Genomic DNA, 114,007 nt, shown 5'->3' on the forward strand with positions numbered 1-114,007 from the left:
TATTCTGATCTGATTGCTAAAGATGAGCTTAGCATCAATCTAATTTGATCCTGAACTTGGAAAAAAAAATAAAATGGAGTCATTTCAGGACTCCAACATCTGCTTACAGATTCTTTCTTATATTGATGTTACCTGCTGTTCATCAGAAAACAAATTGCAATCTGGAACAAGGTGGATAACATCCTGAGAAAAATCTCATGGTTTATTTAATCTGGATTTCCACCCTCCTCTGCTCCTCGCTCAATCTACTAAGAAGGATCATTTGGGAGGAGGGGCAGAAATACACCAAAATGAAAAGCTGGGATTTGGTGGTGCACAGGAAACCTTCTTGTTTTTCCTTATTTTATAGTCTTGGAGGGTTCTCCTGTCTCATTTCCCATTAATTTTTGGAAGGTGCAGGGATATTCATAGCCAAAAAACTACCTTATGGATGTAGAAAGAACTTTTATTTATCAGTACATTGTTGTCAGGTTGATTGCTGTGTCCATTGCTCAAAAGAAGGAAGGAGGGAGGGAGGGAAGGGAGGGAGGGAGGGAAGGAAGGAAGGATAAAAAGGAGATATTCACTAGTAGAATATCTGTGCTATGGGTTTAAGTTCACCCAAGTGTTAGCCATCATTATGCTATTGTTAGGTGATCATTTATGCACCGTTTCCAATGCTCAGAAGAACAGAAGGCAGGCAGGCAGGCAGGCAGGCAGGAAGGAAGGACGGAAAAATAGGTGAAATCAGCTTGTAAACAACTGTGCACACTAATGCATGTTCGACAATTCAGTTGGGATCAATTTTATAAATCTTATCATCAGAAATATTCATAAAAAAATAAAGCAAACTTGGAGCGGAATATCTAAAAACAACAATCTAGAGGCAATGCCTTTATCCTAACAATACTGCTAAGAAAGTTGTTATTGTTCCGCTCATTGATCAAAAGCTGCCAAAAGCTGTGCATTGCTTCATACAGTAAATGGGGAATGGAAAGCACATAAGATTAGTTTGATGTTTAGGTTCCTCAATTCACAAAAGAATGCCAATTTTACAAGTCTTTTTATCTTTTTGGTCGAGATTTTTGACTGCTGGTATTCTACAAGGTTACGGTTGAAACCCAATCTATTCACTAATCCTTGTGTGGCTAAACGAGGATCAATTTTTTTTCCCCTGACAGTCTCTCAACATTGTTTTCTTTCTAATCTCATATTCTCTAGATTCTTATACATCTTTTCTATTTATACAATAAAGCAACATTGTGGTTTAAACTCTTGATTAACAACTTGGCTACTTTGAGCTCTTTGTTAGCCAATAGAAGACATCAGGATATTGGCTTCTGGCTGTTTATTACCCATTTGTGTCTTTATCCAATTGCTGTGGTCTTAAAACTTTTGATTTTATTACACATTGCATATATTAATGCTAACATAATTATAGGAACTTGGCCTTCCCTTCCTGGAACTTGCTTAGCGATGCCTTCAAAATGTAAATAACTAAAACCAGAAATATTTGTATTAAGTTGTTTACTCTTACGGTGCTCTACGATTGTAACACAGATTCTTATTGCCAGACGCACAAATATCTCATGGTTCCTGTGTTCTCCTTTGCTTTTTACACCAAGATTATTTTTTTCTCAGTTGACGGAGCTTCAAACGATAACTGCTTGGGGAAGAGGTGAATTAAAATTAAGTTGAAAATAGCCCCAAACTTCAGCATACTCTGAACACCAATGCTCATTTCATTAAATTATAACTTGAACAGTGCAGAATTTGGAGCAGGTGCATGAAATCTAGAGGAGTTTGAATAAAATATCCAAAGCCACAAATTCATGCTACTCAAAAATATTAAGCAGTGCAAGAGTTTTACATTCTCTTGCATTTTCAAACCAGTGTTTATTATATCTCCATTTGCTTTGGTGATAATGGAAGAATCCATAAATCTGTGGGTTTCCTACCAAGATCCTTTCTCAGCTTAGAAAAATGTACTACAAGCTGTTCGGCAACACCGTATGTCCACAAAACTAGAAGGAAGAGAAAAAGAATAGAATCAAGTGATGACTATAAGGACATCCCTATGGGAAAGAAAGAGCAGATACATACAGGTTGGCTAGCCAGGAAATAAAATAAAATAAAAAGTCACTTCAGATTTATTTATTTCAGCTTTCCATTGCTTTCCATGGCCTCTCTGAAGATCCATAGAAAATTTCTTTGGGGAACTCTGTTCACCTCCAACTTCTGCTTCTGTTTGGATTCTTGGCCAATTTATTTGTCTCTTTCTGGGATGTTAGTAAGGGAGTTGGGGCTGTGAGACTTTCAAGCTTTAAAATATACAAGAGGATGTGAAGGGAAAAGATATTTTTTTTGGCTATGTGCCCTTGTTAAAACAAATAATTAGAGCCTGACAAAAGGAAAGGGCTCTTCGACTGTTTTCCTCGTTTCTCTCTCTCTGCTTGGTGCCTGCATTTCTTAGCACCAGTCTGGCTTCAGTATCCAAGTTCAGACATTCAGTCACTCAGAAAGTTCTGGTTCTTACAAATGAGCTTGTGTAAGAGATGAGCATCGACCACACAATTTCTTACCCACCCATAGAATTTCCAAGTTGAGTCTTCTGCGGGAAATCCAACCTCCCTTTATTATTATTTTTTAAGTCTGTTCCTGAATTATAAAGACATACGCAGAGATTGCAATTAAGGAAATTGCATCTAAGGTAGTTTGCAGCAAAACTTCATCCAGAAAGGGATTAAAGTTGAGCAGAAAAAATCAACCAGGATCCTGGGGGACACAAAGCTGACTTTGCGATGTGTGTCGTACCTGCCATCAAAAAGTCAAATGTAGTATTATGGCATAAAATCCAGACATGACAGGAATAAATGTTGGGTATAAAAATTAACTTTATACTAGAGACGTTCCTATTAGAAATAATAAAAGAGAATTTTAGTAAAGCAGATATTTACCTAATTATTCATGTTACTACAGCAGCAAAACTATTGCTTGCTCAAACTTGGAAGTCCCAAATGACAAGGCAATAATAGACAAGATTTTTCAGTGCACTGAACTAGAATCTGACATTAGAATTGAAAGAACGAGACGTATCAGAATATTATAAAGTATGAAACAATTTCTATGTATGGAGGGATATGAAAGGAAGTCTATAAAATGTAAGTTAGAATCTAAGATGTAATTGAAATGCAACACAATGATTAAGATTTAAATTGACACAAAGATCAAATGTATGTATGTATGTATGTATGTATGTATGTATGTATGTATGGTATTCAGCTTTGTTTGGGTATTTTCCCACGCCATTATAGTTGTGCTTTTAAAGTTGTAGCAACATTTCGGCAGAATCTCATCTGCCATCATCAGGCTTCTGTATTGTGTTCGTCCGTGAGTCAGACTTTCACAGCCATTTCTATTTTAAATTTGGTGCTAGCCTACACTTTGCCAGGATGGTTTTCTTCTTCATCCTGATTGGTTGGGATTCTGCCAAATGCCAGGAGTTCGATTCTAACAGATAATCAGAATTGGAAGGGACCTTATAGGTCATCTAGTCCAACCCCCCGCCCAAGCAAGAGACCCTGCACTATTTCTGACAAATGGCAGTCCAGTCTCTTCTTGAAAGTCTCAAATGATGTGCTCCCACAACTTCCAAAGGCAACTTCTGTTCCATTGGTTGATTGTTCTCACTGTCAGAAAGTTTCTCCTTATTTCCAGGTTGAATCTCTCCTTGTTCAGTTTCCATCCATTGTTCCTTGTCTGGCCTTCTGGTGCTTTAGAAAATAACCTGACCCCCTTTTCTCTGTGGCAGCCCCTCAAATATTGGAAGACTGCTATCACGTCTCCCCGGTCCTTCTCTTCACTAGACTAGACACTAGCCTAGCCCAGTTCCTTTAACTGTTCTTCATATGTTTTAGTCTCCAGTCCCCTAATCATCCTGGTTGCTCTTCTCTGTACTTTTTCTAGAGTCTCAACATCTTTTTTATAATGTGGTCAGCAAAAGTGGAGGCAGTATTCTAGGTGTGATCTTACTAAGGCTTTATAGAGTGGTATTAGTATCTCCCTTGATCTTGATTGTATCCCTCTGTTAATGCTCGCACGCTCAAGGCTGACTCAGCCTTCCATCTTTCCAAGGTGGGTAAAATGAGGACCCAGATTCTTGGGGGCAAGAGGCTGACTCTGGGAATCACTTAGAGAGGGCTGTAAAGCACTGTGAAGCAGTAAATAAGTCTAAGTGCTGATGCTATGCTAAAACATCCATTGATATGAAATTATAAGAGATTTATGCCCGAAATGTGTCCATCTCCATCCCTCTTTCACTGTAACCAGCAAAATTACCCTACTTTTGTAAGTGTCTCTTTGTGACTAACATATGCAAAACCACAACATTCTAGCCCATCCCCATTTTAATCTTGGCTTTCTTTAAAGATTTCTTGTTTGGAAACAGGCGGAAATTTGGCTGTCGGTCAAACCTACTATGGAGTGTCTACCAAGATCTTTTCTAAGATCAGTTGGAGAAGGATGGAGAGACTTACATTGTTAAAATATAACGGCTTTATCATAGTCATTTCATGTTAAATAGACTACAGAGGGACTTTATTGCAAGAATGAAATAGGATCATAATAGGAGCTTTGGGAGAATTTTCACCAGAAGGCTTCTGATGTTGTTAACAATGCAGCTATGCCATGTCCAGGCGTCTCCTTGATACAACAGCCATTAAACAAACTGTTTAATAACTCATTAGTTAATCTGGCTGGCAAATAAGTCTGAGAAATGAAGACTGGAAGCAAAACACAGTGCGTCGGGCATGTGACACCCGCTTTTGAAGCTCTTTCCATGTAGCATTAGAACAAAAGTAGCATGCTAATATGACATTTACAAATAATTCCTAACCACAGCCTAATTAACTTATTGTGTGTGCTCTAAAGCAGCAGACTACATTACATTAGAAGACAGGACGGTGAAAGGGAAGAGCATTGTTGGTTCCCTTGCAAGGAAACTTAATATATTTGCTTATTTAACCAATTTATTTTGGAATGAAAATGACTTTTTTTTAAAAAAACAAAAAACAAACCTGAAACACAGAAACCATTTGCTGCAGTGTTTCTCAACCTTAGTGACTTGAAGATGTCTGGACTTCAACTCACAGAAGTCCAGGTTTCTATGCCATACTTCCAGAAGTCCAGATTTCCAGTTATGCTGGCTGGGGAATTCTGGGAGTTGAAGTCCAGACATCTTCAAGTCACCAAAGTTGGGAAACACTGCTTTACTGCATAATCAACTGTAAAACATTGGTCTATAGACACTGTACTGTTTTCCTCTTAGTTTGTGTTAAGGATGCTAAATGTTTGGATCCATCTCTTCATCCTAAACTGTGAAAGCAGTGCCCAGTTGAACACCCAGTCAGGCAGGCAGGGAAGGTATATTCTGGACACCATCAGTTAAGTGGCTTATACTACATTGGTGAGGCCATACTTGGAAGATGGCATCCAATTCTGGTCACCACAATACAAAATAGTTGCTGAGACCCTAGAAAGAGTGCAGAGAAGAGCAATAAAAATGAGAAGAGCTCTGTAGTACAAGGAATGGTTAAAGGAACTAGATATCCTGCAGAGATCTCTTACCTGAGCTTGGTTGTTTTCTTGCAGACAATTTCATGACCCAAACTACTGTAGGTAACATTTGCTAGTCTAATGAATGTTACCTAGCTTGAAAATTGAAAATTTTTCCCTACTGGCTGTATGGGCGTGGCTATGGCCATGGCTTGGTATGATAGTAATAGCAACTAGGAGCAACCGCGGCAAATTTTTTTACCAATTCAAATCGTCCCTACCATCTGTCCTGAGGTGGGCCAAGGTGGTTGAATTTCACCCTGCCCTACAAATATTCTCTGATTGAGATCCCTTTTCAACTCAATCGCTCTTTTCTGCCCTCTTTCTAGATCCAAATGTTTAATGGCCACTCCAAAAACTAAGAGGAACAAGAAGGAGCAACCAGCGAACTAAGTAAGTAAGGGCTCTGATCTGTAGATACTTACAACCAGTAGCAATTATTGTTGTTGTTATTGTTATTACATATGACTGACTCTCTCTCTCTCTCTCTCTCTCTCTCTCTCTCTCTCATTTTACTCCTTGCAGGAAAATGTCTTTATCTATTTTGATTATCAAAGAAAACCAGTAGATCCTCAGAGGTATGGAGCTCAAGAGAAGAGTCCTACCTTCTTCCTTTTATTTTGCTCTTCTGAATATTTCACAGAAATAGGGTTGACCATCCTTCCTTCCAAATGTCCAGGTTTATGTTTTAAGTATTCCGGCAGAAGAGAGAATAAAGATATATTTTTTCATTTGAAGTTGTTCACTGTTGAATCAAGCCAAGAGCAGCCCTTATAGGGAAGATGAAGAAGGCTTAAAAACTACTTGTAATGAAAAGGTCATCCTAGAGGCATCCAATTCACTATCCATCATGTCTAAAGCAAATTCTGAAATGTGAAAATGGTCAGCTTTTAATTTGATAGGCCGAGTAATCATTGCCTGTATTCTTCTGGAGTTGTAACGTGTATTGAGGCAGGTGAGATAAGGAGGAAATATGATAAACAACGATTTGGAAAATAATTTTGGGATCTAGGTATTTCCCCCCCCTTCCAAACACCAATCTCTCTTCTTGAAGACAACATATCCCTCCTCCTCCTCCCCTTCCTGAAAGACCTCTGAAGCATCTGCTCTGCATCTTTCTGTATATTTATTCCTCAATTTGCTTACTCAGTTCTGTTTCTTTGTGGTTTCCTGGAATCCTTGTGACAAAGCCACAGCTTTGGTTCCTGTCCTTTAACAGTGCTGCAGGGCCCTGCCCGACACACAAAATTTGTTTCTAATTTTACATCTGCCAAAACACATTCCAGAGGTTGACAAATACACGCCAACAAAAATTGGTTGGCAATTCCCGCAAGTCAAGCCCAGCCAAAAGGAAATCAAATAGAACCAAAACTGCAGCATAAATATTTTCACACTTCTTTTAGGCTGGGGAAATCGTTCTACCCAAGCAAGAAAGTCTGTTGGTTGGTTTTCACTGTAGATATTTCTCTTTTCTGGAAAATTCTAGGGTTTGGGGTTTTCACACACACACACACATACACACACACAGAGAGAGAGAGAGAGAGAGAGAGAGAGAGAGAGAATGAGAGAGAGACTTATTGCCAATATGGGTCCACCAAAAGAACAAACGGAAATCTAAGCATCGTCAATGGAGCTTATTGGGGTGTATTTCTTTTTCCTGCCTGCTTTCACTCTGTTTGAGTTAACCAGGTTTGCTCTGACAGCGTTCAAAGGAAAAGAGGATCAGGGAGAAAGTCTCAGGGGTGGAATGTGCTGTTTTTGTGCTTTTTCAGTGACTCAGTGTCTTGGGGTTAGGTTAGTGTTTTTTGTCTCCCGGGATCTAATTCTCTTGCACAATTTTCAGTTTCTTTGCTTTCCCGGAATTCTGTTAGATCCTAAGGAGTTCTGTTTGGAGGTGATAGGTAGGTAGGTAGGTAGGTAGATGGATAGATAGATAGATAGATAGATAGATAGATAGATAGATAGATAGATGATAGATAAGTAGATACTGTAGATAGATAGATGATAGACAGATGATAGATAGATAGCTGACAGATAAATAGATAGGTGATAGAGAGAGAGAGAGAGAGAGAGAGAGAGAGAGATACTGTAGATAGACAGATGATAGATAGAAACAGAGAGAGGTGGATAACATACATTGATGACAGATAGAGGGGGAAAGAAGAATAGGGGGATGGATAGATAGAGAGATAAAGAGATTTATAGTCAGACAGACAGACAAACAGACAGGCAGACAGGCAGACAGACAGACAATAGATATAAGGGATGGAGGGTTCCTTCCCAACTATTTAATCCCTCACTTGCAAACTGGAGTACCTCTCAATTAAGTCTCCTGAATTTCAAACATTAGGAAATTGACTAATGAGTCATTGGATGTCAGGGTTGCACCCCTCCACACACCAAATGTGAACCCATGATTAACCAAAAGTAATGTATAGAATTAAACCCTTTTCTTGGGTTTGTGCAGAACGCTGAGGATGGGTACAGAGTAGCTCCCCACATCTTGGCCTCGCCTAGAAAGCCATGTGACAATAAGAGCCGTGGCGAAGTTGTAGTTACAAACAGGAAGTCCTCTAACCTCATATAATTGAATCAGCAATCAATTACTTTTTGGCAGAGCTGTGATCTATAACTTTGTCCGACTAAGGGGAAGGCAGAGAAGCTCTTCTTTCGAGGAAAGTAGCAAGGGGATTGCAATGAACTGCAGAGAAGCCAAGTTGCAAAAATGGGGCGGTTGAAGAATATTTTTGCGGTAGCCCTTTGACCTTTTCTCTTATGAGTCCTGTAAAGCTTAGAGTGTTTACAAAGGAATGAGATTTTAAAAAATGAAAGCTTTCTTGTTGCAACATGCTGCAAAGACTGCCGGTCCGCGCCAGGTCTGAAATGCTTGTGTCAGTCTGCTCCCTAGCGTTAGGACTGGGATGCAGCAGCTCAGTTGGGTTAAAATAAACTTTGTATACAGCCGAGGATAGAAAAAGTCAGAGAGAACATAATTTCTCATCTCACCCAATGTATATTTGTACAATTCATGAATCCAGAACCATCTTTTACGGAATTAACCTAGCCACATTTCAGCCAGTGAAATCAATTCGCAGCAAATAATGCTCAATACATTGGAGCATTGAGATTCTCAATCCTCCAGGTCATGGTTGTCCCAAAGGTGCTGTTTTTTTTCAAGAGGCAACTCGACTTTCTTGGTTTTTCTTTGAAGACGTTTCGCTTCTCATCCAAGAAGCTTCTTCAGTTCTGGTGGGAAAGTTTTGGATGAGAAGCCAAATCTCTTCAAAGGAAAAACAAAAAGGAGGACCTGCTGCCTCTTGAAAAAAAATACCTTTGGGAGCACTGAATATTGTTCCAATAGTTGAGGGGCTCTGACAAAGGTGAAAGGGGGGTGGTGTTTCAAACTATTTTCCAAAGCACCAAAAGGCAAGATGAGAAACAATGGATGGAAATTAAGCTAGGAGAAAAGCAACCTAGGATGAAGGAGAAATTTCTTAATGGTGAGAGCAATCAACTTCAATTCTGGAGCCAAGTGGACGTCCGGTTCCCCCACCATAGAGTCTCCTTCTAGCACGGCGTCCTTTTTCCGTTTACCAACTGGAGACAGGGAGCCACAGAAGTGGGATGAAAGAGCCGCATGCAGCTCTAGAGCCACGAGTTGCCAACCCCTGGCCTAGGGAAGAGGCCCATTCTGAATCTGGTGTACCAGTAAAAGAAAAAAAAAAGATGATCATGGGAAAATAATGCAGAATGTTATCATCTCTATCCTCCTATGCAAGTTCAGCTTTGAAGTAGTTAGTTTTTAGTTATATTTTAGTTATATTTAGTTGTATTCATCAGTCATATTCAATTTCTGAATTTGAATCCAGGCTTTCTTTAAAAAAAAAGCAAAAAAAAAAACATGTAGAACTTCCCATTAATTTTCTCTGCATGTGTACAATGATTATTAAAAGGCTACTAATTATTACAAGCATAACTTCACCAAAAGTTAGCCGAATTGCAGATGAATTTTCCATTCCATTAAATGTTGGCATAGCAATCACAGGAACAGGAAATAAACAGCCTGGTGATTTTATGCCTCTGATTTACAATTTCAAATCGCTGTTGTATTTTTTTTTTTTTTTAGCAAATCTGAACTTTGGATTAGTGCCACAGTAAAAAGCAGAAGTAATCCATTAGTACAATATTAAAATTACATTTTAATATCAAGTACCTGAGACCAAAAAAAAAAAAACCCTATTAACCCTCAAGCCAATGACTATTCATTAGCTAAGTCAATTTTGAATCCCATCAGGGTTCACATTGTACAAATTCGCACTGAAATTGATTTACTAAACCAGGGGCTTTGATGGTTCTGAAATTAAAAGGAGTAAAGAAAGGATGCTACTAATTGAAGAACATAATTTGATTGCCTGTACAGGGTGTGGAACCTAATGACGATGGGATGGCAGTTTTAATTAAAGATAGTGGGCAGATTCACAAGGGTGTAACACTCAAGATTGAAAATGCATTTGTATGATGGCCACTTCTCTGGAGTCCGTTCCTTCCAAAGCTGAGATCCACTGTTGATAAGATGAAAACGGTGCGGATCAGTGGTCCCCAAATCTAGGAATTAGGATTACAGGTTCCACTGGGTGGGATTAGAGTCCTGAAAGATCAGGTTCACGGTATATGTGAAAGAATGTACTAAGGAGGTAGATTCTCAGAAGGGAGAAGTTGCATTCCAGAGAGGTAAGGGGCAACTCAGTCTGGATGTTACAGGTGAGAGAAAGAGGCTGAAGACAGCTCCTCCTTCATATTTTACAGAATAGGTTGTAAATGCAGATTGTAGAGTCCTTAGTCTGGCAGGATTCCATCTGTAGATGTGAAAACAATAAAGAACTCTGCTTGGAAGAATTACAAAATTTCAATATTTAGTTTTGGGCCTGACAGTAGATGCTCTTAAATCCATGATTGTCTTTGGACACAACAAGAAAGCTTCCCCGAAGAAGCACAGTTGAATGTAACAACTCTCTTTTGTTCATTTTTCCTGATCGACGTGGATCCTAGTTCCCATGTGAACTATCATTCTCTCCTATATCAGAATATTTCCCACTCCTTTCTTATTGAGGAGAACAATGGTCAGCCAGCTAGTCCACAACCCAACCGATCACAAATGATCAGCTGGATCCTCTTTTTGCTTGAGAGAGACCTAGTGATATCCAACAGGCAATTTGATGGATCAGAATGATTTCTGGGTCACAGATCTCTCTAGAAAACCCCCTAACGAGGTTGAGAAAGATTTTGCAAGAGAGATGTAGAGCAGTCTAAGAATGAATACGAAGGAGAAACTGCATTCTTGGACTTGATCGATGGCTGACCTCTGCATTTTATTCCTGAAAACAAAACAAAAAGCAAAAAAAAAACAACAACTTGCATATATTTAGTCTCATACAACTTCAATGTACCGAATTGGGGTTATTTTTTTCCCCACCTCCCCTCTTTGTCAGTGATTTGGAGGTGCTTGGCATTCAGAAAGATTTGTTATGTAAATGATCTCATTGTATGCTTCCATATTTTAACATCAAATGGTATGATTGACTACAGAATTCAAACTGTCTACAGGTTGGGGTGGATCAATTATCATCTGAATTATCACACTGCCACACAAGAATAGCATAGCTGTGGAGTGTGTCATACTTTTATCTCTATGCATTTCAATGAAGTCAGGCTGGTACATAAAAAGGTTATCACCTAGGAAACATATTTTCCTAAGCAGAAGTTAAACATGCAAGCGAGATCTGCATAGATATTCAATTTAGCCAGTCAACCCGAACCTATTAATATTTTAACAAAATCCAGTGAGGATAATTTTTTTCTTCTTTGATCCCATTTCATTCAGCCGGCCTGGGAAAAGGGAAGGGGAAAAAAAAAAAAACCAAAATAGTCAAGCATACAGAATGAGGTTATGTATTAAGTGGGCTATTTAATGTTTCTGGCATTTCACAGCCCTAAGGGAAGTGTGGATGGATTTAACAATCAAGATCGGTGTTTCTCTGGGACCCACAAAGTTCGAGGAACATAAAATAATCTATACTTCCAGCTTGACAAATTGTAGCTGACATTCTGCTTCATCTCGCCAGGACTCTTTAGATCAACGTTAATCATCTGTTACAGGGCGTAAGAAGAAAAGTAAATCACACTTAGTTGTTAAAGTGAGATGGGAGGTATTCGGCAGAGGTTTTAATCAATAACGCCCAGGATAATAACCAGCAGCTATTGTTCAAATCCTCAGATATTAAAAAGGGAAAGAGGCCAGATACAAAACAATCAGATGAAGTTGAATGGAAATTTCAGGGAGTGGAAAAGACCAAAGCTTGGAATACTGCATTCAGTTTGGGTCACCACGTTACAAAAAAATAATAATAATACTCTGAGGCTCTGAAAAGTGTGCAGTGTGTAACTGCAATCCAAAATAAGTTGCGAATTCTTGGTTTACAGCCTTAGATGAAAGGTACCACGGGTAGAGAAAGGGATAACAGAAAGGGATAACGGAGAGACAGAATCAAGATCATGTAACATTCTAGTACTGTTTTACAAATCCTTAGTAAGACTACACCTCTGCATCCAGTTCTGGCCACCACAATACAAAAAAGATGTTAAGACTCTGAAAAGAGTGCAACTAAGATGATTAAAGGCCTGGAGAATAAAACATATAAAGAACAGTTTCAGGAATTGGATTTGGCCAGTCTAGAGAAAAGAAGGAATATTTGAGGGGCTGTCACAAAGAAGATGGGGTCAACTTATTTTCCAAAGCATCAGACGGCGAGACAAGAAACAATTGTAGTTAGTTGCGAAGTCATGTCCGATCCATTGCGACCCCATGGACAATGGATAGAAACAATGGATGGAAACTAATCAAGGAGAGAAGCAACCTGGAATTAAGGGGAAGCTTCCAAACAGTAGGACAATTAACCAGTGGAAGGGCTTGCCTTCAGAAGCTGTGGTGCTCCATAACCAGCGCCATCTTAATGGCATTATGGCCCCTGGGCAAAGCAGTGTACTGGGGCTCCTATTGCAACTACTCCCACGAATAGAAAGGAATGGTATGAATGGCTGACATTGCACCTGTGTTGAACCAAACAGCCAAGCTCAGAAATGACCAAGGACATCATAGTTCAACCCTAAGATACTGTCATGCTCCTGTTAGAATCTGACTCTGAGGGAGAGGAGGAACAGCTGACAGGGAGTGGGAGTGTAGTTCCAGAGGTTGGGGAGGAATTGGGAAGGGCACAGGCCAGCTGGGCATTCAGAGGAAGACGCAGGCCCATCCCCTCTTCATCCTAGGGCACACAGGGAGGAGCAGATAAGGGAGAAATGTAAATGGCATGGTCTATGGGGAGGAAAGAGCCTTGATCCCCTTCATGGGTTGCAGCTGTAAGGACTGTTTAAAAGGACAAACTGCGCATGGCCCCGTGCTGGAAGCAAAATGTGAAATAATTCTAGTCTTTCAGTTCTTATCTGAGTTCTGGCATCCTTCCCAGTGTGTTTAGTTTGATATCTGTAGACATCTTCAAGCCCTTATCCTGCCTTGTCTTATTAATTGTTCAAGTGTCGTTTGTGTTGTTGTTTTTTACTATTTATAATTTATATGTATTTTGAGTTTGAACAAAAGTTCTTCCTTTTAATAACTGCATGTGGGGGAGTTTTTTCTCCAGTCAGTGATAATTGGACCTTTGAAGCCAAGTTGAAGGAATTAAAGGGACTTCACCTGTTTTTGTGACTTTGTTGCTCTTGTATCCCACCCTGGGTCATCACAGACACATATATTCTTTTCTGTTGGAATATTATGCATTATCTGTCTTGCTTCACCCAGACGGCTAAGCCAAAATCAAATAGACCATATGATTTGCTTGCTTTATATGCCAAACCCAACTGTGTCTGCTTAATTACAGTTCTTAATAAATCACAATTCCAGGTTGCAGACTAAGATATAAACCTTGGTTTACAAACTACCATGGTTGGATAAGATACCCTAAACCTAGCAGAACGAATATAACGGTTTATTAGATTGTATGAATTGAGTCATTACAATATACTTTTTTTTTAAAAAAAATAGTCTATTCACATATTGAGCATTTCAACACATTCAATAATATTCAACAAGTTTTAATAATCCATGCTGTAGAGCTGAAACAGTCTACCCGTAAGTAAGACTTGATCTTTAAGAAAAGGGCAGTAATATGTTTATGGAAAAAGACAGCAAGAAAGTAGAATTTTGCGCTGTTGCTGACCTTGTCACAAGTGATACTTTGGGTTACATGGGAAAACGTCAAAACCATGAAGCATCATACATGAAACAGATTTGGGTCCAACCTGAAAGAATTCTAAATATAAAAATACAGAAGAGAAAATATGCCAAGCTGGATTGTTCCTCAGAATGCTTGAAGAGATGAATAAACATTCTTAAATTAAGTATTGACCAGAAGAAGATGAAAGGAATCTAAGCATGTAATCTTATCTTGGCTTATTGGGAGTAATCACAATGCAAATCAGGGATGCTTTAAGTACAAGCTTTGATTTAAGTTTCAGTCCCTGAAAATCTACTTTTCTCTCCATGTTTGTTTCACTGAGGATCTATCAAGCTGAGGATCTAAGCGTTCATCCAACTTTTTCAGTCTTAGTGATTATATTTTAGGCTTTATATATCATTGTAGTTTTTTTTATAATTGTTGGATGTGGGGGAGAGGGAGGGGAGAGTGAAAGAGGGAGATGGAAGGGAAAAGGGGGAGAGAAGGGGGAGAGAGAGAGAGATGGAAGGAGATGGAGATGGAAGGAGAGGAAAGAGGAGAGAAAAGGAGAGAGGGAGAGACAGTGGGAAGGGGAAAGGAAGAGGGAGAGAGGGAGGAGAGAGAAAAAGAGAGAGAGTCAGAGAGAGGGAGGGGAGAGGGAAAGAGTGGGAGGAGAAAGAGAGTGAAGGAGATGAAGGGGAGAGAAAGGGGAAGAGAGAAATAGGAGAGATAGAGGGAGGGAGGGAGAGAGGGAGAGAGAGATGGGGAAGATGAAGAGAGGGAAGGAGAGGAAGGAGGAGAGAAAGGGAGAGAGGGAGAGACAGAGGGAGAGGGAAAGAGATAGGGGAGAGAGAGAGGGAAGAAGGGAGAAAAAGAGAGAGGGAGAAAGAGGAATGGGGAGAGGGAGAGAGAGGGAGGAGAAAGAGGGAGGGAAGGAGGGGGAGAGAAAGGGGGAGAGAAAGGGGGAGAGGGAGGCAGAGAGAGGCTACCTTAATATACCTATCATACCCTAATATACCTATCATATCCTACCTTAACCTACCCTACCCTATCCTATCCTACCCTACCCTATACTATCCTATCCAACATGAAATGAAACCAAGGATTGAATGTACTGATTCATAAAGTAAAGGTAAAAATTCCCCTCACACATATACGCTAGTTATTTCTGGCTCTAGGGGGCAGTGCTCATCTCCGTGACAAAGCCAAAGAGCCAGCACTGTCCGAAGACGTCTCCGTGGTCATGTGGCTGGCAGGACTAAATGCTGAAGGTGCACAGGGCTGTTACCTTCCCACCAAAGTGGTCCCTATATTCCTACTTGCATTTTTACCTGCTTTTGAACTGCTAGGTTGGCAGAAGCTCGGACAAGTAACAGGAGCGTATTCCGTCACGCAGCGCTAGTGATTTGAACCGCTGAACCGCTGACCTTTCTGATTGACAAGCTCAGCATCTTAGCCACTGAGCCACCTGTTGTGGTTAGCCGGCAGCAGGTGCAGGTGGCTGAGGAGAGCAAGGACTCTGATGAAGGGCCAGGACCATCAGGAAGTGGACAGCTGCCTTCAGGGATTGTGGGAGCTGGCACCAGTGATGAGGAGGTTCCCGAGGAGCCTGTGCCAAGTGCATGTGCACGAAGGATTGCTCGGAGGAAAGAACAATTACAGCAGCACAGGCAACTCGGGAGTAGGGCTGCAAAGTAATGGCCCCTCCCGCAAGAGGATAAAAGCCAGGTTTGGAAAAGCATTCTTTGCAGACAGCAAAGAAGCTCTGAAACTCAACTGGTGGACATCTTAGTTCGTGTTTGGAGAATTTTGTAAATTAGTTCTTATCTCTGGGTTTTTGGCAGCCTTGACGAACAACTTGGCAAGGGTCTTTCTTGTCAGAGCTAATTAGTGGAAAGCAGCCTTCAGAACAGAATTCGTTATTCAACCTTAAAAGGTGGGGGCTGCTGCCTTGGTCTGTGTTTGTTCTTTGGGAACCCAGTTGGGTCAGAACACCACAGTGTCCCTTTTTACTGATTCAGAGTTATTGGACCTTTCACTATTCTTAACTACATTGGGCTCTTCTTAACTATATTGGGCTCTTACTGGGTCTGCAAAAGAAACTGACTAATCAACTAACTTTGGTGGTGGTGGGGAACCCTTAGAAGATGTTCAAGATGTTGAACACAATTACTTCACTCTTGACAGAATAAACCTGAATAAGAATTCAAACCCATCTCTTCTCTGAACCATCATGTTTTGAATGATAAGCTAAAAGCAAAGAAACCCATGTCAGGTTGAGCACCAGTAAGTATATTGCTGGGTGGTATACAACTACCTCTACCTCACCTCTTCTTCCTCCTGGTTGTCTCTACGTAACCCCTCAGAGGATAACCAGGAAAAAGACAATGGAAAGAAAAATGAAAGTTTTCAAAGGAATCAGGTTCTGTGATTAGTAGTAGACTTTTGACTTAGCCAATTTATTTGGATTCGAAACATATTGGATTAGGAAGCCTATATAACGTGCAACCCTTTCTCAATTACATAGAAAGCTTGCTTGGCTTTTAGAAAACATGGCCTTTTACATGAATCCTGAGGCTTAAAAACCTCTTACAACTGGATGGGGAATTGTGTCTTCTTGTTGTTGTTGTTGTCGTTGTTATTACTATTATTATTATTATTATTATTATTATTATTATTATTATTATTATTACAGCTGCAGCAGCTGTTGCGGAAAGTGCCTTGTCTCTTTTCCTGAGAAAGAATAATTCATTTCATAGATATTCTCCTCAGCTATTAATCTTTCAGGGTGTAGTTAGTGTTCTGATATTTTTCAGATATTGTTTTATAGAGGGATTTAGAAGTAGATCTCTCCTGGCAAGCTGAAAGATTATTCAGTGATTATAAGTAACTCAATACTGTATGACAGCATTTTCATGCAAGGGACTTACAATCATGTTTCATTAATTCAGCTTGAGCGAAACCTCATTTTGGGCCTTCAGGAGCTTAAGATTTATGTGAAATTAATAACATAACAGATGTCTTCACAATTTGGTTCCTCTAGAAAACACACACACACACACACACACACACACACACACACGAAAAGACCCTGATTACTTTGAAAACTTCATTGCTTTACAACGTGACCGAGGGAGTTGTCCTTCTCCAGTAAAAGCACTCTTTGTTTTTCTCATCCATCTTTCTGAAGTCAGTAGAATTTAAAAATCAGCTTTAAGTTAAAGCATCCAAATTGTCATTGCTGGGTATAATAAACCAAAAGCCCTCCCTTCTCAAAAGGGTGCTCTTATTTCTGGTAATAAGAAACATAGGACAGTTAAAGTAAAAAAATAAAGATTTTTTTTTAAAGAAGCCTAAACTGTTCAACAGTAAGAAAGCTTACAACATTCAAGAAATCGGTTGGTGTGGATTGCTCTTCTTCCTTCCTTCCTTCCTTCCTTCCTTCCTTCCTTCCTTCCTTCCTTCCTTCCTTCCTTCCTCTCTTCCTTCCTTCCTTGCTTCCTTTCTCCCTCCCACCCTCCCTCTCTTCCTTCCTTCCTTCCTTCCTTCCTTCCTTCCTTCCTTCCTCTCTTCCTTCCTTCCTTGCTTCCTTTCTCCCTCCCTCCCTCCCCTCTGACTTTCTCTCCATTTCATTTCCTTCCTACCTTCTTTCCCTCTGTTTTCCTTTACTCGCCTCCTTCTTTCCTCCCCACTCGCTCCCCCCTTCATAGTTTAGTCATCTTTTCCTCTCCAAAAAATAAAACAGATCTGGACTGGCATAAAAAGTTCCCTTCTCTCAAGAGCTGAAATTGTCTCTTGCAGAAGTCTCTGTCTAAAACCAAAAGCCTTATTTGTTTTATATTATTTTTATAGGACTCTTTAAACAAGGGATGTGGTTTGGCCTTAGACTGCAAGGCAATAAAACAAAGCAGTGGGTTTCTGCCATCCTTCCCACAAGCGAATTCTATTATCTGGATTCAGGAAAGCAGAACATCCTGTAAAGTTGGGTTTTAATATGTCTACAGTATATGCTTGCAGTGATTTTAGAAGAAACGTTCTATGAGTTTAGCCCCCTGAGTTTAAATTGTAACAAGAATTGAAATGGGAAGATAGGTGATCAATTTGCTTTCAAGGGAGGAAGAGAGGAAGATCCTGGAAGAGATGGATGGATGGATGGATGGATGGATGGATGGATGGATAGAAGGAGAGCTGGAGAGATAAATGGATGGACATATGAATAGATGAGAGGAAAGGTGGAAGAGAGGAAGGAATGAAGTAAGAAAGGAAAGAGAAGAGGGGCAGGGGAGAAGAAGGAAGTCCACAAGATGTGTTCAAAAAAGTCAAAGGAAGGAACAGAAAGAAGGAAGGAGGGAAGGAAGGAAGGCCCAATGCATCTTGGGTTAGACAATTTAGAAAGACCATAGTTATCAGCATTAATTTGGAAGCTACCACCTTTGAAAGTTGCTAGTGGCACATGATAGCAGGCCTCCTCATTTTTGGGGTGAAAGAAAATGCACTGAATGTCATGGAAAGGAAATGAATCCTTTGTCTATGTCTACATCGGAGTTACAGTAGTGGGTTTATATGCCCTAGGTCAGGAAGCCAACTTCAGAGTCCCATTTGGTCTCCTCTTTCGCTCGAGGCCTTCAGGGCAAGTGAGAAAACTTGAGTCGGCCTATTCTGAAGTGCAAAATCAATATGGAATAGATGCCTTATATAATCTCCTTATGCAGAAATCCACTGAGCAAAATTATAATTTGATATGGCTCAGCTTGGCCAATAGAAACTCATAAAATGTCTTAACATCATAATACATTGTACAAAAGAATCACTAAGTACCATAAACCATATGGGAATATGGGTCGGTGTGGCTCTATTACGTTCTGCCAGTGCCGCATATTAAAATGATTTCTATTTAAGTGCAACGTTCCCTGAGGAATATTCCGGTCTTAATTAAAATGTCAGTAATAGAAGCGGGGGAGGGGGAAGGCAGAGGTCCACCAGAGACTCCTTCATTTAAAAAAAAAAAGGAGAAGAACTCTTTCAGACAGCTCTTTCTTAACTCATTCATTCCACTTCCAGTTTGGGGGACATTTATAAAAAAAGAATAATCCATGTAATTATCCTCTTTGTTTTGGCATCGGATGGGGATATAACAGTGAAAGTAAATAATGGATGATATCTGTGTAAGATTGAAGTAACTGACATCTCCACTAATATGATGAGATACAATATGGTCTCTCAAACTTACATCACCATCCTTGTAAGGTATGTTGTCCTTGGATGAGTAGGAAACAAACATAATTTGAGAGTTATGTCCTGAAGATGGGGGTCAGGGAGAGAGAGAGAGAAAGAAAGAAACATATTTCATATACTGTGTTTTCCTTTAAATTTTCAAGGAATTTAATAATTGTGCACACCTCTTTTTAGAAGAAAGTATGATTAAATGAGTCCCCTTATGCATAGAGTTTCATTTCAAGGCTGCTATCTATCTATCTATCTATCTATCTATCTATCTATCTATCTATCTATCTATCTATCTATCTATCTATCTCTATATCACTATCTCTCTCTCCCTCTATCTATTTATCTCTATCTATCTATCTCTATCTATCTATTTCTTTCTCTATATCTCTATCTATTTCTATCTATATCTCTATATCTATCTATCATCTATCTATCTATCTATCTATCTATCTATCTATCTATCTATCTATCTATCTATCATCTATCATTGATTTTAGATGGACCTTGGATTAGGCGTATGTGTGATTCAAAGAGAGTATGTGAATGTGTTGTAAAGACAGTTCACCCAGCCATGCATAGAGTAAATTTTTTCCTGAAGGCCACCTGGATTCAGAGAGTCCATGCACCCTCTAGAGGGAAATAGATGCCACCGTCGGGCAGTAGAAGAACAGTGGATATCATAAAAGAGATGCAGAGCTGAGATGGTTCTTGGCTTGATCCAAAACTCTCTTCAAGAGATCAGTTCACATGGCTGTCAACATGGATTTATTTTTGGCAGTCAGAAGGGAAAGATAAAACCATTTTTAAGACTCTTAGAAGCAGGGAAAGAATAAAAGAGTAGAGTTTTCTCAGCCTTGTTATAGCTCTGTTTTCAACCTCTGTTGAGGAGAGGACAAGAAATAAGGGGTAGAAGGTTATCAAAGGGAGAGCCAGGCTAGAATTAAGAAGAAATCTCCTGGCGGTGAGAACAAATAATCAGTGGAACAATTTGCCTATAGAAGTTGTTGAGTGCTCCATTCCTGGAAGTTTTGAAGAAGAGACTGGACAACCATACCTAGAGTCCTGCATCCAGTTTTGGTCACCACATTATAAAAAAGATATTGAGACTCTAGAAAGAGGGCAGAGAAGAGCAACCAGGATGATGAGGGGGACTGGAGACTAAAACATATGAAGAACGGTTGCAGGAACTGGGCCTGGCTAGTCTAGGGAAGAGAAGGACCAGGGGAGACATGATAGCAGTCTTCCAATATTTGAGGGGCTGCCCCAGAGAGGAGGAAGGGGTCAAGCTATATTTTAAAGTGCCTATAGGCCAGACAAGGAATAATGGATGGAAACTGAACAAGGAGAGATTCAACCTGGAAATAAGGAGAAACTTTCTGACAGTGAGAACAATCAATCAACGGAACAGAAGTTGCCTTCGGAAGTTGTGGGAGCGTCATCGCTTGAGACTTTCAAGAAGAGGACTGCCACTTGTCAGAAATGGTGTAGGGTCCCTCCTGCTTGTGCAGGGGAGGGGGCTTGGATTAGAAGACCCCCAAGGCCCCTACAGACTCTTATGTCTTTCAGTTGTACCCTCCAATTGACATGGGCAAGAAACAAAAGCTAGCTGTTTCTCAAACATGGAAATTTTAAGACCTGTGGATTTTAAGTCCCAGAATCTCCCAGAACTGAATTAGATTGTCACTCTATTTACACAACTGATTGATGCAAAAAAAAAAAGGAAGGAAGGAATCATTGGATCCATGAAACCAAAGCAAGTTTCCTTCCTGTTAGATAGCGGGTGGAATGAAGGACAGGACACGGTAGCAGTTGTTTAGTTCTTTTATTCAGCTCCAGAAAGAACAAGGAAGAAAATGCGCCTCAGTACTCCTTTTAAAAGGGAATTGTTCGTGACTTCAGCCACTGACACTCATTCATTTTTCCCGCTTGGAAAAATGGACCAATGAGTGAGTCTGACGTCACCATATTGCATATTCAACACTTCCTTCCTTCCTTTCTTTCTTTCTTTCTCTCTCTTTTTCTTTCTTCTTTCTTTCTTTCGACTCAGTTGTATAGCTCCTATGCATAACTTGGAATTAAGAATTTTTTAAAAAACTGATGACAGAGCAAGTTCATACAAGTAAATAGACTTGTTTCCACGACTTTCAGGGATTATTTTTTTTGCTTGAAAGAGTTTGCAATTTAATCACTTGTTACATTCTTAGCAAGTCCATTTCAAAGATCTTTGTCACACTGGCTATAATTTAACATTTTTGATACTCTTTGAAGAGGTGTGAAAGCTTTTCAGAGCCTGCCTTTATTCAAAAAAATCCATCATTTCTGCCTGTAATTGAGTTCAGACTGGTTTTGTAAGTCTTCATAGGGAAAAACTGTATACATTTTTGTTCTTATCTAACTTCCCAGCATTTCATCAACAGTGGCTTGTGAAGGTACATTCAAGGACTCCCCAAATTTATTCAACAGATTAAACATTAATTTCACTATTAGAACATAATATGAACAGATAATCCATAGAAATACATCAGAAATTTTTTGAAACTGAATTTAATTATAACCGGTAATGTGTGTCTGAGAATTATAATTATGAAGAGTCATGTTCTGTAAATCTGAAATGACAGATTATATTTCAAAGCCTTATTGCAAAGGAATTACAGCAGTAATTTATTAGTTGTAAATGTCTGATTATTGTGGCTTTACTTTTTTGAAAAATAAATATGATTATAGTGTATTCTTACTGGATTTAACAAGTTTAATCCTCCTGACATAAAAAGAGAGAGATTTGTGTGGAAAGTGACACTGTGTTGATTTGTGTACCTTTGTTTAGTACAGCCCATATTTGTTTCAGATCTCCCAAATCTATTTTCTAGACATAGAAATATATTTTATTCAACTTATATTTAGTTTCTCCTGCAAAACAGCTAAGAAAGATACACGAGTCTCATAAATATCAAGCTGTCACTTAGTATTTTTAATGTTGTTTCCTGTTTCTTGTCTTTCCTTACTTAACAATAACTTATGGAACAAAGGCAGATTTCATTGAACTGACCATGAATTTTCTCCTATGATGGTAAAACTGGGAAAGTATCAGAGATACTTTGCCATTTATCAATTTTAGGCTGAAGGAACCAGGCCAGAAATTATGAACGAAGCTAATGAAATGAAGTCTTTATGCTCAATTTAGATAAACATAAAAAAATATATCTTGTGACTAAGTCTGTTCTTTCCTTTTCTAATCATGGCCCTTGGCCCATGGTCCTTAACATTTTAATTTTTATTTCATTTATTTATTTTATTTTTATTTTATTTATTTAGTTTGTCAAGCATGTATGAGGAAACAAGTATAAGTATGGACTTAACATATAAACATATAAGTATAAACAGATATAAGTATAGACATAATAGATGAGTACGAATAAATGGGAACAGTAGGACAGTGATGGTAGGCACACTGGTGCGCTTATGCACGAAAGCCCCGGGCAAACTTACCTCACTGCGCCTGCGCGCACCTCCCTAAGGGAAGACTCTGCAGCTTTTGGAGGCCGAAAAACAGGCCCGTTTCATCACTTCCTGTATTTCCGGAAATACCAGAAGTTATGAAATGGACCCATTTTTTGGCCGCCAAATGCTGCAGAGGCTTCCCTCAAATCTCTGGGAGGCCAAAAATCACCTTGGAGGCACGCATATGCACAGTGCAGGTAATGAGGGGGTGGGGTGGGGGCATTCATTGCCTTCAGGTTGCTGGCCTGTGGGCGAGTGAGGATTGTCTGCGAGGTTGTATTCACCCAGTTTGTATTTTGTGTTCTGATTTTTGTTGCCAATGTGTAAGGCAGAGCAGTTGTTTGATTACAAACACCACTGAGCCCAAAAGTTCCGTTGGTAAGTGAGACATTGCTACATGAGTTTTGCCCCATTTTATAACCTTTCTTGTCACTTTTGTTAAGTGAATCACCGCAGCTGTTGAGTTAGTCACAACGGTCGTAAGTGAATCCGGCTTCCATGTCGACTTTGCTGGTCAGAAGGTCGCAAAAGGGACTCACATAACCCTACAACGGTTGTAAGTGTGAAAAACGGTCTTACATCCCCTTTCTGCGGTGTCGTTGTAACTTCCCAAAGGTCATTAAAAGAACCGTTGTAAGTTGAGCTGTTGTATATCCATCCAATAGGCACTGGGTTTGGCTTGATCATGTATGCTCTTGATGCGACACCTTACAAAACAGCAAAAAAAACCACCCAGGAGTAATTGATCATTACAGCAAGCAATTTATTTGCTTTTCACCTATAGCACCTTCACAGATGAGATATGCTCTTCACCTTTTTTCTGGAGCCCACAGGTGTGCGTGCCGTAAACAACCGGTGCTCTGCCCCAGGTGTCCAAATTGCTACTGACCATCCTATGCTAACTCTGTATTGATGATGATAATAGAATGATTAATTTGCAAATAGCTCACCTTTCTTCCCCCAAAACAGGTATCATCTGCCCACCAGGAACCAAAGTGACGTTGATTGGTTGGTACATTGCAAATTATCCCCGAAGAACCTTTGACACCGCACATCCGTGGACACTTTAAAATTAAAACTAAATTCAATTTAAGAGAGGAGGATTAAAAGCACACACACACACACACACACACACACACACACACACACACACACATTCTTCTGGCAAACCATTTCCTTTCCTCCCTCCCTTAAATTAATCTTCAATGAACTTGCCATTTTGGCCCTTCTGAATGGAGATAATAAATCTTGACGCGGGGAGAGGAGACGGGAATTAAAAGCCAGAGAGACTGAAAGAGGACACACATACCCCCCCTCACACACAAAAAGTGATACAATTGGTATTTGATGAGGAACAATTAAGCTAATACTCAATTAGTTGCTATCCCCACCGCAAAGTTGACAGATAAGAAAACAAAGAACATGGCCTGCGACAAGGTGTTCATTTTGTAACAAATGGGAAAGACGAAGAATCATTTATTGGTGTTTTGGCCTCGGTAAGAGACTTGGGGTGACCCGCCCCCCCACAAAGCACCGGGCGATGGTGTTGGCTGAATGCCAACATTAACTGTACTTATTACACTCATCCCATGCATAACGCATCCATCTCTGGCTCACCTCGACATCCCATTTATTCGAAGATCCATTTGTCATGTCTGCAATCACCAAAATGAATGGAAACTTCCTGGCATGATGGATAGCGCTCCTAATTAGGACTAAAGACAAGATCTACACTCAGGTGAAGCTCTTTCTCTTCTCCTCTTCTCTCTTTTTTTTTCTCTGTCTCTTTCTCTCTTTCTCTGTTTCTCTGTCTCTCTGTTTCTCTCTCTCTTTCTCTCTGTCTCTCTCTCTCTGTGTCTCTGTGTCTCTCTCTTTTATTTCCACATATAAAGATTGCCCAACTGAGCTTGTAACTCATGTCCTTCTGGAGTACTTGTCCACTGTAGGTCAACTGACCATGAAAGAATGAGTGTCCTCAGGCAAAGGCTAAAATTTCTCCTCATTTCTTGAACATTTCCTTCTTCAACAAGTTTGTAGTTATGATGTCATTGTCCAGACTGGGATGGGACAATTCATCATGGCCAACTCATCATGGCCAACACACTGTAGGACAATTTGCTGTGAGACAATTCAACCATTTCAAAATAGTTTATTGTTTTTTATCACATTTCATTTTGTCCCTCCTTTTGCATCCTTTTTTTAAGGATTCTATTCCACCATTTCTTTGATATTAGTGCAACTCTTGTCCCATGGTGAGTTGGCCATGGCAAGATGTCATAGACACTCCCTCGCCCTTTCTCAGGGAGCTGTCAAACTTATTTCTCTCACCAATCTCTTCAGGTTTTACATCTATGGGTATTACATTATTTTATACAGGTACAAAGGTATCTTCTGAAGACTTAATCTGTTGGTTGGTTCAGGTTTCAGCATATTATGAGAATCTAGAAACTACCGCAGGTAGATAGATAAATGATAAATAGATGGATAAATGGGTGGATGGATCATGGATGGATGGATGGATGGACAGGATGAAGGGGTGGGTGGGTGGATAAGTAGATAGGTAGTTAGATAAATAGGTAGGTAGGTACATAGATAGGTAGATAGAGATAGATAGATAGATAGATAGATAGATAGATAGATAGATAGATAGATAGATCAAAGTGGTTTCACTAAAACCTTTGCTTCAAATTGCTATATCTTGCACTCCATTTTGATTTCAACCTAGCTTGTAATTCCATCAAATTCTTGAGAATGCATATCATGGGTGGTGTTGCTTCTTGAGAAACAACCTCGTTGTCTTCTTGGAAACCTTCAGAATTTTGGAAAGAGACTTCAAGGATAAGCATAATGGAGCCTTTTTTTTTTTTTTTTTTGCTTTCCAATATAGAGGAAAACTGAGATCTGTAAGTACATTTTCCAAGCAGCCTTGCTGCTTCTACGAAAATAGATAATTTAATCTCTGTCATTGGCCTGTCTCTGTCAAAGAGAACAATGGATAGTCTATTCACAATGAATAACTATATGGAAATTAATATTAGTAAAAGGTGTCCATTTAGTGTCTCACCTTTAGTGCTAAAGGTGACAAAGATGATGGATGTCTCCCAGACAATGGATTTATCTTTAAAATGGGGTAATTACACACTGGATGCATGGGTGACATAATGACATTGTGGTTTTATATTAATAAAAAGAAGCAATGTCCCTCCTCGTAGCTGAAAAAGTGGTCAACCAGGACATAGCAGTTTTGATTCCGATTTCTGCTAACCACAGTAAAACAGCAACAGCCGCGAGTCACGAGCCAAAGAATGTGTTAAAGAGATTGGCTTTAATGGTGTCATCACCGAAGTCCTTACCATTAGGTCATTTCAACAGTGGGATGGACCTTGAGTCTTTTAGTTTGTTGTTTACAAAATTGTAGAAAGCGTGGGTGGAATTGGTGCGTAGAAGGAAACATTGATCTTGGAGTACTCATCTCTAATGATCTAAGTGCTAGAGCCCATTGTAACTACATAGCCAAAAAGGCATTAAGAAAATATTGAACAGAAAGAGAGGGGTTTTTTTGAGAATTATAGCAGTTATAGCATTTGCCATTTAGAACTAATATTTTTGGTCTGCATGAGAGTGGATTTCCCCCCCCAAATTTTTTTATCTTCTAACAATCTTTCTTAGGGTTAGTAAGAAGGCAGATCTTTTCATCATTAACAAAGAAGCTTAAAGTTGGCGGTTGAAACAACAGATCCCTGAATTTCTATCAATCTGAGAATCAACTATTACCATTGAGTGGCAGAACACATGTTTTGCAAGAAAAATCCCCTGGCTTTAGTATTAGTATCCCCTATTAAAATAGGATTTGGTTATGGCTTGTATATATTCACAAGAACCCAGGGCAGTTTGCCATAAATTTGAAAGCTGTTTTGTTTCTTAGGGATTCTTGTAAGATTATTTTCTGACATCAGAAAAGATTGTTGATAGCTTATGAAAAAGATCACAGATTGTAGCATTTTCTAGAAAGTCATTGTCAGAACATGATTTATTTTAAAAAGAAGAAGAACCTAAATCCCTGACCATTAAGAAATCTTTAAACAGAAAATGACATCAAGTATCAATAATGTCCCAGAAAATTAGAAACCAATAAAGCAAATCTATACTGAAAATATTAAACAATGGGTTGGTACAAGTTTAAGATGCTTAGGCCATCAGTCAGAAACAGCCATAAGCTCAGATCTTATTCGCCACTTTTCAAAAGTGTGAGATGCTTTTTCACACTCCTGAAAATAAATCTAAAATGAAGATCACCCCAAAGGCATGTTTACAAAAGGCAGCTGGGTTTTCTTTCTTTTTCCTTGGAGATGTTTCACTTCTCATCCAAGAAGCTTCGTCGGTTCTTCCTTCAGAGCTGAAGAAGCCTCTTGGAAAAGAAGCGAAACGTCTTCAAGGAAAAACAAAGAAAGTCCAAGTTGCCTTTTGAAAAAGCACCTTGAAAAAGCACCATGATAGATGATGACTGAGAATCTCTATAGACATCTCAAATGAATTTAACTGATAGTAATGCTAAATTTGAGGAACTTTGGCCTTGGTTCTGACTGAAGTGATATGGACTGCAAAATGGATTGTCTTCAACAGAAGTTCTAACAATATTGCATGGAGTTTGGTTTGTGCGGAGGAAAGAAGAAACAAAAAAGAGATGACTAGAGAAAAAGTTTAATCCATTATATTAATCGAAGAGAAAAATTTAAAAGAACCCATTTAATTTAAGAGAACCTAGACAAAATAAAGTGCACCATTGCTGGAGGTTTTCAAGAAGAGATGAGACAGCCTCTGCCTGGAATGATACAGGGTCTCCTACTTGAGTAGGGAGTTGGGCTAGAACAGTGGTCACCAGCCAGTCGGCCAGGAACCACTGGTGGTCCATGAGAAAATTTTGGTGGTCCACAGAGAAATGTCACCCCCCCAAAGCAATTAATCCAGGTTGCATGGGAACACAAGGCTGCACCGCCCACATGGCCTGCGGAAACACAAGGCTTGCGTTGCTTGCATTGCAAACATCATGAGATAGTGAGGGGAGGGGGGAAAGGGTGGAGTGAGGGACTTGCCCCACTCACCCCACCCGCCTGGCCTGGCCACCAGGCTGCTCCTTTACGCTTCTTCCTTCTTCTGCTTTTGGCTGCATGAAAGGAAAGTAGCAAAAGTCTTTCTTTCTCTCTCCCAAACTCCACCAGAATAATCTTTGGGACCCTGCAAGGCCTCCTGCCCCAAGAGGCTGCACTGGTGCAACAAGTTACACAAAGACTCATTTCTGGCAGAGTTTGGGGGAGAGAAAGAAAGATTTATGCTGCTTCTGCTGCTTTCCTTGCATGAAGACAAAAGTCTCTCTCTCTCTCTCTCTCTCTCCCTCCCTCCTTGAGAACAGAACTGGAGACGGTATCCTGCAATCCCAAATAAAGAATGATCGATCGGTAGGAAAATGGGGTGGGGGATGTTCCTGCAGACTTTTGGGGGGGATTTTCCCAGGGTCTCTGGTCGGTTGGATTTAAAATGATGAGTTTGGTGGTCCCTGAGGTCCAAAAGGTTGGCAATTCCTGGACTAGAAGACCTCTAAGGTCCCACCCAACCTTATTATTCTATGTTCTATAATCTAATAAACTCTTTTTATTCTGTTGTTTATTCTGTTATATTCTATATTCTGTTTTATGCTTTTTATTATGCTCCAGATACATAAGCCTAAAACTGAAGCACAAGAAGGACTTAAAGGAAACTGCCTAGACAGGCCATGAACTCAGCTTGTCTTCTGTTTGGGTGAGGTAAGATTGTGGGAATAATAACACAGACTTCATGTCAACTGATGCTGACACACAACAGGAAGACTCCTAGGCAACTGGTGGAATAGCAGTGTGACGCTTCCGGGTACAAAACTCTAGAAATTCTTATAATACATGTTGATGTTTATCATGCATCATTGACCATGCTCATTACAACGCAAGGGTAGCTTGGAGAGAGAAAAAAAAGGGGGATTTCTTTTTTGAAATTTCATGGAACAAAAAAGGCAAAAAAAATAATAATCCCCCAACTTGCAATAGGAAGATATAAAGAACCTAATTCAACGGATTGCTCTAAAAGTAGCAACACTTTGCCATATGACCATTGCCCATAAATGGTTGCTAATGGATCTTGCTGTTGTGAGATATGTTGTGTGTTATTCATTTTACTGTTTGTGTTTGTATTGGTCAATGGGTAAAATAAAGCTGTCCCTGACTTGCAATTAATTAAAAAATTTTAAAGGGTTTATCGGGTACATTAGTTTGGTGAACATGGCTTATTCTTAGTTCTTTTGGGGGGAAGAAGGCAAATTGATAGGATTCTAGTTGGTAATCATGAATGGTTTCTTGTCTGACTTTTGCACTTGCATTGATGTTTTTAGTGGCAGTACATAGAGCATGGTATTCCTTCATTCATTCATGGGTGCATTATTACATTATTATCAGTCTTGTCTTATTAAGACTCTATTCAACTCCTGTTAGTTGGTAACAGGAGATGAATAGAGTCTTAGTAAGACAAGCCCATTTCCTTCTCCCCTTTCCCATTTCCTTCCCTCTCTCTCTCTCTCAACTACGGAAATAACCCACCACAGGACTCCATGCTCATTGGCAACCTGGAGGCCAACAGAGTGCAAATTTTATGCAAAAGGCAAAACATCTGGCATTCTCATTTACCCAGAACTGGGAGTTCAAATCTATCTCCATATGTGGAAAAAGCAAAATGTCCCAACATCCTGTTCTTCTTTGTACATTGCAACAGAGGACAAAGAGGCATATTTATATAGGTACTCAACTTCCTTTCATTCATCAGTTCCCGCAGAGAACTGTGGGGTGATGGATACCCATTCACTTTCTTTTAGACTCTGAATATAATAAGACTAAGGGAAAGTTACTCAGTTGAAAAGGGAAATTATTACCTTAACTCACTTCTCTATCCAACTCACTGGGTTGAATTTTTTTTTTTTGAAGATTACATCAGTTATATGCACCTTTATACTTTTCATGAGTTGCATGGAAACTTTGAACCCAATGTAATGGCTTCTTGAATTCTGATCTATGGCCCTAGGGAATTCTAGGGTTTCAGTCTCAGCATCTTTGGAAGTCATCAGACTAAAGAACATTGGGTGTTCCACTTGGCAAGAATGTGTGAACAAACTATGTAGAGATGAAGTCTATAGAACCATAGCTGGGGAGAGTCACCGAATCCAACTTTATGGCTAGCACAGTTCATACTTGAGGGATGATGGACAATTTAACCAAGAAGACCTCTCAAAAGGGTGTAGCTTTCATGGTTAATTTGTGGTTGGAATTGGGTCACGTTACCGAATTCAGAGATGACTTCTAAAGATTCAAGTATTTATTGGCAAGCGTGCTAGTGTGCATAAGATCTATTAGATCATTGGAAAAACAATTGCTGTATTCTTGTTACTGGAGGGAAGAATCTGGGTCAAAAGATACATTTTGGATATGTACCAATTCTTCAATGATTAAGGACTCTGTGCTGAAAATAAAAAAAATAAATAAATGGAAGAGTGAAAGAGTGAAAGAGGAAAATAAATCTCAGGGACAAGAACGCCCTTCATTCAGTGTCTCCTTTCATCTGGCTGCTTACAGCCTCCATCTTTGCCATTGTTATATATTACAAAACACGTCTCCTGTAAACTAAAAAGGGATTCTGTTAAATTGTTATAATGTACTGCTCTGGATTATAACTTGATACAAAATTCAAGTTATTTATATGTATTTTCAGCTGAAAACATCCTGTCTGGATTTCCAATATGATAAGATTAAATCTTGCTAAGACATAATAGTACAGATGGTCAGGCCGGAAAAATTAGGCAAATATGAAAGAAAAGAATATTATATTCTTTTTGTGCGATGAAAAAAATATGATTTATCTTCCAAGGAGATTATAACCAGAGTTATTAGAACCAAGAAAATCTGATCTTGCAGGAGCAATCATTATTTTAACTCAAATTTTTGTTTAGCCTTCAAAGCACGTGCCTCACTTAGCTAAAGGTTGAACAAGAAGCCTCAACCCAGGGAAAGATGTGTGACCATCACCTCCACTAAAGTTTAAAGTTTTATTCATTGATTCAGTTGTGGGGGCAAACACATTATTATCTCTGTAACCTCCTGCAAGATTAATATAATACTCAGTAGACTGAGATATCCCTAAGAGCAAAAGATTTGTTTTGAATGAATTAACCAACAATCCATATGGATCAACATGGCCTTCTATTAAGATATGTTCAGTATCTTTAGAGGTCATAAGCAATATATGGTAGTAACAGACCCTTGCTAACACTTGACAATACATTCAATATAAAGGTTTTGGATTCTGATACCCTGTTTAAAAGGATTTGTTGAATTGGCTTTTAAGCCGACTGTGTCCATGATATGTCTTGTATTTTGAAGCATGAAGCAACAGTGCTGCTATGTTTTGAAACTTCAAAATGTTTCCTTCTGAAGTTCATTACCAGTTATTATTCCATATTCTGTATTTCACCCTAAGTCATCAGTGGGCACATCTGCTGGTCCATGTTCTACTTAAAATATAGTATGTTGCCCATAAGAAGATATGTATTTTATTGTTAATTCCAAAATCTTAGTAAAAGTCAATATCCCAAGTTTATCTGGATTCTGAACTCATAATCCATATAAGTTTTTAAATCAAAAACTTATTTAGCTTTTTTCTGTTTTACTTCAAATTCTTTCAAGTTCTTAAGCTTATAATTAATTGGGTTTTTTTTTTGTTCAGAGTGAAAGATAAAACTCACCCAATGAGTTTTCAAAGTTATCATTCCAAAAGTCTCTAATAACTTTAGGGTGCTTAATAGGCATTTCCTGATAGTGAGATTTTTGGATTTAGGATCCTTTAAAAGTCTCCGTTGCAGTTGTGACCAACATGGTTAATCTCAATGTCCCTTGGTGCTCAAACCCATGGAAAACCACTGTCCTGCAATCTCCTTGTGAGGACCAGCCATTTGGACCATATGTGGGCAATCTCTTATCCTTTCCTTATTCAGAGAGATTCCAAGGAAGTGGTCTATTAATAGGTTTCTTGGTCTTTGCTGAAGTTATTAGCTCCACTTGATTTTTGACCTTCTGCATGTAGGTCTCTGATAGTAGAGACAAGAATCAGAATTGTGCAACATGGAAGCCAACAATGATTACACCTGGAGACATGACAAATAGGAGAGATGTCTTCAGAACAGGATAAATGAAAATCATTCAGGATTTCCTCTAGTGGGAACAATGAAGAATAATGTGGCTCAAAGGAGCCATCTCCACAATAGGATAAGAGAGAGAAATGCATCCATCGTGGCATTTTTCAGGGCTGTGATAAATGAGAGATAGGTGGCTCCATACATATTGGAAAGTTGCCACTGCTGCAATCATCAAGTCCCCAAATATTGATGGGTCCAAAACCAAGAATTTAGTACTTCAATGCAAATTTGCATTCAGTTACACCATTTTGGAAGAAGTTGGAATAGTTTGTCTTCAGAAGTTGTGCGTGTTCCATCACTGGAAATTTTTAAGAAGAGATTGGACAGCAATTTGTCCAAAGTGGTATAGGGTATCCTGTTTGGGTAGAAGACCTCCAAGGTTCCTTCCAATCTGATATTCTGTATCTGACTAAACAAACATTTGAATTCATGACATTATCATCATGAACTAAGAAGAAATAAAGGCACTGAATAAAATTAAGCTCTGGGTGCTTAGTAGATGTTGTCTTTCAGTTTGCGGGATGGAGGAAGATTGCCATTTGTTGACAACTCTTTGCAAGTGCTTTGGGGACCAGCATCCCAGCTGTATAGGCCAACCTTGATTTTTAAACTCTTCAGGGAAAGGATAGCATGAGATAGTGGTAGAAGTGTAGTGAGTCTAATTAACTGAAACCAACCAGCATCCCAATTTCCCAAGAGGCTAAACGACATTCAAAAACCACATTCATTTTCCAGAAAGATTAACCCCACCAGAGTCTGTTAGAATGGTATTTATCAACCATGCACTTTGATTTCAAAAGAGAATTGTGTTTGTGTGTGTTTGTCGAAAAGTGTGGGGGAGGGAGGAGGGAAAGAGTCACTCCCCTTTGGGTTGGGGAAACACCCCCCACCACATCTTTTGAGTTTATCCTCCAAGGCTTTCTGCAATGTCACATTTATATAACAAGGATGAATCCCAATTTAATTAAACTGCCCAGGGACTAAGTATCTGTGTTCAATATAATATTTGAAGAAGAGTGGAAAGGAGGGGCTCCATTTACATGGAAGGGGGACTGTCATTCTGCCAAGCATCTGCCTCCATCGTCTCATCTGATTCGTAGGAACGAGCGACAATTTTTGCATTTTTGGAATTCGGCAAAGATCACCCAGCTGCCAGTGTACTTTTCAGAGCTTAAAGACCAAATCAGGGTTTGAATTGCCTCCAACTTCCTTTTTGTCACCCTTATTGTTACTGACAATGGAGTCAGAGTCACAAAGGCAGCCGGATTGCAAATGTAACCATGCGCCAGGCCTTTGAACATCCTCAGCAGCTGTTGTAACAGGAGTTCTTCAAACAAACAAACAAACAAACAAACAAACAAAAAATGAGAACAGTCACATACAGAGAGTATCGTTCCAAGCAACGCATGCAAAATCTGACCCATTTCAGAGTCGGTGAATGCAATTTTTTTTTTTTTTTCGTATTTCTTCATGGCTAATGTGAAATTTGTATCCTGATGGGCTCTCAGAATCTAGGAAAAGAATTTGAATGTTTAGGCATAAAATGCTTCTGTACCTTATCTCTTGGGAGAAGAAGGAGCACAAGTAAAGGGGTAATTGTGCTGCAGGATTATTTTCCATAGTTTTGGAAACAAGAGATGGCTATGTATTTATTTTGAAATCCCTGGGGCACTAAATGAAGTCCTCGGTTATCATACTGTCTAACGAGCACATTGGTGCTCTCTGAACTTGCAGAATTTCACTAGATATCATAGTGCAAGTGAGCGTGAGGTAATCTCGTCGATAATTCCTCCATTCGGGTATTGTTTTCTGCTTGATGGTTTGTCCGGTGTTAATCCTTGCTTATCTGGGAGCTGATAAAGATATGTTCTGATCTTGTTGGTTCCTTCGCCGCTTTTTTAATTGTCTCTTTTGAACAGTAGGTTAGTACGGTTTATATCTACCCACGGTGATTTTATTGGTACACAGAACTCAAAGAACATTTTTTTCTGAATTATAATTTTTAACACGATAAGATCTTTTAAATACTTTGAATTTCGCAAAGGATGGTTTGGAATCTGCAACTCTTTAAACCAGCTTCAGCTTCTGCAGGGGAATTGCACAGACCTATTAAAGAGGTCACTCAAAGGGAAAGCATACTGATGACAATTCATTCAAATTAAAGAAAGGAAAAGAAATTCAGTTCATTCTTGTACACTGGCCAGAGTCACGTTCATTCTTGTGCACTTTTCGACAGATGGGCAGTTATACAAATTTGATCGATCAATCAATTTATCTATTTAAATCTACTTACATGACACTTTTATCTCACACATTGATCCTAGGAGGATGATAGCAACCAGATCAGTTCTGTATTTGATTATTTTTTGATAATTTTTTCCCCATTCAGTATTTTGGGTAACCACAAGCATCCTCATCAAAGGGTAAATTATGTCCTTTATAACTAAACCTTTTTTTAAAAAAATAAAATAAAATCAGAATCCCAATAACCAGTAAATAATAAGTATCTACAATGGCGTATTCATTCACCAATAAAATACATTTATCATTACTAACTGTGTGTCCTCCTGTCCTTGGAGCAAGGGACTAAATTCTGTTTACACACACACACACACACACACACACTATTATAACCAGCAGCCTCCTGCCAACTATCAAAATCAATCTCACTTTAGGTTCACCCTCTAGGGAAAACATCACCATCGTTTCTTGGCCTTTGGGCTAAGATCAAGTGTGGCGTAAACATTATTTTTCCTGGTATGTTAAACAAATAAATACATACATAGAAGCTCGTGTACCTTATGGCCTGCCATTGCTTTCCATCTGTAGACCATGTCATCTAGGAGAGGTCATCCTGGTTTTCAAAAGAAGATCTATTTTGTCTCTGAAGCTATCCTCTCCAAATAAACTTGGGTTCTATACTTCAAGGCTATGACTTTGGTGGATTTTCTACTTACCTACCAGATTTTTCTTTCCCCTTCTTAAAGAGGTTCTTTCTTCTTCAGTTTAGGGGCAGTTTGCATCATTTTTCAATCAGAGGTGAGAATTTAGTCCCGTATCTCAAAACAAGATGAGGACAAACACAATTTCCAGGATCAGTCAAGGATTTTTTAGGTTTTTTTATTTAATAATTAGATATATTATGTATATCAATATTAAATCAAGAGTAGAGAATTAGTATTAATATAATGAATAAGGCCATAAACTGTAATTGTTATCGCACAAGATATTTATGTACCCAGACAACACACCGTTTAATGGAAGATGGATTGTTTGTATTAAAAATTAAATTAAAAATTAAATTAAAAAGGGTTTTTTTATGTAAGAATTGTAAGGAAAAGTACAAAATGTACTTCAGGGTACCTAATTAGCCCACCTTAAATATAGATACACTATATGGAGCCAGAGGAAAGCATTTAAAATAAAATAACAAGGATACAACATAAAAATGTACGGCATAGAAATAACTTTTTGTTTGCTTCCTTGTTTCTGAAAGTAACCCAGCACATTTGCCTATTTAACTGGGAATATATCTAAATCCAGAAGAAGTTTTCAAACATTAGTACTTGGCCCTAGACATCAGAGAACCCCACATTATGGATTGACATGTATAGTCTCCATTTCTGGCTGAGATGTTCTTCTGTATTGTCAGCGAGCCACAGACCTGAGCCAGGTTGCGTCTAAGGGATGATGGTTGGTTTGACTTTAAGAAGATCCCTTCCATGGCAGCCAATTCAGAGCAGGCTGATACCTCCTAGGCCTTTTCCATAGAGTGCTTATCCCCTTCAAACAGATGGTGCCTTAGCTCTATCAGCTTACCCACATCTTGCCTCCCAACAGGCATCCTGCCTTAATAATTTCCATGCCAGAGCACTGAACATCTTGTACTATTACAAAGGACATCGCCAAAGCGAGAGCTCAGCCCTTCCAGAGATGACACCAATCCAGTTCCTCCATTGTTTGCACGATTTGGCTAATCCAACGGCATTCTCTCCCTCATGTTCTTCTTGCCATCAGGGAAGAAAGATAGAAGCTTGACTAGAGGCTTCTACCACCTCACTGGTGGAGACAAACGTTCCTAAGTCAGAAGTCACTCTGGGCCCAGTTTGGGTTTGAGGAGCCCAGGAAAGGAAGCTGTGCAAAAGAGCTTCCGTAAAATACTTCCGAAACGGAGCCCCCAAGAAAATGAGATCAAAGCTTGGAAAACAAGAGATGTGTTTCAAAACAGGAAGAAGAGTCTGGACTTTGAACATGGCAGCAGCTATCGTCGTTCAAAAGATCTCAGATCTTCCAAGGTTTTTCTGGTCTAATTACAAACTCAAAGTAAACCTAGTTTGTCTAACTGCAAACTCCAAGTAAACCACTCCAAACTCGATTGCAGAAAATACGACTTCAGCAACAGAGTGGTCAATGCCTGGAACTCACTTCCTGACTCTATTGCTACATCCTCAAACCCCCCAAGACTTCTAAGCTTAGACTGTGTACCGTGGACCTCACTCCATTCCTAAGAGGTCCGTAAGGGGGCGTGCATAAGCGCACCAGCCTGCCTACCGTTCTACTGTTCCCATTTATTTGTACTCATTTATTATGTATATACTTATACCTGTTTATACTTATATGTTTATATGTTATGTTCATACTTATACTTGTTTTCTCATACATGCTTGACAAACAAATAAAATAAATACAAATAAATAAATAAACTAACTAAAGTTTTGACATTGTCTTCTTCCCCTCAAAACCAGAAGGGCTGGTTTAGAAAAGAAGATAGAATAGATAGAATTCTTTATTGGCCAAGTGTGATTGGACACACAAGGAATTTGTCTTGGTGCAAATGCTCTCAGTGTACATAAAAGAAAAGATACATCCGTCAAGAGTCAAGAATAATAAGGTACAACACTTAATAATAGCCATAGGGTTCAATAAGCCATCAAATCATACTAGGAAACAGTCAATATAGATCATAAGGATACAAGCGACAAAGTTACAGTCATACACTCACAGTGGGAGGGGATGGGTGATAAGGAGTGATGAGAAGATTAATAGTAATAATAGTGCAGACTTTGTAAATAGTTTGACAGTGTTGAGGAATTATTGATTTAGCAGAGTGATGGTGTTCGGGAAAACCTGTCCTTGTGTCTAGTTGTTCCATAGCATTGTTTTGAGGGAAGGAGTTGAAACAGTTTATGTTCAGGATGTGAGATATTTTCCCAGCCCTCTTTTTGACTCGTGCAGTATGCAGGTGCTCGATGGAAGGCAGGTTGGTAGTAATTGTTTTTTCTGCAGTCCTAATTACCCTCTGAAGTCTCTAGGATCTGCAGAACTATTGCTTAGAATAGAGCCTTCTCTGCCTTTTTAATTCAGTGCTCACTTAAAAAGGAATTCTGAAATCCCTACAGGGAAAATCAGTTGGATGGGATCAAATGAAAGTAAACTTGGATTACAACTTCTGTCCACCAGATGGAGATATAGAATCATCTTCTACTTCTTGTAAAATGAACTCTTAAACACTTGCTGGCACAAACACACATAACTCAAATGGCCTTGGAAATTTGGAGCATTCCCCAAAGGCAAAGGCTTGTAAATGGCCTAATTGAGCTGTTTCCTTTTTGAGCCTTCCAAAAATCACTTTTCTTGCAACATGCAAGAGTTGCAAAAGTGATAGGAGTTTAGGAACACCAGAGAGAACATCTAACTCAGCTAATGTGGAGATAATAATGAAATAATTAAGCCAGTCACCCTAAACCCCCCCAAAAAATCTCAATTATTCTTGTGATCGGCCAGTTCGTTTTTCCTGCAACTAAAATAGTGGATTTTGCAGTAAGAACTGCAAACTTATTGGATGACATACCGAAATATATTTTGCAATATTTTTTGAACTACAAAATCCATCAGGGTTATAGGCTATCCAGAATTTTAACTTCAGCTTGGAAAGAAAAGATTCACGCAGGTTTTTGTGCATTCATTTTAGATGTGCTTCTGTGCAAGTTCCCACTTGTTTTCACAATCTCCGTCACTAAGCTATCCTTGTCCGAAATGCACAGTGTAATCACACCCAACACACAAAAACAGTGATGTTTCAAATTGGAAAGAAAGTAAGGCCACTTTTCCTTGTGTTTTCCTCTAGACTAAACGTAAGTCCGGAATCTAGACCTTATTTATGCTTTTTTTAAAAATGTGAAATTAATGTTTTTAACACACAAATAAGATGAGGAAAAAAAGGGACGCATTGGCTCAGTGGCTAAGACGATGAGCTTGTCGATCAGAAAGGTTGGCAGTTCGGCGGTTCAAATCCTTAGCACCGCGTAATGGAATGAGCTTCCATTACTTGTCCCACCTTCTGCCAACCTAGCAGTTCGAAAACATGCAGAAAATGCAAGTGGAAAAATAGAGACCATTTTGGTGGGAAGGTAACAGCGTTCAGTGCCCCTTCGGTGTTTAGTCATGCCGGCCACATGACCACAGAGACATCTTTGGACAGCGCTGGCTTTGTAATGGAGATAAGCATCACCCCCAAACGGAAACGACTAGCATGTATGTGCAAGGGAAACCTTTACTTTTACTTTACCTAAGATGAGAAGAGATAAATAATCAGTGTGAAATAGTTTATAAAACAGGATCTTTAACGTGGCAAATTCACATTGCAGTAACTGTCCTTAGGGCTCAGCACATGTGATCTGCAGCCCTTCCAGAACTAATTTTTGGATCCAAATGTTGCTTAAGAAGATCTACCAATATCAGTAGGACTTCAAGAAGGACTAATTTAAGCTAGGCATGTGGGATAGTGTGTGCTTTTTTCCTTTCTGGTACTTACTTGATTTCCCTCCACTATGCTCCTGAATACCTGGAGAAGTCATCCCACCTGGGACCATCCAAGACCCCAATCTTTTCAGATGGACAGTCAGGTTTTACAAATACTTTGGCCAATGAGGTTTATGAAAATTAGGAAAGTTTTGTTCCTTTATTTCCATTTCATCAGAACACTGGTTGACCAAGCCAAGCAGGAAACATGATGCACTTCTAATACACAATAATGGAAATTTCTTCTGGCACTTGTGCAAGGACATGAACAAAAATAAAGCAAGGAGTTAGCCCATTTCCAGGAAAAAGTCTCTTGGAAGTATTTTTGAGCTTGCCAAACAGGTTTCTAGAAACTAACTTTTTTGGACAAGTAAAGAACTATATAATGGTCAAAATCTGAGGCTCAGTTTGATTTGCTCTTGAAGAAGAAGGAAGATACCCAATAGTCAAGGTCTTCAAACTTGGCAAGTTTAAGACTTCTGGACTTCAACTCCCATAATTCCTGAGCTAACATGACTGGAGGAAGAATTCTGGGAGTTGAAGTCCACAAGTCTTAAAGCTGTCAAGTTTGAAGACCCCTGCAATAGATCGTTTCAAGATTCCCTTGAATTCAGCATCTAGCTTAATCAAGGATGAGTTTTCCTGATACTTTGACTTCAGAAGAAATTGTCAAGTAATCTCTGCGGATTTCTTCTGCCTAGTTGCACGATTGTTTATTTAACAATATTGGCATGCCCTCCTATATTTTAAATATTTAATAACTGTTGCCCTAATAAACACTGAGAGTGTATCACTGCGAATGGAACTAGCTCAATTCTACAACAGCAAACAAATTTCTCAGCTCCCACCAGATGGCGCTTCCTATTTCAAATTAATTCTAGAAAGTGAAAGAAGGAATCAGATCGCTGAATCTGACTTTTCCAAACAATTTTTGAAGAAAACCCCCCCCCACCAGATGGGAAAAACATGATTTGAAAAGAGAAGCAATAACAAAGCTTGTCTCTTCCGTCAACTTTCACAATAATGTTTATTACAGCTGGGATAGCAGTGAATCTAATTCAATTTCTAGCCAAAGTTGCTGCTATTCTCCTCCTCCTCCTCCTCCTCCTCCCCTCCTCCTCCTCCTCCTCCCCTCCCTCCTCCTCCTCCTCCTCCTCCTCCTCCTCCTCCTCTTCTTCCTCCTCCTCCTCCCTCAAATCATTTACATTGATTATATAAGGTTGGTAAAGATTATATTGATTTCACTTTAATCTCTTTTTTTCCTAGCTGTTTCACCGTAAAGGCAAATCAAATGGTTAAAACCGCTGAAGTAATGGTTGATCTGTCTCCAAAGACTTGACTAAATTAAACTAAAGTGCTAAATTAACTGCAAAAAAACCAACCAAAGTACAAAGCCCACACAGAGCTTCAAGGATTAATCTGAACAGAGCAAATGGCTTTGCTTCCTGCAAAGGTTTCTCTACCTTTGCACTTCCTTTATGCCTTAGGGGAGGGGCAATCATCTCCAAATCTTACTCCCGAATCCCCCCTTTAGTCTCAGCTGCTCTTTCCTTCTAGCAGCTCTGCACACACATGCACTGGGAACAGGCTCCCGCTGTTCCTCTGCCTCACTGCTGCCAGACTCTGAAGGCTCCAGAGTCAGCACACAACTCCCAGATGGTCCTGGCCCCATCTCTGCATTGGATGCAGGACCCTCATCCTCTCCAGGCTCCCGGACTGGTCCCCGTTCTTCCCCACTGTCCAATTCTGCTGCCGTCTGCACAGGCTGCTGGCGAACCACAACGACAAGAAAATTTGTGTCTGGATTCCTACAGAGTTGCTACCAGGGTGGACACCCCCAAGACAGAGGAAAGAATGAACAGCTTTAGATGCTCAAAGTGGCTCCGTTTCCCAGAATCGTCTCTTAATTGCCTATTCCTTCAAAACTTTTTTTTTTTAACATGATCAGCAGACTTATCCTTTCCTCCAATCAAAATTTTGACCTCCAAGTTTTGGGAATGTAGCAAAACCTATCTAACTTCTCTGAGCCTTTCTCACTCCTTCACTTTTTCCTTGAAGTTCATAATAGGTTTCCTTCAAGCAGCAAAAAGGTGCTAAACAGCTACGTCTGACATAGGATTACATGCAACCTAAGCGCTTGAATTTCACTGCTGTGTTGTAGGATATCTGCTTGGTAAGGAACAGGCTGCTTTTTTTGTTGTTGTTTAATTAAAATCAGATGTCCAAGTTCAAGCAGAGGAGAGAAGAGTCAGGAGGAAGATCTGGCTGTGTGCTGTTTTCCATATTTAACCAGTTTTGCTTAGGAAAGCGGTTGGCTGTATTAGCCAGCTTACCATAAACATAGAGAAGAGAACACGTAGATCATGTTTTTGAAACCGATTTCCTGGCTACTGAATTTAAAGGCTATTTCTCCTGTTTCCAGATTCTTTCTGGTACAAACATGTGAGAGTTTGAACCCAAACAATTCCCTCTTCCTCGGACATAAGGATGTTGTTTGATGTGCCTGATCAATGAGATTTGTTCATCTAAATTTGCTATCAGTATTCAGGATGTTGGGAAAAAAAGAGTAAAAAAAGAGGTGGGTGGAACTTCACTGTTCTTTGTTCTGGAAAAAAGTTTTCATCAGTTTTGGATTTCTACCACTCTTTGCCAGATGCTGACTAAACTTTTCAAAAGCCTGAAAAAGTTGCCTGTGCTGGCTTCTCTCCCAGGCAAATATATCTAAGGACTTATTTAACCAAATCACAGACAATATACCACTGGTCAAAAAATAAATAAATAGAGAACAGCTAATTTTCTGAACTATTGAGTGCTCTACATCCCATGATTGAACAAGATAGGTTTGAGGGTCCATGTGTGTGTGTGTGTGTGTGTGTGGAGGGGTTGTAACTCAAAAGCAATAAAAGAAAATCAAGGTGAAGCACCAGTGAAAAACTAGCTCTGGGCTTCATGAAGTGTTGTAGAGAAGACAAAATATAACTTTCTATGTATATAATTCTTGTACATGCAGCTGTTAAGGTTGGACATCAAGATCATTGTCCAAGACTCACAGCCTGAAGGACATAGATCCAAGACCTACCGGTAAGAAGTTGTAGATGATAAGAGGAGCAGTAAACTAGCCTGTTCCAGTTCTTGATCTGATGACATGAACTATCGTCCATGAGTGCAGCTGGTCATTATCTCTTCCTCTTCTTCTTCCTCCTCTTTCTTATTTTCCTCTTCTATTAATTCCATATTAATCCATAAATACAAAACTTATGTCCCTAGCTATTGGTGCCCACACAAGCAGGAAGTGGGACAAATGAAAATCTTGGATGCTGGTCCTTGGAAAGAGTCCTTCCCTTCAAAATTTGCTCTTGGTTTTAATCAACTTCTATTGCCAAAAAGAAAAAAAAAATGTTATGTAATTATCTTTCAACTGGATTGGGTAAATATCATGCTCTCACCCAAATATGGTGCCAAGGGAGTCCTGGAAAAACCCTCTTTGTTGGCCTTTGCATTTGAGCTTGTTACCATTGTGACTCATTCTGAAAAGCCATCAAGTGTCTGTTCATTTCACAGGAGCTTTGTGTTGAGTTTTATGTACACAACTAGGGACAATTCCTTCTTTCCTGTTCACTGATGCATCATTTAGATAGACTAGAACTCTGTCAATTTAGACTTGATCCATCAGAGAATTTCCTTGTCTTCCTCCTTCCTTCCTTCCTTCCTTCCTTCCTTCCTTCCTTCCTTCCTTCCTTCCTTCCTTCCTTCCTTCCTTCCTTCTTTCCTTCCTGATTTGTCCTTTTGTTCAAATTCACAAAAATTCAGATTGTCACATGACCACTGTTGGGACCATATTTGGGGATGGAGAAGCATTGTACATAATGGCACTCACATGCTTTCGAAACTTCCAGTCAAAATCCAACTAAACAATCAATACATATGTTCCAGGACCGATTCCTGTTGCTTCCCACTTTTGTGAAGTAAGCAGAGCTGAGGTTCACAGGTGCTACATTTCAGTGGACATATACCTGTTCTCTGCAACAACTTCCCTTTAGAGACCTAACTTGTCTTACATTGCTGCCCTTCCAAAAATGTTTAAAACCAGAACTGTTTCAGACGTGGCATGGAAAGTGAGGTGATGCTACATCTACTTGGTTATCTATGCATACCTGTACATGGTCATATGTAGGGGCTGCCGCCAAGAAGAGGGGGTCAAGCTATTCCCCAAAATACCTAAAGGCAGGACAAGAAGCAATGGATGGAAAATAACCAAGGAGAGAAGCAGCCTAGAACTAAGGAGACATTTCCTGACCATGAAAACAATCAACCAGTGGAAGGACTTGTCTCCAGAAGTTGTGAATGCTTCAACACTCAAAGTTTTTAAGACGAGACTGGACAACCATCTGTCTGAAGTGGTGTAGGGTTTCCTGCCTGAGCAGGGGGTTGGACTAGAAAACCTCCCAGGACCCTCCCAACTCTGTCCTTCTGCACAAAGTCACCAAGATATGAGTAGACATAATCTGTTGATGAGGTGTTCAAATATTATTTAGGGAGAGGACTTTAACCATGATGAGCTAGCAATGAACTGCAGCAACCATTGCTTTAATTTCCCAGAATCCTCAGGTGCACCGCATGGTTGGAAGCATTGCAGGAAATGAAAAGATAGTTTTGAGTCCTCCAGTTGCTTTCTTCCCCAAATGACAGTGGTATGTTATTTCAAGATAATATGTCCTGATAGTAGACTACTACATCCATTATGCATCACAATTTGTTGTTGATTTAAGCAGATGTGGTCATCTGGGGAATGTAAAGCATTTAGACTAACTGCAAAGTGACCTTGGGTATTTGGTGGCCTTTAAATCCAGATCTCAACTCTTGGGAATAAAAACTATTTTCTGTCACTGATACAATCTTTGACCTCCTTGCTTCCTAACTGTGTTGATAAGCTCTAGGGCATGTCCTTTATAAATAGTGAAACAATAATTAAAAAGGAAAAGCTCAAGAAGCAAAATATATAATAGTTTTATCCGCCTTTTTTTTCTCTCTCTCTAGAGAAGTCTACTCTATAGAGAGTTTAAGTTCTGCTTTATTAATGCTGTGATCAGAAACAGAACTCTGTGAAGGTCAGGAAGTTTTCAGATAGTCCAGTGAAAATCAGATGGTGATCTGGATAGTTTCTTGGGGAAAAGACACATAACAGATAATTAAATGCTGACCTGGTCAGCTCACTTGCCAAAGCCAGATAGCATAACTCAATGATAAGGTGGTGAACTGAATCTACAAGCTGTGAGGATGGCTTGACTTTGTAAATTAAGTAGCAGAATTGTAAGAGGTTGGAAAAAGAAAAAGGAAAGGAAGGAAAGGAAAGGAAGAAAGAGAGAAAGAGAAAGAAGAAGGAAGGAAGGAAGGAAGGAAGGAAGGAAGGAAGGAAGGAAGGAAGGAAGGAAGGAAGGAAGGAAGGAAAGAAGGAAAGGGAGGGGGCAATGGTCATCTTTGTTTTTTAGCCGGCATTGTCTGAGGATGCTATGCACTGCAAGGTGCATAGAACATTGTTATCTTCCCACAAAAAATGTGTGATGACCCGAGGCATGGCACAAGGGCAACACAGTCAGATAAGCAATAAGAGTCCCTTTATTATCTCCAACTTTGCCCCCAATGTCCAGGTTACCTTCAGGCTAGAGAAAAGCTCTCCCAGGAACAGACTTTGACTGCAGAAAATCAAGTCCAAAACAAGGTACACACAAACTAACTTAAAATCTAAACAAATCAAACTGAAGTAATTACTTTGGCAGGGCAAGAGAAGGAATTTCAGACTTGAAACCATGGCAAAACTCACACGGTTGGGAAGATGCCAGGAACACAGATAAGCCACGACGAGACAAGATAAAGTCATGTTTGCTCCCAGTAGCTGCCACACTCAGCATGCATTTCTTATCAACTGTCTTCCCAGCTGTGGCTAATGAAGGGAATCAGGATCCTTTCCTCCCCCATAAGCCATGCAACCCACGTTGCTCCCTTCTCTGTTCCTCCTTGTGTGCCCTAGGATGAAGAGGGGCCTGGGTCTTCCTCTGAACTCCCTCTTCCTAGGTCTATCTCTTCCCTGCTCTGGCCAGCTGGACTTTTCCCTTCCCCAGCCTCCTCCATAGCCAACTGAGCCACACTCCCACACCCTGTCAGCTTCTTCCTCAGATTCAGACTCCAACAGGGGCATGACAAAGGGTACCTATTTATCTCCTCGCAATCACTTCCTGTGTCTGGAGGCAAATTGTTCCATTGATTAATTGTTCTAATTGTCAGGAAATATCTCCTTACTTCTAAATTGCTTCTCTCCTTGATTAGTTTCCACCCATTGCTTCTTGTCCTGCCTTCAGGTGCTTTGGGGAATAGCTTGACTCCCTCTTCTTTGTGGCAACCACTAAGATATTGGAACACTCCTATCATGTCTCCCCTAGTCCTTATTTTCATTAAACTAGACTTCTTTTTATTAAACTACTTTGTGTAGTTTCTAAGAACTGCAATGGAAAGATTCCTTGAGGCGTAGGCCCAGCCTACTTATTTAATTTCTCATTTCAGAAGTAGAGCAAAAAATTTTCCCCCTGACATTCATTCATTCTAGGTTAATTTTAATTAATGCCCTTCTGGTCTCTCCTGGCTTTTCTTTAAGATAACAGTCTTGCTCAAGCTACCTTAAAAAGTTTTTTTTTTTAAAAAAAAAATAAAAATATCCAGCCTGACTAAGTCCACATCTGGTTTTTTTCTTTCCTTCAGACTTCCTCTGGCAGCCGCTTAGGAGCCTGCGCATCTGGAGATGTTTGAAAGCATACAAAGGAATTGCTGGAGCAAGCAGAAGTGAAAAAAAAAAAAACCTCTCAAGAAGAAAGTGAAGATGTGCTCCTAAAAAGAAAAGGAGAAAACGGAACAAAGACGTTTTACAACTTAAATCTCTCTCTCTCCCCCCCGGCACCCTCCCTCCCTCGAGATATCTTGGACCGAGCAGGACTACAAGGAGAGAAGAGAAACTGCAGAAGATGAAGGCAAATGTTTCTTTCAGGATTGTGGACTGCGTTTTCAAAATCCTCCTGCCGCTGCTCTCCATTTTAAATCCAGCTTCTGCACCTCCACCTCCCACCTTCAGGCTCTCGGAAGAGGTAGAGGGCAGGGACCTCATCCCATCACCCATCATTAAGTTTCCTGGTGATGTTTCCCCCAAAACAGACAAAGAACTGGCGTTCGTAAGTTGAGCTTCTTCTTGTTGTTGTTGTTGAAACAGTCTTGCAATGTTTGTGCAAAATCTGAGTCCATATCTTCAAAACATTGTTGGCAGATCGACTGTCTTCCTGGTCGTAGAAAAACTTTCTTTCTTTCTTTTTTCTTTCTTTCTTTCTTTCTCCCTCCCTCCCTCTTCTTTCTTTCTTTCTCCCTCACTCCTTCTCCCACCTTTCTTTATCCCTCCCTCTTCTTTCTCTCTCTCTCTCTTTCTCTCCTTCTTGCTTTCTTTTTCCCTCACTCCCTCTTCTCTCCCCTCTTTCTTTCTCCCTCCCTCTTCATTCTTTTCCTTTTTTCCTTCTTTCTTTCCTTCTTTCTCCCTCCCTTCCTTCTTTTTCCCTTCCTTCTTTCCTCCTTTCTCTTTCTTTTTTTTCTTTCTTTCTCCCTCACTCCTTCTCCCCTCTTTCTTTATCCCTCCCTCTTCTTTCTCTCTCTCTCTCTTTCTCTCCTTCTTGCTTTTTTTCCCTCCCTTCCTTTCCTCTCCCCTCTTTCTTTCTCCCTCCCTCTTCATTCTTTTCCTTCTTTCCTTCTTTCTCCCTTCCTTCTTTCCTCCTTTCTCTTTCTTTCTTTCTTTCTTTCTTTCTTTCTTTCTTTCTTTCTTTCTTTCTTTCTTTCTTTCTTTCTATCTTTCTTTCCTTCCTTCCTTCCTTCCTTCCTTCCTTCCTTCCTTCCTTCCTTCCTTCCTTCCTTCCTTCCTTCCTTCCTTCCCGAGACATCCTCAGGTTTCTGAGGCTTGAATAAACAAATCTGAAGCAAACCCTACAGGTTCATTTCAGGATGACCTGCAATTTCCTTGTTTTTTCTTTTATGTGTCTATAAAATATAAGTTTTAAGAGTTGGGGTTTCCATCTGGACCATTTTCTTACTCTGTTTTTTTTTTTTTTAATGTATGACTTATGCGTAGTCAGAGAGGCCCCCTTACTATTTAAAGCTTAATTTTTCAGCCAACTTCCTAACAAGCCTCAACTCTCATCTTGAAAGGCAGTAATTGCTCCTCAGGGCTCTGCCAGGGTTATGTTTGTAGCAAATCTGTTGGAAAGGGGGAGTTATAAAATGTTACTTATTATAATTACGATTCATCATCAGCCTGTTCAGTGATTCTTTAAAAGTTGACTGTCTAGAAAACATGTTCCAGTGACTTGCACAGTAGTAGCTAAGAGTTATTTACTTATTTATTATTTATAATTATTTATGTATGTAGAAGATTAATATGGTTGCCCAATCACTCTGTGATTCTGGGTCAGCTTCCAAACAAATAAAAAAACCCAATATAAAAAAAAAGAATAAAAAGAATAATCCCCAACAAAGAATGATTTATTACTTTGTTGTATAAATTCCTCTTTTTTCTCTTGAGCTTTATCATGATATAACACGGCAACCAAGCTGCAGAATTCAAATCCTAGTATCAATAAGGGAGAATATTTGTAGCTCGGGGTTGAAATGAGAGGTCCTTGGTGCTCTCTGAATTTGGTTGTTTTTCAGATGTTTCATTATCCAAACTAGGTAATATACTAGCAGTAATGATGTTACCTAGTTTGGGCAATGAAACATCTTCAAGAAAACAACCAAGTTCAAAGAGCACCAAGAACCCAACAGTCTCCTCCTCCTCCCCTTCCTCTTCCAACCTCACACCCTTCTAGCACTGATGATGTTACCTAGTTGGGTAATGAAAAGTCTGCAAGAAAATATGCTCAGAAGGCACCTAGGACCCCACAGTCGTCTCCTCCTCCTCCTCCTCCTCCTCCTCCTCCTCCTCCTCCTCCTCCTCCTCCTCCTCCTCCTCCTCCTCCTCCTTCCTTCTAGCACTGATCATGTTAGCTAGTTGGGTCATGAAATCTCTACAAGTAAACAACCAAGCTCAGAGAGCACCAAGGAGCCCTCAAATCACGAGGGATAAAAGACTAACTCAAGGCATGGTTGATGCGAGCTTCTGTCCTGTTCCTTCTGTCCTTGTTCTCCAGGTACAGATTCAAAGCCTTTGACCCAGCTGTTATTCCAACCATAGATTAAGTGGTTAATTGTACCATATTGTTACACGAAGCAAAAGTTGCATTGCCCATCCTAGTTTTGATATTGACGTCAGCTTCAGAGATGGACAAATGATGATTAATTTAACCTGAAACATGTTGATCATTTCCGACTTGATTTTCATTCAGCCAGTTAAGCCCAAGTAAAGGCAGTATTAGGCAACCACAGGGCTGATCTTTGCTTTGGAGGCCATCATTTAAAAATGTTGTCTTTTGTTTGCTTTTTTTTCCAATAAGAGAGATAGAGAGGTAGACTTAGATTTAGATCCATTTCTTTCTTTCCATATTCACTGCTCCTTTTTTTTTTCTTTTCTCCAAAAGCAATACCTCAACAAGTATTACGGATGTCCCAAAGATAATTGCAACCTACTCGTCCTGAAGGACACTTTGAAGAACATGCAGAAGTTCTTTGGGCTCCCTCAGACTGGAGAACTGGACCAAAACACTATAGAAACCATGAAAAAACCCAGATGTGGCAACCCAGATGTGGCCAATTATAATTTCTTCCCCAGGAAACCAAAATGGGAGAAAAACCTTATCACATACAGGTAGGTACCAAGTGGCACAGTGTCTTCTGAAAATGACTACCCTAAGAAGGAAAACATGGAACTTCTAGTTGTTTCAGCCACACGGAGGAGAAAGAGCATTCAGCTTCTAGAGGACCTTCCATCTCCAAATGTAGTTATTTATGGCTTGGTTGAGGTTGAAAGGACTTCTTGAAAATCCAGCATTTGTTTCCTTCACTGGTCATGCTTGGTTGATTGCCCAGGAGGAAAGGAGTAGAAAATTAAAGGATCCTACTCCATCGTTCTCTCTTCTCAAAGTTTTTAGAGGAAGACAGCATCACTTATAGAATTAAGATTGATTTGACAGTCCATAAATCTATAGCTCAATGTGGACTCTATGCAAGGGGTTGGCAGAAATTTTTTGCAGTTTCCCTGGCAGAAAGTAATTTGTCATTGGCTTTTTTTTCATAGGGAAGAGAGAAAGTAACTGGCCCAGCACAGTGGGCTTCATACTGAGGCAGGGCTAGAATTCACAGTCTCCTGGTTTCGAGCCATTACACTACAAACTGGCTCTCTCTTTAACCGGTGGATAGAACTGGATAACCAAAATGCGGTCAAAGAGAAATACATGCCATTTTTCTAGAGGACTCAATTTTACCCATCTTTGACTACATCCAAACCAAAATAAGCTGCTTACAGAATTATGGGTGGAAACTAATCAAGGAAGAAATAACCTAGAACTAAGGAGAAATTTCCCGACAGTTAGAACAATTAATCAGTGGAACAACTTGCCTCCAAAAGTTGTAAACGTTCCAACACTGGAAGTTTTTAAGAAGAGATTAGACAACCATTTTTCTGAAATGGTATAGAGTTTCCCGCCTGAGCAGGGGGTTGGACTAGCAGACCTCCAAGGTCCCTTCCAACTCTGTTATTCTATTATATAGGCTTAGATGAAACACGGCATACGTAGGGAGAGGGATAATAGAGGGATAGAATCAAGATCACATGAAGGTCTAGTAACACTTTACAAAGCCTTAGTAAGACCACACTTGGAGTACTCCATCCAGTTCTGGTCAACACAATACAAAAAAAAATATATGTTGAGACTCTGGAAAGAGTGCAGAGAAGACCAACAAAAATGATTAAGGGGTTGGAGGCTAAAACGTATGAAGAATGGTTAAAGGAATTAGATATGCCTGGTCTAATGAAACAGACTGGGGGGGATGTGATAGCACTGTTCCTATATTTGAGGGGCTCTTATAAAGATGAGGGGGTCAAGTTATTTTCCAAAGCACTAATAGGCAAGACCAGAAACAATGGTTGGAAACTAACCAAGGAGAGAAGCCACCTAGAACTAAAGAGAGATTTCCTAATGGGAAGAGTAATTAAAGTTTGGAAAGTTTGCTTTTAGAAGTTGTGGTTGCTCCATCATTGAAAGCTTTCAAAAAGAGGCTGGACAATGTGTCTGAAAAGATATAGAGTTACAGTCACAGGAACAGAGCAGGGGGTTCGACTAGAAGACCTCTGAGGTCCCCTCCAACTCTCTTATTCTATGTTCTGTAGGCTGTGTAGGCCTTTCCACAAACTCTAGTGGAGTCAAGGGGTCCTCCATGCTACATCTCTTCCTCCCACCAACTGTTCTTTAAGAAAAGAGCCGTCTTCCTATTTGAAAGCTTGCAACATCCTTCCAGAACAGTCGCTTTTAAGAGTAGAATGTCTCTCTCTTATTTTCTTAAAGAAAAAAAAAATACAACAGCCCTAAAACTTGCATTCCATTGAACTCCATGGAACAACACACCACAGGCTCCTGTATGTCTGCCTTTCTCTTCTCAGAACTTTTGATTTGGCACTTTGAGCTGGAGATGATATTAATCCCACAGCCGTGTTGTGTCTGCAGCAGCAAAGCTGAGCAGAAATTACAGGGTGACTAGGACAGGAATTATTTGAAATGGCTCTTCATAGTCCGTGGGTTGCACAACTTTCAGGCAGAAGAAATATTCTTCTTTTTTTTTTTAATCCATCTCTGCTTCAGTCAGAGATTAATGTTTACAAGCGTTCTCCTTTTCTGCACCTCATTCAGATGACTTGGCTGGCCAGGAATTAGCTGTGGAACAAAAGCAAATTGGCTAGCGGATTTGGGAGTAAGTCCAATGAAACAGAGTTTTGTACATAACACATGCCCATCGAGGGTTGGCTTTGCAAAGGATTTTTCTCGTGTTTGCTTGAAAAGAGGGTTAAATTTTAGGATGCATAGCATTATGCCAAGCTGACTTGTCAAGATTTGCAGATCCCAGTCAGTTCAGGATGATTCAGCAGATAAATTTGCAACCACAGGTATTCCAGGGTTAGAGAGTTGCAAAAATGCAAATTCCTCCTCCCCTCCTCCCCTCCACTAAAAGAAAGAGTGGGAAATGATTCCATTCACCATCATAAGTTTTTTTTATAAATAGAACAGAAGGAAGAGGGGGGGAGGGAGAAGGAGGAGGAGGAGAAAAGAGAAGGAAGGAGAAAGGGGGTAAAGGAAAGAGATGAAGAAAGAGAGAAGGAGAAGAAAGGGAAGGGAGAGCAAGAGAATGAGAAGAAGAAAGGGGAATGGAGAAAGGAGATAGGAGGAGGAGAAAGGAAGGAAGGAAAGAAGGAAGGAAGGAAGGAAGGAAGGAAGGAAGGAAGGAAGGAAGGAAGGAAGAAGAGGGAAAAGGGAAAGGAGATGGAGACAAGGAGAAGAAGAAGGAAAGGGAATGGAGGAGGAGAAGGGAGATGGGGAAAGGAAGATGAAAAGTGGAGGGAAAGGAGATGGAGAGAAGAAGAAGAAGGAAGGAAAGTGGAGACAGGAAGGAGGAGAGTAAAAGGAAGGAAGATGAAAATAAAGAGAAGGAATGGCTTTGGAAATTATTTCCCTTTCTGCTGGTGCTATCTGCTAACTCTGGCCCAGAAAAAATTGCACCATTAAATGAACGGGTCTGTGTGCAAGATTAAGTGTGAGAGGTCTATCACAAAGACAGAGAACCTGAGGACCTCGCCATGTGTTAAACTACTATTCTCAGCCTTTCTCCTGTCTGGCTATGTTAGGGAGAGTTATTGAGAACTATAATTCTGCAGTTACAAACTGGGTTTCCTTCAGCGTTCAAACCCAAGAGGAAAGATGAAATCATCTAGTGGCTCTCCAGCTTTTGTGCAGCCCAGATGAGATGGACTTGAGTCAGAGCTCTGTATCTTTGAACGGATGAATCATCATCAATTGTCATCATTATTTTTGTCTTCAAGAATTTTAGGCTATACCCCAGATCTGGATTCCGAAACGGTTGATGATGCGTTTGCCCGAGCCTTCAAAGTCTGGAGCGATGTAACCCCGCTGGAATTCTCCCGAATTCATGATGGAGAGGCAGATATCATGATCAACTTTGGACGATGGGGTATGCACATCACGATACGGCGGGTTGGTTCCTACTCTGGTTTCTTGGTTGAGTTGAGTTGGTTTGTCAGAGTGTTTGCAATGTGACTACTATTGTGAGACAACCCGGGAGCACAACCCAACACACGGAGGCTTTGTCTTTTAACACTGGTTTATGTCCAAGACTGCTATCTACATACATGTACGTGGTAGGCACATACCAGGCAAGCAATCAGTCTTCATTACTCTGTATGGAGAACTACAGTGGAGATAGAACAGGAGGATATTGCTGACCCATGACCTTTTGTGGTAGTAAGCTTGAATTTTATTCATCCCTCACTCCGATGTAAGCCTCGGGTTTCACCCAACAGCAAAAACAATGCTTAAATTGGCACTTCTACCCCAAAGATGTCTAGGTACCAGGGTCTGACATTCTTTTGTTCCTTCTTCTGCAGAACATGGCGATGGGTATCCTTTCGATGGTAAAGATGGTCTCCTGGCTCACGCTTTTGCTCCTGGACCAGGAGTTGGCGGTGATTCCCATTTTGACGATGACGAATTTTGGACTTTGGGTGAAGGCCAAGGTAAGACAGTGGTTTCTGCTTCAGAACTTACACAGGTGTCATTGGCTGCCATCGTTGTTCTTCTTCTGCTGATGGATCCTCTGTCCTCTCTTTCCAAGTGGTCAGGGTGAAATACGGCAATGCGGATGGAGAATACTGCAAATTCCCCTTCCTATTTGGTGAGAAGGAATACAACAGCTGCACTGATGCAGGGCGAAGCGACGGGTTCCTGTGGTGCTCAACCACCTACAACTTTGATACGGATGGCAAATATGGATTCTGCCCCCATGAATGTAAGTTGAAGGATGTCTGTGGGGCCTTAAGAAGGCTGCTTTAATTGGGTATTGGCTTGTGGTCTTATGACAGGGTAGAGGCGAATGATTGAATAGCTTCTCAATAGCACTCAGACTTATATACCACTTCATAATGCTTTGCAGTCCTGTCTAAGCAGTTTACAGAGTCAGCCCATGGCTCCCAACAATCTGGGTCCTCATTTTAGTGACCTCAGAAGGATGGAAGGCTGAGTCAACATTGAGCCTGCAGAAGTAGCCTGCAATACTGTACTCTAACCACTGCACCACTGCGGCTTCATGTGTGCTAGTTTCCATAAGTTCATTCGATCTCTTAAGGGACAAGGTCTCGCCATTTGTCAAAGGTGATTAAAATAAAGAGCCAGCCTGGTGAGGAGGAGTTGTAAAACACCACTGAATTCAAAAGCTCAGGGAAATTATGATGTGATGCCATAGTGCCTTCATTGCAACAGAGAGGCTGACAAAGCCAATGAGTCACGAGTGGGCAGGAAACAAGAATTCCTGCCAAGTGAGAACCATCCAATTCCAAATACTTGTTTTATTACTGCAGCAATTTCTCCCTACTGGGCATTTATCTGATGCTCAGCTGCCACCAAAGAGAAACAACAGTAAGCAAACGTCCATTTCCCATGAATGAAGAGAAATATATGTGTCCCAGGATAATGTGGCAGTGTGATAATAATCAACCATTCAGCTATCAAGACAACTGGAGACATGTGAACAATATGTAAGAGCTTTATTATGAAGCTTTTGCAAAAGGGAATTCTTCTCATGGGCAGAAGACATGCTTGCCAGGAAGGCTGGGGTTTATCTACAGGTTCAAATATACAGTCTCTGCTCCTTTCCGGGTTCACAATCTATCCAGCTACATATCTCCCTATGCAACACCCTATTATTATTGTAGCATAACATTAGTTACATCTCTGGTTCGGGTACCTGGCCTAGATTGGATCCTGCCTGTGATATGTAGAATTATACCTGTGAAAATATAAATCCAATCTAGGTCAGATACCAGAACCAGAGATGTAGTCTTCTGAACTTTTGGATTCATGCTGGACACCATCCTCAGGGAACTTCTCTCTCAGCAGAATGGAGAGAGAAAGAGAGGGAGGGAGGGAGGGAGGGAGGGAGGGAGGGAGAGAGAGAGAGAGAGAGAGAGAGAGAGAGAGAGAGATGGGGATAGACTTCAATACAAGACCAAAAGCTCAGAAGACCTGATCTTGGTGACCAACCCAGATTGGATCCTGTAAATGGCCATTTGAGTGCCATATCTGGACTGGCACACATTGACTGTGGGAATGTCCACTGAGATTCAGCCTTGTCTACCACACAGAGATTGACTGATTGATTGATGTTCATTTGGTTGAACTTATATGCCAGCCATCTTGCCTTGTAAACTTTAGGCAGCTTACAATCAGTAAAAACAACACGAGAAAACATGAAAACCAACAAAATATTAACTCCAAGGATACTGTACACCAGGGAAAAATCACAAGAACAATTTTCTATTAAAAATAGAAAAAAACGGAGGGTTTCCCCTTGTTACTGGGAACCAGGATTGTGGTTTTTTTTTTTTTTTGCAACAAGTGTATAAAATTAGAAGATTGCTTGGCAGTTATTTGGCATTTAACGAAGAAACACCAGGGCTGGGATTTTGTAGGCAGATCGAGGGCTTTTGTGAGTGATACATTTTTTTTTTTGTCAGAATCATTGAATAACAACAAACTCACAGATGGTCCTTGTTTGATAAATGGTGGCATTGTTCATATTATTATTCCAAAACATTGTTTTCTAAGGGCTTGCTTCATAAATGCAGATGCTACTAGAGCAGACAAGAGTAAGTCTCCTAAATGTCAACGTGTTAGAGTTCATCTTACTCAAAGGTCCCTAATCACCACTGCATACTGTGTCTCTTCTCCAAGGTTGTATGGATTTGATGAAGACACAAAGCCCAAAACTACCTTAGGAAATGCTCTTTTATGTGAAGCCTTCCTTCTTTCTTTCCTTCCTTCCTTCCTTCCTTCCTTCCTTCCTTCCTTCCTTCCTTCCTTCCTTCCTTCCTTCCTTCCTTCCTCCCTCCCTCCCTTTCCCTCCCTCTATTCTCCTCCCTCCCTCCTTCCCTTCTTTCTATTCTCCTCCCTCCCTCCCCCTCCCTCTCCTTCCTTCCTTCCTCCATCTAGTCTCCTTCCTCCCCCCTTCCCTTCCTTCTATTCTCCTCCCTCCCTCTATTCTCCTTCCTTCCTTCCCCTCCCTCCCTCTTTCCCTTCCTTCTATTATCATCCCTCCCTCTCCCTCCCTCTATTCTCCTTCCTTCCTCCCCTCCCCCTCTCTCTGTCTTTCCCTACCCCTACTCTACCCTACCCTTCTTCACTAATCCCTTCCCTTCTTCATAAATTTCCTTTTTAAGAAATATCGCCAGTAAAGGTAACAATAAATCAGTCCTCAATCTGAATTTTTTTTTTTTTTGTACCACAACACTCATCAGTCCCAGCTACCATGGCTAATTCCCAGGGATGGTGGCACAGTTATCACTCCTCATGTATTATTGATTACGGTTCTAGTGTCTCAGCTTTTACTCTTTGATTTGCGTTCGATGGGAAGGCAGGATTTAAAGGACCATCAGACCATACATAAAAACAAATCCGTGTGTCCCAATATTTCCCCAACCTCCCTCTGGCTTTTGACGTAACTCTTGAGAAGTGGATATAATGAAAGCCATGGAAACTGCAGCCGGGCTGAATGTAAAAGTTTTGATGTTATTGGCAGAAAGAAAAAACAAATCCTATCTCTCTATAAATCTTAGAAATACATCCTTGAGAAAGTGTTGGTCTTGAAGTTCACCAGGAAGGAAGGACTCTTCCTTAATCCATACAGTTCTTTGCTTGCTTATTTTGTTTCACGTCTTGTAGCTGTGCGATGACCTGCCTTTTGCGTGCATTACTTTAGAACTATACTTGGAAATGCTTGTTAAGCAGGGAAAGAAGAAAGTTAGAAGACTTTCCTTTCTTGGATCAATATTGTAGGGAGCCTCCTAAAACCTCGCTGCTCAGGGAAATTCTGCGGAGAAGCTTCTGTCCTTTGGGAGTTGGGATCCTGCCTTTCAGCATTTCCCCCCGTTGAATGGGTTTAGATTCTCTTTTTAATTATTGTTATTCCAGTGCTAAAGTTGTCTCTGCTATCAAAGTTACAGAAGTTGCTAAAGAGAATCGTGGAAAAAAACAGAATTTGGAAACTTTTGGTGGTTACCAAACAGAAAAAAAAGACTTCTTTGGACACGGAGGCAATGATTATTTCCAGCAACACTACATTAAGTTTCCATACTTTTTCCCCCTCTTAAATTGTTGGTGGTTAAGCTAATAAGATAGGTTATTAAGAGGCCAACCCTGGCTGAGTTTATAGCCCAAAGTTGCTTCCCTAGCAAATGAATATGTCTCGCTAAGCAGCCTCTGTTCCCCTTTCATTCTCCAAAGGAAAGCTGCTTTTTTTTTAAAAAAAAATTGGAACTCCAGTGCTGGCTACATTCAGACATGCATTTTAACTAGCGTTGCTGGAATAGTCCTCAGGAAATGTGGCTGGAAGGCTGAGGAAACCCATTCTTAAATCAGTAGCAATCGAAAAATCAATAAGTGACACCCATTGCAACCTAACCAGCCACAACACCTTATGGTGGGTGGATGTAACACAATTAGCTTCAAATTTTTGAAAAAACGACGACAACAACAGCCTGGTAAAGGTACAGGCTGGATATTGACTGGAGTTGTGTTTCTCAACATTGGGAATTTTAAGACAGGTGGACTTCAGTTCCCCAAATTCCCCCAATAGTTTTCATGAGTTCTTCCTACTGTCCTTCCTACTGCCGTTGAAACTTTCAAAAGCTTTCAAAAATTCTGTATCTAGAGAGAGCAAAATGATAGGGGGGAAAACCCCATCGTCAACTTGTTTGCATGTAAATCATATGTTAATTTACAACTATTTACAAAGTCTGCACTACTATTACTATTAATCTTCTCATCCCTCCTTATCACCCATCCCCTCCCACTTGTGATTGTCGGACTGTAACTTTGTGGCTTATATCCTTATGATCTATATTGACTGTTTCCTAGTATGATTTGATGGCTTATTGTACCCTATGACTATCATTAAGTGTTGCACTTTGTGATTCTTGATGCTTGACGAATGTATCTTTTCTTTTATGTATACTGAGAGGATTTGCACCCAAGACAAATTCCTTGTGTGTCCAATCACATTTGGCCAATAAAGAATTCTGTTCTGTTCTGTTCTATTCTATTCTTGATTCTATTCTATTCTTGATTCTACTCTATTCTTGATTCTATTCTATTCTTGATTCTACTCTACTCTATTCTTTATTCCACTCTATTCTTGATTCTATTCTATTCTTGATTCTACTCTATTCTATTCTTGATTCTATTCTATTCTTGATTCTATTCTATTCTATTCTATTCTATTCTATTCTATTCTATTCTTGATTCTATTCTATTCTATTCTATTAATCATGGACTCTTCAGAATGAGATACAGGGAATCCTTGACTTGAGAATTGAGCCCCACATTTTTGTTGTTAAGCGAGACACGTGACTTTTGCCACATTTTACTATCTTTCTTGCCTCAATTGTTAAGTGAATCGCTGCAGAGTAAGTGATTGGCTAAGGGAATTCTAGCTTCCCCATTGACTTTGCTGCTCAAAAGGTTGCAAACGGGAAATTGCATGACTCCGGGACATTGCAGCCATCATAACTGTGAACCAAGCACTTGAATTTTGATCACGTGACCATGGCAATGCTGCAAAGGTCGTAAGTGTGAAAAGTGGCCGTAAGTCACTTTTCTCGGTGCCGTGGTAATGTTGCATGATCACTAAATGAACTGTTGTGTGTCAAGAACTACCGGTATATGTCACACAATGTCTCATCTCTAGTATCCGGTTACCAACTTGGAAACGAATCGCCAAAGTTTTAATGGCACACTTCTTGTCCTACAGCTCTTTTCACCATGGGTGGAAACTCTGATGGGCAACCGTGCAAATTCCCCTTCCTGTTTGAGGGAAGATCCTTTGACAGCTGCACCACAGAAGGAAGACAAGATGGGTATAGATGGTGCGGCACTACCGAAAATTATGACCAGGATAAGAAATTTGGCTTTTGTCCAGAGACAGGTAAGAAGATCTTTCCTACAATTGCCATGAGTTTGTTCGGAGGGGAAAAAAAAGCCCATCTCCCACCCTTTTCTTCAGTGTCATCAGACCCAAATTACAGGCTTCCAGAAATCAAAGCAATAATTCATAATAATTACAACAAAACTTCTAAATGACAAAGCAAGAATTTGATAGTATAGTATTAACCATTCCTGCTTTTATTGATTAATTTTTTTTAAAATGCAGCAATGTCTACCGTGGGTGGAAACTCTGAAGGACAGCCCTGTGTTTTTCCTTTTATATTCCTTGGGAATAAATATGATTCTTGTACTACTTCGGGACGGCAAGATGGGAAGATGTGGTGTTCTACATCTAGTAACTATGACGAAGATCGCAAATGGGGATTTTGTCCGGATCAAGGTAGAGATTTTTCTCCTCCTCTACCTCCTCCTTGTAAATGTTACTGCATTTCTTCCAGTTCTCCAAGATATCCAAAAACAAGGAATGCACCACAGTTGTGATGGACCAAAATAAAGGTTAAAGAATCAAAAAAACATAGTTCTTACGAAACATCTCACTCTTGCATCATTTTTTGTTATGGTTCAAAGCTAGCAAAATAGGCTAAAGTTTTAGATTGCATCTCAAGATGTCCTTAGTGAATCAAAACAATTCGCTTACAGGCTTCCCTCATTCTCAGAAATATAACTGAGATCATCAAATGTCCAGAAACAATTGCAACCCTCCAAAAAATTAAAAAAAACATCCTAAGAAACTCACAAATGAGTCAACTGTGAAGTCAATTGTAAATCATTCCTTCTCACAAAATTTCCCAACAGCTGGATCAGGGATGTTTGAACGTGGCTGAAAAGTAGAGTTTAGATACCACATACCTTTTGTTTTTGTAGTTCATTTGGATTTTACAGTGCTCAGTATATTTTATTAGCCCAGTTTTAGATAGTCTTGGTTTATGACTTCGTACAAGTGACACCAACTATGGCTTGTCGGCGAAACATGGCTTAACATGAAAAACATACAAGCTGTTTGGTGGTTACGCTATTTTTTTTTTTTAGTGGTTTAGGTGGGCTTGGTTGAAAATTAACCAGGGAGGAAAGTATTTGGTCGGGGTGACAATCCCAAGGATCTGGTATTCAGCCAAAGATTGGAACAAATTCTACAAATGTGCAACCGTACATATATACAATGCTTTGTCCAAGGTTGTATGCAAGAATAGTCTTTAAGTTTCTCCAGTACCTTCCTATCTATCAAGTGACAAAAAGGCTGAAATGTTAGAAATAGTAAACTGAAAATTTGATATTGATCATAGGTCTTTCTCTGTTAGATTCATTTACACCATTAGAATATAACCAAATATCGTGCATTCGGTCCTATAACTCTGAGCAGATAAATTATATAGAAATGAGCGACATCATCCAAACATCATGGACCATCAGTCAGAGAAATGGTTACATCTTCTGTCTCGGATGTCTTCAAGGCCCCTGAAACTGCTTTTGGACAATGGGTAGATTGACTTCACACAAAGAGATATGTATGGACAATACCATCGAGCAGCCATAAAAAGCTGGTTTATTTTCTTCCAGGGTACAGTCTTTTCTTGGTGGCTGCTCATGAATTTGGCCATGCAATGGGACTTGAACATTCTGAAGATCCTGGTGCACTCATGGCCCCCATCTACACCTATACCAAGCACTTCCGTCTTTCTCAAGATGACGTTCAAGGAATCCAACAACTTTATGGTAAAGTTTCCAGTTGGTTCAAACCTATCCGAAACGTTGGAGTCTATATCATTATTAATCTTGGTGTTCAAGCTTCTCCAGGAGAACCTAAAATGGTAGAATAATCTGGTGAACCATTAGAAGGAAGCCAGATGCCCCGTTCTTTTTCTTTCCATCTTTTATATTATCTAACACTATTATTATTTTTTTGCATTACGAGGGAAAAAAAGCAGAATAAAGAATTCCTGATATTACTTCCCTTTCTGATTTCTAAGCTTAAAAGAATGTCCAGATTATTGTTGACTTTTTCTTGATTTTCAGGGGGTTCTACTGATGTTGGGCCAGGACCAAAGCCGACCCTTGGACCTGTCACTCCTGAACTGTGTGGCCAAGATCTTGTCTTTGATGCCGTGGCTCAAATGAGGGGTGAGATCTTTTTCTTCAAAGACAGGTGAGTGGGGAGGTCAGTGTCATGGCCCTGTTGGAATCTGACTCAGAAGAGGAAGCCGAACAGTTGACAGGGAGTGGGAGTGTGTCTCCATTGGCTGTGGAAGAAACTGGGGAAGGGCAAAGTCCAGCTGGGCAGAGCGGGGAAGAGATAGGACAAGGGAGAGGGATTTCAGAGGAGGACCCAGGCCAACCCCCTCTTCATCCTAGGGCACGCAGGGAGGAATGGAGAAGAGAGCAACATGGGTTGCATGGCTTATGGGGGAGGAGAGGGCCCTGATTCCCTTTATTAGCTGCAGGTGGGAACACAGTGTATAAAAAACGCAAGCTGTATGTAGCTGGCTGTTGGGAGCAAACGTGACTTTATCTTGTATCGTCGTGGCTTATCTGGGTTCCTGATGTCTTCCCAACCGTGTGAGTTTTGCCATGCTTTCAAGTCTGAAATTCCTGCTCCTGTCCTGCCAAACTAATTACTTCAGTTTGGTTTGTTTGGATTTTAAGTTCAGTTTGTATTGACCATGTTTTGGACTGAATTGTCTCCAGTCAAAGGCTGTTTCTGGGAGAGTTTTTCTCCGGCCGAAGGTAACCTGGACACTGGGGGCAAAGTTGGAGATAATAAAGGGACTCTTATTGCTTATCTGACTGTGTTGTCTTTGTGCCATGCCCCTTTGGGTCATCACAGTCAGAAAAGGGGTCTATTTGGTATTTATCTCTTCCTTTCCTCTCCAGAAAATTAGGGAGGGTTCCCTTCTTTTTCTCACACTTTTCTGTGGCCGGAGGCAAGTTTTACATGCTGGTTGTCCGGTCTATAGCTTTTCTTCCTGTCTCACAAGGCCATCCCTACATACCATTACAGGTAGTCCTACCATTCCCTTATTGACTGTCCAAAGTTACAACAGCACTGAAAAAAAAGTGACCTAGGACAGTTTTTCACACTTACATCAGTCGCAGCCTCTCCATCTAAATTAAGACGCTTGGCCATTGGCTCATATTTATGACGATTGACAGTGTCCCAGGGGCACGACATCCTCTTTTGCAACTATCTGACAAGGCAACGGGGAAGCCAGATTCACTGAACAACCATGTTGCTAACTTAACAACTGGGGAGATTCACTTAACAATGGTGGGAAGAAATGTCATAAAATAGAGCAAAGCTCACTTAACAACTGTCTCACTAAGCAACAGAAATTTTGGGCTGCGTTGTAATCATAAGTTGAGGTGTACCTGCGCAAGGAGCCACACTTTGTGTGGTAATAGTGGGTCTAAACCATGTTCTATTCTCTAATGAGAGCCACAACCGTTGTGTTTGTGGAACCAGCTAAGCTTTGGTTATTTGGGAGAACAGTTTAGGGAGTGGTGTGGCCTAGTGGTGGAGTTCTCGCCTCACAATCAGGAGGCATTGAGTTCGATCCTGGGTAGGGGCAGATATTTCTCTCTCTGGGTCCACACGGAGAATATATCTGCTGAACAAAACTCTGCACTGGCAACAGGAAGGGCACCCAGCCATTAAAACACTCTGCTAGCTCCATTCAGTTGTCCCGACTCCAGCCTGCAAGGGATTATGGGGCTCTTAAATGAAGATGATGAGTTTAGTTTTGGATTCAAGACAGTATAATAATACGCACAATGAAAAAGTGCTTCCAGGGAACAACCAAGTTTAACATGTGAATCGGAGCGACGTGTTGAAAATGACACCTGGGCTCGTGCCTCTATTACGAGCTATAAAGCTACGTTTTATTCCCCCTCACACAACTCGAAGAGCCAGCTCTCATTTAAAAACAGGAAAAAAAAGAAAGAAAGAAAGAAAGAAAATGCAACTAAAAAGCCTAATCTGACAAGCCATTTGCTCAACATCTATCAAATGGCAGCCTTGTCTGACTTATTATACAGCGTTTCCAGACTCTGGAGTTCTTTAAACAAAATGAACTGCTCATCAGAGACGGAGGGAGGGGTAAAAAAAGATTACACAATAACGTTTTTATTAACATCCTGTCCCATAATTTCCTACATACTGCTGCTGAAATCAAACCAGAGTTAAGGGTTTTTTATTTTTTATTTTGCAATGTTCATAAATCGAAAGAGGATATCAGCTCAACAGCTTCCAAATTGCTCTTTTCATTCTTCTGATGAACAGTTAATGTTCCCGGGTTTCATTTACAGCCAAGCTGTTTGATTGATGATTATTAGATTTGATCTTTTTTAGTTGCTACGATCATAATCTTCCAGAGTAATGGAATACTATACAAAGGTTGGCTTTTGCCAAACGCGTATCCATCTGTTCAGCGTACAGCGCAGGAGAAGGCAGAAAGAGTTTTAAGTGCCTTGTAAATGAATTTATTTGCTAGGATAATTGAAGCACCCACTATTCCGTCATTCTTTCTTGGTTTATTTTTGTTGTTGTTGTTGTTCTTTGCTAAGGATTAATGTGAGTGCTGGAGAAAATTGTTATAAATGGCAAACATCTGGGCACAACACATTTTTAAAAATTCATGGGATAAGCCCCACCAATAAAAGATTGATGCACTGAATAATAACAAAGCTCCCTTATAATTTAATGTTTATGTTACTAGTAGAATGTAAGCATTGGTGTGTGTGTGTGTGTGTGTGTGTGTGTGTGTGTGTGTGTACATGAATGCACTTTGCTCTATTTGCTTAAAAAGCACATTGGCCGATAAAGTTTCTTGTCATTTTTTGGCTAGATTCTTCTGGAGAACAGCTAATGAACGGAGCCGACCAACAGGACCTTTGCTCATTGCTGTTTTTTGGACTGACCTTCCAGAAAAAATTGACGCTGTCTACGAAGCCCCTCAGGAAGAGAAGTCAGTATTTTTTTCAGGTAGGATTTGGGCTAAAATCATCTAAACACACATACACAAAAACGCACACGGACTTCTGTCAAGCCAACGGCTCCAGCTAGATGTTCTTCAGAAGATTTGGCCTCCAAGTTCCAGAATTTAGAACCAGGAAGATGTTCTAATGTCACATCGTTGCTTTGTCCATGTTTCTTTTATGTTAGGAAGAAGGAAGCAATTATATTTCTTTAGAATTGCCCCATGTTTGAAGGTGCTGGAATGGATTTCCTGCAGAAGTTGTGAGTGATCCATCATTGGAGGTTTTCAAGAAGAGATTGGACAGACATTTGTCTGGAATAGTATAGGGTTTCGTGCTTGAGCAGGGGGTTGGACTAGATGACTTCCAAGGTCCCTTCCAACTCTGTTATTCTGTATCCTGGTTTGAGCAAAACATGGTTATTTTTCAAAATTTTCCCTGCTTTGAATTTTGCAAGGCTGAGTTTCGGTTAGAAACACTCCAACCTTCCCCCATTTCCATATTTCAGAGAAAAATCTTTGCAAAGGAATGGAAAGGTTTTGTATAATAAACTATACAGTGGTTTTTTTTTTTTTTTTAAAGGATGTTGTTGAAACTGGCACAAAATTGCATTCATGTTTGAGTGCAAAGTGTTTTTATATGAAAATAGACTTTTTGTATATGTTGGAATGTTATGACATGCGATGAACCAAATGTTCAACCACTCCAAAACGAGAAATGGAATCGAAATGAAACTTCATCTCTTTGCAGACGATTTATTTTCATGTAGCCATGCCAGTTGATCTGGGAAAATGGTTTTCAGTGGTTGCCTCAACCAAACAAAAATGAATAGCAAATTCTTTTTTGGCACTGATTACTACACAACAACCCACGATCAACACAAGAGAGTGAAGGGAAACAAAACAAGTGGTTGTGCAGTTAAATTTATTTAAAGGAGTGGCGGGGTGGGAATCTTGCAAAGTGAATTTTTGATAGCTGAACAGCATTTTAATCATTATTTTGTATTTCATATTCCATGATAACTGGGTATAGCCTAAACATTTTATAAGCCCATCCTTTATAGTCTCATGTCCTAAGGGTTTTAGAAGGAAGGAAGATCTATCTACTATTTATTTATTACTTATTAAATGTATTGGCTAACTAAATTTGGATAGTTGGGGGCAGTGTTTCTCCACCTTGGCAGCTTGAAGAATACTACATCCAGGTTTGGTCACCTGATTATAACAAAAGAGGTTGAGACTTTGGCAAGAGTGCAGAGAAGAGCAAGTAATATGATTAAAGGCCTGGAGACAAAACATATGAAAAATGGTTGCAAGAGTTGGGTATGGCTAATCTAGAGACAAGAAGGATTAGTGGGGACATGATAGCAATGCTCCAGTATCTAAGGGGCTGCCACAAAGAAGACAGGGTCAGCCTATTGCCCAGAGGACCAGAAGATAAACTAAGAAATAATGGATGGAGACTAATCAAGGAAAGAAGCAACCTAGAACTAAGGAGTAACTTCCTAATAGTGAGGACCATTAACCAACGGGAAAGAGTAGCCTCTTCCTTGTGACAGTTCCTCAAATATTGGAACACTGCTATCATGTCGCCCTTAGTTCTTCTTTTCATTTGATGAGTTTGACACACACACACACACACACACACACACACACACACACACAAGCTCAGCTTGGCCACCTCTTACAGCCCAATCTGAACAAGGCTTCATGTCATCTCCTAGTCAGACCCACAGCCTCTAATTGCACAAAACAGGCAACAACAAAAAGGAACAAACCCAGCAGGAGAACGCTTTCATATATAATGCACAATTTTGTTACATGTAGAGACAATGTTAAAGGGTGGGGGGTTAATTTTGAAATGGAGTGTTTGGCCTGTCCTAATTTTCCTCCCTAATTTATTTAATGTAGCTTTGCTGCCTGAAATCCAAGACCCCTTGATTGAGAAAACCCCTTTTTCTCCTTCTCCTTAATCTCCGTGACACTTGATTTTCCTAGGGAATGAATACTGGGTTTATACAGCCAGCACCTTGGAAAGAGGCTATCCAAAGAGACTTACCAGCCTCGGGCTTCCTCCTGACGTGCAACGTGTCAATGCTGCATTTAACTGGAGCAAAAACAAGAAGACATACATCTTTGCAGGGGACAAATTTTGGAGGTAAGGAATCCTGCAACCCCAACGCCGGGATATCACAGCGCTAGGAAGTTAGGAACATCACACAGATTCACGCACACTCTTAACACCTATTTCCAATGTCCAAGTAAGTTCAGAAGGTAGAATGTAGAATTCTTTATTGGCCAAGGCTGATTGGACCCCCCAAGGAATTTGTCACCTCTGGTGCATAAGCTCTCAGTGTACATACAAGCAACAAGCGATAAATCATGATCCCCATCATAAAATACAATCATCATATATCATAAGATCCAATAGTGGGTGATAGTCGTAGGGCACTAAAAAAGCAATCAACATCCATCATAAAAGGATACTAAATAAAGCCAGTCAACATAAATCATGTGATACAAACCACAAAGATGGTCATTAGAAGCTAAGGGAATAGGTAATAGGAAAGATGAGAAGATGAGAAGGATAATAGGTGAGGAAGGAACATGTGTTTTTTTGTTCCTGCGTATTTTACAGATACAATGAAGTGAAGAAGAAAATGGATCCTGGCTTCCCTAAATTAATTGCAGATGCCTGGAATGGCGTCCCAGATAATTTAGATGCTGCCCTGGAAGTGAGCGGAAGTGGTAAGCTGCTATTTGTTTTCTAAGATATTATATATATATATATAATCTGGAAGCGGGGAGATTGATTACAGTACTTCAGCTTGCTCCTGCATTATTTTTGGAGGCACTGTCTGCTGCCCTGTTCCCTGAATAGGACGACAACTTTGGCAATCTGCCGGCCGCCACAGTAAATTTCTCTCTTCGGTGAAAATCTCCCACCGCTGTAAGGAAATTTAGGAAGGGTGACCTTTGCTAAACTTTGCTGGGCTGTCTGAATACCTCGTCTCCAGCAGAGTAATCCTAACCCCCCTTTTTTAATGCAGCCCAGATTCTGATTAAAGAATCCTGCCTTTATTAGTAGACGAGGGGAAGAAAATCTCCTTTGAACTGAATCTCTTAAACGGCTGAGAACTTTTCACAGGGGTTGAGTTGGGTGGAAGCTCAGATTCAAGCTTTTAACTCTCTGTGCCCATTTTTTCCTTTTTTTTTTTTAAAAAAATGGCATGCTTAAAAAGAAGAAGGGGGAAAAAAATCCAGTAACATGATCCTTACTGGCCTTTTGAAAGAATAGCCTTCACTCGGTCAAGTTTTTTCAGTTCCAACAGACCAATTCTGCTAAGTCCTCATTTATGGATTATGGGTAGAGTTGGAGATGGCCTAGCCATCAATCCTAGCAAAAAATCTTCTACACCCACACCCCAGAGCACAGTAATAAAAAAGATGCAGCTTTTATACCTTTTGTGGCCTCTAATATCAATTTCCAGAATGGATCAGGAGAAAAACTTTCTTGGGGTGATGGTTAGAGGAACTGGGAGTGGTGGACAAAGTTTGATATTTTAAATCATGCAAGTTTTGCTGAACTTTATGCCCCAAATCGTCCTACTTGTAAAAGGTGACTTTCAACAAGCCACAAAAACAAGTTCTTTCAGCCGTGGTGGCACAGTAGTTAGAGTGCAGTACTGCAGGCTACTTCTGCTGACTGCTGACTGCCTGCAATTTGGTAGTTCAAATCTCACCAGGCTCAAAGTGGACTCAGCCTTCCATCCTTCCATGGTGAGTAAAATGAGGAGCCAAATTGTTGGGGACAATAGGCTGACTCTGTAAACCGCTTAGAGAGGGCTGTAAAAGCACTGTAAAGCGGTATATAAGTCTAAGTGCTATTGCTATTGGTGAGCATGGGCTCCAATACAAGCATACAAACCCAACATCATCTCACCTCCATCTGTGAATCGTAGCATCGTAATAAGCCAAACCATGGTTTATTTTTGGAGGACTATAAATACAACCGTAGCTTATCTGAGTTCCCTATGAGGTTGAAGGTTTGTTCTCTAAGCTTTCTGAATGTTTCATTATCAGCTCAAACTTCAGTGGAGTTTAGGGGGTGTCAGTGTCAGTGTTCTGCTTCTAAGAACTTCAGGTGTGAGTTATCAGTGAGTCTTGTAATGGGTCTTATGATGGAGAAGTTACATTGGGAGCAGTGGTGGGATTCAATTTTTTTTACCTCCAGGTCTGTGAGCGTGCCTTGGTGGGTGTGGTGTGGCTTGGTGGGCGTGGCAGGGGAAGGATACTGCAAAATCCCCATTCCCTCCCCACCCCACTAACCTGCTTTCCAGCTCAGTTCTCCTGTGCAGGGAAACGAAAAAAAGACCCAGCCAATCAGCTGGGACTTGGGAGGCGGAGAATAGATGGGGGCGGGTCCAGTCAGAGGTGGGATTTGCCAGTTCTCCGAACTATTCAAAATTTCCACTACCAGTTCTCCAGAAATGGTCAGAACCTGCTGAATACCACCTCTGATTGGGAGGTGAACTGCTGGGGGGGCTTGGTTGAGGGATGGTGCTATCTCTGGTTGGCTGTGTGGTTGATTATGATTCTGGGGGTTCGTAGGCTGGTTGCAGGTCAATATGTCTGTCGGTAGCATTGCTTGTGGAGTACCGTGCTTCGGGGAACACATGAGCATGGCCAATAGTTTTTTTGTGTTGCTCCAATCAAACCCACCACTGAGCTGACTCCCAGGTGATGTAGACACCTGTTCTAGTGAGTCCCACAACTGTGATTTTATGTATGTTTGTTAAGGGTTGTTTTCTCCTTGCAGGCCACAGCTACTTTTTCAAGGACTGGTACTACCTGAAACTGGAAGATCAAAGCTTAAAGATTGTGAAAGTCGGCAATGTGAAATCAGACTGGCTGGGTTGCTGAGCAAAGCACATCCCTTCCTAACCAACCATTTATATCTGTTTTGATGTGTAAGAGTCCTATGTCTTACCCCACCATTAGAAATAGAGCTATATCCTAATTCAGGGGCTTGTCTGGTACCAGCCCAACCTATTCAATACCACTACTTGATACAACGGTTTCAGATCTGAGAAAGCACAGTGACTTGGAAGCAAGTCCTATCACATCCTTCCTTCTCAAAACCTTTAGTACTCAGAATTCCTAGATCTGACATTTCTTCTCCCTTCGTGCCAAAATTTAAGCCACAATAGACCTGATATTATTGTTCAGTATTCCCTGCTAAGACACCATAACAACCATCTTGTTCCCATTTTTGAAAACATCATTAGCAAACCGTACGCGGAGATCAACATATACCCCTCAATGTAGATAGTTAGCATGCCAGGAAGTTGATGGCGTCAATGTTGACTCCCTACATGCCACTCTTCTAAATTTAGAGAGAAGAAAAATTGAGAGTTTAGGCTTTTTTTTTTTAAATTACAGCCTGGAAGAATCCAATCCAGCAATATACAGACCTTGTTCTTTCCTGTCAGGTTGGACATGAAATGAAATTATACCCGCATCCCAAATCGTGAAAAAGGTCCAATTACAGAAGCTTTGAAAAAGCCTCCAGGCCTTCCAACCTACCTGAAAGCCAACTATGGAAAGGAGAACTTTTACATTCTGAATTTGGCCTCTGTACTTTCCACATTTCCTTGGGGGGTCTTATCAGTTTAAGTTCAGATTTGCCCCAAAGGATCAGCTTTTTCCATGAAGAGCTTTAAATCCTGCCATTCCTTAGCAGTTCTCATTTGTGATTCCCGTTTCTTGACACGGCGTTGCAAAAAACAAAAAAAACCCAGCCGATGCAAGGCACAGGTTGCCTGCCTGGGGAGATTGTGTTAAGCACTGAAATGCAATGAAGTCATGGGGAAGAAGCTTGCTTTTAAAGTACAGTTATCCCTCGACTTATGACCAGAACTGAACCTCCAAATTTGCATGGCTAAGCAAGATGGTTGTTAAGTGAGCTTTGTCCCATTCTATGACCTTTCTTGCCACCGTTGTTACGGGAATCAGAGCAGTGGTTTGCAACATGATTGCTAAACCAACCTTCTATGCATGTCCAATTTCTTGAGTGAGTTGAGAGAGGCTTGCAAAGGATAGCGAACGTTCACCAAAGTGCTAGAATTATGTGCTAAGGGTACACATTTGGATGGCAAATAGAATAAACATGAAGGAGAAGAGGAAGACGGGGGTTAATTTTAGGAGAATTCTAGGCTAGTATTTTCCCTTGACTATGCTTATCAGGTCACAAAACACAATTGTGTGACCCTGGAACATTGCAATGGTCATAAATACATGCCAGTTGCCAAGCAGCCGAATTTTGATCAGGTGACCATGGGAAGGCTTGCAACGGCCGTGTGAAAAATGGCCATAATTCCTTTTTTTTCAGTGCCATTGTTAACTTCCAATGGCCACTAAACAAATGATTGTAAATCAAGGACTAAGTTCTTTTTAAAAGAAAGGCATATCTTTACTGAAAACCAACCATTTGCTTCATGCACTTTGCCATCTCCAGATCTTAAAAGAAACACAGGGGGAGTGACCGAGGCATTTGAAGTTGACATGTTATAAGAAAGACCAAGTTTGAATGCTTCATGTTTTATTCTTTTCCTCTTTGTTGTACCGAGATGGCTTCCTCTTCCGTCTTCTTTCTCATCCACTCATTTCTTCACGGTTAGATTTAAAGCATCAGGCAATGCAAACCTTCCACTGTAGACCCCAATGGAAGGATGATGTTCATAGAAAAAGATTTTTTTTTAAGAGAAAAAAAGAAAAGTGTACATACCAAACATCAGCGTTACCAATAAAGGAAGAAAACCAACCTTCTATGTGTGTCCAATTTCTTAAGTGAGTTGAGAGGGGCTTGCAAAGGATAGCGAATGTTCATTGAAGGGCTAGAATTATGTGTGAAGGGTACACATTTGGATTGCAGTCAGAATAAACATGAAGGAGAAGTGGAAGAAGGGGGTTAATTTTAGGAGAAGTCTAAGCTAGTATTTTCCTGTGTGGGGTTTAATTTTGCTTCGTAAAGTCTTACAATCCTTGCCAGGATTCTGATGGTTTTTTTCAATGGTGACTGCCTGGGTAAGTCCCTGCAGTTTTCTTGGCAGGGCTTTGGAAGTGGTTTGCCATTGCTTCCTTCCTAGGGCAAGGACAGAGTGCCTGGGCCAAGGTCAGCCAGCTGGCTTTTTGCCTAAGGCAGGACAAGAACTCACAGTTTCTCAGAATTTCCCAGCCAACATGGAATTCTGGGAGTTGAAGTCCCCAAGTCTTAAAGATAACAAATCTGGAGACCTCTGATCTAACCGAATGTAATTTTCCTGTCCTCAAGCCAAAATCCTTCCCCACTAATCCCCAATTCTTTCCCAATACCCTCCCTACCCTTTTCTTCATGCCAGCCAGAAGAAAGCATATCTAGGAGAGCAGGATGAAGAAGCCAACGATCAACTTTCCTACTACCCTTCTCCAAGAAGTCCAATAAAATGGGGCATTGCTTCCAGGATTTCTCCTAAAAGCTTCTCATTGTCCAATTCAATGCCTCAAAGATATGTTTCCAGAGGGAAGGAAAGCTAGCTCGTTCCAGACAATGACTAACCTGTTTGGCTACAAAGAGCCTATTGCTGGAGCCAACATAAACCTCAACTTTGAAAGAATAATTAATGGTAATAAAGCCCCAGCCAAGAATTTGGCAACGGGACAGACATCTTTCTAACTTACGTGGCTCCTTTCTTTAGCAATTTTAGATCTTCTGGGTTGTTGCAGTAGGTAAGTAGTTACATTTCAGATCGCCTAGTTTGTCCCACACAGAAATTAACAAGAGCAAAGGCCACAAATGCAATTAAACGTCACTGAATTGTGAGTCAAAAATCACCCATTTTGACACCTCTGGAGATTCTCAGTCATCCCAGGTCATAGTTGTCTCAAAGGTGTTTTTTTTCTTCTTCTTCTTCAAAAGCCAACTGGACTGTTTTTTCTTTGACCAGAAAACGTTTTGCTCCCCATCCAAGAAGCTTCATTAGTTCTGATGGATAGCCTTCCAATCTCTCCCCCCCCCTCCCACTGCTGCCATCATAATCGATGAAGCTTCTTGGATGAGGGGCAAACATCTTCTTCCTCCTCAAGTTAAAAAACAGTGCCTTTTTAATTTAAAAAAAAAAACCACCTTTGAGACACTCACTTTCACATCCTAGTTACATTTCATTTTGTACCCAGCTGTACAAGTATATAAAACTTAGTTTACCTTGCAAAGCTTAAACCTTGCACCTTGCACCTCTGGAATTGTGGGTTATTTTTCAGATACTTTCTGAAGTCTCCAAATGATCACCTCCAATCTCTTGGGGATGCTTGAATTTGGATTCCTGCTCTGAGCAACTGTCCCTATTATTTTTAAAAATTCTGCCATCCTACTTGTATATTTCAATGTCAGACTTCAAGGCTTGAAGTCTGTAGCAACAGCCGCCTGTTTCTAAACCCGCCTTCCTTAATCAAGGGTCTAGCAGGAAAGAGGAAAACTACATCTCCCAGAATCCTCAAGTTGCTTTCGGATCAGTTTGACATCCTCTTATCCCATTGTTTGCAGCTCGGTTCACTGGCCCAAGCAAGTAAAATGAGCAAACAATGACATCTGCAGGACTAATGTAAAGATTGCAGCTTTGCTTCCTGGCGACTTGTGGTCACTGGGGGGCAGTGTTCCTCAACCTTGACAATTTCAAGATAGGCCGAATTCCTATCTTAAACCAGGGGAATTCTGGGAGTTGAAGTCCACAAGTCTTAAAGTCACAGGTTGAAGAACACTGATACAGGGCCATACGGAGATCATCTCAGCCATTTTGCAAACTGGAGATAAGGCTCTATAAGTTAAGGGTCTCCAACTTTGGTAACTGTAAGACCAGAGGTGGTATTCAGCCAGTTCTGGAGAACCGGTAGTGGAAATTTTAAATAGTTGGGAGAACCGGCCAATCCCACCTCTGACTGGCCCTGCCAACCCCATCTCTTCTCTGTCTCCCATTGAGTCCCAGCTGATCATTGGCTGGGTCTTCTTTGGTTGCCCTGCATAGGAGAACGGAGCTGGGAAGCAGGTTAGTGGGGTGGGGAGGGAACCTTCCCCTGCCACACCCACCAAGCCACGCCCACCAAGCCATGCCACACCCACCAAGCCACATCCATAGAACTGGTAGTAAAAAAAAAAAATTGAATACCACCACTGTGTAAGATTTGTGGACTTCAACTTTGCAGGATTCCTCAGCCAGCAAGAGACATTATTTTACACATTTAAGACCAAGATGCAACTGATAAAGACTTCACTTATAAACACTAAGCATTTGAAGGATCACTTTCCATGACATTATTTTAAATATTTAATTGATATTTCCTTCCTCAGGCAGGAAATAACATTCTAGTTTTTATTGTATTGTTTGTTTGTCTAGAGGTTTAAATATTATTATTTGATGGCTGAAATGGAAGGTTTCAAGGTTTTCAAATGGCTGTTGCTTCTCCCCCTTTCCATCTCTAGTTAGCTGGAAAACCGAAGATTCCCTTTTAAGTCTTCAATTTTACCCTGTTATATCTGGCGGTGGAGGACTGGCTAGGACTAATTGAGAAAGAAGCGTTGAGGTTGAGATTGGGGGTTTACTTATAGTATCAGGTCAGAATCCATGGTGTCAAAAATGCAAAGTTACGATGTTTCAGTCTACATGAGATACTCCATCCACTCTTGTAAAAGGGCTTTCATATAGGTTTATCAGCCTGAAAACATTGTAACCTTGAGACTCTCCATCAGTTCGCTCCAAGAGTATGATTTTTAACATGATTTTAAAAAAAGGATGCTTCATTACACCTATTGGAAGTGATCCTACAGGGTGCATTTAGTGAACAAGAAGTACATTAAATGAAACGGACATTGACCAAAGTCACGTGTAGTTTTCCTGACCCGATTCCATCCACTCATTTTTCTTTTCTGGAGTATGGCTTCCAGAGAGTTTTGAAGGTTGCGTGAAGCAGGTTAACCCCATGAGATGTAGAAGTCTGGCAAGCAAGACTCAAGTAGCACCCTGGACAGCGCCTCCGATGTTCAGCAGGTGGGTTCCAGAGAAGAACTCCAAGACTCAGAAGAAAGGACCTTGTAGGCAGGAGACCCTATACCCTTTCTGGTTACTGCTCCATCAAGGCAAACTCAAACCAGAAAGTTGCTCCTAACCCTGGTTGGGACGTTGGCTTTTCTCTTCCTTCACACTTAAAAGTTTCAGAAGGTTGCACTCCTATTACTTTCCAGACACTCATCAGGAAATGGGGGCTCTTGGCAGCACTGTGCATTTGACCTTTTGTAATACAATCAAAGGGAGCAATGGCCAGCACTTGAAGTTGAAAGAATAGAATAGAATAGAATAGAATAGAATAGAATAGAATAGAATAGAATAGAATAGAATAGAATAGAATAGAATAGAATAGAATAACAGAGTTGGAAAGGACCTTGCAGGTCTTCTAGTCCAACCCCCTGCTTAGACAGGAAACCCTATACCATTTCTGACAAATGATTACCCAATCTCTTCTTAAAAGCCTCCAATGATTGGAGCATTCACAACTTCTGGAGGAAAGTTGTTTCCCTGATTAACTGTCCTTACTGTCAGGAGATGTCTACTTAGTTCTAGGTTGCTTCTCTCCTGGATTAGTTTCCACCCATTGCTTCTTCTCCTGCCCCCAGGTGCTGACTTCCTCTTCTTTGTGGCAGTCCCTGAAACGCCAAACTGAGTTTGGACCAGTGAAGCTTCCAGTTATTCACCACTTTGCTTCTGAATCTAGGCCAGAGGTCTCCAAACTTGGCAACTTTAAGACTTGTGGACTTCAACTCTCAGAATTCTGGGAGTTGAAGTCCACAAGTCTTAAAGTTGCCAAGTTTGGGGACTCTTGATCTAGATAGTCAAGGCATAGTTGTTTTTTTTTTTTACTGATGGCTTTACTCACCAGGTCACAGCTATAGCTTTGGATCAATGGAACATTGTTGTCAAGTCAAAAACTTCCACTGTAATATATCCTGCTAGTTTAGGGACCTGGGGTCAAATTGTACCTTTCCAGTGAATTCATAAGTGAACTGAAGCTGGGCCAATCACTTACGTTAACCAGATGTCTTTCTGCAAATTTAAAAAAAAGATATTTACTAGGTATGTGCAAGCGTTGTCAGATCCTAAATAAGAAAACAATGAACATGGCAGTGCAGATGTTTCAACATCTTTTGGGTCAATTGTTTGGCAGAAGCAATTCCTTTTCAGTAGGTTTAATAGACTTTCTAGTTTAGCTTCTGAACATTTTTCTCACACTTCCTTGCAGAACTGAGGCCAGAGGGCAGCAAAGAATCATTTTTTCTTTCCAATCCAGATATATAGCAGCTCTTAAGCAAGACACATGAGCTTTAATTTGCTGAGCAATTTTTTTATTATTATTTACTTCCTTTGGGCTGATTTAATTACTAAGCATTATTATTTAAAAAAACTTAAAAAAATACAGCCTTAACACAAGATTTTTTTAAAAAAAACCACACACCCGACATTGCTGTTGTAGGAAGTTATTCATCCACCCCCCTCCTAGAAAAATGAAACATCCTAGGAAATATTAAAAAGGCAGCATATTTTCCCTAAAAAGAGTAGAAACTCAGAAGCAGAAACTCACCTCAGAAGCAGATGCTCACCCCCCCACCTTTGCTAATGGACTCTGCCCTAGGCCAGCCTATTTTACATAACAAAGATCTACTCCAGGTAGAGCTATAATAGGAATTGCCTAAAGCCCTTTCATTACATCGTCATCCAGCAAGGCTCACCAAGCCTGGGACTCAGGACAGCCTACAGAGTTGCCCCTGTGTGGCCCCACGGGAGTCTGACAACCAATCAGAATAGAAGCTCAATTTCAAATCCCAACAAGAGGGCACAAAACCCAGGCACTCTCAGCATCTTCCTTCACCCAACCTCTTGAAGCACGGGATCATCCTTTTCACTTTGGAGCTCCAAGCCACGTGGTCCTGTCCACCATTAAACCATCTTTCCAAACAGCCTCTATGTTTCTAGTGTCCTTTTCCACCCTTGGAACTGAACCCAGAAGGATAATTCTTCCAACACTGTTTTATGTTTTCTGCTTTTTGTCCCTGGAGGGCTTTATATGATGAGTTTTTGTTACCTGCTGAAATGCAGGTGATCAAGGTAATGACTCTATTAATAATACACAACACAAGGATATTTCTCACTCCCTGAGAAAGCAAAAAAATTGCAGAGGCCCAGCTGTTACAATTGCCACCTCATCTAAAAAAGAAAGTTTTTTTTTTTAAAGGGCTAGACTGCTGGAATTTCTATTTTTAGGGCTTGAGGGTGGTGTGCCTGAATCAGCAATGAAACTAGTTTCTCCTTTCCCACTTCCTTTTCCCGTTCACACCTAAGGCTGAGTCTTCCAGAGCTCAGCTCAAATCCAAAGAGGAAGTTCGCTGCCTTCGGTTGTCAATCTTTCATGTCTTTGATCCTCTGAAAGTTTCCTTAACTCAGGGGGTCTTCAAACGTGACAGCTTTAAGACTGGTAAACTTCAACTCCCAGAATTCCTCCTCCAGTCATGTTAGCTCAGGAATTCTGGGAGTTGAAGTACACAAGTCTTAAACTTGCCAAGTTTGAAGACCCTTGTGATAGATGATGGATGGATGGATGGATGGATATGGATGGATGGATAGATGAGGAGATGATAGACAGACAGACAGACAGACAGACGGACAGATGATAGATCGATCAGGGAATCTTCAAACTTGACAGCTTTAAGACTTGTGGACTTCAACTCCCAGAATTCCTCCTCCAGTCATGTTAGCTCAGGAATTCTGGGAATTGAAGTCCACAAGTCTTAAACTTGCCAAGTTTGAAGGCCCTTGCCTTAACTGGATCAGAAAAACACGTGAATAAAGGAGAGCAGGCAAAGGAAGAATCCATTCCTTCGCTCCCACCTCAAAATCCTGGAGAATTTACTAGTACCCTTTCCAACTAACTCACCGTATTGGAAGGGGCAAGGTTTTGCCAGGCTACCACTCCCATCCTGAGATACATGGCGCAGCTGTCAAGGCTCCAACAAATCCTTTCTTTCAAAAGGCAACTGAACTATGTTTTTTTCTTGAAGAAATTTAAAAAAAAATCCAACCCGGTTGAGGCAACCATGACCTGGATGACTGCGAATCTCCATCGACTTGGGGGTCAAGAGTTTTGGGAAAAGCCAAATTTCTCAAGAGCGTCGGGAAGTTTTTTCGCCTGCCTTCCAAACATTTTCTTTACAGAATTCCTACAATTTTCATTGTAGAATTCATTGTTTTCGTTGTCCTACATTATTCTCCTTGCAGAATGAAGCCATGACTGGGGGCAGCCAAGTGTTACAATTTATTTATATGTTTTACAGCTCAGATCTTGGCGTTCTCCCTCCGTTGCCTTCCAAGCAAGGACCCAAGTTCTACATCCCGCAAAAAAAAAAAAAATCGCAAAAAACCGGAAAGTGTGTGGGTCAGAGAGGCTTTCCTCACCTTTACCTTTCGCCTGCCCCTCCCCCCACGGCCGGGTCAGGTCGAGGTGTGTTGCGCAAGCGCCTTGGAGCCCGGGAGGGGCGCTGCTGCTACTGCCGCCGCCGGCTGCGCCTTTTTCAGCACCCGATGTTGCTTTGCACAGAAGCGGCGGCCGTGGTGACTTTGGAAAGCGCCTTGCCAGCTGGCGACATGGGGAAGGTGCCTTCGGCCACGCCGCCGGAGCAACATCAGGAGCAACAGCAGCGGCTCTTCCTCCTGCCCAGGCAACGGTCGTTGGCCTCCCCTTTGGTGCTCAACCCCTTCGTGCAAGAGACGCGTCTGGACGCCAAGGAAAAAACCTGGGTAGGTTTGGAAACGGGCGCCGGGAGGGAAGAGCGCTTGGGCAGCTGCGTAAAGGAAAGCGCACGGGAGTATAGGGGATTTGGGGGGTGAGGGTGGGGAGAAGTGGGGGAGAAGTTGGTGCCCCCCAAGTTGCAGCAAGGCTGGAGGGAGGGCCAAAGACATAAAAAGGCAATTCCTGGTTATTTCCTACCGTTTTATTTCTGGATTTGAGGGCTCCTTGGGGCTCTCTGAGCTGGGCGGTTTTCTTGCAGACGTTTTATGACCCAACTAGGTAACACCATCACTACTAGAAGGGGGTGGGGGTGTACGGAAAGCAGGAGGAGGACTGTGGGGTCCTTGGTGCTCTCTGAGCTGGGTGGGTTTTCTGGCAGACGTTTCATGACCCAAAGTTGGGTAACTTTATCAATGTGGATAATAGTTTGGGTTATGACAGAAAACTTTCCAAACTCAGAGAGCACCGAGGACCCCACAGTTTTCAACTTTTGAACTACAAACATTTCTCCTTTATTTCCGGGGTTTATTGAGATGCTCGGCGTTTTATTCCTCCCCGGCGTTAGAAGTTGCGCTGAAGGAGAGGCTGGAAGCGTGAAATCCCATCTCTGGGTATGACGGAAGGTAGGGGGAAAATCCCGGACGGTCCCACGTCTCCTGGAAGCCCGAAGCGCACCTGGGGAGGTGGGATATAAGGAGACGTGGTGCCGGCAACTTCCAAGAAGTTAGCTCCGGAGGTTTCCGCTGATGTTTCGCAGCCTTGTAAGTCGGATGGATGGTTGTTTTGCAATTGGGGCGGTGTGTAACTCGGTTAGGGGAGACAAAGTGGTGGGAGGGGGAAAGGAGGCTTGAGAGGAACACTTTTTTTAACTTGGTTTTTTTTTTAATTGCTTTGAATTATGATAGTTCCTTTTTGGGGGTAGAAAAGCTTTTAGTGTAAAGTCGAAGCTCTGTGGTGCTGGATTGTATAGTCTTTGGGGTCTGCTTAGAAGTGCCCCTCATTCTCAATGGCTCCGGGGATTTCTCTCCCCAACTTTCTTGATAGAACGCAGAGTCTGGGTGGGGTTGTAAAGGTCATTTAGTCCAGCTCCTGGCTCTGGCCAGCAATTGAAGTGGAGAGGGCAGCCCCAGCAACCCTCCTTAGAGGTGGCTTTGTCTCTTCTTGAATGGATAATTTTGAGAGTTTCGACATCAATTGCACAGAGACCACAAAATGGAAAGAAATGGAAGAAAAATTCAATAAAAAGCAGAAAAAAAGAGAAAGACATGTAGTGAAAAATGATACAAAAACATCAACAATTATTTTGTCTGTTTTAGTTTCTGGTTTAATTCTGTTGTTCTGTTGTTCTAGGCCAGAACAACTTTTCATATATTGATTAAATGTGTAGCTCCCACCGACCCTGGGCAGAGAGAGACAAAAATTGTACTTGTCTTTGCTCCAAATCTTGTTCAGATGGTCTTTATTTTTCAGTCCTTCCTCACAGGGTTTGAGTTCCACTTTTGTAGCTGCATATGGCAACTTTCCATTTGCAAAAGCATATCTATTTTCAAAAATACGCCTTTTGGGCAAGAATCTGCCACAAAGCTTTGCTAGAATTTGGCCCAAAGTTCTGGATTTATTATTTCAAAAAAATCCAAAAAAACCTCAAAGGTAAAATCTAAGAGAGATAGACTGCTTCAGCATGTGGAGGTTCCATCTCATGATGATGAATAGCCTTTGATTCATGTTCCTGCTGGCTTGCTCCACCCTTTAAAAAGAAAACTTGACTAAACCAAATATCCTTTCTGCAGCAGGAGGGCTGCACCTGTTGCACTTCTGCCTGAAGACAGTGCAGGCTTTTTATCTCCAAATTTCCTCTTGTCTCCTGCTTACTCTTCTTGCAACGCTATTAGGAAATAAGTGCCTTTCCGCACAATTTCATAGGCGCGGAAGTGAATGTGAAAAATGTTCTTGTTTTGGTGAATGGACAGGAAGGAAACAAAACCCAGACATTTAGAAAGAACAAGACCTGAATTCCAGAAGTCCTTGATTCAATATTTAACATGTTATTATTATTATTTTTTGAAAAATCCTGCTGGAATAAGCAGATTTACAGTAGATTTGATAGCACAGCCTGCTCAGGGGTTGTCTCTAATGTAGGTTGATCTCTGACCTTGGGGCTTTCTCTGGTCTTAGTTTCCCCATTTCTGAATTGCAAGTGTCTTTTAGAACTTCCCCTTTTGCAAATGTTTATATTTAAGGACAGGATGTTTCCCCCTTTAGTAGCGAGCAGAACTTACTAAACAGGAATCACTGTGGAAGTTGGAGTCTACCTCTTTTCAAGCAACTCATTCCGTATCGCTTCAAATCCTGGGTTATGTTTTAGTTGCAATCAGTTGCTATGAAGATGGTTTCCTGTGCTCCCTTGTCAGTTGAAACTTGTTGGTTTCTAATCTCTTAAGTCAGGATTTCCCACGCTTGAATTGAGATTTATATCTTAATGATTTATCTTGGTTCACGGTTGTCCTATGCAAATACTGGCCTTAAACAGAGTTTACAGAAACAGGGAGTCATTTCTGGTCTATCATTTCCTTTCCCAGTGATTCTAAACTCTGTTGACTCGGCTTAAATTCTGGCAGGGAAGCTTTTGAAAACAAAGCTGGATGAGAATACAGGGAGTCCTTGACTGACGACCACAATTGACGACCCATTTGTTGGTTGATAAGTGAGGCGGTTGTGAAGTGAACTTTATCTCATTTTATGACCTTTCTTGCTGCAGTGGTTAAATTAGTAAAACAGTTGTTCAGTGAATCTGGCTCCCCCACTGACTTTAACAGATTTAACAGATTAACAGAGTTGGAAGGGACCTTATAGGTCATCTAGTCCAACCCCACACCCAAGCGGGAGACCGTACATTATTTCTGACAGATGGCAGTCCAGGCTCTTCATGAAAGTCTCAAGTGATGGTACTCCCACAACTTCTGAGGGCAACTTCTTCTTCCACTGGTTGATTGTTCTCACTGTCAGAAAATTCCTCCTTATTACTTATAGGTTAAATCTCCCCTTGTTCAATTTCCATCCATTATTCTTTGTCTGGCCTCTGGGTGCTTTAGAACAGGGGTCTCCAACCTTGGCAACTTTAAGACTTGTGGACTTCAACTCCCAGCAAAGCTGGTTGAGGAACTCTGGGGTTGAAGTCCACAAGTCTTAAAGTTGCCAAGATTGGAGACCCCTGCTTTAGAAAATAGCTTGACCCCTTCCTCTCTGTGGCAGCCCCTCAAATATTGGAACACTCCTTGTCTCCCTTGGTCCTTCTCTTCACTAGACTAGCCAGGCCCAGTGTCAACTGAAAAATATTTCTCTGGTCTTTAGAGTTGTCAGGAGAAAGAGAGTGGGGGGAGTAATACATACCTTAGATAGTCACTAGGTGGCTGAAGCTTCTGGCACGCAAGATTATTACCGGAGAGCATGATTGATGACTCTTGGCTATGGATGTGTCCCATTGGAGAATATACATCCAGGGGGTGGGGGAAGACCAGGGTCAAGGGTGAGATGAATGATGTGTCTCAGTGTCGGCTGCATCCAGGTAACACCGACATGTTCGCTCCCAATAAATGATTTCAGTTGCCGAGTGTCTAAATTTTGATCATGTGACCAAGGGGAAGTTACAATGGTCATAAGTGTGAATAATGGTCTTTAAGTCCCTTTTTCACTACCTTGTATCTTTGAAAGGTCACTAAATTAATTGTTGGAAGTGGAGATCTACCTGTACAGTGGATGCGTAGCAGAATAAAAATTCATGAAAACACTGCTAGTTTTGTTGGTAATATTAGCTATATATTGCAGGGACCACTCAAAACTCTGGTTGGCTGGTTTTAAAACATAGATTTAATTCTAACGAAGCTCCTCCGTTTCTTAGCTTGTGAGTTTTTTTTTTCTTCTTCAGAAAGCAGGAATAACCTGATATTCTAAGAAAGTAAGTCACCATTCTTGAATGCTTTCAGACAAGCATTTCCCGTTTTCTCCTGGAACCACAAAACCCTTGCACCAAGTTAATCATCTGACATCGAAGAAAGAAAAAAAAAGATAAACGCAAAGAAGAAGAAATATTCTTTTGGATATATATTTCTTTCTTAAATAATATAGACCAAAAATTGCTGGTAGTTCTTGTCTTCTTGCTTGCTTATAAAGAGGTTGTTGCAATATAAAGATGGCCAATTGGCGCCCATTCAACTTTTCCAAGTTTTTATTACTAGTGATTTGCTTTTCCATTTTCCCTTAGTAAGATTTTTTTAAACTAAACATTGCAATTATATACCAGAGATATTGTCTTTAGATACTTCTAAGGACTGGAAATATGCCAAACATGAAAGGATAGTTTATCATTCACACAGTGCGCTTGCAAAAAAGAGAAAAAATACTGGATACAAATACATATGGCAATTGCTGTTTACTTCCTTAGATATGGGAGCTTCATCATTGGAGGCTTTCAAGAAGAGATTGGACTGCCATTTGTCAGAGATGGTGTAAAGTTTCCTGCTTGGGCAGGGGGTTGGATTAGATGACCTACTAAGTCCCTTCCAACTCTGTTAATCTGTAAATCTTTTGTTTTGTCCTTTTTGTTATTCACCATTTCTTTCTTTTACCCTTTCATAATCTTTACATTCTTCTCAGTTTCAGTAGCTTTTTTAAATCTTTGCAAAATCTTAACAGTGTTTGTCAAATTCAGCAGCTTTAAGGTGTATAGACTTCAATTCCCAGGCTGGCTGGGGAATTCTGGGAACTGAAATCCAACACATCATAAACTTGCTAAGTTTGAGAAAGTCCAAATTATAGGATTCTTGTATTGTTTATAAAGGAAGAGTGCATTAATAATAATAATAAAAACATGAGCAGGTCAAAACCAGCCACAAGCAAGCAAGTTCTAAAAAAATGTCTTCTGAATGTTTTCAGGAGCAATGCAATTCAAAACCTGTCTTTTGTGCTCTAAGGGTGTTTTCTTGGCCACAAATTTGTCCCTGTGTTGGGACACACCCTTTGGCATCCTGCAATCCTCCTGTCTCGGACCTGAAGTTTGTTTTAGGCAGAAGATTGGGCAGATCTGGAAATCTGCCAGCCAGAAGGACATTTCATAATTTCCCCTCTGAGCAAACTGCATTCCACTTAGCAACATCATCCGAGAGGTATTATCTTTGAAGGAAGTTAAACAAGCTGTTGCTTTAGCTGCAGGTTACAAATAGATCTCCAAGCATTTGCAAACCTGGGGATTGAAGTCCATACTCTTCATAATACTTGTTTCCCCGAAAATAAGACCCTATCTTATTTATTTATTTTTTGCCACCAAAAAAAAGACACCAGGTCTTATTTTGGGGGGATGTCATCCACTGCAGAGGTGGTCTTCAGCAGGTTCTGACTAGTTCTGGAGAACCGGTAGTGAAAAGTTTGAGAAGCTTGGAGAACTGGCAAATCCCACCTCTGACTGGCCCTGCCCTCATCTATTCTCTGCCCCCCTGAGTCCCAGCTGATCAGCTGAGTCTTCTTTTGTTGCTCTGCACATGAGAATGGAGTTGGAAAGCAGGTTAGTGGGGTGGGGAGGGAATGGGGACTTTGCAGTATCCTTCCCCTGCCATGCCCACCAAGCCATGCCCACAGAACCGGTAGTAAAAAAATTAGAATCCCACCACTGATCCACTGACTAACCTCACTTGCACGCATCTCCCCCAGTCTCCTTTTCACTGCTTGAGGCCTTCAGGAACTACTACTTCTGCAGCTGGCAAAGCTTTCCTGAAGGTCTCTGCAGCTGATAACAGAGATCTGGATCAATCCAGAGCATCGTTCTCAGCTCCAGAGGCCTTCAGGAAAGCCTTGCCAGCCTTGCCAGCTGCAGAAGAAATGGGCTGGCAAGGCAGGTGTCGGGGTGGGCAAGGCCTGGCTACAACTGTCCAAAGGTAAGTAGTAGGGCAGCTACAACCCCCCATCTCCACCCTAGCTTAATTTTTACCCATGCACTCTGGAGTGGGTGGGATCTTAATTAGGGCTTATTTGGGGGGTAGGGCTTATATTGGGTGCATGTGTAAAAATCAAGCTAGGATTTACTTTCAGGGTAGGTTGTATTTTTGGGGAAACAGGGTAATTTGAAAATTCCGGTGTGAGTTGAGGCCCACACCTCTTCATAATAATTTGTAGGGGGCATGCATAATGTGCCCCCTATGTGCCTACCGTCCCTGTCCTATTGTTTCTTTTATTTTTCTTATATGTACCCATTTCCTGTATTCATACCTATGTATATACTTATACTTATTATCTTGTAAGCAATTGACAAATCAAATAAATAAAAAATAATAATTTGTAAATTCTGGGAGCTGAAGTCTATGCCTCCTAAACTCACTGAGTTACAGGATGCCCATACTTGTTTCAAGATGGCCCTCGACTTACAACAGTTCATTTAGTGACTGTTACAACGGCAATAAAAAAAAAGTGGCTTACGATCATTTTTCACCCTTGCAAGCATCCCCATGGTTGCATGATGCAAATTCAGGTGCTTGGCAAACAAATCGTATTTATGACAGTGAGGTCATCCGATCCCCTTTCGGGAACCTTCGGACAAGCCAAGTCAATGGGGAAGCCAGATTCACTTAACAACCATGTGACTAATTTAACAACGGCAGGGATTCTGGGAAAGTATGGCCAGAATGGTCATGAAATGGGGCAAAATTGACCGAGGAACTGTCTTGATTAGCAACAGAAATTTGGGGCTCAAACTGAGGTCATAGGTTGAGGATTTCACTTAACAATATCTTCATCATTTTATAAGGAAGACTAAAAAAAAAAATCCTGCTGTTTTAGCTGCAGGTGAGAATGGTACACTTTTGCAATAATTGTTCTATTTTGTCAAGAATGAATGCTTCTGTTTACCTTTCCTTTTGCAATTATGAACCTGGTTGTTAGGAGGACAATGATTTAATTTCCGTTCTTTCTTTTTTAAGAAGAAGAAAACCTTAGTATTCTGGCTCATTCCTTCTCATATCTGATATTTTTAAACTTGAAAATATGGAACATCAGGATCTTTTCTTTATGTTCACCTTGCCGTGGTTGACCTCTTCAATTAACCCAACACTGAACTTAAACTTTTGATGATCTAATCGCACCTGACATTTCAAAGAATATTTTCTTCTTTCTTCTCTCTACCTTTTAACAAGGCTTGCCCCGAATGACCAATATACGGTCTGCCTTAAGCATTGAAGTCTTTTATTTTTGTGAAAGTGCTGGACTGCATATGAGTATACCTTTAAATTAATATTTAACTATTTCTGACATCTGCCAGGTGAAAACACATCTTGAAACAAAGCATCTGACTATGGAGAAGGCTTCCAGAATTTACATGAAACCTGCTTTGCTAGAATTGGTTGCACGTTAAATTACTCTTAATGGGGCATTGCTTTCTATGTCTCTCTGTGGTTGATTAATGGATTATGACTTGGCCCAGGCCATTAAAAAGTTACTTCAGTTTTTGTCCAATCAATATTTGCCCATAACTTATTTAATGTATTCAGTGTTCATTGATGACAAATCCCTCCTTTATGAATTTCCCAAAATTCTGTTTTTAAAGCTAACGACATTCACAAAATCTTGTGGCAAGGAGTCCCATCTGCAATGCATTTTTAGTTATAGCAATTTAACTTTCTCAGACATCTGGTTGTTTCATCAGCCACATTCAAATGTGTGGTAATCTGACTGTCCTTTTCACCAGTTTCTGAACGGAGTTCTCCTTCTCTCACATACCATTCTAGGAACATCGCTTTTTAGGAAAAATAAACCAGCCCTGTGGATTTGTTTTTGAAAGGAGAGGTGGTGGAGGGGATAGAGAGAGAGAGAGAGAGAGAGAGAGAGAGAGAGAGAGAGAGAGAGAGAAATATGTGTTCAGAAATATTTGGTGTTCAATTACTCCAGTTGAACTGAATGGATGGCTCTTAGCCCAGAGGTACAGTTGGGCTAAGATGAGATTGCAAAATCATTTAATCAGATTGGCGAAAGACTTAACAGCTTCATTTTTACAACTTGCAAAGCTTGTTAACTTTAACTCGGGATATTTTATGATCCAGTGCATAATACCCTGCTTTAACTCAGTATATGAGTTGAAATAAGTTTTGGGAAGACAACCCTAAATGGGGATATTAGAAAGATGGCTGGATCTGGGGGTTTGAGTTTAACAGAAATTGGAAGGGATCTTGGAAGTTTTCAAATCCAACCCCCTGCTGAATCAGAAGACCCCAGACAATTCCAGACAAATGGCTGTTCAGTATCTTCTTAAAAACCTCCAAAAACCCACAAGTTCTGGAGGCAAACTGCTCCACTGATTGATTATTCTCACTGTCAGGAAGTCCTTGGTCCAAGCTTGGTTCTCTCCTTGATTAATTTCCACCCATTACTTCTTGTCTTGATCAGCAAGAAGTGGTTTGGTCAAAATTGTTCCCCGATGCACAAATTTAGATAAAGGTAAAGGTTCCCCTCGCACATACATGCTAGTCATTCCCGACTCTAGGGGGCGGTGCTCACCTCCGTTACAAAGCTGGAGAGCCAGCGCTGTCCGAAGACGTCTCCGTGGTCATGTGGCCGGCATGACTAAATGCTGAAGGGGCACGGAACACTGTTACCTTCCCACCAAAGGGGTCCCTATTTTTCTAGTTGCATTTTTTACATGCTTTCAAAACTGCTAGGATGGCAGAAGCTGGGATAAGGAACCGGAGCTCACTCCGTGATGTGGCGCTAGGGATTCGAACTGCCGAAAGGCTGACCTTTCTGATCGACAAGCTCAGCGTCTTAGCCACTGAGTCACCATGTCCCTTGCACAAATTTAACCCGAGACTTAATGTTTCTGAAGTCAAGAATATCAGAAGTTGTCCAGATTGTCTCCTTAACATTATCCCTTCTTTCTCAGGTGTTCTTCTTGGGCCTTATCCTCCTTCCTCTACGCGTTACGTTCATCCTGCTCCTTCTGTTGCTGGTATGGCCTTTTGTACTTCTTGCAACCTCCTGCACCACCTGAAAAAGGCTCAGCGCCACTCCGAGGATGGAAAAGGTAATATGGGAAATAGTTAAAGATCATTTTTTGTATTTTTCATGGACGCATCACCTGATTAGGAAAGAGCACAGAAGGTGAAACAGTTGCAATAACTGCTGCGTGGGTCATTTATTATGGGCAACATAATCTTAATTTTTCATTCTGCCCTGAAATGAATGTTGACTCTACACAAATCACCTCCTGCTTGTGTTTGTAAATGTTGCTTAAGAACCCAACGGTGCTCAAGATAACAGGAAATTTGGACCAATTCCAACATTTTGGAGCAGAACTGGATTAAAAGCTCACACACATGCACTTAATTTTATCCTGTTTATTGCAAGCGGAAGTGAAGGACTGCAATGTTTTATTTTGGTCCTTTTGCAAAACAAAAGAATGACTCTAAACTTCTTGTTTTAAGATTGGAAGACATATGTTTCAGTGTTGGCTGACCTGTACTGTGGAGTTAATGATAACAATATTTATTTGATAACTATGTTTATTTTCTGCAGCATTCAGAAATCTATTCCAAAATTCTACCCTTCTGTCTATCCACCCATTTCTTTTAATTTTGCTAACCGATCTCATAATACATATTAATGCTCTTCCTTGCATTTTTTCCCAAAGTCTCAACATCTTTTTGGTAATGTGGTGGCCAAAATTTTACTTCCCCTTTTCAATGCTTTTAATTGAAACTGTACACTTTTCATATTGTTTGTGCATAGCTTTGTGGGTTTGCTTGCATTGTACGTTTTAGTAATAGTGTGATAGGCTGTTCTTTCCTCCTCACCCCCCCAGCCCCCCAACCAATGAAAAGGGCTGGAAGTAAATAAAGATGCAAATGAATAATTAGGACATATTGATTCACCGGATGGGAATTGCAATGGTTGAATGAGCCAGTCAAGCATATGTAAATGTTGGAAATTGCTTTAGGATTTCTGTTGTAGAAACAGGGAGAGGCATCCTGCCCAAGTCTTGTAGTGCTGGGGAAATAGCTGAACAGTGTGCGTGTGTGTGTGTGTGTGTGTGTGTGTGTACAACTCATATTTACATTTGAGTCAGTGTTGACTCTTTGCCCAACTTCCTGGATAAGTTTTCTCCCTGCAGTTTTCTTGCCAGATTTCAGAAGCGATTTGTCATTGCTTCCTTTCTAGGGTGGAAGGAGAAGGACTGGCCCAAAGTCATGCCAGTCTCCTGGTTTCTGGCCTGAGGCCTTAAACCAGAGGATGGGCCCTTTTACGACCTGTGGACTTCAACTCCCAGAATTCCTGAGCCAGCCAAGCCACAAAGGGGGTCATAATTTGCCAGGAAGGATGGCTTAGGAACCAGTAAAGCAACACATCTCTCTTTATTTCTTTTTTCTTTTAAATTTTATAACATATAAAAATTCCATTTTTAGTTAAACAGTGTGTTGTCTGGGTACAAATATTTTTAGAAAGTGAAGTGTTTGCAACAATATTCATTACATTGGTATTAGTTTAATAATACTAATAATACTAATAATTGACTGGATAGTGGATGTGGCAGTTCCTGGAGACAGCAGAATAGAAGAGAAAGAACTGGAGAAGATAACAAAATACAAAGACCTACAAATAGAAGTAGAACGACTATGGCAAAGGCAAGCAAGGGTAGTACCAATAGTCAGTAGGTGCCTTGGGTGCAGTCCCAAAACAACTGAAGCACCACTTGAACACCATCAGTGGCATTGACACATTTGCCATCAGTCAATTGCAGAAGGCAGTTTTACTTGGAACAGCTTCCATCCTGCGGCGATATCTGTAACGCCATCAAACATCCAGATTTGCCTATTCCGGGTCCTTGGTAAGGATTCAATAGGGGAACAAAAATGCCAAACCCAGTCTGAACATCTGGCTGACTGTGCTAATAATAATAATAATAATAATAATAATAATAATAATAACAACAACAACAACAACAACAATAATAATAATAATAGCAGCAGCAGCTTATCCATTTTAACAAACCTCCCTTGTATCATTAGTCCTTTTCTTGTATCTACATGTTTCTAACTTCTATTTTTATTAGCTAGCCATTGATAAAATGAGTCCCATGTGAACAAGTATTCAGTTTCTTCCTTTTCCTCGATTGTGTTTGTCTATCCATTTTTGCACATTCTAATATTTTTAAATCATATTTTCATCTGTAGGGGTCTCTTCACTTTTCCATTGTTGTGCAAATACAATTCTAGCTGTAGTTAATGCATGTAAAATCAAATATGTATTCCCTTTGTTGTACTTAATCTGGTAAAATGCCCAATAAAACATCTCTTTTTATTTCTGTTCAAGGAGAATATCCCACATTGGCCTCCTCGTCTTCGGTCGAACCTTGTTCTTTGCAATGGGCTTCAAAATCAAAGTCAAAGGGAAAGTCGCTAGTCCTCAAGAGGCACCCATCTTAGTGGTCGCTCCACACTCTAGCTTCTTTGACAGCATTGTTTGTGCCGTGGCAGGCTTGCCCTCTGTGGTATCCAAGGAAGAGAATATCTGGGTGCCCATTTTTGGCAGTAAGTGTCCCGGCAAAACTCGAGCAAACCTGTTGTAGTTCGCCGGCAGCCTGTGGAGATGGCAGTGGAATCAGACAGTGGGGAAAAACGGGGACCTGTCCGGGAGTCTGGGAAGGACTCGGATGAGGGTCCTGCATCCAATGCAGAGATGGGGCCAGGACCATCTGGGAGTGGGGTGCTGCCTCAGGGGCCTCCAGAGTCTGGCAGCAACGAGGAAGAGGAACAAAGGGCGCCTGTTCCCAGTGTGCTTGTGCACAGAGCTGCTACAAGGCAAGAGCAGCTGAGACAAGAGGGGCAACTTGGGAGAAAGGCTGGGAGGTGATTGTCCCTCCCATAAGGGATAAAGGACAGGCAAAGATGATGAAATCTTTGCAGAAAGCAAAGTCATTTGTTCTATTCAGATTAATCCTTGAAGCTCTGTGTGGATTTTGTACTTTGGTTGGTTTTTTATAGTACACTCTAGTTGTTGGCAGCAATTCAAAGGAGAGAAAGGTGGGTGCTTATCTCAAGGGAGTGTTTGAGACTCATTCCCGGCTGAGAATGAACATTCCCAGCATTGAAATAAAACAAGAGTTGTTCTTACTAAGCATGTGCTTAATTACGATCTCGGGAAGCCTTGGTCAGAACAAAAACAACAGTTTTCCCACTTTTTCTTGTTGCAAATTTATTTGCAATTTTATTTTTTATTTATTTTTTTTGAATAGGGTTCATTGATGCCCTCCAGCCTGTGCTGGTCTCACGGAATGACCCAGATTCACGGAAGCATACTATCCACGAAATAACAAAACGGGCAACCTCAGAAGAACAATGGCCTCAGGTACCATTTCTACAGCTCAGCTTCAGAGTCTTCACAGCTTCATAGTCTCGGGAGCTTCGGGAAGCTTCAGGGGAAGGAAGGGTTTGCTTTCCTGCAGAAAATAGCTGAAACTATTTTTTTCTCAGTGAAGACATGGTTTTGTGGCGTTGTCGCAAACCCTCCGTGGTTTGGGTTTAGATGAATCTTCCCCATTTGGCTTTCTCTAAGCTCGTCTTTCCTTTGCGTTCTTTCCATCCTTTTTGCAAAAATGAAGACAAAGTTTAGCATGGACAAAAAAAAAAAAAGCAGAACAAATGGTCTTGAGTCGTGGTTGGCATTGCATTCAGAACAGAACAGAGTCAGAAGGGAGCTTGAAGGTTTTCTAGTCCACCCCCCTGCCCAAGCAAGAAAACTTGTACTATTTCAAACAAGTGGCTGTCCAGTCTCTTCTTAAAATCCTCCAGTGATGGAGAATCCACATCTTCTGAAGGCAACCCGTTCCACCGGTTAATTGTTCTCACTGTCAGGAAATGTCTCCTTAGTTTTAAGTTGCTTCTCTCCTCGATTAGTTCTTATCCGTTGCTTCTTGTCTTACCTTCTTGTCTTACATTTTGTATGGTGGAATTAAGGTGGTCAAGCAAGGTGAATTTTTCTCTCCCACACCCCAGTTCCTAAAATGCCAATTCTTTTTAAGAATTGTAGCTTAATACATCTGGAGGTTATCCTTTAGAAGAAATTTGGTAAACTTAGTAATATCTGTACCTGAAAAAACAGACTGATTTTAGAGTGCCCTCTGGCGGTTAAAAAGGATTTTATTAAACTGTCCCAGTGTTTAAGATTTAGAGAGAAATCAGGGTTAACTTTCTCAGCTGCTGTTTGAGAGAAGCACTGTTCCCAGTATGTTGGTTCTGGGAGAATTATCACACAGTCAAACCTGAAGCAGGAATTGTCAAATTTGCAGAATAATTAAACATAAATGATTCTTTCTTTCTTTCTTTCTTTCTTTCTTTCTTTCTTTCTTTCTTTCTTTCTTTCTTTCTTTCTTTCTTTCTTTCTTTCTTTCTTTCTTTCTTCCTTCCTTCCTTCCTTCCTTCCTTCCTTCCTTCCTTCCTTCCTTCCTTTCTTTGCTTTTTTCTTTCTTTCCTTCTTTCCTGCATTCTAGGTAATGATTTTTCCAGAAGGAACGTGTACAAATCGATCGTGTTTGATCACATTTAAACCAGGTGAGAAAGGCTTCACTGGATGACTTATTTTGGAAAAGCAGAAGGAACAGTTCAGGATGTATGCCAGTCATTTCAAACATTGTTATGGATTTGTTAGTTTCCTGTTTCCTATTACAGTAATATAGTTGAGCAGTACAGCACATGGTGACTGTGCTGTTTGTTTGCTCTGTTTGGTGCTTTATATATACAGAATTTCTAACAGGATGCCATGAGGGAAAGAGAGAATGAGGGTCAAAAAAAAATGGCCTCTTTTTTGAGCACTGGGGAACTTTTTATCACGTTTATTTTATTTTGAGGTAAATAGATATTATTTACTTTCTACAAATGCTGGAGTTCCAAGCTAAAGATGTAGGGACCTTAAAATAAATTGCTTATATTTTTAGGAGCTTTTATTCCTGGGGTTCCTGTTCAGCCGGTGGTTATTCGCTACCCCAACAAGTTGGTAAGTTTTGAATTTAGTCACAGGGAAATTAGCTCAGTTGTACAGGTGCCCCTCGACTTATGACTAGTCACTTTGCAACAGTTCCAACTTATAATGGAACCACCTTGGGTTGCTTTGACCTAGATTTAAAGTCACAGGACCAACTTCAAGCATTCAGCAACACAACTGCATTTATAGATGTTGTTTGAAGTATCCCATGCTCATGTGATCATGTTTTATGACAGTTTTACTGAAACCCGGCTCCTGGATTTTAGTAAAATTGTTTACTGAATAAAGAATCGCTGGTTTGGTTAACGGCTGGAGTGTTTGCTTAATGACTGCCACAAAAAAAAAAAAAAGGTTGTACAATTTGTACAACTGTGTCCTCCTTTTCTTCCTAACCTGCAGCTTGCTACTTGAAAAACCTTGACTTCCCAGCCTTGATTCGTTTTGTAATCATGTCTTCTTATTGTTGAATAAATTCTCTCTTTTTCCCTTTCATTTAATTCCTCCAGGATACTGTGACATGGACCTGGCAGGGATACAGCTTGTAAGTCAAATCTTTAGGACAGAAATGACTTATTTGTGTTAGGCGGGTTAGTTAATGCAACAGTTTTGAGCATTGATGCCTTTTTAAAATTGTTACACAGATCAAAGGGTTTGTGGTGGCAACTGGTAATAATGATAATGGTGGAGCTGGTGATTCTCCTCCTCTTCCTCCTGTCCTTCTCCTCTTCTTCTCTCCTCCTCCTCTCCTCCTCCTTTTCCTCCTCCTCTCCTTTTCTTCTTTTCCTTCTCCTTTTCCTCTTCCTCCTCTCCTCCTCCTCCTCTTTCTCCTTCTCCTCTTCTTCTTCTCCTCTCCTCCTCCTTCTCTTCCTCCTCTCCTCCTCCTTTTCCTCCTCCTCTCCTCTTCTCCTTTTCTTCTTCCCCTTCTCCTCTTCCTCTTCCTCCTCTCCTCCTCCTTCTCCTCTTTCTCCTTCTCCTCTTTCTCCTTCTCCTCTTCTCCTCCCTCTCCCCCTCCTCTTCCTCCTCCTCCCCATTATCATCTGGAGTACAACAACAGACCAGAATTTCTGTTGTTAATCATTGTGGTTGTAAGTTCAAGCGCCCACATGACCGGGCCCAATTGTTTAATCATTTTTACAACAGCTGTTAAGTGAAATCTTAGAGGAATGAATCCGAATGCTGAATGGTACAAAGCAACCTTGTACGTATTTTCTTTCTTTTTTTTAGCAAACAGGCATTAGTGCTGACTCTGTGCCAGGTTTTTACGAAAATTGAAGTGGAGGTAAGGAAGAAGAAAAGGACGATGGCTGTTCAGTCTGGTTAAGCGGAATAAATTGTGTCCATTTCTTACTTATTGGTGGGGAAGGGAAGGAGCGAGAAAGAGAGAAAGGGAGAAGGAAAGGAAAGGAAGGAGAAAAAGAAAAAAGGGAGGGAGGGAGGAAGGGAGGGGGAGATAGAGAGAGAAAGAGAAAGAAAGAAAGAAAGAAAGAAAGAAAGAAAGAAAGAAAGAAAGAAAGAAAGAAAGAAAGAAGAAACAAAAGAAAGAAAGGAAAGGAAAGTGTTTCTATTTGTTTGATGTTTTAATTCTAAGAGTTTTTTCTCAACATGGTGCAAAATAATGCCTCCTTTTTTTAAAAAAAGGAGAAGGTTTTCCTTTCCTAAGGCTGTACCTCCCTCTTGTGGCAGACAATCTTACCTTCCCCTTAGCTGAGAAATAAATTAAAAAGCTGCAAACTCTGTTGGACCATTACACTGAGGCTGCCTTTATTTTTTTACTGAGGCTGTCTTTATTTTTCAGTTCCTCCCTGTTCATGCCCCATCGGAGGCAGAAAAGAAAGACCCCGTCCTTTTCGCCAACAGAGTCCGTAACAAAATGGCAAGGTCAGTGTTTGTAGGAGAATATGTCTTTATTTGCAATAGAGTGAGCAGGTTGTTGCACCATCTAGAGGGCATTGGAAAGATTTTATTTTTACAGCCTGGATATGTGAGCTTTCATACAGATCCTCCCTCCCTCCCTCCCTTCCCTCCCTCCCTCCCTCCCTTCTTTTTTCCTTCCTTCCTTCCTTCCCTTCTTCCTTCCTCCCCGTCCTTCCTTCTTTCCTTTTCCTTCCTTCCTTTTCTTTCCTTCCCTCCCTCCCTCCCTTTTCTTTCCTTCCTTCCCTTCTTCTTCCCTTCCTTTCTTCCCTTCCTTCCTCCCTTTTCCTTCCTTCTTTCCTTTTCCTTCCTTCCCTTCTTTCTTCCTTCCTTTTCTTTCCTTTCCTTCCCTTCTACCTTCATTCCTTCCTTCCTTTTTTTCCTTCCTTCCTTCCTTTTCTTCCTTCCTTCCCTCCCTCCCTCCTTCCCTTCCTTCATTCCTCCCTCCCTTCCTTCCTCCTGGATGAATAATTTTTTCTGGATTCCTCCTCATCCAGAAGAATTATTTTTATAGCCGTAGGAGGCCAGAAATTTCTGGCAAAGACCAAAGAAATGACTGCATCGCCCATTTTCCTTTTGAGAATCTTTTCGATGTTTATGTTCTCCTGATTAAATATGCTTTTTTATTTGGAGTTTGTGGAAGATCTCCAGGTGTCACCTGCCTTAGTCCGCTTAGCCGTGGCCTCTGAGCAGCTGCTTTTAAGTTTAGCACTGAATTGAATTTTTGTGGGTTTTGTGTCTTTCAATCTCAGCGTTTTGGATGTGCCTGTCACGGATCACACTTACGAAGATTGTCGGCTCATGATTTCAGCAGGGCAGTTAACTCTCCCCATGGAAGCTGGTTTGGTCGAATTCACAAAAATCAGCAAGAAGTTGAAGTAAGTAGGCCAACTCCGTTCACAGGGTGGTTGTCATGGGAAAAATAGGAGGAATAAAAATGATAGCAATAAAATAAAAATAAGAATAAAAAAGAAAGAATAAAAAATGAGAAGGAGAAGAAGAAGGAAGAAGAATACAGGCAGCCCTCAACTTATAACTACAATTGAGTGTCAGAGTATATTCATGAACTGAAATAGAGCTTGGTAACAAGGTTAGCCAACGAATAGGTATAGCAGCTAAGTCAGACAATGAGGACTGTTTGGAAATTGAAACTAGAAGTAGCTTAGGCAGCAATGTTAAGCTCTGAGTCTGTCTATTGAAGATGAAATTGCTTCTCTCCTCTGCTGTGTGTCTTGCTTGCCTGCTGAACTAAAGTGAAACTGAGGTCTGATTCTCTGCTGAAGTTGAGTTGTTCTGCTCTGCACTTGTAGCATGTCTGCTGAAGTTACTTGCAACCTGTTTCTGTCTGAGTTTGCTCCCTGTTGGAGAAATCTACAAATGGTTTGTAAAATCGACCTATTATGTTTATGAAGATGTTAAATGAAGCCTCAGCTGTCTGTGTTTGTTTTTCTGGTGCTAAATTAATGCTGCAAAACTCTGAGTATTGAGTCCAAAATTTATGTTGCTAAGTGACACATTTGTCAAGTCAGTTCTAGTGCCATTTTGTGATCTTTCTTGCCACTGCTATCGAGTGAATCAATGCAGTTGTTAAAGTTAGTAGCATGGATGTTAAGTGAATCTGTTTTCCCCAGGAACTTTGCTGGTCAGAAAGTCGTAAAAGGGAATCACATGACCACAGGGATAATGCAACAGTCATAAGTGTGAAAAATGGTCAGATGTCCCTTTTTTCCCAGTGTCACTTTGAATGGTCACTGAATGAACTGTTGTGAGTTGAGAATAGAGTAGAGTAGAGTAGAGTAGAGTAGAGTAGAGTAGAGTAGAGTAGAGTAGAGTAGAGTAGAATAGAATAAGGGATGGGAAGGGAAAGAATAGAATAGAATAGAATAGAATAGAATAGAATAGAATAGAATAGAATAGAATAGAATAGAATAGAATAGGAATTCTTTACTGGGCAAGTGTGATTGGACCCACAAGGAATTTGTCTTGGTGCAAATGCTCTCAGTGTACATAAAAGAAAAAATACATTCGTCAAGAATCATCAGGTACAACACTTAATGATGGTCATAGGGTACAATAAGCCATCAAATCATACTAGGAAACAAGTCAATATAAATCATAAGGATACAAGCGACAAAGTTACCGTCATGCAGTCACAAGTGGGAGGGGATGGGTGATAGGGAGTGATGAGAAGATTACCAGTAATAGTAGTGCAGAGTTTGTAAATAGTTGGACAGTGCTGAGGAAATCATACGCTTAGCAGAGTGATGGCCTTTGGGAAAAAAAACTGTCCTTGTGTCTAGAAAACTGCTGCATTAGGTATATCCGCCGCCTTGAGTTAATAATAAAGACGCAAATGTAAATAAATAATATATCTGGAGAACTAGAATTAGATGTTCCCTGCAGTTGCCCTAGAATCTTTCTGCTTAGTCAGAGAGCTGGAGGGATCCAGGGAAAAAGGTGATGATCATGGGATCATCGAGCCTGGGATTTAGTTTCTAGCATCTGCTGATCATGGGTTGAACTTTCTCTGGTTATAAATAGAAATTGGTGATATTGAAGCTGACCTGAAACCTGAGTAGGGTTGGGAGAAAACTCCCAGGATGTTCTGACCAAGGTTTATAAAGACACTAACAAACATACATTAGTCCCACAAACCTTTTCTCTTTATTTCAATTAGTTATACAAGGCCAAACGGGCCACAAATTCAACACAGAGCTTCAGGTTTCAAACCAACCAGTACGAACAAAGTTGCTTCCTGCAAAGACTCCTGTCCCTTTGCTCCTCCTTTAGGTCTTATGGGAGGGGCCAATCACCTCCAAGCCTTACTCCCTAGTTCGCCCCTTTTGTCTTAACCATTCTTGTCTTCTGGCAGTTCTATGCACACACGGAGGGCTCAGTTGGACTTCTTAGCCTTGTGGGCAATTTCAGTGACTATCCAAAAGTTTCCGGTGGGTGTGTTGAGACATAGTGCCCATTTCCCAGAAAGTTGCTTGATGCTTGAGTCCACAAGGAAATTTGTTGACACCCCATTTATGTATCTTTTATCCCCTGGAACAAGTGGATGCAAATGTTTGGAATGAAGTGGCCTGCCTTATCTTTGCTTTTTGCTCTGCCTTATCTTTTTTTGCTCTTTTCATTTCTTTCAATGCCAGGGTTCCAAGTAATAGATCCAGGAACTAGAAGGGCTTCTGTGGGCTGCAGATAGATTTTTGGAGACTGGGATGGGGGGCGGGGGGCGGGGGAGAGAGAGAGAGAGAGAGAGAGAGAGAACAGTAAACATTTAAAGATGCAATAAGATATGGATTGGGCAACATTAAGAGTGGAGTTTTCAGGCACAATATGTGCAAAAAGTGCTGAAATGCATAATTGCACAAATTTGTCTATGCGCCATATATATCTGGCCATAAGCTTCTTTTTTTTTTTAACCTCCTTTCTCCTTTTTATGCATGTATCCCATAAAGAGATCTAACTGCTGCTTAAATGCGTGTTTATAACTCTTAAGAGACAGATCTCCACCTCATAAATGCGAATTGCTTCCCTCTTTAGTTAACTGTTCTGGCTTCCAGGCCTGACTTTCCTCTTGAAAAGTAAAGGCTGCTTCAGGTCACCCCTTCTCTTCCCCTCTCCTTGCCCTTCCTCTTTTTGGATAGCCTCAAATGGGACAGCATCCGGGAGCAGCTGGATCAATTTGCAAAGATCGCCAGCAAGTCCAAAGGTGGTCGGATCGGGATTGAGGAGTTTGCTAGCTATCTGAAGTTGCCCATCTCGGATGTCTTGCAAGAGCTGTTTACTCTCTTTGACAGAGTAAGTACCGTGTCCGCTCCTGCCAAGAGCAAAACAAAACGAGCATTGTAGTGCTTGCAGAAATGAAGCTCATGGGAAAGAGGTGGGGGGGGGGAGAGAGAGAGAAACACACACACAGAGGGAGGGGAGGGAGAGAGAGACCGAGAGAGATCAATCTTGTATGTGTGTATAAAGAAAAGAGAATTGCAATATGTAGTATAAAACTGACGAGAAGTTCTGCAGTGTTGAGCTGGAGGTGGGCGCTAGGATTTGTAGAAGAGCCAACAAACCAGAGAAAAGACTGAAGAGGGAGGGGTTGCTTGAGAAGTCTTCCCCCCTTCCAAGTTTGCAGAAGGAAAATTCCACCTCCGCTCAGCTTGGGCGAGGCCCCGTGCCCACAATAAATTCCAGCTGTGGAAAACATGACGTGTGCGGACATGAAGGATCGCTATTTCCTTTGGCAGCAGAATCCGTTCTTGCAGAACACGCCCAGCTCGGCTCTCTTCACACACTCACACACAAACACTCAGAGCTTCTGAAAGACGCTGCAGGTTCTGGGGCTCTCCACCATGTTCCTTGCTCAAGCTTTGCTAGATGCCGCCACCAGTGGTGGTGGTGGCAGCGGTGGTGGTGGTGGAGGAGGTGGTGGAGGTGCCGGAGCCTTCCTGAAGAACTTGACAGGAGGAGGAGGAGGAGGTGGTGGTGGAGGAGGAGGAGGTGGAGGTGCCGGAGCCTTCCTGAAGAACTTGACAGGAGGAGGAGGTGGTGGTGCTGGAGGAGGAGGAGGAGGAGGAGGAGGCAGTGGTGGTGCTGGAGCCTTCTTGAAGAACTTGACGGGAGGAGGTGGTGGTGGTGCTGGAGGTGCCCTCATACAAGGCCTTGGTGGACTCTTGTCTGGAGGAGGAGGCGGCAGTGGTGGTGGTGGTGGAGGAGGAACAAGTGGTGGTGGCGGTGGCAGCAAAGCTACCAACGTTTTGGGTCTTCTCGGAGGTCTGGTGAACATCATCAGTGAAGCCGCAGCCCAGTACAAACCAGAGCCCCCGCCAGCTCCTCGCAGCCATTTTGCCAATGTGGAAGCCAACGAAAGTGAGGAACTACGCCAGTTCCGAAGGCTCTTTGCCCAACTGGCCGGCGATGACATGGAAGTGTGTGCCACCGAGCTGATGAACATCCTCAACAAGGTGATGGCCCGCCATCAGGACTTGCAGTCCGAAGGCTTCAGCCTGGACACTTGCCGGAGCATGGTGGCCGTCATGGACAGCGATGCCACGGGCAAGCTGGACTTCTACCAGTTCAGGTATCTCTGGAACAACATCAAGAAGTGGCAGTGCTCCTTCAAAGAGTACACCGGCCCGGCGGGGAGAATCGAGATGAGGAATCTGCCCGCGGCTTTCAAGGCCGCCGGGTTTAACCTCCATGAGCAGCTCTACGCCCTGATGATCCGCCGTTATGCTGACGAAGACGGCACCATGGATTTCAACAACTTCATCAGCTGCTTGGTCCGTCTGGATGGAATGTTCCGGGCCTTCAAATCCCTGGACCGACGTGGTGATGGAAAAGTCCAGATGAATATTGAAGAGTGGTTGCAGCTCACCATGTACTCTTAAAACAAGCAAGAGCTGGAAAGACAAAGCAGTGGTTTGCTCCACCTTGGACTGTACCATTTATGGGGGTATTGAGGGAAGAGGGCTAGATGTAAAATTGCTTCTGCCAAGACTTGAATTAAACCTTCCTGCTTACAGTGAGTGCCTTTTGGCTGATAGCACCTGTGGGTTATTGAGATTAGCCAACGCATGCATTTTTTAAGAACATTTGCTTATTGCTTATGTTTTGGTTTGTTGTTCATGTCTGTGCCTGAATTCTGCAACAGTATTAAGGTTGTAAACTCATGTTAGCACTGTTGGAAATGTGTGGGAACCTGGGGGTTAGTTCATAGGCAATTAGGAGGAAAACCCAGCATTTTGTTGCAAAATAAAAGATAGCCTACTCTCCTTAGGTTAACGCCTACATTGTGCAAAACGAAGCAACTGTTACTATCATAATTCCAAATTCTCTCCCTCTCTGCTTTAGGAGAATATGTTTTGATGTCCTTTACGTATTTTGTTTCCAATATTGTTCTTATCTTCTCCTCGTAAATTGATATTCCCGGATTCTAAGCCTTGAATAATCTCCCTGGTCTGGTTAAGATAGTTCTTCTTGTGCTTTTTCAAAAGTCTGGCTGACTTTAATTTACAGATGTTTCTGTTGTTGAACATAACCTGGGATCTCAGTTATGCCAGGAGCTCTGGTGTCCTCTGATCAAGATTTCAAACTCATTTTTGAAGGAATAATATGAATGGCTCCCCTCTAGATTCCATATATCTATGTTTCCATCATAGTCAGTTATGGCAATTTGGAGTGGTGGAAATAGCACTCTGGGAGATTTGGAAAACAACACGTTGTGTAAACACAATCAGAGGAAGATGACACCTGCAGCTTCTGGGCTAGCATGTTTTTTGTTGCTTTTGCTGGTTTGTTGAAGAAAGAAATTGTGGCAAAAATAGATCTTTTCTGACTAGTCATTTAAAGGTCTCTCCGTTGTAAAGAAGAGAAAATAAACTTGGATGATAACAAAAGGAGAATATTGTGGGTTGTTTGATTGTTTTGTAGCTATGTGGCCCAAAGTGACAGGGAGTGATATATTGCTAGACCTTTCTTTTTTTCCAAAAAAATCCCTGCTTTATATGTGTGGGTTGACATAAAACTCTTGACCATCTTAAGCTGTGAGCATTTGTGGCAGGTGGAGAAATGAGGCCCTGGATTAAACTTGGTTATTTGTTTTTGACCTGGAAAAATACTTTAGATGTGGTGACTTGGACAGACCCAAAGATGACATCTCTACCTCCTCTGGAACAGATCTTTGAGTAAATCCGGTAGAGATCTCAAAATGTGCTTGTTCTTTCTCACTGGTTTTGATGGGTTCCGTGACTCAAATACTATGCCATTGTGTTGACTTGGTTTGGGGCTTTTCCTGTAGTGAGTTGAGTGTTTTTGGGGTACTGGCCTTCATGCCTTGTTCACCCAACTGTAGTTGGAAAAACACTCTAGTTGAAATAATATGAGAAGCAGCATCTCCAAACCAGCTCAGAGAAAGGGGGCATGTTCTAATTGACAGTTGTGATAGCTGTATCTCTCCTTGGTCAAAAGTTTCAAAGGATAATTTACTGTTCCAGAAAAGTTCCTTGTTTTAGTTGAGGAACCCAACTGGGCAGCTTTCTAGACTCTGGATAGCCAGATGGTACAGCTGCAGGCCTTATTAAGACTCCGAATGCCCAGGATTATATTAACAAACATTCCTCCTCATTACCTGGTTCTCCCTAAAACCATGTCATTCTCTCTGGCCATTGAAATCATCCATCCATCCCTTTGAAATTGCTCATATGTGTCTTTGGGTCCTATCTGATCATCGTTACTATGTTAAATGCATGATCTGATGTTGGCGGGATTCAAATAATTGAACAACGGGTTCTCTGCCCTAATGATTTCTTCCAACAACCAGTTCACCAAACTGCTCAGAAAGATAACAACCGGTTCTCTCAAACTGGTGCGAACTGGCTGAAGTTGTCCCTCCTGTTGTTTTGGGCTATTGATGTTTCTCGGGATAATTCCATTCTTTTAAAAGGAAAAAAAAGAAAGACCACCTTACAAAGGTGGTGCCACCAAATAAGGAGATAAAAGATTCACCCCATGGATGTTCTTGCATTATTTAGAGGGGTGCTTTAGCCAAGGAATAAGTTTAAAGTTTTTTGGGGGTGGGGGCAAGTTTCCATTGCAGATCTTTTTGAAGAGGTGGGGAACTGTATTGAAATACTACTCTGTTTTAATTGCTTTAAGTACAGAAACACACATTCATTTTGTTTCTGTCTCCGTCTCTCTCCTGCATATTCCTCTGCAAGGAAAACAAGGCCTCCCTCGAGAGTCAAGCAGTTCCCTTGATCATTTGATGGGCTGGTTTCTTGGCAACGCATTCAAGGAGCCTCCCTCTGCTTTGGGGCTAAGATGTTGTAAGGCCTTAACTGCTCTCCCTTGCAGTCCTGAGGCTACCTCTCCAAGTAATAACCTTGCCTTGGCCGGCTGGGATCAAGCCAGGTGCTGCTTTCTACTTTCTACTGCATCACAAGAGCGGCTGCTGATCTCTGTAGGCCGAAATAAGCATCGCTGACAAATCTACGCAGCGAAAGCCCTTCCCTTCCCTCCCCTCCCCTTTCAAGGCAAGCTTCCAAGAGGCAGGGACGTCACATGGAAGCAGAGACAGTCGATGGGTGGCAATCCTGAAACCAGCCCAGCTTCCTTTCCAAAGGAGAGTCAAGGATTTGCCCTCGGAGGTCAAGGGAGGTCAAAACCCACGGGGTTTCCTGGAAATCTCCTTAAAAAGAAACACCTCGGAGGCTCATTTTGGCACCGTGACTTCTTTGTCCCGTTCTAGAGAGGTGTGGGGGCAATTCGTGTTTGTTTCGCCAACCGGGTTTTGTTTGCATCTGTTCAAAACACAACATTCTTGATTTGGAGGGTGAAGAGAGAAGCCAAAGTTCTCTGGCAGCTAAAATCTGTATCTGGAGCTGCTCTTCTGTAATTAGTTTGCAGGGAATTGTGACATGGTCACAAACGTTGGGTGTTTACGGAAATGGACTTGGGGGTGGTGGGGGTGGTGGCATCAATTAAAATTTTAGGAGGGGGCTTCAGGCAGATGCCTCAAAGAGCTTCGGATTTGGGAGCGTGTCCTAGGGCACATTTTGGGCTCACAAGCCTTACCTGCCCAGGTAGTTTCAGGGGCTGCCTATAACCTCACTTCAGGTTGGTGTTTTTGTTTGCTTTCAGAGGCTCAGTTCAGAAAAGGAACAGAATTGAACAAAAGTCCAGGCCTACTTTGTTGGAAAAGTTAACAAAACTTTATTTTTTGTTCAAGCAAAGGCATTCTTTTTTTTTCTTTGCTCTTTTTCCTCCCCAGCAGAAGTCATTCTGCCTACATTCCAGAAGGAAGATAGAAGTTTTCAAGGGCTGTTCCCATTATGGGTTGCATTCCGTTCTCCTTTGAAACCAGGAATGTAATTGTCTGGTATTCAAGTCTGTAAGTTTAACCCTTTCTGTGCTGACACTGGCAGACTGAAAGAGGGTGCAATTATTTGGGCATGAATGCCAAGCCAGAAAGATTTTGAAAGGGCGCCACCCTGCAGTGAATAACTCTACAAAGTCTGTTGCCTCTTTCTTGGATCTTATAAAAATCTGATTCAGACTTTTTGGGCTCTTGCCAGTAGTTCTCACTACTTGGTTGGTTGTTGTTACTGTTGTTATGTTCTTTATCACCATTATTTTTAGGGGACCGAAGGCTAAAACATACGAAGAACGGGTTGCTGGAATTGGGTAGGTTTAATGAAAAGAAGGATTGCTTTCTTGATGGAATGGTTGTTGTGAAAGGACATCAGCCGAATGGATAAGGGAAAGAGACACGTCAGCATCGCGAAGCAACTTCAACAATGTTTGTGATTGTCTTGTGTCTCGTTCAGAACGGCGACGGGACCATTGATTTTCGAGAATATGTGATTGGCTTGTCAGTCCTGTGCAATCCTGCCAACACGGAGCAGACGATTCAGATGGCATTTCAGGTAAATCCTCTTCACTGAGGACTCAAGGTGTGCTGCAGCACGGATCTGCAATTCCAGGTAGGGCGTATCTGTGGGTGGAGAGATTTAGTGCAGAGCCTGGCACATCAACCTGGGAATCATTGGAGGAGGACAGTCTTGTTAGTCTCTGGTCTCCAAACTTGGCAACTTTTAAGACTTGTGCACTTCAACTCTCAGAATGGTTGGCTGGGGAATTCTGGGAGTTGAAGTCTACAAGTCTTAAAAGTTGCCAAGTTTGGATATTCCTTGATCTACGGCACTCTAAATGGGACGATGGCATCCTTTTAGACTAACAAGTCTAAATTTTCATGATCAAGAGCTCATCATGGGAAAGCTTCACAAAATTGCGGGCCATATATTTATTTACTTCCTTTCTCCTATGGGTGGTCTGTGTTTTTTTTTCACCATCTCGGATCCTCTACAAGAATCCTGGAAATTGGATGGTTGTATATTGTATATTGTATCTTAGCTGTTCCTAGCCCTGCACTCTTCTGGACAGAGAGCTCTGAAGTTGATCCTGGGATCTATTGGATCCACTCTCTCGGCTTAAGAGACACGGTCCTGAGTGCTCCTACCACCTGGGAACCAAACTGGCCTTGATTTTTCCAGATCTTCTTTAGTTCCCCCTTCAGGCCCTGATCTTTCTCCAACTCCTCCTCCTCCTCCTCCTCCTCCTCCCTCCTCCTCCTCCTCCTGTCACTTGGCACTGCTACATCTCTTACTCCTCCGGCCTTCTGATCTGAAATCAGGTGCTCTTCCTGATGGGGAAGCCATGATTTGGGTGATATTAGGTGTTCTTTTGAGAATGGGACTACATGCAGGGGTGGTTCTCTTCCTGATTGCTGGGTGGGCATGGTCACGGTGGGCGTGGCCTAGTCGGCCTCTTGCACATGGTGTGTGTGTGTGGGGGGGGGTGTTTTTGCCCTTCCCGGACTCCCGAGGTTTCCTCGAGCCTCCAAGAGGGTGAAAATAGCACCCCCAGTCTCTGGAGGCTCTCTGGAAGCCAGAAACAGGCCCATTTCCGGCCTTCCTGAACTTCCGGGGGGCTCATTTTTCACCCTCCTTGAGCCTCCGTGCATGCCCTGCCATTATCTGCATCCAAAACAGGCTGTGTGGGGACTCCTGGGAGGGGAGGGGTGGGCAGGGCCAGCCAGGAGTGGGATTTGAGGGTTCTCCAAGCTGCACAGATTCTTAGCCAGGGTTTCTCCTGAACCCACACGAACCCCCAGCAGCTCACCTCCTGACTACGTGGTTCTAAAGTAGCGAGAAGTTCATAACAGAGAAGTTGGTTCTTATGGGAACTAAGTCTTCTACCACTTCAAGATGAAAAGCAGAGCCTTCAAAAGGGGTGGACAGAATGCCAATCCTCGGATGGCTTTAAAAGAAATCTGGGAAGGGTTTTCCATGCATCCAAAGGTTGATGTGGAGATGTCTGGGAGCTGAGCTTTGTCCTCCTTCCTGACCAACCCTCTTTGTTTACAGCTTTTCGATATTGATGAAGATGGCAGCATAACAGAAGACGAATTTGCCCTGATTCTCCGTTCATCACTTGGGCTTCCTGACCTCGATGTTTCAAACCTCTTCAAGGAGATTGACGCTGACAAATCTAACAAGCTCTCCTATGGTAAAGCAGCCAAGTAGGGAATTAAGGAAGTGAAGATTTGAGGGGTGCAGTTGGGAGGAGACTTTGGGGGTGTCATGGAATGGAATGTGGGAAGGAACTTAGGAGATGGGACGAAGAGATGCTGCCAAGGGAACAATCAGATAACAGAATAACAGTTGGAAGGGACCTTGGAAGTCTTCTCATCTAAGCAGGAGACCCTGTGCCATTTCAGGAAAATGGTTGTCCAATTCTCTTCTCAAAAACCTCCAGTGATGAAGCACCTACAACTTCTGGAGGATAGTCATTCCACTGATGAATTGTTCTAACTGTCAGGAAATTTCTCCTTAGTTCTAGGTTGCTTCTCTCCTTGGTTAACTTCCATCCATTGCTTCTTGTCCTGCCTTCAGGTGCTTTGGAGAGTAGGTTGATCCCCTCTTCCTTGTGGCAGCTCCTCAAATATTGGAAGATTGTTATCATGTCACCCCGTCCTTCTTTTCATTAAACCAGATAATAGAACAGCATAGCCCACAGCTGTATAACTGGCCAGGCAAGAGGATTTTAGAAGAGACCCTCACTAGTTTCTTCATCTGTAAAGGAAATGGGGAGGGGAGAGAATTTTATGTCCACACTTGCAAAGTTCTGTCAATGTAGCCTCACAATAAAGTTGTCTTAGGCCAAGGATCTTCAAACTTGTCAAATTTAAGACTTGTGGACTTCAACTCCCAGAATTCCTGAGCTAACATGACTGGAGGAGGAATTATGGAAGTTGAAGTCCACAAGTCCTAAAGCTATCAAGTTTGAAGACCCCTGATCTACAGTATCTATCTTCTACCTACCTACCTACCTACCTACCAATCAATCGATCAATCAATCAACCATCTATTTATATAATCCAAGGGTCTTCAAACTTGGCAAGTTTAAAACTTGTGGACTTCAACTCCCAGAATTTCCAAGCTAACATGACTGAAGGAGGAATTCTGGGAGTTGAAGTCCACAAGTCTTCAAGCTGTGAAGTTTGAAGACCCCTGACTTTAGGTCGTCTAGTTGTGATTCCTATCTGGTTTATCTACCACATACAAGTTGCCTTCTCCTGGTTTAGTGTGACCCCAGACCAGTCCCTGTGTTTGAAATAACTGTTGTCCGTTCTTTTATTTTTAGAAGAGTTCAAGGATTTTGCTGAGAAGCACCCTGAGTATGCCAAGCTGTTTACAACATACCTTGAGCTGCAACGCTGCCAGCTGTTGACAGAAGCGGAATTCACTTCTGGGGAAGTCACCCCTACCACCCCAAGTTTTCTGTCTTCTTCTGAAACAACTCCGTTGGCAAGGAACAAAGTCTGCCCACTAGTGACCGAAGACGAACATTCAAATATTTCAGATAAAAAAGAAGACTGAACCACCAAAGCCTAATAATATATTCCTTAATTTAAGCTGCGGAAGGATTCCTTTTATTAAATCCAAATCTTGGTGGGATTTTTTTAAAAAAATCTAGACCGAGTAAAGCAAAAAACCTTGCTTTGGGGATGTATCTGTTCATGTGTTGTATTTCGAGAACTATTTTTCAATAAATAAATTTTGGGGAGTGTTTTGCTACTTCTCTTGCCTTCATGGTGATTCTGTTTCCAGAAGAATAATTTACACTGAAGTTGGAGGAGAAAAAAGTAGGCTAGGCTACGGTATCCCAAAATCAGAAACACCTTTTCTGACTAACACGTTTTATTCAAAGGCAACACTTTTGTGAGCTTCAGCTTAGGGTTTTGCATGATGATGAATAATGATGATGAATCATGATGATGAACTATATGAGGAATGGTTAAGAGAACTAGGTATGTCTAGCCCAGGGGTGCCAAACTCAAGGCTGGCTCCGGTCTACTGGATGCTTAGATCTGGCCCACGGTGCTGCCCTGGAAACAGCAACCAGTCCGTGGTGCCTCTGCCAGTGAAAATGCAGCTCGGTGGGGAGGGGCACATGCATCCCTCACAATGTTCATTTTTGGCGACGATGACCTGCAGCCCTCTGCCAGTGAAAACAGAGCCCCATTTTCGCTGGCGGAGGACTGCAGGAGGCCATCGTGGTCAAAAACGGAGCTTGAGAGGGCCGCATACAGCCCAGTGATGATATTCCATTTTTTTACTACTGGTTCTGTGGGTGTGGCTTGGGCGTGGGAAGGATACCGTAAAATCTCCTGTAGGAAGATTACTGCAAAATCCCATTCCCTCCCCACCCCACTAACCTGCTTTCCAGCTCCGTTCTCCTATGCAGGGCAACCAAAGAAGACCCAGCCAATCAGCTGGGACTCAATAGGAGGCAGAGAAGAGATGCGGGCAGGGCCAGTCAGAGGTGGCAATTGGCTGTTTCTCCAAACGACTCAAAATTTCTGCTACCAGTTCTCCAGAACCAGTTAGAACCAGCTGAATGCCACCTCTGATACAGCCCCGCTGAACTCCATTTTCTCTTGCAGAGGGCTGCAGGAGGCCGTTGCAGGTGAAAATGGAGCTCGTGAACCTGTTTTCACTGGCAGAGCATTTGGGCCACAGGTGCCCCTGACACAAGTGGTGTCAAGCGGGTGACACCTACCCTGGCCATGCCCCCCCACCCTTCCCCCCCCCAGGTCAAACACAACCTTGATGCAGCCCTGAATAAAATCGAGTTTGACAGCCCTGGTCTAGCCTATCAAAAAAGAAGGCTTATGGATAATGTGATAACTGTCTTTTAGTACTTGAGGGACTGTCACAGAGAGGAGGACTTATTCTCCAAAGCATCAGAGGATAGGACAAGGAGTAATGGGAAGGAGTTTCGACCCAGAAATGAGGAAGAATTTTCAGGCACCGAGCGTGATTAATCAGCAGAACACGGCTTGCCTCCTGGAGTTGTGGTGGCTTCTATGACGGAGGTTTTCAAGAATAGACCAGACAATCGTTTTGACCTAGATGATATAAGGTCCCCAGCCTTAAGCAGGGGGGGTTGGACTAGAAGACCTCCACGGTCTCTTCAATCCCATGATTCTATGTTCTAGTAAGATTTTGGGGGAAAACATTGTACAAGGCCCGTTTGGTCTGAATGCTTACGAGAAGTGAGGCACCATTGCCCTCTCGTGGCCATTGATGAGAATTGTGCTGATGCTACCTAGTTTGGGTCATGAAACGTTTCCCAGAAAAAAGGCAAACTCAGCATCAAGGACCTCACAGCCATCCCCCTCCTCCTCCTCCTCCTCCTCCTCCTCCTCCTCCTCCTCCTCCTCCTCCTCCTCCTCCTCCTCTTCTTGCACAAACCTTCCTCCCACGAAGCACTGAAGATGCTTCCTAGTTGGGTCAGTTGAACTCAACTAGGGAATGTTTGCCAGAAACAAGCAAGCTCAGAGACCACCAAAGACCAAGGATCATGGGCCGTTAGTTTCTCAGGCAGGAAAAAACAACAACAACAGATCAATAGAAATCTTGGCGACCATGTCAGAGACAGATCGTCATGGAAAAAATCTATGTGGTCGCTAAGAGTCATAAATGACTTGATGGCCCAGAATCAGATGTATACAGTACAGGGCAGATAATCCATCTCTTAAGACCAATCTTAAAACGATTCTTTGCTACACGTCCACTCTTCCTGGAGATGAAGAAGATGATCCAACACCTCAACCTTCCCTCTCAGCTGCTGCATTTGGGATTGCTCACCTCCATGAGCAAAATATTAGGACTGTCTGCTCTGCTTTGGAGTTGGAAGCTGGAGGCTGAAACATATGAAGAATGGTTGCAGGAACTGGGTACATCTAGTTTAGTGAAAAGAAGGGCTGCAGTGACTTGACAGCAATCTTCTAGTATCTGAGCAGCTGCCATGAAGAAGAGGAGACTAACTTATTGCATTTCTCAGGCCCTATTAATGACCTTCAAATTGAAATAATTCAAAGATCTCCTTCATTTATAGAACTAGTCTTATGTTCTTCCATTATAGGTTAATTAACAACCCCTTAAGACAAGGCAAACCATGTCTTAATGTGATACATGATCCAGAGAGAAGTTGTCTTCCTTGTTGTACTGAAACACCTCATTTCTTAGATCAGCTATATTTACAACTAGCTCTATACTCGTGCTTCCCTATGAAATTATGTGATTGGGCTTAGTTTTGGGGGAGGAAAATAAGGGAAAAAATTGCGCCTCTGCCTACCAGCATTCCATCAGTATTCATCTGGCTAGCATCCTGTCAGTGTGTCAGAGAGTTGAAGGCTGTTGGAAACTAAAAGAGTATTTGCTGTGTGAGCAAGAAGGAGACAGCAAGGAGCCTGGGTGTGGCTTAGCTCAACTGTTCTGTACTAAAGGTGATTGGTGCTCTGAAACTGGGACTGTAACTCCTTTCCTCTGCTTGTGTTTTGCATTTGGAACAGGTTTATTTTCAGGTGGGGAGGAGGAGTAGAACTCCTTAGCATCAGAACATGTTAATAATACTATAAGAAGTACTAATGTCCTGGTGGTCATTTTGAAAAATCCTTTCTTAGTGAGCACCTAGAAGCCGAGGGGAATATACGTACCAAATTTCAAGTTTGTAGGCTTTACGGTTCTCGAGATGTTGTGATGATGCATGAGTGGTATTTCGCATTTATATATATAGATTACTTTTCCTTCTAGCTCTTTTTCTGATCATCTATCCACCTTTAACTAACATAAACGAAGATTTCTTTGGCTCAGTTGTACTATCCCTCAATCCTCTTGAGTGTTTCCCAAAAGTATAGTATCTTGGTTCCCCATCAGCCTTAAGGACTGCAGTCGTCCACCTGAATCCTATAAAGCATCTCAACTCTTTAATTCAATTCCCATTTTCCTTTTATTTGGCCGCAGCCCCCACGGATCATCAAGGAGAGCCAAGAAGTCTATTTAGAAATAATCAAATATTATTTAAAATATTGGTCCTAGCCAGAGTTGACAAATGGCTCACTCATCATCAACCTTGGATGGTGAATTTCCAGCGTCTTTCTCAGCCTTGATGGGCTTAATTCAATCAACCTGAGAAGACCAATGCACTTCCTGCTCTCCAGCAGACAGATATGACTGGCAGGACTACAGTTGAGGAGGAGAGCAACTGGGTTCTGCCAGCACAAATGCAACCACGGAGGAGAAGCATCCAGACCTGCTTTAAAAAGAAGGACCAAGGAAGAGAAAACGAGGAACCATCTCAGGTGTAGTTTGGTGAAGGATTCCTTGGCAAAATGTGCATGCTGTGTTTAAAAAACAAAGTAGACCACGGGGAACTCAAGGAAGCTACGCAACTTTCTGAGTCTCTTCCATTCTTTCATCAAGAACCTTGTCCTTCAGCCAGGACTCAAGCTATGAAGATCCTCACACCACAAGTTTCATCATCGGCCAAGGGATGTGTTTTTCATTATGTACATCTTACAAAATGACACCAACTTCTTCTTTTTTTGTTTTTTTTAAAAAGAAGAGTTATGCCAAAGAGGTTGTGCTGAAAAAAAGCTCCCCCTCTTACAAAACTTGATGTCATGCCTTAATAGATCCCTTCTGTTGATTTTTTTTTCCTCCGCACCAATCCTTAGAGTGGTACGGTGGCCTAGAGGTGAAGCTCTCACCTCACAATCAGGAGGCTGTGAGTTCAATCCTAGGTAGAGCCGGATTTTCTCTATCTGGGCACAATGAGATAATATCTGCTGAACAAAACTCTTTGGCAACAGGAAGGGAATCCAGCCAGTAAACACTCTGCTATCTCCATTCAGTTATCCAGGGTCCACCTTGCAAAGGATTATGGGATCGTTAAAAGAAGATGAATCTCTGCACCAATCCTTTACAGAGGAGGGTAAAGTTTGTCACTTGCAGCCAAGTTGCCTTTTTTATTTTGCAAATATCTTGGATCTCTGCAATTGGTTAGCACTGTGTATCTTCACTCTCATGCTAATTCAGGAAAAAGTCAATTGCCCAACTTTCATGTTTTGTTCCCATTGTTAATCTCTGTTCATACATTACAGAGAGGAGAAATGTTTCTCAACTTTCTGACTCAGTTCAGAAATATCGTTTGATTTGGAAGTTCGACCAAGTTTCAGTCCAATCTCCAAAGTTTTGAGTAGCTCATATCCCACTGCAGGTGCTTGCAAGGAAGTCCATTTTTCTTAGCAATGATCTCAGTGCTGTTCTGTTCCAGATGCATAAAGGAAAGGAGTTAAGCAGTATCTTTAAAAAAAATCAGGGTTTTTTTTGCTTATTTTTGTTTTGGCGCAAATGGTAACCATTCCACCCCAAGGGAACATCATTTCTTATCATGTGCTCTTTCTATCAAATGAAGGGGGTCTCATTCATTTTAAAGCTTCGTCTAACTCTTAAGAATCCATGTTTAAACAGCTGCTACCTTTCTAGCCAAAAGCTAGTTGACTTTATCACCCCTGGCATTTAATGTTTGCAGAGCAATGCAGCAGGTCTTGTTAGATTAAAATGATTTCTTGGATCAGTTCCCTGTTGGGATTTTATTTGATCTTTCAGCCTTTGAGCATCCAAAATTACGGAAACATTTTCAATTGTTGAAACCTTGTCCGTCCGAGTAAGCAGAGAACACGATGTAGAGGTGCAAAACATAAAGAGCATGTTGCAGATTGTGGGAAATGGTTGTGGTTGAGTTTTGGCCTTCTTCTGTGAAGACTTCCAAGGATTTCATCATCAACATGTTTTTGAGAAGCATTGGGGTAGGATGACCCCGCCAAAAAAAAACCCCAAGTAAGTTGTAAAGTTGGCCAAGAGATTAATTGTGTACTCTTTGTGCAGTCTTAAATTATCAATCCCTCCCTGATGTACATCCAAATTGTGGTCAACCTTGAAATGCTGTGAAGAAAGACCTAAGAGTCACTCCGATAGCCCTGAAAAAATTGAAAGAGCCTTCTTCCCATTCTATATGTTTACATGGAACATAAAGCATTGGTGCCCCTGTGAATCATCCAGGTTGGTTTGCTGTAAAGGAAGCTTTGCAACCTCTAGCATTGTCCCTCTAGTAAAGCTTGATAACTTGGTCAATGATGCTAGTTGCACAAATTTAGTGGGGGCCTGCCTCCATTTTCAACACTGAGTGAGAAGCAGGGGGTGTAAAAGATAACTGGTGTCGTGCGGAACAGGTTGTCCTCACACAAAGTGCTCTTAAGTTCCAAGGGAGTACCAGTTTCCAAGATGTCAATCATGAAGCTAGAGGCCTAGAGATGGAGCCTTGGTTCACGTCGTGTTTTCTTTGCCGTCCTCCTTAATATTAACTTAGAAGATCACTCAGCATCCAACAGAGCTTCCAACTCCTGACCATTCATTCAAGGTTGGGGGGTCGCTGACTGGAATTTAGTTTCTGAAGTAACAGGAACTGATTTGACCTGCCTGGAAAGCAGGTAGGCTGAAGCACCTGATAGCCGTTTGCTCAGAAATGAAAAAAATTCTCTTTAGTGTTTGTTATCTCTTTCTTGAATATGGGACCGAATCATCTATCTGTCTGTCTGTCTGTCTGTCTGTCTGTCTGTCTATCTATCTATCTATCTATCTATCTATCTATCTATCTATCTATCTATCTATCTATTCATCCATCTATCTATCATCTATCTATCTATCATCCATCCATTATCTATCTATCTATCTATCTATCTATCTATCTATCTATCTATCTATCTATCTATCTGTCTATCTATCATCTATCCATCATCTATCATCTATCTATTGTATCCATCCATCCATCCATCCATCCATCCATCCATCCATCCACCCATCATCTATCTATTGTATCCATCCATCCATCCATCATCTATCTATTGTATCTATCTATCTATCTATCTATCTATCTATCTATCTATCTATCTATCTATCTATCTATCTATCATCTACCTACCTACCTACCTATCTATCACATTTATAGAGTTACCCATCTCACAAGAAACTCCGAAGAACAATTAATAAAAGAACAACAACAAAGGGCCCCACCCTGAAGATACTTAGAAAGTCCCTAAAGACCTATGTCTTCTCCTGGGCTGCTTAGCAGATTGGGCACAGATTTTTCTCTTGCACGATTTGGTCCTGTTTTGTATGATTCCCCACCCCCCTTTTCCCCCCAACTCCCAGACTGAAAAAATAAATCCGTTATTTATTTTATTCTCCTGGATTTTTCTTAGGAAAGGTGCCCAGAGTTGGCTGAAGTTGGTCTCTCTTTTAAACCTCTTTCCCTAAATGTAAATAAGCAAATAAGCCAACAAATGAAACTCTTGTCAAACCCGATTAGGTGCAACGTGGTCCTGACAGATTCAAGATTAAGCCTGCTTGGGGTGGGCTGGGGTGGGAGCAAATCCAATTGAGGACTTTTTTTTTCTTCTTTTTGTACCTTGAGGGGGCAGCTGATATTACATTTACTAGCCTGCTGCTTCCCACCCAGAAGCTCAGGGGAAAACAAAACAGAGCCATCTACTCCGAAAGAAACCAAGGGAAGAATTCAAGAAGTCTAGACGCCAAGTTTCCCTTTTTCTTTTCCCCTCCTCTTCTTTCTTCTTTCTTCTTTCCCTTTCAAATCAGATGCACTGGCCTTTAGGAGAAGCAGAGAAACGAATCAGAGGCTCGAGGCTAAAACCTTCTTTGGAAGAAGCTTGGCTGCAGGGCAGGACATCTGTGAAGCTTTATCAATCCAGTAATTCAATCATGGAGAGAGGTTTAATACTCTTCTCCCGTGCCTTGCCTACAGTTTCTTCCTGGTCCTGAAGAAGACAAAAGACTATTCAGAAAGGACTCCTGCTATCCACCTGTTTTCTGCCTGCCCCATCTCCACCTGGGGGAATGGACCAACTCTCTAACATCTCCTGAAATAGTGGAACAGGCTAAACGGTGAGTCTTTTGTAAGGACTTCTCCTTGGTGTCTTCAGGGCAGGTAAGTGAGGTTGGGATCAGGTCGCAATCTTGGCTGGGCTTTGCTGGCTGGCTGGTGGTGCCAGCAAAGAAGATTTTCGGCGAGAACAGGCAGAAGAGAGCCAGAGGGTGGCAGAAACTCCACAGACAACGGGGTGTTTTCTGTGTGGATTTGCACACGGGTGTGAGCAACTGAGGAACAGTTTTCACCTCCTAGCCAGCAGGACCGGACCGGCCTTTGTATATATAAAAAAATATAACCTTAGTCATAATTTCACATGAGGGTTTTGCAAGTTGTTTAGTCTCATAGGTATTTCTGGATTGGGTGTGTGTGTGTGTGTGTGTGTGTGTGTTTACCAAAGACACTTTAGCCAGCCTGTGCCCAGCTGAGCCATGAGAAAGGGAAAAAAAAAATGAAATTCCAGATTGGTTTATTTCAAAACGAGACCTGGGTAGCATCTGAAACCACATTCTGATCACCCCAAACACAAAATAAGAGATATATGTACATTGAAAAGATTTACACCTAGCCTTGGATGGCTAGGATGCTTGAAGGTGGATACTAGGAATTGTCTGGTAAGGCAAAAATGGATGTTTTAGGTTTAAAAAATAATTTTAGTGGGAAAAATGCTTTACATTCTGTCCTGAAACCTGATGATTAAAAAGGAAGACTGAAAAACAACTCTAATGACTACACTGACTTTAAGGAATGCAGGAATACACCTCTTTTTAAAAAAAAAAAATCAGTAAAGTTGGTTTCATTGTTTCACTGTTTCTTGCACCTTGATCCAGGTGAATCTGGAGCCATTTGGGTTCTGTTCTGATATTGTTTTCTGACTTGTAATATACCGCAAACATGTACAGCTCAGATTGGGAAATTACTGCATTATAGAATTGCAAATTTAGATTCTGTCTAAGGTGAGAAAGGAACAGCCCCAACATACTTGGTCGGGCTGGCAGAATTAATTCCGGGTGTCTTAAAGCCACACCTCAACTCTAGAATATGAATCGGATCATATCAAATTGGGCACCCAAGCTTCGCCTTGAAAAGGAAACCCCGATTTGCTCTTAAGCGGTTTTTTTATCCTGCTCCTGCAGCTCTGTGGAGAATTTTGACCCAACTCGTGTCGCTTGGACAAAAAGTCTGTCTGGTTTTGATTCGGATTCCGAAACTTTTTACGCAGCTCCAAAACCCCAAAAGCACGAACCTCGGGGAGCTTCGGTGGTGTTTTGTGTCAAAAGCAGATACTTTCGGGTGGAAGTGGTTAGCTTGAAAAGGAGGCGAGGCCGAACCTCGGGGTGTAAAAAATATAAATGGGAACGGCCCATTCAGGATCCCAGAAGTTAATCTCGGACTTCCGAGAGCCGGCCGAGAGTTTCTCCTCCGGCCGAGAAAGAAACCTTTTGGGATCTCTTTGCAAAGCGACATCCCGCGCCCAGTCCCGCGCGCCGAAGTTGGCACTGCCATGAA

The 114,007-nt window shown here is 41.3% G+C and overlaps 3 protein-coding genes and 1 long non-coding RNA gene across 8 annotated transcripts; 3 read left to right on the forward strand and 1 right to left on the reverse strand.

Annotated features, from left to right (window-relative positions):
• The first annotated feature begins 45,398 nt into the window (after positions 1 to 45,398).
• On the forward strand, positions 45,399 to 69,685 carry MMP2 (matrix metallopeptidase 2). The gene is made up of 13 exons (XM_087940707.1): positions 45,399 to 45,869; positions 48,252 to 48,478; positions 51,701 to 51,849; positions 52,283 to 52,411; positions 52,510 to 52,683; positions 57,697 to 57,870; positions 58,096 to 58,269; positions 59,448 to 59,603; positions 59,904 to 60,033; positions 62,729 to 62,865; positions 64,856 to 65,015; positions 65,496 to 65,605; positions 67,677 to 69,685. The coding sequence occupies exons 1-13, from the start codon at positions 45,666 to 45,668 to the stop codon at positions 67,778 to 67,780; spliced, it is 2,028 nt and encodes a 675-aa protein (XP_087796833.1). The 5' UTR covers positions 45,399 to 45,665; the 3' UTR covers positions 67,781 to 69,685.
• LOC148124855 (uncharacterized) lies at positions 58,134 to 71,345 on the reverse strand. The gene is made up of 3 exons (XR_015744986.1): positions 71,100 to 71,345; positions 69,682 to 69,753; positions 58,134 to 59,690 (listed from the first exon to the last, which is right to left on the reverse strand). It is a non-coding gene; the product is annotated as an uncharacterized LOC148124855 (long non-coding RNA).
• Positions 71,346 to 76,510: 5,165 nt separating this feature from the next.
• LPCAT2 (lysophosphatidylcholine acyltransferase 2) lies at positions 76,511 to 105,282 on the forward strand. Its single transcript, XM_026714048.2, is given in 15 exon segments — positions 76,511 to 76,731; positions 85,641 to 85,745; positions 85,747 to 85,781; positions 88,067 to 88,284; positions 88,989 to 89,101; positions 90,243 to 90,303; positions 90,687 to 90,745; positions 91,240 to 91,274; positions 91,958 to 92,012; positions 92,529 to 92,611; positions 93,397 to 93,522; positions 96,295 to 96,448; positions 101,971 to 102,069; positions 103,570 to 103,711; positions 104,849 to 105,282. Coding segments are annotated over 15 exon segments (1,737 nt in total). The 5' UTR covers positions 76,511 to 76,515; the 3' UTR covers positions 105,085 to 105,282.
• On the forward strand, positions 96,859 to 99,048 carry CAPNS2 (calpain small subunit 2). Of its 5 annotated transcripts, none has more exons than XM_026714050.2 (2): positions 96,859 to 97,123; positions 97,220 to 99,048. In XM_026714050.2, the coding sequence occupies exons 1-2, from the start codon at positions 96,997 to 96,999 to the stop codon at positions 98,032 to 98,034; spliced, it is 942 nt and encodes a 313-aa protein (XP_026569835.1). In that variant the 5' UTR covers positions 96,859 to 96,996; the 3' UTR covers positions 98,035 to 99,048. The 5 variants fall into 5 exon arrangements, with proteins under 5 accessions (XP_026569835.1, XP_087796834.1, XP_087796835.1 ...); XM_087940708.1 differs by having other exon boundaries at positions 96,864 to 97,069; positions 97,181 to 99,048; XM_087940709.1 differs by having other exon boundaries at positions 96,864 to 97,069; positions 97,184 to 99,048.
• Positions 105,283 to 114,007: the final 8,725 nt, after the last annotated feature.

Source organism: Pseudonaja textilis, chromosome 11, assembly GCF_049901715.1.
Source record: "Pseudonaja textilis isolate UNSWEBS1 chromosome 11, rPseTex1.2, whole genome shotgun sequence".
Classification (NCBI taxonomy): Eukaryota; Metazoa; Chordata; class Lepidosauria; order Squamata; family Elapidae; genus Pseudonaja; species Pseudonaja textilis.

Bases quoted from the DNA above. Each gene is read 5' to 3' on its own strand.
- MMP2 (XM_087940707.1), top strand. From the start codon at position 45,666: ATGAAGGCAAATGTTTCTTTCAGGATTGTGGACTGCGTTTTCAAAATC. The intron at 60,034-62,728 runs GTGAGTGGGGAG...TTTTTTGGCTAG, and splicing joins ATCTTTTTCTTCAAAGACAG to ATTCTTCTGGAGAACAGCTA. The intron at 62,866-64,855 runs GTAGGATTTGGG...TGATTTTCCTAG, and splicing joins GAAGTCAGTATTTTTTTCAG to GGAATGAATACTGGGTTTAT.
- CAPNS2 (XM_026714050.2), top strand. From the start codon at position 96,997: ATGTTCCTTGCTCAAGCTTTGCTAGATGCCGCCACCAGTGGTGGTGGT. The intron at 97,124-97,219 runs GTGGTGGTGGAG...GAGGAGGAGGAG, and splicing joins GACAGGAGGAGGAGGAGGAG to GAGGAGGCAGTGGTGGTGCT.